Source organism: Perissodus microlepis, chromosome 8 (assembly GCF_051167445.1).
Source record: "Perissodus microlepis isolate ML-2025 ecotype Zambia chromosome 8, ASM5116744v1, whole genome shotgun sequence".
Lineage (NCBI taxonomy): Eukaryota > Metazoa > Chordata > Actinopteri > Cichliformes > Cichlidae > Perissodus > Perissodus microlepis.
Window position 1 is genome coordinate 9,073,572 of NC_140468.1, and position 126,627 is coordinate 9,200,198.

At 39.3% G+C, this 126,627-nt stretch overlaps 6 protein-coding genes, 2 long non-coding RNA genes and 1 pseudogene across 18 annotated transcripts; 4 read left to right on the top strand and 5 right to left on the bottom strand.

Annotated features, from left to right (window-relative positions):
- Positions 1-4,391: 4,391 nt before the first annotated feature.
- LOC146381347 (5-hydroxytryptamine receptor 3C-like) lies at positions 4,392-10,328 on the bottom strand. Its single transcript, XM_084938665.1, has 10 exons — positions 10,252-10,328; positions 9,473-9,633; positions 9,340-9,384; positions 8,857-8,966; positions 7,701-7,870; positions 7,441-7,601; positions 6,828-7,038; positions 6,564-6,710; positions 6,162-6,247; positions 4,392-4,723 (listed from the first exon to the last, which is right to left on the bottom strand). The coding sequence occupies exons 1-10, from the start codon at positions 10,286-10,288 to the stop codon at positions 4,505-4,507; spliced, it is 1,347 nt and encodes a 448-aa protein (XP_084794791.1). The 5' UTR covers positions 10,289-10,328; the 3' UTR covers positions 4,392-4,504.
- A 2,476-nt stretch (positions 10,329-12,804) lies between these two features.
- On the bottom strand, positions 12,805-36,690 carry rnf157 (ring finger protein 157). Of its 8 annotated transcripts, none has more exons than XM_084937339.1 (20): positions 36,084-36,688; positions 33,580-33,698; positions 28,423-28,511; positions 27,866-28,015; positions 26,325-26,442; positions 26,146-26,212; positions 26,010-26,053; positions 25,806-25,853; positions 25,568-25,639; positions 25,273-25,432; positions 24,483-24,595; positions 24,159-24,391; positions 23,650-23,749; positions 23,400-23,508; positions 21,291-21,505; positions 21,126-21,188; positions 20,974-21,022; positions 17,980-18,090; positions 16,535-16,569; positions 14,652-14,765 (listed from the first exon to the last, which is right to left on the bottom strand). In XM_084937339.1, the coding sequence occupies exons 1-19, from the start codon at positions 36,169-36,171 to the stop codon at positions 16,535-16,537; spliced, it is 1,983 nt and encodes a 660-aa protein (XP_084793465.1). In that variant the 5' UTR covers positions 36,172-36,688; the 3' UTR covers positions 14,652-14,765. The 8 variants fall into 8 exon arrangements, 6 of the variants coding, with proteins under 6 accessions (XP_084793464.1, XP_084793463.1, XP_084793467.1 ...); XR_014801051.1 differs by having other exon boundaries at positions 14,689-14,765; positions 14,882-16,569; positions 36,084-36,689; XM_084937338.1 differs by lacking the exon at positions 16,535-16,569 and having other exon boundaries at positions 12,805-14,765; positions 21,291-21,406; positions 36,084-36,690.
- Positions 36,691-37,098: 408 nt separating this feature from the next.
- On the top strand, positions 37,099-40,326 carry srsf2a (serine and arginine rich splicing factor 2a). Its single transcript, XM_084937347.1, has 3 exons — positions 37,099-37,686; positions 38,019-38,367; positions 39,272-40,326. The coding sequence occupies exons 1-2, from the start codon at positions 37,334-37,336 to the stop codon at positions 38,341-38,343; spliced, it is 678 nt and encodes a 225-aa protein (XP_084793473.1). The 5' UTR covers positions 37,099-37,333; the 3' UTR covers positions 38,344-38,367; positions 39,272-40,326.
- Positions 40,327-40,433: 107 nt separating this feature from the next.
- On the top strand, positions 40,434-57,111 carry mxra7 (matrix-remodelling associated 7). Of its 3 annotated transcripts, XM_084937346.1 has the most exons (5): positions 40,434-43,059; positions 43,785-44,004; positions 44,119-44,230; positions 45,068-45,123; positions 56,623-56,720. In XM_084937346.1, exons 1-4 carry the CDS (start codon positions 42,784-42,786, stop codon positions 45,099-45,101), a joined length of 642 nt encoding a protein of 213 aa, XP_084793472.1. In that variant the 5' UTR covers positions 40,434-42,783; the 3' UTR covers positions 45,102-45,123; positions 56,623-56,720. The 3 variants fall into 3 exon arrangements, with proteins under 3 accessions (XP_084793472.1, XP_084793470.1, XP_084793471.1); XM_084937344.1 differs by lacking the exon at positions 45,068-45,123 and having other exon boundaries at positions 56,623-57,111; XM_084937345.1 differs by lacking the exon at positions 45,068-45,123 and having other exon boundaries at positions 44,122-44,230; positions 56,623-57,111.
- A 108-nt stretch (positions 57,112-57,219) lies between these two features.
- LOC146381351 (alpha-N-acetylgalactosaminide alpha-2,6-sialyltransferase 1-like) lies at positions 57,220-68,806 on the top strand. The gene is made up of 9 exons (XM_084937343.1): positions 57,220-57,368; positions 57,462-57,654; positions 57,923-58,085; positions 59,459-59,621; positions 64,923-65,061; positions 65,151-65,254; positions 65,665-65,748; positions 66,719-66,818; positions 67,821-68,806. Exons 1-9 carry the CDS (start codon positions 57,274-57,276, stop codon positions 68,022-68,024), a joined length of 1,245 nt encoding a protein of 414 aa, XP_084793469.1. The 5' UTR covers positions 57,220-57,273; the 3' UTR covers positions 68,025-68,806.
- Positions 68,807-68,812: 6 nt separating this feature from the next.
- LOC146381352 (uncharacterized) lies at positions 68,813-73,273 on the bottom strand. Its single transcript, XR_014801054.1, has 3 exons — positions 73,098-73,273; positions 72,261-72,339; positions 68,813-70,148 (listed from the first exon to the last, which is right to left on the bottom strand). It is a non-coding gene; the product is annotated as an uncharacterized LOC146381352 (long non-coding RNA).
- A 7,745-nt stretch (positions 73,274-81,018) lies between these two features.
- On the top strand, positions 81,019-94,371 carry LOC146381353 (alpha-N-acetylgalactosaminide alpha-2,6-sialyltransferase 1-like). The gene is made up of 9 exons (XM_084937348.1): positions 81,019-81,264; positions 81,398-81,689; positions 81,947-82,109; positions 83,314-83,476; positions 89,297-89,435; positions 89,522-89,625; positions 90,102-90,185; positions 90,734-90,833; positions 93,720-94,371. Exons 1-9 carry the CDS (start codon positions 81,170-81,172, stop codon positions 93,927-93,929), a joined length of 1,350 nt encoding a protein of 449 aa, XP_084793474.1. The 5' UTR covers positions 81,019-81,169; the 3' UTR covers positions 93,930-94,371.
- A 17,818-nt stretch (positions 94,372-112,189) lies between these two features.
- LOC146381354 (alpha-N-acetylgalactosaminide alpha-2,6-sialyltransferase 1-like) lies at positions 112,190-119,060 on the bottom strand (annotated as a pseudogene). Its single transcript, XR_014801229.1, has 7 exons — positions 119,046-119,060; positions 118,671-118,837; positions 116,587-116,725; positions 116,394-116,497; positions 115,616-115,699; positions 114,031-114,130; positions 112,190-113,560 (listed from the first exon to the last, which is right to left on the bottom strand). The product of XR_014801229.1 is annotated as an alpha-N-acetylgalactosaminide alpha-2,6-sialyltransferase 1-like (transcript).
- Positions 119,061-119,330: 270 nt separating this feature from the next.
- On the bottom strand, positions 119,331-120,662 carry LOC146381355 (uncharacterized). Its single transcript, XR_014801055.1, has 3 exons — positions 120,443-120,662; positions 120,011-120,282; positions 119,331-119,805 (listed from the first exon to the last, which is right to left on the bottom strand). It is a non-coding gene; the product is annotated as an uncharacterized LOC146381355 (long non-coding RNA).
- Positions 120,663-126,627: the final 5,965 nt, after the last annotated feature.

The window sequence follows — 126,627 nt, forward strand, 5'->3', positions numbered from 1 at the left end:
TTTCCAGTTTAAGAAAATCAAAGATAAAAACAGTAACTACTGTGATATTGTTTTAGCTTCCTGTCTTTCCCAATCTGAATGACATCACTGGGAAAAATATTCCAGGGAACAGCTAATGATACTGCCTGGAAAAGCTTTTTAAAAGGAAGAAAGATCGCTACAGGGAAAGACAGATTTCTCCTGTTATGGAAGTTTGGAAATGATGGAATAGAAGGTTAAAACAATTATTACATTGTCATGTTACTAAGTCTTGGACCAAAGGTTTTAACTTTTGTGATATCACAATGTGTTCATTTGGATTTGAGATGCATTTCCTGCTCAGGCTGTATATTTAATCATCTGAGAATGCTGAAAAAAATCTTACATTTATTGAGTTTTGTACATATTTGTCATACACAGCTCCTAATTACAGCACTTCTTTCAGTTTGATGTCTGGACTTTCAACTATTACAACAACTTGATTCTTTCATTCTTCCGCCACCATTTTGTTTGCCTCTGTGCTTTGGATTGTCCTGTTGCGTGACCCCACTTGGTCCGAGCTTTAGCTCTTGGACATGTAGCCTCTCATTTGACTCTAGAATGCTTTGGTACACAGGAGAATAGGGCTGCAGCTGCTGATTATTTTAGCAGCCAAGTATTCTATTGATTCCATCGAATAATTAGATAAGACTTTTTTTCTTGTTAATGATCAAATATTAAAAATTTATAATTATCAGAAATAAATGTTAAAAGAGAAAAAAAAATACCAGGCTTCTAAAATAAAAGTCCTTTATCAAAGGAACTAAACCTTCAATGTATGGGTAGGGTGTGGTTTTGGCTCAGCTGTAGGGAGGAGAGGTGGAGGAAGAGCTTCAGGGTTCAGTGCCAAGGAGATGCTGAGTGGGACAGATGCTGCACATCTCTCTTATTTATGCAGAGGATGCCGGGGCCTACAGGCTCCTTTGAAACACTGAAAGTGGCTGGTGTCGCTGCAACAACCTCACAATTGTGCAAGCAGAGACTGAATGTTCACAGCTACCTCTGTGGAGAGGTGCATTAGCATCGAAGCGTTTGCTCATAGGGTGTCATCTAATTATTGGGGTTTTCCCTGTTTTCTCTGTATTACTGTACTACTATTGATTTGATTTGATATACATTTATTAGTCCCACAAGGGGAAATTTCATAAGGCTGCCGACCTATTGCACACAATGGCGGCGCCATCTTACCCTCCGACCATACATACATGACACAAAACATCACATGGGGAAGACAGGTCAGAGAGGTATAACAATGGAAAATGCACCACACGAGGAAAGATAAGGAGAAAAAAATAACTCCCCTCAGACTGAGCTCCAACAAGGAGATCAGTTTGAGAACAGAAAAAAAACACCTCTGCACATAGCACATGAAAAAAAAAACTCTTAATACACCAAAGAAACACATGACAAGCAACAGGGGTGGGTAAAGGGTGAGAGACAGCCGATAAATTGTATAAATACAATTGAATTAAATTGGTTTTTGCAACCATAATACATGGTGTAATGTACTTTTTAGAAAGAAGAGGCTTCCCCCTGGCCGTCTTTCCAAACAAATCATACTTCTTCAGGGTTTTTCTAATTGTAACTTCATTGAATCCTGATGGGGTAACACTTGTCGAACAGGAGACTGTTGGAATGTAACTTATGACAGAAGCAAAGATAAGCATTACTTACTGTTTCATGTTTGAGCCAAACAGCAGCCCCATGGAGTGAAAAATGAAGCCAGAGCAGATGGCCTTTTGAGCCTGCTACAAAAGTGACTCTCTCTACATAAACTATGAAATACCCAAGTTTACAGTAGAAACAACTAGTTTACAGCCTGATGCAACAATGGTTTTAGTGACACAGTGTTGTGTTGAAAAACTGGAGAAAGAAACCAAATTTACTCTCTAAACTTTCAATTAAATTAAATTCAGGTTTACTTGCATAACACAAAATCAGAAAAACTGTTTCCTCAAAATGCTCTGTACTATAAGGTAAAGACCCTACAATAATGCAAAGAAAGCAGAGAAAACCTCAACAATCTTATGACATCGTATGAGGAAGTACTTTGGCGGCAGTGGGAAGGAAAAACTCCCTTTTAACAGGAAGAAACCTGTCACAAAACAGCTATGTGCAGGCAAGAGAAGAACCCAAATGCAAAACTCACCAAGACAAATGTGAACTCAAAAACACTGCTTTATTGCAGGGGTGGAAGGGAAACAAAGAACAAAACTAAACTGGGAAAACTAATACTAAATCATACATGAAAACACAGGGGCAATCACACAGCTATGAGGGACACTACAACCCTGACAAAGAGAAACACAGGGCTTAAATACACTGAGGGATAACGAGGGAAATGAGACACAGAAGGAGAGCACAGCTGGGAGTAATTAGGCTGGACGAGACAAGGGAAGCAAAACTAGAAACACTGACATGAGACACAGACCTTCAAAGTAAAACAGGAAACACACTGACTGAACTCATGATATGTAAACTTAACAGACTGGGGAGACAGAACATAGGGACCTGAAACATGGGACAGAAAAACACCACGTAAGCACAACATGGAACACAGGAAGCCGTATAACAAAACCTAAGAATTATAACCACAATAACCATAAACAAACCTAGCGTAATAATAACTATAAAGATCAAAACAGCACAACCCACATGAACATAATGAACTCACAGGGGAAAAGTAAAACTAAACACATTTAACCTAGGAACACAGGACCTCTTCAAAATAACACAGGAAACATAATGAAACGCCGACATGACTACACGAACTTGACAACAAAAGACATGCAGACATGAAACACATAAAGGACAAGAGAGACTTAACACAGGGCTTGACAGCACAAGGGGAATCTAATAAACAAATGAACTTAGATAACCTAATGAACTTAAACATAAACATCAAAATAAACAAAAACTCAAAACGCTGGGTCAAAAGACCCAGGATCGTGACAAAACCTCCAGCAGAACCAGGCTCAAGGAGGGGTGGCCATCTACCACAACTGGTTGGGGATGAAGACAGAACAAGGACATGCTGCGGAAGACAATTAGAGATTAATAACAACTAATAAGTAAATGCAGAGTAGTGTATAAAAACATAGTGAGCGAAAAAGGTTGCTGTTTCTACTTTAATCCTATAACACCCAAAAACACCACTGGAGATGGAGATGTAGAAAAATTGTTTAAGTAAATAAACCGCAAACTAGCATAGACAAAGTAGACAACTGAGTTAAGTTTGGTAATAGTCATAATGACAACACTACAGGTTTGCAGAATTTATCATTACTATCAAAGAACACCTTAATGTGTGTTTGCTTTTGTTTTTAATGTGCAGTTTAAAGTCCAAATGGTAAAGTGGTGCAAGCCAGCATGGCTGATTCAATGGCGTAGACAATAAAAGAAGAACAGTCCACTAACCCCAGATCCACCCTGTGCTGAATGAAATTACTAGCTGGCCTCTTTTCTCATAATATGTTTACAACACGATATCAGGTGGCTGAGAATGAACATGATTGGTTTTAACAAATGAGCTGTGAGGTGAAGGAGGACTGAAGTATGACAGGCGGGAGAGATTGAACGTCAGAAATATGAAATCAGTGAGGTCAGTGAGTGCGTGTTTTTGCGTGTCCAAGATAGATGTTCCCCTTTGATAATGACTGATTTACTGCCCTGTCCAGTTTACATTAGATTAGATGCAGGCAGGATTTAATCTCAAATGTCCTTTACACTAATCTGCCAGGCTGTTCTCCTGTAGCAAACATCTATGACATGCCCTCTCCTTTTGCTCGTCTGAGGTTTCTTTCATCTTGTTACCGTTAAATCATTTTTTGATGCATTTTCAAAACAGTGTTTTCGTTGTTATTGTCTGGCATGTACAGACACAACACCGGTTCATTCTTTGATTTAGGTGGCTTTTTATGCTTAAATGATTCATATGTCAGAGTTAAGTGACTTAGCAAACAAATAAATGAATAAAAAACATCCTTCTGAAACTTTTCAAGACCTTCAGAAAGCCTGGGGAACTGTTGCTGAAGACCACTTTTAAAAATTACATGAATGTCTGACTCATTGGAAACAAAATATAAAGAGACATGTGATGGCTTAAGGGTTTATTTATTAAAAAATATTCTGAGATGATAATATTTGTTTATTATGGCCCACAAACTGAGTCATTGTTTAAGTAGTTTGGGTTTTTTTGTTTCTTGGTTTTTTCTGTTTCTTGGTTTATTGGACACTTCATTCAGCATTCATTAAGCGTTAACACTTTGATCATTCTCATTCCAATACATGTCTGAAGGATCATCTAACTTTAACTATGTAAAAGTTGAAAGCAAAACTATATAAAGTGTATATAAAACAAAAAATAACAAGGTTTTATAACATTAACATGATGTCCTAAAACACAAAAAGACAATACAAGCCATATTTTGACACAAATACTCTACAGTACAGAAACTGTAGTATTAATAGGAGTTACTCTACATTTCTAAGTGTTCCACTCAGTGTACATGAGAGAGAGAAAGAGCGACACGGTGACAGCATAGAAAATGAAGAAAACCCTGTTGATTCTGGCTGCCCACTGGACGTACTTCCCTCCCTTTTCGCTGCCACTGAGGTGCAGATTTAGTGATTTCTTCAGCTCCTTCAGCTCCTCCAGGATCAGCACCAGCACATTATACTCTCCTGTATGATTACTGATGTTAACCTGCACAAAGTCAAGCAGTCAAAGAAGGATGTCAGAGAGAGTTTATGGTGATGAGAGTCATATTGCATCATGAGCAATAGTGACAAAAACACTAATCTGGAGTCTAAAAACATTGAATGGACATAAATTGATATTATGAGCACAATCAGCATAATAACTGGCCTATATTTGCTTTGCGACGTTACCTCTGCTCTAGTTTCCAGCTAAATCAAATCTTGTATGACTATTTCATGCTGAAATGAGGCCTGATGGGAAAAAATATATCATATCAAATATATCTGCATTATCGCAAAGATGCCAGCAATTTTTTATTTTTTTTTATTTTTTTATTTTTTTATTTTTTTTGGGGGGGGGGTTGCAGCTCCCACGTTTAAAAAAAAATCATATTTAATGCATTATTAGCAGGTATTTACCAGCAACATTTGGTACGTAGCTCAGTATAGCACCTCTATTATACTGTAACGCTTATTAACACAAGGTTTTTTCCCAATATTTGTTCAAATAGTTTGATTAAACAGGAAATAGGTTTTGACACACGAGAAACTCACAATTTTAAAGATAATGAAAATAAATATTTTACAACAATCTAACATCTGTGAATACTAGCGATTTACTTTTTATTTAGTGCCACCGCTTACTTATTCTTAATAAATGTGAGGGTTCATGTGTAAAACTACTGAATCTTGCACTGAACCATCATGTAACACTCTGTAACCTCATCCATCTGCACTGACCCCTGGTGTTTTAATGCTGCAACAACAGTTTGGTCTTTATTTTTATTAAAATTGCATAGACATGTACTTTTAATAATTTCATAACTTTCTGTTATTGTATCAACAATTATTTTAGCCCTGAATAAAGAAGAATTCTAAGTAATTTTCCTCCAAAACTGTGTTTTTGGGGGCTTTTCTTGTGTGTTTAAGGGAACTTAATCCCATTTATAAATAATCTTAGTATCAGTTATAGCAAGTTTATTTCATCATCAGAGCAATGATATTTTATTTAAAACATTTCCTCCAGCGCTACAGAGCACATAATTTATCACTGACCAACAACAGCTTTATCAAAAGCATTACTTTCATGTGACAGTAATGTCCAGGGGAATATATCAGGACCCGAGAGGTTCCCCAAATAATACTGTAACATAATCAATGCTAATTTCTTCCATTTCTGTAAGGCTGTGTTGTATTCTTCACAACAAAGTATCTTTTCTTTTTAGTCTGCATACAGGAATCTGAGCCCTGATTTGATGTTGGCCAGTCAAAATGCATCCGGAGGCAGTGTGCTCTGAAGATCTTATTCATCCCACTCAAGATGAATTTACACATTTGTTTTGTTGTCACTGATTAATTAAGATCTTGTAAAGATGTTAATACAATTTTGCTCTCCTGTCAAGTCATATTAATGCAATATCTGCATGCATATGCTCAAACTGTACCACTTCAGCAACAGGCAGTAGCTCATGCTGTTCCTCATCACTGGACACTATGCAGATGCAGGAACAGCAGGTCTGTCTTTTGTCTTCTGAAAGCAAACAGTAGGTTTGTCACAAGAATTTACACACATTTAAAACATGAAACATCTGCTAACTAAAGATAAGATGAAGCTTTTGAAATTAAATGTACAGCATCCAAATCATTGTCTTCTTTTTGTTCTCTTTTTCAATATGTTTGCTTGTGTTTCCAGACACTTTTCATGTTTACTGCATTTCCTGTTTTAAAGCATTTTTCCTTTGCAGGTTCTCTCAGGGGTTACCTGAGATCTGAATTCTGGTTTTAGCAGACGGATACTATAGACTAAATCTGTGATCAGTATCTGAGAAGCTTTTTATGTATCTCACCTGCATCGCTGTTATTAGTTTTGGCTTTTTTATGTTCATTCTTCCCCTTAAGCTTGACTTGGGAGTCTTTTTCTATCAGATGTGTAACCAAAATTGTCTCCAGCAGACTGAGCAGCATAAGGGCAAAAATCACAATGCAGTATGTTGCTGAAAGGATGAAACAAGCAACAGTTATTATTTTTTTTCTTTTGGTATCTGGTTCTTCTACATACATGAAATACTTCACCACACTTAAACATCATCCCTTAAGGAAGGATTCTTTACCTATGAGTGGGGTCTTGTTGGACATGGAGGGCAGGATGTCGTTCAGGATGAGCAGCAGAACGGAGATTGCCAGCAGGACGGTGACTTTGAAGCCCAGCTTCTCTCCTCGATGGTCAGCGATGAAGAAGGAGGCGAGATCCAGAGTTAGGAAGAATAAGATGGGCAACAGGAAGTTAATGACGTGGAGGAGTGGCCTCCTCTTCATGCTGAACTGGGAAAACGGGTTCAGCAGTTAGGTTAGATTTACCTTGTGTGAAAGTTATCATATTGTGTGGGTGTAGTATTGCAGAAGTAACTTTTAAAATTGGTTATTTATCATAAATTGCTTGATTTGGTCATATAAAGTTATTATCACAAGACCATTGTAGTCAGTTCTGCAGCATTCCTGTTTTATGAATACGAGAAGCTTTTATTTCAAGAAATATTTTTAATGAAATAGAAAAATGTCTCAGTTTAAACATTTCCTTGTTTTCTCTGTTCATTTTACACAACACCCTGACTTTTTTGGAACTGGGCTTGTAGAGATGTAAATGTTAATGACGTCTCTTATCTTGTTTTTTTTTTTTTTTAATGTAATTTGCCACTTGTGTTTTTCTTTCTGTGTATTACGTACAGTGTATATGAGGCTTTCCCACAGTTTATTTTCAAAGGTTATATTGACTTTGGAGATGGATAGTTGGAGGAATTCCCACTCTCCCTGTGTTTTCATCACTTCACGGGAAAACTGCGTGGCCCGGGAGGAGTTGGAGAAAGGAGAAAGTCGCATCTCATCTACTGTTTTGAGAAATGACAGAAAGAATGAGAGAAACGTTTCAGAGTTCAAACAACTATGAAAGCAGGAGAAAACGCACCAAAACACTCATCCTCCCTCACCACAGTGACTTGCAGAACCAATGGTGATGTTACATTTCTGCGTGTCGAAGGGGAACTTGTGGACATCCATCTTACAGGTACTGACAATCTTAATGTCGTCCTCAGAAGTGATCGTCCCATCGTAGGCTACAGAGATGTAATAACTCTGAGGGGAGTCGTCCGTCTGTATCCTAAGACCACAACACACACACACACACACACACACACACACATTATTCTCTCTTTCAGTATGTTTGCAGAGCACCTACAGCATAATTTGATGATACTAATTATAAACTGACTGAATTATTCTGAAGCTCCTGCTGTCACAGCAGCAGGATAATGTGTTTGTTTTAAAGTAGTATAAAAGCTGCTGCGTGTACTTTAATAAAGTGTGCACACAATGAAGCTCCTGACCTTCTAAACAAACACAGGATGGCAGCAGATATCAAGCTGTTACATTTGATGCTGAACAACTATAAAATGATTTTTTGCAAAAAAACAAGCTCCTGCAAACATTCCTCCCTAGTGATATCCATTATGATGGTCAGTTTGGATTTCAGCAGGTTTTTCTCATAGTGTCTATATACATAAATGTATTGAGTTGCTGCCATATAATTGGCTGATTAGATATTCCTGTTAACAAGCAGTTGAACAGGTGTACCTAACAAATATGTCTAGCCAAAAACAACGTAAACTGCAAACAGGAAAGTGTCTGTTATATCAATAAACTGGCTTAATAAATAGATAGCATCACAAAGCAGCATTGTCCATGAAAAATAAATTGGTGATGACCTAACAAATAATAATTCTGTTTTACACTTATGACAGGTGAGCGGTCATAGTTTATTGGTTGTTATATATGATTTGTTTTAGCAGCTGCCCTCAGCAGTCCTGTTCACATTTCACTGTAAATAAAAAGTATTTCAAATTCAGCTATGAGAAAAAGAGTTACGACCTTCATTTCACTGTGATTTTCAAAGATTTAACATGCCAAAAGCATTTATTTTGCAATGTGAATCCAATTTTATTCAAAATATTGATCTCTCAGGCCAGGAAACACTTTTTTGACACACTTTGATTTGAACAAAAGGAATAAAAGTGTCTCCTTTTGAACCTGTTTGTGTTTGATTTTGTAATAAGCTACACTTCATGTCCGTGTGTGTTGCAGACTCACATCTCAAAAATGAAGACATCTGGTTTCCAGAGGATTTCTCGAGGAATTGTGATATGAGTAATTCCACAAAACTGATCAGGGTCCCATGAGATGCGTTCATTATTCCATATCTGCAGTAAGGTTAGATTATCAGAAAAGTCAGACGGAGATGCACAAGGTGTGTCTCAGGCAGATCATGATTTGCATCCTCATTGGACCGTTTTTTATTTCACCTTGTGCAGAATAGAGCAGGTAGACCAATGAAAGACTGCATCAAACAGATCAATGTACAATACTTAATTTAACAAGTCCTAAAACAGCATCTGTGGAGCTTAGCTTTATCATGAATGTCAAATTATCATTTTTGTAGTGTGCTTTCTATATTTATTTATTTTAGTTTAATGTTGTTTTGAAATGTGTTGGCATATTTTTTTAATATAGACCCCAGAAAGATTAGATGTGCTTTGTGTTAACCTAATGTAGATCTGAAGAAAATAAACTCACCAGGGTTGCCCAGACGAAGGGAATAAAAGTTTGTGTTTTCTCAATCTGAAAATAAAGTTATGTCAATAATGACCACCTTCATTGTAGCATTTAGCTCATTAAATACACATAAATGCAGTAATGTTGCACCTACCACAGCCAGGATGGCATACAGGATGATGTCCAGCTCTACTTTGGTGGGGTTTGTGTAGTCCAGCACAGGCCGCGTCAGTTTAAACACACTGTTATCTGTGGTCAGGTTCAGATAGTCCAGAACATCCTGGTAACTGCACACTTTCTGACAGGAAGTCACATCTACAGCAAAATAGTTGTCAGATAAATGATTTCTCTTGGAATTTAGATTTTAAACAATATATTTTGCCATTCATTTTTAACTTTTGTTTGGAGAAAAGAGAAATTGAGAGATTGTACACAGCTGCTTAGTTTGCTTCTTGTTTCTTAATCTGTTTTTGGTTTTTTTTTGTTTTGTTTTTTTTTGTCTGCAGTGCTTTTATCATTTAATTTTCCTTGTAGTGTCAGGATACTGTTTTCAGGAAACTCAAGTTTCGTAACATTTTTAAATCTAGAATTAGATTAATGTGGATTTAAAAGAATTAAAACTGTCTATTGTCATTAAAGATCCCTATGTACACTTCTAGCCCATTAAATTACTTGTGTTTCCCTTTTTTCTTCCCTTGCTTAAATCTCAAGTTTCATCTTTTTTATTGGAAATAATAACAATAACTCTCATTTGAACATTTTTCGGTCCCCGATTTGTCTTAATCAGTATTATGCCTTTATGAGATATGTCCAAGAAAAGTTACTGTTACAAACAATGTAAAAAGTTAAAGAATCAGATACATGCAGGATGGGAAGTACTCTGCTGTCCATTAATGAAATGGAAATAACACTCCAAACAACACAAAGTCTTACCAGTTAAGATGATCAGGATGAGAAAAGCTGAATACATCGTATATGCAGCTGTGAGAGTGTCTCTGTGTGGTTGAGCTACTTCCAGAGGAGCATGTGTCCCTGCTGTTAGAGCTGCTGCCCTGACATTTAATCTGAGAAGGGGAGGGCTGGGCACAATAAATGACCTGGCTTGCTGCCTTAAATGAGAAAAACCCTCCCCTGCACTCTGATTCTGTAATTGGCTTACAGAGGAAAGGGACATACAGTATATATGACACTTACTTCTTGAGGCAGATAAAGATTATAGGTTTACGAGAAGAATAACAAATAAAACTAAGGTAAAGGCGGGTGGAGGGGCTTTATATGTTTTGGGACAGAGATAACGCAAATTTGCAGCTTGGTGGTGACACAGTCTTTGAGTTACATAAGAGATATTTCATGTAACAGACACAAAGCTGCAAACCTCAGATGTGAAGGTAGAATTCAATTAGAGTGCAACTTGATCACTAAAACAAAGTGGTAATGACATTATGAACACTGTCCCCATTAAAACCACTTACTCCCATTGTCTTCCAGTCTCAGTGCCCAGCTGAACATCAAATATCATGTATTATTTAGGCAAAAAGACTTTCTGTACAGTTCAGTGACTTCACTCATACAGTCCAGATTCAGCCTTTTACACTTTAATAGATTTAACAGGCTGGCTGTTATCAAACTGGAGTTTATCTTTGCTACTGATTATTTGTTAGATTACCTATCTAAATGAACAGTTGAGTGTTTGAGCTTCATTTTTGCTTGATTAATAAGTATAACGTATAACAGCTCGTAATTTTTAACCTCTTAACCAGTGTCTGTGGGGTTGTTACAAAAGTATGCCAATGCAAATTAAACCCGAGTTCTCAATGATGGGCAACCAGGGGCCCCTCCTCTGCCTGTCAAAAAGTCTTCTAGTGGTATTGAGGTTTCTCACATGACATCATGTGCACATTGCTTAAGAGTTGTTGAGTTCGATGTGATACAACCACTGGTTGCTGGGGAAATGTGTATTTCCCGACTGGTTGGCAGCAGTTCCTGGAGGTTGCTGGTTTTCACTGGGTGAAATCAGATGCAAAGAAGGCGCTGTACCAAAAAAGCTCTGATTGCTTTGGCTGCTAGCATTGTGACAGCTGCCTGGAGCCTTTTCAAATTTGCCTGCAAATAATCACTAACCATGAGCCAAGTGGTAGTACAATAAAGAAGTCCAACGTAAACTGCCAATGGAAAAGGTTTGCCTTACTAAAAACTGTGCCACAGCCCAGCCAACATATTTAACTGACTTTTAGCAATCATTTTTATAGCAACTACCTTTAACCTCCAGCATACTAGTACTAACTACTAGTATTAACTGTTTAGCTCGATCCTCTCTTTTAAATATGGTCACATCTGTTTTCAAAACACCAAGAGAGCAAAGGGCAAAATGTCAGACCCTAGAGGCTTCAGAACAGTAGCCCACAAATAAGCAGGTTACGTCACATATCTATCTTATATAGTGCAGTATATAGTCGGGAATGGCTCTTGAATTTCTGAAAGATAAAGATATATCTGACAGGTGACTGACTACTTTTCACTTCTAAAGTGTATCAATTTATTGTTGTGTGTGATATTGTTCACAAATCTGGAAACTATTCAAATAACTGTAGTTATAGATACTGAGACTATTTCCATGAGAGGACCAGAGTCATGTTTAAAGCTATTTTGGCATTTTTCAGTTGTGTTGCTATAGACCTGGCAGTCACAGAGAAACACTGTACTGGATTACAACAGGACACTGTGCTAGGACTGTCTAAATCTTCTCCAGCTCAAACTACATGCCATACCCTAGTGAAAAGGAGGGTTTGTCAAGAATTTTTAGCAGCTCCTGGAATTCCCTATATAGCCTTGTGTGAGTCATATGGAGGACGACCAAAACCATATTACAGAATGAGGACAATTCACCAGGCGGATCATTGGCAATACAAGATTGGTTTTAGTTTGGGGTGATGGAAACAAGTTAGCTGACAGATACAGAAAAATCTGCTGAGTTGTGTAGTTATAAGTAAAAAGATGAAACCATATTCTTCTTCTTTTTTCTGTTTTTGGATTATTACTTCATTTCCTTTTTTAGGACAGGGACTGATAGGGATGCCACATTTGGCTACTGTTATGCTGATTGGTGACATCTGTTGGAAAGTACACAAATCCACTCACATGTATATATTTGTAAGCAGAAAAGATCATTTGGGGCAACACAGATAAGGATAAAAGGAAGAGAATAGATGGATGGAAAGGTCAATTTTGTTGTGTGGGAATGGTTCCAATTTAGCTGTAAGAATTTTCTACTAGTGAGTTTGAACTTTCTTCTGGGAAAATAAAGCATACCAAAGTCTGAAAAATGACTGCAATATAAGTGCGTCGAGCGATTTTCACTGACAGTGACCATGTTAGGAAACTCCTCAGAGAAGCAGTTCATGCTCAGAGACATAAACCAAAACACAACCTAGCACTGATTAATGAATCCTTCCATTTTAACTCAACAGAAAATCCCTCAAATGTCTGTTTAGTTGCAAAAACTTTATTGTCTGTTCAAAGTCTTCATTGACATTTTCACTCTAGAAAAGTGGGGTCTTGCAGATTTGGGACCCATCCCTTTGATATCATACTGTGACTGGTGCCGTAATACAGCTTCATTAACACATTCGGACTGTGATCATGTGACTGTTCGCAGCTTGGTTATAGTAGTGCAGTAGTCTTGACCTTAACGGCCAACAGAATAGGGTTCCAGAAACTGATATTTAACACTGCAGAAGGATACGTTACGTCTTTATGCATGTGCAGTGATCCATCATCAAGTCTACAGTAGGGTGCAGGCTGACCTAGACTAACATGCTTACTCTACTGTCGCCTCATGCACCGCAAAGTGCGTCGTCTAGGAATCAGCTAATAGTGCATTAAATGTTGATATTGTCCCTTTTCAGTTATTCGTGTGTAAACCTTTACAAATTTTTCACATATTTTCATCCACATTCTAATAAACAACACAGTGTTCTGCAACAAATTAAAACACAGAAACAGAGGTCAACAACAGGTGATATACATTAAAGTGTATCTCACAAACTAAAAGCGTCACAAACAGGAAGAAACAGGCTCGAGGGAATGGTACAAACCGGGAAGCATGAAGATGAGCAAGATGCAAGACAGCAGTGTGGGCCAAGTCTTTCACTGTATTGATGCTTGTCTCACAAGAAATCCATTTACAATGGCAACGCTGAAATTTATTTATTTAAAAAAAAAAAAAAAAGCAGTAACAAACACAATGAAACGTCTGATTATGACCCAGCAGCGCAAACAGTTTTTTTCACTGTTTGAACTGCGAACAAGCATCCTAGTGCAGGAAAAAAACAGGACAAGATGCAGTGTCTTTATTGCTCGGTGGTATTTGTTGATTTCAAGTTGCACTACAATAATACTGACATGCTAAGATGGAGCTGTAGATGGAGACGGTGCCAGTGGTGTGTTTGAGTGTGAGTCAAAGTTTGTGTTTGATTCCAGTCAGGGGACATTTCAGATGTCCCGTACATTCCCCTTCTAAGAGATTATCGTCCTACATTCTGTGTGGCATCTTTTTTTTCCTTCCTCCAGTTGATCTCTGTTCATTTTGGCCACTGTAACTTGGCTCATCGACCGCCATACGAGTCCGATCACTTCTGCACTTTTGAATTGACATTCAGCACAGGTCGTTGTGTTTCAAAAGCATGGTGGAAATGAGAGGAAAACTTGGAAAGTTGCATGCGAAGTCGAGACAGGAGCTCCCTGATGAGAGGAGAGGGGTCAGCACTTTCTAGCTCAGTAAGGTAAGGTAGTCCGGTGTCAGCTGACTTTTAGCGTCAAAGCGTCCGACCACTCGTCAGGCATACAGTTTACAACAGAGAAGGAGAAATACGCTAGTAATAAATCCGATTGCCGATCACAGTAGCCCCTGACTGTTTAGCTGGTAATAGGAAGAAAGGGAAAAAAGAAGAGGAGCAGCATATATTTTTACTAAAGATAGTGTCACAATACACAGCTCTCATTAAACCTACAGGTAATAAATAATAACGTAGCAGTAGGCTAATCATTCCCACAACAAGTTAGATCACAGACAAGAAAACAAGGAAACTCCTGTGAGGGAAAAAAAAAAAAACGCACAGACAATGGAGAGGTCTGATTCCTCTTTCCTCTTCACTCCAATCCAGAATCATCCAGGAAATTTTGAGAAAGATGGGGATGTGAGTCCCTGTTCAGTGAGGACAGTATCCAGCGCTGCAGCACTGTGGCAGGATTAAGAAGAGCTGACTGGATGAGTAAGTTTAGATTGGTGTGTGTTCGTGTGTGTTACACAATGAGTGGTCCACGGCAGGGATGTTTGGGACTCTGGACCCTGCTCTCTGCCCCCTGCTCCTCCAGGTTCATGTTGCTGGTGGAGTTGTGGTGGGGGAGAGGCTCCAAAACAGGCCTGTAGCCCCCGAGGTACAACAGGTCTGAATGAGAGAAGAGAACGAGAAGATGATTTGAATCCGTTTTTCCAGGTAACTCACAGACAAACCGTAATTTTTCAGTTAAACTTTATTTGCAGAAATCAATAAACCCAAGGTACCGTGCAAAAGTCTTGGACTGTCCCACATTTCTTTATGTTTTGCTAGAAAAATGGGAAATGGGTGCAGCAATTCATTGAAACGTGCAAATATATGTAGAAATGCAGTATTTAAGGCAAAAACAGAGCCTGTGCAGTTCTAATGAGCTTGGAAATTAATATTTCATATGATCACCTGTATTATTCAACACAGAACTAAATTCTCTTAGTCAGCTTTCTTGTATGTCTTCAACAATAGTTCTCCAGGCTTCCTAAAAGACAGTCAAAGCCCTTCTTTGGATGTTGGCTGTCTTTTTTTTTTGGCGTAACAATGTTGATCCAACTTCTGGAAGCCAAATCATGACTGATAGTGTATTATTGTGTTTTTCTATCCAGGTATGCTTTTCCTGCATTGGCAGGTTGTTTGTGTTATCTTTGCCGTGCTTAAAAATGAAGATTGTGCCTTTGATGCCTTTCAGGTGGTACTTTTCTGCATTCATAATTCCATCAATTTTAACAAGTTTCCCAACACTACTAATGGTAAATGGCCTGTATTTGTATAGCGCTTTACTAGTCTCTAAGGACCCCAAAGCGCTTTACACATCCAGTCACCCACCCATTCACACACTGGTGATGGCAAGCTACATTGTAGCCACAGCCACCCTGGGGCGCACTGACAGAGGCGAGGCTGCCGGACACTGGCGCTACCGGGCCCTCTGACCACCACCAGTAGGCAACAGGTGAAGTGTCTTGCCCAAGGACACAACGACCGAGACTGTCCAAGCCGGGGCTCGAACCAGCAACCTTCCGATTACAAGGCGACCTCCCAACTTTTGAGCCCATTGGCTGAAATGCAGCCCTATACAATGACAGGTACAAGGACTAGACAGAAAGTGAGTAAAAACAGCTGACGTCCAAATAAAAAAAATTGAAAGACGTAGAGAAAGCCTGGAGAACTATTGCTAAAGTGTTTTTAAAGACAAAGAAATGGGGGGTGGCTATCATATATTTCAGACCGAGATCAAAGTGATAAACGTCCTAAGAATACTTTTTCATTACATTACAGTTTATTGCAATAACAAGCGATAACCATTAAGTTGATTACCCATTATAAAAAAAGAACAGAGATAGCTGAGGTGTGTACAAAGACATGATACTCTTTCTTCTTTTCAAATCAAATTTATCCAAAACATTCATATATTGAAAACTGTATTCTATTTTTAGATAAACAATAATAAATCAATGCTCAGTAGATCTCAGTGACGCATGTTGTGCTATTCCCTATTTAAAAATAAAGCCACAGACACAAAGATAGAAAATAATTCATACTTTTCATGTCACCAGCAAAAACCTGAATAATAAACAGAAACACAATTCGGTGGATCCACATTTCCTAAACAGTTGTACCTTTTGCAAGCCTGAAGAAATTATAAATCGAAAAAAAAAAAATGTAGACTTGCATTTTCTTTTTAAAACTTAAAAAAACGCTTCTTACTTTCATCGATTTGGTACTCGATGACCTAATTAGATTGTGAAATACAATTTAATGATGAGGCTGAATGAGAAATCAAAAGGTAAAATAAGAACAAAAGAAAAATAACTGCTACAGTTTATAAATTACAAACCCCCAAATTGAGATTTTAAAGTCTGATCGACCATCTAACCACATCTCCATACCTAGTCCTCAATGTGCACTGGGCACGACTCCTCATCTGTCCATCCGAAAGAAAGCGAAAGAAGGAAAAAAGACAGAAGAGAAGAAGAAAGGGGCAGGAAGGAAAAATGTCCAGGAAAAGACAGCAGAGGATGTGAAGAATGATGGGAAGTAAAAAGGAGAGAAACAGAGAGATAACAGAACACCTTTACAACACAGGAATAGAAAACATGTCACGACATTCACCGTAAAACGCAAACAGGGTTGAGTGGGTTCATGGGAACGAAGGGAGTCTCGGGGTTTGGAGAGGGGACGAGGTCAAAAGCTACGAGAATGATGGAGAGCTAGAGGCTGTGAAGAAAGTTTGAACACAAAATGATATATGCTGACGAGGTAAACTAACACTCCAGAGTTTGTCTATTTACTGAATGGTGAACTCTTGTATTTGAATATCTAGTAAAAATAAACTGAGAGAATTCCTTAAATGTTTTATATGGAGTTTCTTTTATATGTCACATTTGTATTTGTATAAATAATGAAACAATATCCTTATCTTTCAGCCATTTAATAATATTTTTCATACCACACCAAAGGTTGTGATGGCTTTTTAAAGAGGTCTGTGTTAAATTGGCAGCTTTAAAATTGTTGAAATGACAAAGAAAGGTAAGTTTTACAGGCAATTTTTTTGCTGAAACAATGTAAAGATAAGGTGTGAAACAAAGTAGAAATGGAATCAAATTCAACCAGGAGTCCAGAAAATAAGTGACTGCGATTTACAAACGCTGGCCGTCAAGAACAAAATCGACACCTTTAGCTCTCATCACAGTAACTCACCCCGTGTGGCGAAGCAGACGGGAGGGCCGGGGAAGGACAGGAGGGAAGATGGAGGGTGTGAAAATGAGTCGCAGATGTTTGGCAAAGCGGCTCGGAGCTGGCAGACACTGAACATGAACTTCAACTTTTGGGAAGGGCCAGATTGTTTCTCTCTCACACTCTCTCATGAAAGCAAATGCAGAAATCACCCGTCAGTCACACATAAGATTCACTCAAACACGGCTACACAAACACACACGCGCTCAGGCACACCGGGGCTTCAGCTAAAGGGGAGGAGGAGGGAGAGAGTGGACAGCTAACCGCTACTGGAGAAATAAAAAAAAAAAAGCAATGAAGCACCACAACATCAAAGGGTAAGGATGAAGAGAAGAAGGAAGGCTCCTAGTCTTCATGCTGGGCAAAAATGCTACAAATCCTCATCTAAAAACAGCGTTTAAAAACCTAACTGCTGCTCTCCCTAGCTTCCATTCACATTAGCACGTTAGCATAGCAAGCTAATGCATCAGAAATCCTTTAGTCCTCTGCAGATAACTCTCCTCACGTTTTCTTTCCTCCTGTATCTCTCTTCATCCCCCGTCCCTACACTCTCAGTCTTCAGCTCTCATTGGTCCATGTTCGGGAGGTTGCCACTCACCCGCGAAACGGCTGTTGGGAGCCTGCTCATTATCCAACCCCAAAGAGGGCGTGTCACAGAGGGCGACGCCCTGATTGTTATTGGCCAACTCTGGACACCTGCTCCGCCCACCTGCAAGCGAGGGCAAAGGTCAAACAAGAGCAGCCAGGCACAGCATGTGGGGAGGAGGAGGAGGAGAAGGTGGGACAGGCAGGAGGGTGACAGAAAGAGGAAGAGGGGGGAGGGTGTCAGAGGTGGCCATGCTAGAATGGCAATAACAGAATAATAATTGATCAAATATTTGCACATTTGATCAATATGAGTCTCTAAGATCAAGTTTCAAGAAAGCTTGTGAAGATGTTCACTTTTTTTCTTTATTTGGCCTTCAGCTTAATGCATATGTCAAATCATAATCCAGTGACTGGATGGAAAACATGGAGCAAAGGTGAGCATGTTCTGCTGAAAAAAATGTGACAAGTGAAGGAACTATGATAAAACAAAGAAGTTTGGACACTTGCAAAGCTTAGTGTGCAGGACTGCAGTGTCAGGACTGTCAAAACGCTGCCATTCTGACCTGTCACGGATCATCGTGGCTGTCAAATTCACTATTCCAACAGGAATCAACACAATAAAATAAAATAATCCTTTAATTGTCCCACAGGGGGAAATTTGGGTGTAACAGCAGCAAGAAAGACACATATACAAACAAACAGCACACAAGACACAGAACAGAAACATACACAATTTTTCGATATTTATATGTAAAAAATTTTCCATATTTTTTACAGGAAGAACTGTTTGATTTTTTACGCTGTTTTGATCAGTCATGGTTTACATCAAATGGTAGTGCATTTAATTTGATGATATCTTCAGTTCTATCTCTTGCGCTCATTCATAGACTGCATTGTACTTGATTTCCACATCTACTCACAGTAGACTATGCTGCTGTGGTGATGATGACAGCACGTATAATGAGAAAATAGTAGTAGTAAAAATCATATTTTGCTGCTTTTTTTTCTTTAGCTTTGCCTGCCCAACATTTTGTTCTTCTGTGGAATTTAGGTCTTTCTCATACAAATGTCTTTGTAAATATATATATATATATATATATATATATATATATATATATATATATATATATATAAGTAAGTTAATATGAAGCAAATGAACTTGAGGTTTTGGTGTTTTACCTTATTCATGAAGCACAGATAAATGAGATGAAAAATAAATTAAAAAGAAATAAACGGGACCTGTATGGAATATGATTTTCTTCCTTTTCCAGCATGGCCAGGTAATAAATACTGAGATGTATCATATGTGTGAGTGCCTCATGCCTGCAGCAAGCCTGCTCGTGTGCAGAGTGTGTGTGCTAATAAGGAAGTGATGAGTGAATGATTGGCAGCTCAGCACAGAGACACAGACAGGGCACATTCAGAAGCCGTCTGGCAGCGCTGGTGCAGATGCACACAAGTGTGCGTGCAAACATACATCCTACAGCGCGTGTGCTCATTCACAGTCTGTCAGGCAGCACAGGTCCGCTCGTCTCCTAAAAAACTTAAAGGTCATTCAGTAACTCGCAGAGCTTGTTTCAGTCTGGCCCGAGGTATCACAACACACACACACACACACACAAGTGATTTACATATACACGTTTCAAACCGTTGTCTAATTAAAGGTGACTTTGTTATTTTCGCTTCAAGCCTTACTGGTAATGGACGCCCACACGGTGCACACCACAACACTTTCTTTAGCACTCCATCGCGCTTGCCTTCTCTCTCTCTCATACATACACACACACACACACTTCACACACTTGCAGGCACATAAACAGTATCCAGGAGCAGTGCAGGTGGAGCATGTTTCATGATACAGAAGCTATAAAAGCAGGTGCAGGCAGCAAGGCTTAGAGAGTAAAAACACATAGATTGTACACTAACGCCAACAGCGAGTACACAAACATTCATAGAGAAATTCAAACCATGCAGATGCAAGTCAGCAGCCCCGTGTGGAGCAAAACCTGAATCTGATCAACAAAGGATGACTCTAGAGGCTCGTTTCCTGTTAGTGAAAGGATGCTCTGATCGATCAGAATACTTATTGCAAATGGCCAGCCTTTAATTCAGAATGAGGACACTTTGGAGAACAGAATAAATAAGTAAGAGCAAATCAACTGAGTTTGTGCTGCTTCATTCAGCTCTGTAACAACTCTGGGTGGCTGCTGACAAGAAAAGGGCTGGTTTGGTGCTTAGGACTGAGGTGGAGTTGGCTAATACTCTTACTCCTACCCTCACACCTTTCCAGCATTAACTTTTAAAACTCATATCTAGAAACTGAACTGTCTTTGACTATACAGATGTAATTTACCCAGATGCTGCTACCAATACCCTGAAGCCCGTTGATGGATTTATCACTGCGGAAAGTGGAAGTATCATCACCGAGGTATGGTGATTACTGATAAAATGTAATTTTATTTATAGGGTTTATTCATAGGGTTATGGTACACATTCAAAAGAATGCATTCCTAGTTGCTTTCTTTCTAAGCTCCTTAGACTGTGTAATTAATGGTTATGATTTTCATAATGTTTTTGGCTATACTTGGCATACTGACTATAAAAGTGATTTAAATAGTAACAGTAACTTCTTGAAGGCTTGATCAAAGCATCTGTAATTTATTTTGGCTCCTGTGGTCTTGTGAGCTCAGCCATCACTGTGCAGAAGATCAGATTCCTTTTGCAGACACGCTGCATGAGAAGCCATTCACTCTCATACAGATGCAGCCAAAATTGCAAGCATTTTGAAAGAGACTGCCCCATCTAGAGGACAGCTATTAACACACAACTCCATTACTTTGAAAGGGTTGGTATCACTCAGCCATGACACGAACAGATTTGCTATAATATGTAGTTTGTATGAAAGGATTTATTTCCTTTTTTGTTTCTCATAGCTTGAGAACAACAAATGCAAACAGAGATGAGTTGCCATGGGTGAAAGGTGAATGATGGTTACTATAGTTACCTTTCCCATTAGATGGAGATGAGCAGTCCTCTTCAGTGACATCATTTCCCTGATGAAAATAGGGGCGGGGAAGCGTTATGAAACGTTGTAATAGGCAACTTAATTCATAAAATAAGCAATAATCGCAGTCTGCGCATCACTGTGTTAGTCACCTCTGAGTCCTGATCCTCTACAGCCACTGAATAGTTTTGTTCCTTTGGCTCTTTGGAAAATTCCTACGAAAAAGAAAACAACCAAAGGGAAGCTTTGAGTCCCGATGAGACAACAATTTATTTAAAACTACATGAATGTGCAGCTAGTTTATCCTCCATGCTCACCCTGTCTTGCTGTGACGGTCTTCGGTTCTCCATGGAGGCTTCCTGGTTCTCCTCGCAGTCCACATCTCCCCCCTCGTCCCCCCCGGGTTCACCTTCGGCCCCGGCCAGGTAGGACCCTGACATGGAGGACATGGTGTCAGTGCTGATGTGGGAGTGCTGCGAGTGGGACGAGGCCATGGACATCACTGACTGGGCCAGGCTGCTGCTCACTGGGTCTGGCAGACAGACGGAGACACACATCACGGTCCGGGTTTGGGGGGGGGTTCGGATGTTTGTTTGTTTTCATTTTTCGGCTGCCAGGTTGGAAAAAAACTAGGCCGTGCGTCCGCAAATATTATCAGCGGCAGAAAATGTAAATAGTGACTTGCAAAAATCATTCCAGCTGGAATAATAGACCTTGCTTTCTGGGTTTTGCTCAAAGGCCGCTCTGTAGATTTCCCAGAAAATTTCATCTAGTGGCACCAACACAAAACGCTGAGGTGGTAAACCTCTGATTTATTTATGCTAAAAGCCTTCATTGAAGCTGCCTTGAGCTCCTTGTATTTAGCTTTCATGCAACATTTCTGAGACACTGAACACCATTTTGAGGAAAATGGGTTTCCTGGCTGGGTAGAGCAGCTGAAACCAACTTTTAGAACAAGATGGACTTAATTAACCCTGAATAAATGTTACAACAGAAAAAAAAAGAGTATAGCAATAACACCACACTATGGACAAGCTACCCTAAAAATGAGAACACTACAATTCTTGTGACTTTTACACCTTTATTCGAGTGTGAAAGAACAAGAGTGAGTTTAAGAGTTCGTCACAGCCTTTTTCTGTGATGGCAAACTTACTTTGTAATTGACGTCTTGATTATGACTATCATGTGTGTGCTTCCACTTAAGTAAATCTCTTATTAAGTGGACAACTTATGTTGTATTATGTAATTCAGGAATAGTGTAAGAAATTAAGCTGGACTCTAGTTTGTTTCCTATTACCTCACATGCTGGGTGTTGCACAAATTAATTGGCATTAGAGTTGATGCATTTTTTTAATCATCTGAAGTACGAGGGTGTACTAAACTTATTACAGAGTTTTAAAGGGGAAACTATAGAATGATCATAATGGGTGTAGCCACAGTGATGGCCACCATCATCATCACTTTCCCACAAGATTGACTCCCAACTTTTTTGATAGCTCTGGTTTTAGAATTGAATTTTGATATCCATTTGACAGCCTGCACCAAAACAATGAACTACAAGGTGTATCACAGCCATAAAAAGACTTGATTTGGATTGAAAAAAGAAGGGAAATGAAAACAAAAAGGATGCAAAGGTACCACACTGTTTACATAATTACATTTAACAGTGAAGGAACTACTCACACTGCAAATCCCAGATTTAATAGCAAATGATTTTCAATCTTCTCAAATGTAACCCTTTTCAGTATTGTAGTGTTGCATAATAACACTTTACAATATACTTTGTAATTTGTGTTGTATGTGTGTAGTACAATACAGCCTATTTACTGGTACGGTCCAGTGCTTCGTTCCTGAATCAAATCAGTGATTTTATGCTCTTAAGTGACCTGATGTTGGCAGGTTTAAGCATAGTAAAAATGATCTCCACCAAAAAAAGCCGTTGCTGTTTCAAAGTATGGTTGTGTGTTTTTGTCCATGGCGATGCAAAAAAAACCTTTTCTTGTTAAACATGGTTGATATAATCAGACGTGGTTTCTATAGGAGCACATACCAGCGTTTCACAGTGGCAAAGATCATAGTAAGCCTACTTGCTATCACTGGAAAATTATGGCCCACAATAAAAATTAAGTCCAGAGTCACATTTCATGCATGATGAAAAGACTTACAGTGGCATCAACTATATAAAATGTGAGGCATAAAACAAAACCTTTAAAAACACATTTTGCCTTTAGCAAATAGAAGTGATTCACATCAGTTGCTGCAATTTTTAGAGCAACTCAAAATTTACATAAGTCACAGGCATTATGCATGTTATCATGCTTATGCAAGTGTGAGTCACACAAAAAATAGGCTTGAGGTGTTATAAAAAGGTAGGAAAAGGAGTATTTTGAGGTTTAGTGTGTGTGTGCATGTGTGTCAGTGTATACCTTCTGGGGAGGTAATGGTGGAGGAGAGGGGGGTGCCGGTGCAGGATGACTGGTCGATGGCTCCAGAGGAGGAGAAAGTCAGGTTCTCGCTGTCTGGAGTTACTCCGCACTGTAAACCAACAAGAGCAAGCCGTGAGAGAGACGTTCACAACATGATGTGTAAACTAACGTGTAAACTCCCACAGCCGTAGGAGACATGTGACACTGTGAAAATGCATATTTTCTCTGTGTATGTTTAACACACACATACCTCCTGCTGGTCCACAGCGAGTTTGTGGCGACAGGCCTCAGATTCACTGCAAGACTTCTCGTCCTCCTCGGGAAGCACAGAGGAATTCTGGGAAAGTGACCTAAGACAAGCAACAAAGTGAATGTACATCAGAGAAAATAACACCAGGAGGCTGAAAATATTATGGAGCAGAAACTGAAATTCAATAGAGAAGGCTAATAATAATAATAATAATAATAAGTATTATTATTATTATAATTTTGTAAAAACGTGTGTGGAAAAATCTTTTACTTTTTCTCTGTGAAATCTACTTCAAGGTCCAACAAATTAAGCTACAGTTAGCAGACTTGAACTGAAAAAAAGAATTTCTCATAAGAAAGAGCGGGGCAACCATAAGTTTTTTTTTATATGCTCCTATGATCAAAGCATGCTGTCCTAAGCAGCCAGCTCCACCCTTCCCGCTGATCCAAGCAGAAAAAACAAACATCAACTTTGACCAGTTTTCTCTCTGGCCTCACAGGCAGGCTCACTTTGAACCACTCTTCTTGAGTTTAAGAGCCTGGCCGGAGTTGGAGTGGTCCAGAGGAGAGAGGGAGCGAGCCGGGGCAGGGTGAGGCTCGCTGCTATACGGAGGAAGGGCTCCAGAGACGTGGCTGGGACCAGAGTGGAGAGGAGGAGGAGCTACTGAGGTGGTGTTGAGGGGGCCGTTCAAGGCCTCCAAGAGAGACACCGCCTCATAACCAGGAGGGATGTGCTCTGATGCCTGTGAGGAGAAGAGGGCGGTGAGAATCTGAGTTCAGGATGACTGGAAATGATCACAACACTGTCTCTCTGTTGCGTGAGTTCTGTCTCACCGAGTGTTCCTCTGAGTCGGAGGTCTGGGAAGTGATGACGGGGTTAAAGCTGCTAGGTGACAGAGGACTGAGTTTCTTCCTAATTGCTCGAATCTGCAGCAAAGCTCTGAATGCTTAAAGACAAAAAAGACAGAAATTCAAACAATCCATACATCTACAAACAAAATTTTGAGGAAAAATATAATTTTAAAGGCTACAAACAAGATGAAGAGGGTTTGGAGGAACTGAGTTAATTATTATTTAATTGCTAATTTGACACCTTTACATTACAGATTATTTGTGAACAAGTGTCTTCATTTTTGTTTGGCTTTTATCAGTTTGGGAAACACTAACCCTGTCAAAGCGTATCAAAATTTACTATATTTTTAATTATTCTGGTTTTAGCTACAAAAGAAATGTTTTAGCACGAGAGGTTCCACTCTCTTACTACCCAAATCTCTCCTGGAGTGGATCTGTTCAATCTATGATGCAGATTTTACACTTTTTTCTTTTACATTTCTGATGCAGTTTCCTATAGTCTCTAGAATAGAAGCAGTTATTGTTTAAAATGTGTTTCCTTCCTCCCATATTTAATTCTACATGAAATCAAACAAGGATTTTATTTCTTTTTTATTACCTGTAGTCTTTAAATAAATGAAAAACTAACTGAGTGAGGAACCATAGGATATTTATCCTCCTCAGTGTGCAGAATACATCTTGTTCAGCTAAAATATGAACTCGTTCTGCACTGTTTTCATTTGACTGTAAAACAAATCTGCCAAAAGAGCAGTGTTTCGATATCTGAACTTACGCAGTCTGCAGATAGGGCAGCAGTTGGCCTGGTAGCGCAGGGTGTCTGCACAGGCATTGCAGAGACACAGGTGTCTGCATGGCAGGATGAGCGTGTCTCGTACATCAGACAAACACACAACGCACTCTGCGCTGTTGTCGCTGATTTCGTCGTCAGCAACCTGGAGACAAAAATCATCAAAACACTCGGAAGAAGTCGATTTGCGAAAGCAGACAGTGACACTGATTTGTTTTGGTAGACTTTCACGTCACTTCTAAAGTGCTCTGAAACGCTTCATATGTTTTCCAATTTTTACCTTTGATTCCTGGCTGTTGTATTTGTTCTCAATCCCATAGATCTCCTGCAGTAGGTAACTCACGCCATCAACCTGGGAAAAGGAACACAGCGATGAATAAAGGCGGCCGCTCTCACGGGCCAGACGTGAGTTTAAAGGAGGAAATAAAGCTTTGGTGTGTCTTTGTCTTTCAAAAGAATAAAGTTGCTACACAAAAGGACGTAAGATGGAGGGAAAGAAGAAAGGCAGATGTATTCACCACTTGTTTCTGCTTCAGAGGCTTCACACAGTAGCTTCCATCCATGTGCTGGCAAAGAAGGCAACAGTTGTATGTATTATTAATACATCTGTAAAATATTAGCCTGTTTTTGGAGTTTAATATTGACAAGACATCATAATAATGAATCGTGATAAATCATGAATAAATTATCCAAATTTCTGGAAATATAATTTCGGCTCTTACCTTTTCAAATGTAGCTAGCAGTATGTGAGAGTGGCCCAAATGATCTGCAAGGATGAAAATAAAACAAAAAACAAGTTGGTACATCTTTATGCATATTCATATGACATCACCAGTGTGACAAAGCACATTAGCTCACCTTCTCCCTCGTCTACAACAGCCTGCACAACCATGGGGAAGATTTCCTTGTCCATATCAAACTGCAGCTGAGGAGAGAAACACAGCAGATATCCATCTGTACAAACTGGCTTCATGCTCCAGCACAACTTCATGTAAACACACGTTTCAGTGATCGTGCTGCAGGTACAAGCCGCCTACCTCGTCGTCGGCCCACTCGCTGAGGTTGACGGTGTGTGATGGCAGACAGAACTGCTGGCAAACTCCCCTTTTGAAGTGTACCGTCTCAGACTGCAGTGAGCTGTCCTGGGGCAGGTAACTGCAGGAAGCAGATAGATACAGGTCAGGATATAAGAGGAAGGTAACAGGAAATGGCTGTTTCTATCTGCTGTAGCTGACTATAAGCAAAATAGGTAATTGTTTTTTAAACGTAGCAGCTGGAGAGGGGGAGTCTCATTTAAATGTAATTTATTCTGAGTAAAGTGGTGAAAAAGCAAAATGTGCATAGGTCCTCCGTCCTGTTTGGACAGAAATAGAATCACAGCTTCTTATGCAAGATATGCAAACACTGAGCTGCATTTAAGATATGCGAGACCGTGCTGGCATAACAATTGTCTGGATGAATATTTATGGATATGCTTTTCTCTGCCACACTAGCCTGTTTTAATTTACACAGTTATCTTTTTTCTTTAAGGATGCAGCAATGTCACTTTTTCCCTTCAAATATTTATTCAGAATCTGAAGCATCTTAAATGAATTGGACTCTGGTTCACTTTCCTCTCTGCATACAAAAAACAAAGCCTTTTAAATATGCAACACATAGATAGGCATATACACACAATATATTCACATATATTTAGCTTTGGTTGTCAGCCACAACTTATCTCAAACTCCAAACTTCTGTGTACGCTAATTTCAAGTCCGCATGGCATTGCAGAGAAGTCACTGGGCTCACTTTCATGTAAAAACACGAGTCCATAGCTGGTCTTCATATTTTAATATTAACCAAAAAAGAACATAGTGTTTCTGTTTTCCCTTGTAGGCTAGTAGATATTGTTGGCAGTGGCAAAAAAGAGAAGAAGCACAAAGCGAAAGTGATCAAATCCGAAATTAAAACAAGGGCAGTCGCTCTGTGGTGAGAGCTACACGCCTCCCACATTTTTATGATCCAAGCTGAAGATTTAGCGAAAATAAAATCAGCAAAACGGCATCAGCACTCTTTTTTCCCTACACAAAGCACACAGATTCAATTCAGTAGCTCTTCATATTTTTCCCCTGGTCATCTACACCACAACCGCAGTTGCTCTATGCACCCACCAGTGGGGCCTGAATCACACTACCACAGGCTCTGTTTGGGCCACAAGTGGATGTTTAGAAAACAGAAAGAAAAAAAACACACACACATAGAAGTCGATCCTGTCTTTGCAGCAGTAGTTTTGTGGGGCGAAAGTAACCTGTTGCCACTCGGAGGAAGAATCTGTGTTTAATGTGAATCAGTGTTTTATGAAAACACAAGCCAGAGTAATTTGTGCTCAACTCAAGAGTTTACGGACTCTCGATTCTAGACGGTTTCGCCAGAAATAAGCACAAATAGAAACACAGCTGTGATTACGAGACATCTGGTTCTACATAAGTAAAACAAATTCTGCAGACTAACACCAGATATGCAGTTATAGTTCAATAAATGATAAATGGACCGGTTCTTATATAGTTACTTCATCAGGAAAATGACTCTCACTCACACTGGCACTCCGTTGTGAAACTCTTCTATGGCCTGGTAGTAGATGGTGATGGCCACCTGTGTGTCAGCATCAAAGGTGAACTCGACATTGTAGCAGGCTCTGGTCTTCCCCGCTGCTTCGTCACCGGGCAGCTTCAGGTCCTCACTGCACCTGGATGAAAAAGGGAGAATAACAATGTCAATTATTGTTTTAGTTTTGTTTGTTAGTCTATGATTATGAGGTTTTTTGTGTGTGTTTGCGAAAAGCAAAAAAAATCTGTTTTATAGAGTGCGATAAATATCTCAATAACGTAAATCATGGTTAAATAACTTGTATATATATATGTATTTATTTGCCTTTGGCTCTAAACTCAGCACAAGCTTTCATGTGTATCCAGGCCTCTTGTATGTCTACAAATAACAAAGATTTCATCTCGCAAAAAAATTAAAACAAATGAAATAAACACGCATAATTTGACACTCTCTCCTATATTTGTTGCTATGACTTGCTCCCTAAAAGCAGATTTGCTGACATAAAATTAGACCAAGACTGTGTAATCAGTGGACAGATGTGCGTACCGTACGAGTCGCAGTGTGTCCTTTCGAATGTTTATAAGGCTTCGTAGCGTCTTTACAGGTTCCTGAGGTGGAGGGGCTGCATACGGGAACTGAAAACAGAAAGGAACAGAAAACAAAAAACAAATTATAGATGCTAAATACATGTTATGATACCGAAGAGTACTACCATTCATTTTCGTCTCGACCGCACAACGTTCCTCTCTTCACCACAGCAAATTTAGGGCTGCATGATGACCCTGGCTGCTCCCAGTTTAACCTTAACACAAAGATGTTTTTGGTTTGTCAGCACAGATCTCGTCGATGCTGACAAGTGCTGAGCAAGAGTAAAAAATCTGCCCTTGCTGTGTCTTTCCAGGGATGGGCCTGACACTTCAGACAGTGTTCGGTAGGTTCCTGAACTTGTGTGTAAAACAGCCCAGCGTAAAACTGAATCTACTTACAAGACAAATGGCTAATTGACAAGAATATAAAGACTTTCTGTGATGGATTAAACCTTGGTGTAAATTAACACATGAGCGTTAAATTTGACCCTATCTGTGGATCACTGCTCAGCACTTCTTTGTTGCGTGTCTGAAGCCAAAAGTTGCTGAATTAGCGTAAGCGGAGAGCCGAAGTGGTTTAAGGATCTCTGGAGGATGTGGTCAGATACCTCGACACTACAACCCCCAAATCTGTACGCCTCTGTGTTTAAGTGTGTTTGCGTGGCTGTGAATGGCACCGTATTCAGCACTATTACACATCTGGGCTCAGCAGGAGTCACGCCTGTAAACCACACAAACAAACACACATCGAGTAACAGATGCTGAAAAGAGCCATTCATCGGGAACTCACGGGCAATACTGTAGGTCTTATTAAAAATCATAAACATCAGAGCAACACTCTGCACTTCCTCGCACACTCTCAGAGTAAAATCAAAACCCACAGATTGTTTCTCCTGTTCAAATAAAGGCGAGTGTTGTTCAAAGAACCCACAGGTCAGTTTTGGTATTGAGAAATTGTAGAAAAAAGCTCAGAGTGACACCACTAACAAGCTGATACTAGGCCGTTACAGTGTTTACTATGTTCACCATGTTAGTTTAGCATGTAGCATGCTAATATTTGGCAGTTACACTTTGCAAAAGCTTGTCCTAAAGCTAGACTCCTAATACTAACTCTATAGCAGGCACCACATATATAACACATTTAACCATTCAGGAAATAATACCTACAGGAAGCCTCGGACAGCTGAACCTTAAACTCTTCTCTTTGATCAATTTAATTTAACATTTTCCAAATTCTTTCCAGAGATGCTCAACCTCTATCAACCTCTAACAGATTTTTTCCATCCATCTTTATTTATAAAGCACCATAGCTGACACAAGGTGCTGTAAATTGGAACTAAACTAAATCATAAAAATACATAAAATATAAATAAAACCATAAATATAAAAAAGGCAAATAAAAAGAAACCTAAAACAAGAAAAAACTCAGTTTCGCTGGGGCCAAAGGCCAAAGAATAAAAATGGGTTTTAACATGCAAGGGCAGGTTATTCCATAATTTAGGAGCAACTCAAACTTGCACAAAAGTAATTTGCACTGAAATATCTGCACTGACCACTGCACCACTTGACATAAATTACCCCGACCATTCGTGCTCATTCTGATGCTCCTTGGACTTATGTCTGTGCTTAAAATTGTCAGTGCTCAAATTGTCCGTGTCATCATTCTCTGTCTGTCTGTGTCACCCGGTGCTGTGTACTTATATTATATATTATATTATACTGTGTATAATGACAATAAAGGCTTTCAATTTCAATTTAATTCAATGGCAGAAAAGGCCCTGTCCCCTCTGAGTGTCCTCCTAGACCTCAGTACTTTCAGGAGCAGCTGGTCAGCTGACCTGAGAGACGTACAGGGTGTGTATGGATGAAGAAGATCAGAGCGCTGAGGCAGGGCAAGACTGTGAAAGCGTTTAAGAACAGTCATAAGAATTTTAAAATGAACAGGCAGCCAGTGCAGTAAAACAGAAAACATTTCACTCTTGCCAATCGCCTTAAGTGATAAAAAGTGGACTTCACCACTGCTCTAATTTAAAATCACTGTCCAACTTAAAACCAAGGTCGGTAATGACAGGTTTAAAATAAACTTCCAGGGGTCCCAAATCAACAGAGGAAGACTCACAGGGACGACTGGGTCCAAACAGGAACACCTCAGATTTTGTTTCATTAAAATTTAAAATGTTTAAATTTAAGATTGCTTTAATGTCATCTAGACAGGCCAAGAGAGGTTTTATTTTATTTTATCTTTTAATTAAAATTTGTGTAGAACCCATGCTGTTGTGGTTGACTATTCTTTGTTTCCCAGAGTAAACACACTTGCCCTGAAAATTTGCTCATAGTTACCGTGAACATGTGGATTTGGAACATGCCAATTAAATACTTGTGGTCATAAATTAAACCCAGCAAGCATAGTTGAAACAGTATTGTGGTTATGAGGCAGACTGCCAGACTGATGCTGTTTCCCAATCCAACAGTAGACTGGTGTGTCTTACAAGGCAGAACACATTGATCATATTATTGCATATCTAAAAAAATAAATAAATGCTGTAAATGTGACTCAAAATGTATCTATTTGTAAAAGACTTCTTAGAGAGAATGTGCTGCTGGCTGTCCATTCTACACATTCTATCTTTGGCTGAAAAATAGTCCCAAAGTAAAAAATTGTGCTGTGATCATTGGCAATCAAGAACAACAGGATTTAAACCGCAGGTTTGGAGGAGGAGAAAGGAAAAGGCTATAACAATACAGACAAATACAGTACTGTGCAAAAATCATGAAAGCTTTGTTGTAATTTCTTTAAGTAGTCTTCAGGAATAGCTCTCTAGGCTTCTTGGAGGACATGCAAAGGTCGTCTTTAGATGTTGGCCGATGATCTCACACTGCTTCAGTAACCTTTAGGTGCAGCCTCTGGGGAGGCCAGTTCATATTGATAATGTTTAACTATGTTGTTTTCCTTCCAGGTATGCTTTTACTACACTGAGAGTGTGCCAAGAAGGAGCGGCTGCAGCCTATCCTAACTGTTATAGGGCAAGAGTCAGCCTGCACCCTGGACAGGTTCTTAGTTTGTTTCAGGGCAAACACATAGAAACAGACCCAGGCAACTTTAAAAAAAAAAATACAGGAACGTCAGGCTCCTTTCATGTTCCAATCTGATATTTGTATATGATACTATTCCAATCCTGACACAAAATCTGCAGATACCTAAAGTCCTGATTCAATAAAAGGACTAGGTGTTACAATCCCTTATAATACATTGCTTCAAATGGAGAAAGTCTTGAGGGATGGCTACTATGAGGAAAGGCAGGCCAGAAGCTTTACCAGCGGGACCCATCATCGGTTGTGTGTCTCAACTTCACACGGTCTTTCGGCCTTTTATCACAAATTATTCTACAAATTTTTTCTTTCTTTTTACTTCCTTGGTTAGGTTTAGGGATTATAAATCCTTAGCCTAGCCTTAGCCTAAATGTTCTGGAATAATAATGGAAATGGAAAAAGTATCAAAATCCCAAAAATATCAAGCTGATGAGTGGAAGTCAGTGATCACCAAAGAACTTGGGATTCCTCCTCTGTGAATTAGGAATGCCTCTGAAGAATCTGACAACAACCCAAAGGTACTGGATTCAAAGTAGGCCACCTAACCATCGTTGCCAACCCGTGTTGTGGCTAAAATCCATTTTGCATTTGTGTTGTCCAGCCAGGGCACTCTAAAAAAATCCCTAAATATAGCCACGTCCATTATCCTGTTTGTCGAGTGGTGCGGGAGACTGAGAACACAACAACTGTGGTTGGATTTATGATTCCACAGCACCATCTGCTTCGAAACCACCAACCATTATATAATGCTGGTAAAGCTTCATACAAGAACAAAAAAAACAAAACATCACCAGCTGAATTCTGAGCCCACGGGAGGATTATAAACACCCATATAATCGGGAGAAAAACTGCACTCCTAATTTTAGCCCCAGTCTAGACAGAAACGGCACTGCAACTGCGATTAGCACACAGAGCGAGATGAAGCCCAGTCTTTCTGTTCCATATCAGCTTCAATTTATTCCAACATTTTAGCCCCTTCAAGCCTCTTGGACTGTGTTAAATTCTCTTTTTCCTCTGTGGGTTTGAGCTCTTTGCAATCTGAAGCTCTCATTAGTTTGAACTTCAGGTTCATGATTAGGTTTGCACGCACCCACCAGAGGGACCATCACTAATCAACGTCTCTGTAGACGGACTCAGCAGACTCTCATTTCATTTTTAATTAGTTTGACAGGATGAGACGTTAAAATAAATTTCAATCAATGACAGTGTGAAAGACCGGTAATTGCCACTGCAGGAGTCAAGCCTGCTGAAACTTATCAACTCCTGTTTAATAGGAAGAAGACAGCAATACCATTGATGCTGAAGTGTTAAAGAATCAATTTCTCCATCGATCAAATGCAGAAAAATGTTTCTGCTTCTCAGATGTGCAAATTTTTAAGACTGGACACATTTAAATATTGTCTTCTTGGAAACAATGAATATCCTTCATTTTCATTTCTTTGTTTTTTGTTTGTTTTTTGTTTTTTTTACATTTTATTGTGTAAAAACTTGCTGAAAAACCAAACGTATCATCTACCAATAGAAAATAAAAGGAGCCTTTGTTAATGTTTGGTCTTTTGTCCACATTTAACATGAACATCAACCATTGTTACAGTATCAACAGCCACTTTTTTGGGTACACAAACATCTAAAAGCCAATCACATGCTAGTATGCAGTGATCTGAGGCATATAATTATTGTACATTATTCAAGGCAGCCCATTAAAGTTCAAACTGTGCATCAGAATAGGAAAGAAAGGTGATTTACCTGACTTTGAGAGTAGCATGTTAGTTGGTTTAGTTTAGACTAGCTGGTCTGAGTATTTCAGGGTCAGAATTTAGCATAAATAACAGTAAATCATCTGTGTTACAAAGAATTAAGGAAATTCTGAAGGCAAAAGGGGGGTGTAAATCAGTACTAGCAAAGTGTAACTAACAAAGAAGTATAAAGGAAAAAGCATGATAATGTGATAAGAAATTTCATGTGAAACACCCCAAATTTTTGCTTTTGACATTATGTTTTGCTGTTAGTGTGTAAAAATACCTACCGCTACTGGTCTGGTCCCCAGGAAGTTAAGGTCTGTATTCTCCCCAAACAGGTAACCCTCCGGGTGAGTGGAGTCAAACTTCTCTCCTCCCATGATGAAATGGCTGGCAAAGTAACTCCCTGCACAACGAAAAAGAAGAAATAAGAACATATTTATGATCGTTTATTACATTTCAATGTACATGAAAACTACATATACAAAATGCAAACTGATGAAATCATTTTCATCGAAAACTGAAGAAGCCATGCGAAATTAAGCTGCTACAAACTGACACTTTTGCGAGTCCTACCCATCTGGCACTTCACCGGCATAAAACATTTATACTTCCTATAAATCTCTGAGCCTACATTCTCAGTATTTACAGATAACTCGCTGTAAGAGCCAAGTAATCCCAAACTGCATGATAAAATTACCTCATCCTGTCCCTAAACTGGCAGATTAGACAAAATGGTCCTTTTCTTATTTTACTATGACCGAAAATAGTGAAATAAAAAGCTGATGACTAAAAGACTAATGCTGGGCTGTTATTGTGCTGTAGCTTCTATACCTGTTTACCTAGACTCAAGGGGGATGGCAGCTAGACTAAATGGACATTCTGCTTTTTAATAACAGGTTAGGCTAATATCATAAGACTGTAATGGAGGTTTGCGGTCTCTAAATGACATGCTGGGCAGTCGAGTCATGTTTCTGCAGGGAGGACATCTGGTCTGGCATTGCTGGTCTGAATCTGGCTGCTTGGTTTTTCACACTTATTAAGACCATACAGGAGGATGAGGGTTTGATAGTTTGACCTTAAAGCCATTAACATAATAAAGGGGAAAAACAGCCTAAGCGCTGAGCCTGTCTCCCTCTCTCTTCATCACTTTATTTACAGCAGGTGGGAGAGGCGACCTGGGCTCAGGCTCTGTCACCAGATCCCACAGACAGGAACTAGGGCTGACAGATCGGTTTCGCTGGCAGCAATAGCCACCTCTATCCTCCCTGCCAGCATCACCACCACTACTGCTCCAGGCTACAACCGGGGCTGTTATATCACAAATTTATATCGCCTACGACTAACTCAGCTGCTGTGGCAACAGCGGGCTAATGGCAGCCACTTTTCTTCCCTTCCATCCTCATCACAATCAGCACACGATGTCAGGATGAATCTGAAATTTTACTCTGATGTTTCTGAGCGTGAGAAAACTCATATTCCCGGATTGTGTTGCAGATCTAATTTCGTGGGAGATTTTATTTTCATTTATGTAGTCGCATTTGACAGATATGAACAGCAATACGATTACATTTTCTAACACAATGCCTGTTTGGTATTATTGTTAATCCGGGGAGGGGGCTGGACACAATGCAGCAATCAGAAAATATCAAACACGACAGACTGAAAACACACAGGTCAGTCTGAAGGAAAAGGCCACTTTATTAGCTGGGTCGAATGAGCTTAAGTGACCTGTGCGGACTAATGTTTATTCATTTATTTTTTAAATGTAAAGAAAAGGTCTTCCAGATATATCCCATAATATGGCATTTATATTTAATCTGACTAAATTTATATTTAGTCAGGAAAAAAAATATCTTGGGAAAAAAAGGAAACAAATGATCAAAACTAAAAGACTCCGCAGAGCTGAAGGAATTAAATTATTATTGATTGATAATTATGTTGCAACTATTTTGATTATTCTTTTAGTAAAAGTTTCCAGCTTCAGCTTTTATTATGATTACAAATTATTTTTTTATGAGTAGTTCATTTGATTGAAAACTGTAAACTAGCCATATTTAGATTTTAGACATTTTGAACTGTATTTTACAGTTGAAACCACAAGAACATAAAATAATGCAAACATAATTGACAGGCAGTACTGGGTGGACATTCACAAATAAACTGAGATTTATAGTTAGTAAATTAACAGTTTTAAAAATGCATAGATCATTGCAGCTAAAATTCAAGCTTTAAACTTTAAAATATATTCTAATTTGTGAGTTTTATTTCTCAAAGTGAATATATCTGACTAGTCTTTTAAATGCCATCCATCAGGATTTATTCCTTTCCACAGCCTGATTTAGTCCTAATGCCAACCAGATGCACCAAAGGAAAAGCCAAACCCAGTTCTGCCTGCCAGCTTCTCCTATTCATGAAAAATTTGAAGTTGAATTTGCATAAATACGTGCAAAGGACAGTTAGTTATAGAAACATAGGGGTGCTGCTGCGTGTTGCTGTCCCTCTATGGATGTCACTACAATGCTGCAAGATGAAGAATAAATTAGAATAAATCATCTAGCACATAAATATGGAGTAAATGGAAAGCGCACTTTTAAGTGGGTGGAAAGGTGGCTCGTGAAAAACACCGGTCTCCACAGGTAGCCGCTCCGGGTTAAAGGCTGAAATGCCCCTGCAGGCCTGTAAACTCACGGGATACGAAGGTGATGTTTTCCCTCCAGAATAAATCATCTGCAGCGAGTTTTAGATAACACTCACCCAACCCAGTCCGACCTGTTGTTTGATGACTTACCAGATTTCGGTGGATAGCGGTACACCGAATTGGACGGGATGTCCACTTCTTCCACGCCTATGTTTTGTCTGCTTGTTAGAGCTCCCATTTCCAGTCAAATAAAGACCGCACGGCTTAACGGGCATAACACTTCAGGTCCGCTTTGTACGCTGCGTCTCTTTACTCCCTATCATTTAATCCAGTTCGTGCTCCCCTGTCCATTACTGTCGGGTCCGAGCCCCGCCGTGAATGTGACCGTTCCGGGGATTAGTAGTTGTTCTCTTGCTGCTTATCCCTCCCTGGCCAACAGTGCAAGCTTGTGTTTTGAGGCAGAAAACAGCTGTGGTAGTCCCTTTAACTGCGGGAAAGCGCTTTCGTGGTACGCCGCAGTCGTTACCGAAACGCGATCCCCGCTCCTGGCTTCACTTTACGGGCTCGTTTGTGGAACAAAACGGCGATGTGCTCGTCTCCCGGCCCTACTGGATGTTGATCGTGTATTCCCCCCTACCGGGTGCTCGTCGGTGCTGGATCCTGTCAGAGAGCTCTGTGGCTCCCCATGACGTCAGCCAGGCACAAATCCAGACCGTGGTTTTTTGCGCAGTCCCCCTCTCTCCTCTCCAGCAGGCGCTAGTGACGAGCCGCTTTATAACGTGACCTTCCTACGCCAAATGTGCAAGCAGTGCTGACTGCAGTGCAGAGAGAGGACGGCGCTGTGGGATACACGCCGAGCCGAAAACAGTATTACTTGCTAGACTTGTGCGGGAAAACGAGTGAAAGCTGAATAATGTACGACAAAAAAGCTCAGAGAGCTCACGTAAATCAAGCTGACATGGATCCGGTGGTAATAGCAAGTTTGTGGAGTCTACATGCTAAAAGGAAAAAAGGTCGTTAACTTTTCACAAACGGCGAACAGGGGCGTTTTAACCCAACTCATGGAACAAAGGCAGAAATAACGGTCTGCAGTCGCCGTTACAAGTAACCTCCTGTCCACAGGGGGCAGTGTAGCGTTAAAGTGACTCTTGGGACAGCCAATCAGAGGAAGCCAACACGGGCGCAAAGAAAGGGGAAAAGGAAGGGTCCTTGCCGCCATTTCACGTGAAAAACAGCGCGGTGAAAGAAACAAGCAGAACGATACTATCAGAAAAACAGCGAGATTGTAAATTCAGTTCATCAGCTACAGCTTTAACTAGCATTGTAGCGGATTAATAGCACGCTAGGGTCTAAAGGTTTTTGTCCTAATTGGCCTGCTTAGTTGTCTGGAGAAGAAGAAAATGAGCTACGGAAGGCCGCCGCCAGACGTTGAGGGGATGACCTCCCTAAAGGTGGACAACCTGACTTACCGAACTTCGCCGGAGACTCTGCGCCGAGTTTTTGAAAAATACGGCCGTGTGGGAGATGTGTATATCCCACGGGACAGGTACACCAAGGAGAGCCGAGGCTTCGCTTTCGTGCGGTTCCTCGACAAGCGCGACGCCGAAGACGCAATGGACGCCATGGACGGCGCGCTGCTCGACGGGCGGGAGCTTCGGGTTCAGATGGCTCGATACGGAAGGCCGCCAGACTCCATGTACAGCCGGAGAGGCCCTCCGCCACGGAGATACGGATACGGACGCAGAAGCAGAAGGTAATTTAGGTCGTTAGTTTAGCGCAAGGGACTGTTTACACTAAGCTGTTTGCAAAGCACATGGTGACCTAAACGAAAGTAGTTAGCATTCTTCCACTGTTTATGTTTACCAGCCAAAGATTGTCTGGTAATCCTCACTGACATGGTGGCTAGAGCGCAAGGTAGTTTACAAATGCATTATTTGGTATAAATAGTTGTTGGTAACTTAAATATATTGTTTAGTCGTGAATGAAAACAGAAAAAAATTACTTTCACATTTTCCTATTTAAAAAAAGCTGTAGGACCTTTGCTGACTAAGTTGTTATATTGTTTCTCTCTCTCTTTGTCTGTAGCCGTTCAGCCAGTCCTCGCCGTCGAAGACGTAGCCACAGCCGGTCCAGGAGCAGAAGCCGCTCTAGATCTAGGAGCCGCCACCACTACAGCCGCTCCAGGTCCCGTTCCTACTCCAGGTCAAGGTCCAAGTCTAAGTCCAAATCCAGAACCCCCCGGCGAAGCAAGTCAAAGTCACCCTCCAGATCTCGGTCCCGGTCCAGGTCCAAGTCAAGGAGTCGAACCCCAGCTTCCAACAGAGGGTCCAGGTCAAAGTCGAAGTCCAGGTCCAGGTCCAAATCCAAGAGTAGACCTAAATCCCCAGAGGACACCGGAGCAGAGTCTTAACCCAAATGCAGATGCAACATGACGGTATAAAGGGGAAAGGGTGGCTTATATTATTAGTTTCAATTATATTAACTAGGGTGGTAATCAGCACCAGTTGGGTTGGTGTTCTGCAGTCTTTGACATTATGGCCATTTACATACAAAGGTCTGCAGAATCCCTGATATTTGTGTTATTTAAATAAGAGTTGGACTGTTGTAGCCAACAGTCCTAGTTCTGTGTGTGCTTTACTTTTCTTGCATGTCCAGCCAATCTAAAGCATGCACAGGCAATGGGAGATTGGGATATTTGTTGAGTATGTATGGGAGGGAGTGGGTGGTTGGGACGTGTGGGGGGGTGCTTCACTCAAAACGTTCACCTAAATGTGGAATTCTTTCCTCCAAGCTGCGGAGTCCTGTTTGCAAAGGGAGGAGGAGGAGATGGGGGTGTTGCAGTGTGAGAGCAGTTAGTGTGTGACCCGCCCATGTGACCTGCCTGTTGCTGAGAGCGATGGCAGGTACTAAGGAGCAGGTCAACAAGGCAACGGTGGTTGCTATGGAGCAGGTCGTCATGGCGGTGGTTCGGGCTGTCAGTTGGTGTATGAGGTGGTGTGGTGAGGTACGTTCACAGGGACCACAGGCAGATGCACTGTGGTGTCCTCCGCCTCTCACAAAGGGAACGGACCCCGAGGTTTGTTTTTCAAATATGCCCGAGTGTAAGAGACTTGTTAGAGCTAGTTTTGGGGAGAGGAAGGGTGTTTTTGTTTTTTAACTATTGTGACAATAAATAGAAATGTTAGGCTTATTAAGAGAAATTAATGTCCATAGAGCCAGTTTGATGTGTCAGGAGAAAGATCAGTACAGAATTACATGTTATAATCCAGGTCAGCTGCAGGAGTTGATGTAACCTCTGGGTTTGGTTCTTGCTAACTCTGTTCTGTCTTTCCTTCCAGATCTCAAATGATTGATGCTATGCTGAGGACATCAGGAAGAGTCTCAGATTGAAGTGGACTCAAATATTGCCACTGAATGCAGACTCAAAGGTTATTGGAACTTGGTCTAACATGTTTTAAATGTCTAATTTGACTTGATCTACCTAAACAAATTCTGTAAATTTGGCATGATTTATCATTGTTTGTAAAGCTGAGCTTATTCAAAGGTATTTGTGAGGTTTTTTTTTTTCTTCCGTCATTTAAATTTTCTTTTTTCACTTTGATTTTTACACTTAATTACTCTGAACTAAAGATTTTCCTCCAGTGAAAACCCTTGTTTACACACCCTTCCCAGTTAGCTATGGAAAGTTTGAAGTTGTTTAAAAAAAGAGGGGGTGTTATTCAGTGTATTTACAGCTATGTTTTACCACTCTTACTTGGAAAATGGCTTGTTGTTCAGTGACAAGCAACCCACTTAATTTGTGACTTGCTAATCCAGCAGCATGCATTTTTCTTTTCTGTCAATTTTTTTTTCTGTCTGGTTAAAGTTGCTTTCCTATGACTCTAACCCTCTTTCTTGTGTATCTTTTGTGCACTAGGCGCAGTTGTGTAGCAGTTGAATAATGCTGGTTAGCTGTTAAGATGCGGTGCAGTGCGGTGGTGACATGGTGTGGCGTGTTGCGGTGCTGAGTGCCCGGTGTGTTCCGGGGCTCGACCCTCCGCTGCTGTTTGCCGGTTTGTAAGCTCACAGGTGTGGCAGATCATCCATCCTCTCCTGTCTTGTGACTTCACCTTCCCTCCATGTGCTGTACAGATCCTCTTCTTTCTTTTCTTTTTATTCTCCCTCCTCCTTTCCCCCCCTTGCTCCTCTCTATGGTTTATCAACTGTTGATAACTGGTCTTGCTCGCTTTGAAAGTGGTTCCAGTGGGACTCTTAGTTGAAGGGTTTCAAGGGCAGTTCTGCCTGCTTTATGATGTGTATTGCATTCCTCTGTGAACCTCTCAAATGTCTTGTAAGTGCTTACGGTGAATGCTAATAAACATTTTTGTTTAAAATAAAATAATTTCATTTCTCACACTTTGTGCTTGTTTAGAGTCTATATTGCTGCTGAGCAATATAGAACTCCAGTTAAAAGCTACAGTGTTCTACTTTTTTCTTTCTGTTTTTTGTGCTTCCACTGACTGTGCCATTTATTGGGAACAGCAGTCATTGTCCGTAAAGATTTTCAGTGGTTAACACGTCTGCCTCACATGCAAAAGTTCCTCAGGATGTGCGACACCCCCAGCCTCAGCTAGGTGGAGGTGTTGCATCCATCATATAATCTGTCACAAGTCAAAAACACTGATCCATCGATATCTGACAACTCAAAAGTGTTTATAGCAACAGACGGTTTTGATTTAAGATACTTGATAACAATCTGATGGGTGTTTTGTTCTTTTTTTTTTTTTTGTGTGTGTGTATGACCATCATCACTGTGTAGTATGTTTTAATTGTTAGCTAATATCTATCTACAATAGAAATGTGACACTTTGTCTTGAAAGCATTGCTAAGCCTGTGGAAATATGCTAAAATGAATTGTTCACACAAATGGGAAGGCTGGGGCGGCATACTGACACTACCTCAGAGGATAAATACAGCAGTCGATAACCTTCAAAGCTGGCTCCATGTTACAGATAAACTATTGGGCCCAAAAACATGTTCTGTGGACTTGCCTATAAGCAGCTGATAACTGAGCCACTATAAGCACTCCCAGAGGAGCAGGAGTTGGTGGTCTTGTAGCAAATAAATGATTTAAACTTCCTTTGATGTACATAATTTTGAATTTATATCAAAACAGAAAATAAAATTAATATAAACAGATATTTAATATGTTTAATTATGCACTCTGAAATGGATTTGTGTGTAAAACATAGGCTCCATAATTAATCCCAGCAGTTGTTGATGGGGTGCTTATAATTGTAAAACCATAACAATTATAATGCTTCATGTAAGCCAAGATGGGCATGGAAAAGTTAAAGTGGGTGAACTCTGCTAAAGTTAATGTCAACATTTTATTTTGCAACTACAGTTTTGGTGGACAATTTGTCATTTCTAGCAGAAAAGTTTATCAAACAGGAGACTACACTGGTGCTCAGGGTAGTTGTAAAACTATTTACCATCATTTACATTAGCAACATCTATGTTTGTAAGTTGATCTTTAGTCTGTATATTATTCATTTATTTATTAAAAAATTCAAACTTAAAAGTTGCAGATGCACACTGTAGTTGTTTGTTGTAGGAGGGATAGATGATGGATGGGTTTTCCTTCAAGGTCGGAAAAGTAAAAGTGATGTAATGGCTTAAATTTGCATTCCTACTAATGGCCAGTAGGGGGGGCATCTTGACCAGTATCAAAGGGTTGTATAGAATTATTTATACAGAATGTATTTGGCTCGCTTTGTCTATAACCTTAGAAACACTCTCTTAATGAGTTTATGATCTCATTTTATTGGTGGGTTTAGACCCTTTTTGGGGTCTATAGTGCAGATTCAAACACACTTCACGAAACATTAACAAAGAAAAGAGGACTTTGTTCTGATAACACAGGGTTATTGACATAAAAAGTGTTGGTTATGTGTAATTTGTTTTTTTGGGGGGGTTTTTTGCCCTTTAAAAAAACTCCTGTCCAGTAGCTTTAGCATGTAGAATCATGGTCTGAATGCTTCGTTGTCCCAAACACATTTGCTTTCCCTCGCTGACCCTAATAAATTGAGAACATTTATTAGTATTAAAATTTAGACTAAAATAAAGTATATTTATTGTGTTATTACATGAATATAGGACAGTTCAGTTAGCTTTGCATCAAAATAACTGGTACAAATTTTTTTTTTTACTTTTACTTGAGAAAAGAAGCTGATTCAGTAGTTTTACCGGAGTATTTTTTTTAACACGAGTACTTGTACTTCTACTTAAGTACAGAATATCCGTACTGTGGCCACCTCTACAGTCTATCCATCCATCCATCTCATGTAGTTCGCTCTTGGTTCACCTTCCACTTTAATCCGTGATGCAGACTACTTGGAAGGTGCACACTAAGGTGAGAACACCTTATGTATAAACTGTCGGTAAACCCGGCTTGACTTCATCAGCCTGCACCTTAGGCACACGGGCTCTGTCACAAACCATTTTAGTTTCTCGTTTTGTGCGCTAGGACCGCCGCTGATGCGATTAACTGCACAGACGGGCGGCGAGCCGAGACCCAGCACGTTGCAGAGGGCCGTGCATGCCCACCTGACAAGCACGGCAGCTTGGGGATATAACCGCAGGGATATTCGGCTCACATGGAGTGAGGGGCGGAACCAGAGGATGTGACGTCCAGCTCGGAGAGGAGATTGTACCGTGTCTCGTAAACGCTGCTCGTTAACGTTGATGTTTGGTGGGGATTACTGCAAGCAGCGGGATGGCCGATTGAGCGCATACGGTGGGTTAAAGTGAACGGAAAGCGGAACAGCAGCATTTAAGAGTCACGACACGGGGGCAAGGCACGCCTACAATGGATATAACCTTTGTATTATTTGCTATTATTTCTACGCTTCTCGCCATTGTGGTCGCAACGTCGCTTTTTAACGGCTCTTCGCCTGCAGCAGACTTTGCAAATGCGCGGAGTTATTTCGGACACAGAGATGGTGTGACCGGAGGATTAGATCAATCCGGGCCGAAACAGAATGGCCATCTACCCGATAAGAAAAAGAAGAAGGATGCGGACGACTGGTGCGAAATCAGCGGGAGCTCACACGATCACTGGGATGTAGTGAAATCTGTGCTTTCTGTAAGTAGCCTGTCTGTAATCCGCCTGGCATTTAGTGTAAACACAGATAGAGGTCTGCGTAGATCTCCCACAATCTGTTTCACAACTATCCCTCCCACTGAGAGACTCAAACCCAAGTATAGAAGCTCAGAAAAACATTTAGATCCTTATTTCTATGATTCTCGATTTAAAATGACCGTAAACTTAAAGATTGTGTAAAAAATGCACTAATTCTGATGTATTAGTGTTTACAACGTTACATGTGAATACAATATCAGTACTGATGCATTAACGTGAAATCAGAATTTTAAGGTTGTAGCTTTTCCTCACAAAGATGTTTCACCTTCTTTGTAGACAGCTGCGTATGTCAGCTGATTGGACCTTATTCAGTATAAATTTTGATAAAATGCTTACTTTGAGCCAAAGTTGAATCTCAAATGTGAATAATAAAGGTTTCTCTTATCATAGTAGGTGTATCATTCCTGATAGTTTTTGGCAATAATTCAAAAATAAGAGATGATTTGATCAGTCAAGAAAATGAGAAGTATAAACTGTACCTAGTGGTAGTTGTTTTTTAACTTAATAAAAAAAAACAACTACCACTAGGCCCCTCATTTTGGGTCTGTGTGGGAAATCCAGGATATGCTTACTGAGTGTGTAAATTCATCAGTGACATCACTGTCTGTGAGGAAAACATTGAAAAGTATGGTATGATTCTCCTCATTTATCCCTTAATTATCTAACAGGAGGAAGCACACTCCCACCCTCAATCTGAAGAACTGGAAACCCTGGCTGATTGGTCAAGGCCTGGATCTAGGAATACAATCTTAGAGGCAGAGTCATCATCCGATGCTTCATCAGGGACAGGCCGAAGGTCGCTCATTGGGCTTTCTGATACAGAGCTCCTAAAGTGTGCTTTTTCTTACCCCCAAACTGAAGGAGCATCAGAGAGAGCGGGGATGAATGGTATGCACTTTTACTCACTTGGAAAGAGCAAAATATTTTAGATTTCCTTTTTTGGTTTTTTTGGCCTTTGTTTGTTTGTTTGTTTGTTTTTAATCAAAATTTGGTCTGTTTCAGCAGAAAAGGTGGAATCAAATGCAAATAATTCCTTGAAGTACGTCCCAGGAAAGGCACGATCCCACCACTTGGAAAAGATGATGACCAAAGAGGAGCTGGAGGAGGAGCAGAGGTCAGTGAAAACTACAAATATGAAAACCAGTTTCAAGGCTCAGCCTATAGAAAAAGGCAATTTATTAATCAGCAACAAGCAATTATTATTCTCCAAAACTGTCCATCATGACACTTACCTGTACACAACCTGGTGACCAGAAATCATTTTTATTAAAGGTTCCGTGCAGAACTTTTGATTGATTTAACTGCAGTCTTTAACATGGCATAGCTAGCACTGGTTTGAAGCTGACCACCCCAGCATGCTTGAAGGTGTTGTTAGGAAACACAATCCAAAGCCACATCCATTTTTTTTGTGTTTTGCCTGTATGTGGAATCTGTCTTTTAAACAGAAATCAGGCTGTTAGAGCATTTAAAGGTTCACGTTTAGTGGCTTGCACTTTATTCTTAAAGCATCATAAAATGTTTTCTTATGGCAAATAAACTTATAAAAAACATCTATAACATTGCAAATTGAAATCTCAGAATTGGATGTCATCACTCCTTAGTTTAACATTTGTAACTCTAAAAACAATCTTAACTAAATGTGTGTTTTTCATCTATTTTGCTTTTTCAGCGCCCTCCTCCCTCTAACCTTATCTACGCTGCCTCACGTGTGGTTGTGCTTCTTTAGACTGACACTCTGAGCCTTCCATCTTTAGCTCCTGTATCACTGCACAGCTTTAGGCTAGACTGAGTAAGGCAAGATTGAGTCTTTGCCAGGCATTAGCTGATGGATGAATGGCACTCAACTTAAAAAAAAAAAACACTTAAAGTTTTTTTTGTTTTTGTTTTTTTAGCACTGCTGGGTGAAAAATAATAGTTTTTTTTTCTGCATGCCCTGCTCTTATCATTGCAGGATATACTTCACCACAAACTTTAACTGTCTGTAATCCTGAAAAAGGAGCAAACTGGGTAAAGTATGACTCATTGTCACCTGCTTGTCCCAGAAGAGTCACTTTCTGGCCATTGCATGAAAACTACTTCAAACTTGACCTCAGCAGTGTTTTCTGACTAATCAGCTCTTTAAGCTTCATTGGCCATTAAGCGACTGATGTAACTGTGGAGCGTTGCTTACCTGATCACACTCTCACTCCTCCTGCTGCCCCTTTATTCCACATTAGATGTGTGATCCTCAGGTGTCACAACAGGTGTTGATTGTATCTCCAGTGTTTGATCCTTCCAGGAATTTCCTCTCCTCTGCCACACGGTGGAGTCAGTGTAATGTAACACAAGGACCTGTGGAGACAAGCAACCCCAGTCATCTCATAAAATATTCAGGAATCAATTATAAGTCATTAAATGTTAGACAGTCTGAACTGATACAAAGTCACATTGATGCTGGTAATGTCGTTTTTATTGAAACTATTTTCTACAAGATATGACATTCAATGTCTTTGTGTTTATAACTTTTACCTGTTAGAAGTTCACAATTATTTCTGCTGTTCCCTCCTTTCTCTTAGTTGCAGTAGTAGTATAACATTTGCAGTAAAATGTTGATGCCTATAGCTCACATATGCTGGTCCAAGTCAGTTGATGAGTTTGTAGCCTTGTAGGTTTTTGTTGTGGTTTCTTTTCACTCTAAGCAAATTTCTGCGGAGCCAAAATTCATGACTGCAAACCATGGGAGGATGTTCAGTCTGCCTACATATGTCTAGGTTGGGAGCAACAACAAAAGAAAACAGGAATAAGGTGCCATGTTCTGGCCTAGTGAAAACTGAGAATTTACATTCATTTGACAACTATTGCTAGCCTGCACTGACTGTTTGTGTATTCTGCACATGGTACCACTGCTGCATACATACTGCTGCATACTTGTTACAGTTGTTTTATTCTTCACTCTAGTCAGATTGCTAAAACTAATCAAAAAATTAAACTGACTAAAAACTGCAGTTGAGAACACCCTACAAAGCTTTTGCGCTCTTCACTATATTAGAATTGCTACAAACCTTCTGCAGAATCATAAATAAGATTAAACAACCCTGCAAACTATTGATAATTTGGCTTTGTTAATGACTTTTTAGTCCTTCCATCTGGTAAATATTTAAGGACCCAGTCCCACAGACCGATCAACAACCGTCTGGTAACAAATGGTCGCTATAGGAAAAGTGCCCTGACTGATTCTGAAGTGGTGACTGGAGGTTGCTTGCTCTTGGTTTATGAAATTGGTCATAGAAAATGTTTATGGTTCAGCAAGCAGATTGCTTTGGGCACTCATAGTTTTCATAAAAGATGCCGACTTGTCTGCAAACACTTGCTCACTACTCACACTCAAAGAAATGCAACACCTGAAAAGAAGAAGGAAAAAAAAGAAAGAAAAAGCACTTTTTAAAACATGTTGATTGTAGATGTAACTTCTACTTTGAAGTCAAGTATTCTCCATTGGATTTAGGTCAGCAAAGCAGAGGGGCAGTCAGTGGTATCAATATCAATAGCCCCTTTTTTTTTTTTTTTTATCAGCTCACCACAACTTGCCACGACTCGACTCGGATCAGTTGGTTTTCCATTACAATTGAGTACCACATAATGTGCATGGTGGTCGCTACGACAAAGGTGGACGTTGAGGCAATGATATATCTGCTGCACCGGATTACAAGGCGTACTGTCAATTTTTGAGAAAATAAAAAGGATTTTAAGTGCGCCTTATAGTCCGAAATACGTTCTACGCTCGCTTCGACACCCTCAACATCAACTATCACAGAGGGATTCTACCAGTGGAGGCAGCACAGAGCTCTTCACTCACTGTGACATCGACTGAGTTTTATACAAGGTTCTGAGGAGGACTAACCCCTGAAAAGCAGCCAGCCCTGACAATATCCCCGGCTGTGCTTTGAGGGTCTGCTCTTCAGAGCTGGCTGCGGTGTTTACAGACATTATCAATTTGTCCCTCACCCAGTCAGCTGTGCCCACATGCTTCAAGTCCACCACCATAGTGCCCCTCCCCAAGAAAAAAAAACATAACCTGTTTGAATGACTATCGCCCCATCACACTCACTTCAATTGCAATAAAGTGATTTGAGAGGATAGTCCACTTCTGTACACCCTCTTCACCTATGACTACGTCCACTCCAAGAGCAAGACCTCCTCCATTAAGTTTGCTGATGACACGGCCATCGTCAGGCTGATCACTGGAGAAGAGGAGACTACTTACAGGGAAGAGGTGGCCTAGCTGGTGTCCTGGTGCCTGGAAAATAATCTCTCCTTAAATGCTGAGAAGACTTAGGAGATTATTTTTGACCCAAGGCTGAGGAGATACCAGCACGTTGCACTACACATCAAAAAGACTCGGGTGGAGAGGGTGAAGACCTTCAAATTCCTCTGCACCCTCATCAGTGAGGATATCACCTGGACCCATAACACATGGCAGATCACCAAGAAGGCTCAACAACAACTCTTCTTCCTAAGGAAGCTGAGAAAATTTGAATTAAACTCCAAACTTCTCAGCAGCTTTTACAGGTGCACAGTGGAGAGTATCCTGACAAACTCCATCATAGTGTGGTATGGGAACAGCACCACTCAGGACAGAAAGGCTCTCCAGTGTGTTATTAAAACAGCACAACTCATCTGTGGAGTACCTCACCCACCACTACAGGACATTTACAGCACTCATTTCAGGAAAAGGGCACACAACGTCAAGGACCGCACCCACCCACAGCACACAGTGTTCACACTCCTGCCATCTGGCAGACGCTACAGGAGTGTGAAAGCAAGGACAACCAGAATAAACAACAGTTTCTATCCACAGGCCATCAGGCTACTGTCAAACTTTAATTATCCATAAATGTAAATTTGCCATTTTTTACATTTATATTAACCTGTAAATTTGCAGTTTTTGTACATATCTTTACATATACACCTTAATATTGCATACTCTGTATATATTATCACTGTGATTGTGTTCCAACTACTTGTACTTTGAATTCTGATTACACCCACACATAAGCTACGTAAGTTACAAGTGCTACAAAGCCCTGTATTACTTATTTATGACTTTCTTTTAGTTGTGTGAAGGGAACCTGCAATGTATGAATGTATGAGTTTTATTGCTCTGCATAACCATTTGTGTTTTGCGGTACACATGGCAATAAACTTATTGAATCTTGAATACTATTGCAACATGAGGCCTAGCATTGTTGTGGACCAGCTGGAACCCCAGACCTACTGTATATGTGTAGGATCCTACAATGTGTCCAAGAATGTCATCCCAATACCTAACGGTAGTCAGGGTAATGTCCCAATTCGTGATTGAGGTGAGAGACAAACGACTGCAGGTCCAAGTGGGTCAAAACAATGATTTTATTGAACACACGTGTGGGGAAGATGAGCACTGTCACACAATCGGCGTCGATCTCCCCCAAACAATACACCAGCAGTCGTTTTTATAATATCAGGATGTAGTTTATGATGTCAAAGCAGATAGATAACATGCATCAGTTACAGTAACCACAAAACCTTTGACACATTCAAAAAGAACAGTTCCTTCCTCTGTTCCTCCGCCACCGCCAGATGCTTCCTGTTGATTTTCCTACTCTCGCTTACTTCTGGAACTAAACTGTCACTTATGCGGGCCCAAAATAAATGCAGTTACAAGCAGGACCAAGTCTATATACTGTGTATGTGTGTGCAGGCAAACTATGTGTCTTGACCTCAGTGCATGACGTCACTCGACAAACAAAGACATTTTAGAAGTATACTTCCTGACTTATTCTGAGTCATCTGTTACCAGGCAAACTCCAATGCTGCAGGTTTGCCGAATACACACAGGCCTCTGTTCAGGCCTGTTTATGTGGTGTATGTGCATTGTAAGCATGTATGCAATTCTTCCATAGCTCTAAGCCACTTTACTCAATAGATCGGCCGGACGTCGCGCCGCCCGAAGCTTCTGACCATCAATTAACTGACCGAGCTTCAACTCTTTAATAAGCACAAAAATGCAATGTGTATAACATGATTACAGTTGCACCTGCAATGAAAGATTATTATGTGATTATGCTAACACCTGAAATACAGACTTTAATGTAACATCCACAGCTTCAATAAATGCTTTGATGAAATGATAACTAATGCAATAGTAATGATAATGGTTATGAATAGTAACAGTAAAATAATTTCCTAATCTCCACACTCCTCCTCTTTGGCCTTTGAAAAAGGCCAACATCCCTCCTATTGTCTTACTCCTCAGGCCACTCAGCTACCTCCTCTTTGAGTGAAGTGATGCTCTGCGATCCTTCTCTTCTTACTTCGACTTCCCAGGTAGACTACTGGTTAGTTGTTGCACGGGTGAGAGGGTTTATTCTGCCTCTATTTCTTTTTTGGCACCCATGTTATTTGGAGATGAGCTTGTCTCCACCAAGCTCTCATCTGCTACTGCACACTGAGACCAATGGAACCAGGTCTCGCCTCTCCCCTTCAACTGGACCGCTGTTGTGGTACGAGCCGTCACTTCATATGGCCCCGTCCACCTAGGTTCTTTCCACTTTCGCTTGATGACCTTTAACCGCCTTAGCGTCGGGGACGGACCTGTCCACCGTGTTCACTCCTGCTGCAACCTGTTGTGTGAAACTGGACACAAGAGCTTTTAATTCTTTCCAATGTTCTGCATGCGTTCTGTTACTTTTTATGCTCTCTTCAGCCGGGACTGCTGTCCAGGGACCTGGAAACTGTCGTCCTGTCAACAGCTCATACGGCGTGTAACCTGTGGATTGGTTAACAGAACATCTTATAATCATTAATGCAATTGGCAAGGCTGCGACTCAGTTTAGCCCCGTCTGTGCGCAAATTTTGGCTATTTCGTTTTTCAAATTTAGGTTCATTCTTTCTCATTTCCCTTGGGACTGAGGATGATACACTGTCCCAAACCTGTGTTGCACCCCCAGCCTCTGTTCTACTTCTGCCAAATCTTTGTTTTTAAAATGGGTCCCGTTTAACTCCCAGCTCCACCTGGAGCCTGTATCCTGGAAGACAAATCTGTTAAATCAAACTTCACATTTGCAACCAACTATAGACCATAAGAGTGATAAAGTATTCAGCATAAAAGACAAGTATCATGTGCAGGTTTTCTCAAATCATTAAATCATCTAATCACTATTATTACCATAATTTGTCCCAAATTATGAATCATCCCAATTTATTCCACAATTTAATCGGTGACTTTTCCTTAAGCAATGTCACTCCACTCGTTTTATCACTATGAGCTCAATAGTGGCCAGCTAGTGAGCCGCATATTAAACTATTCCATAAACACTGCATCTCTTATTTGTTTTCTCATGTCACTTGTCTGTTTTCTACCGAATCCTCTACATGCACTCTTAATAAAAGCAAAACAAACATTAGCAACACACATTGACCATCCCGGTGGTCAGGCGCAGGTCGACAGGTTTCAGAGGTGCTATAAAAAGACCATAAAGTTAACCATCCATAGCTGTGGAAAGAAGTGACACTAGTTTCAATACAGGGAATGTCTCACATGTTATTCACATTGTCAAAGTAACCTTCACATTTTCCCAACAACACAGTGTAACAGCATCACCAACTCATAACCTATAAACACAGTTTCTTCACACATAAGCCCAGAAATCCTGTAGTAGAAAAACATTAACTAGTTGTCCTGTTATAAATCACATGATCAAACCACATCAAGAACTGTAATGCTGTAGACAAGAAAATGCAAATGTTAGCACTGCGCAGATGTATACACACTTTGTCACAGTTACCTCTGTGAGCAACACAAGGTAGTGAATAACACCCCTGGTAGATGCACAGACACCGAAGGTGGCATTTAAAAGCTAAATCGGTACGGCCAAAGCTCACGCAACCTCAGATGTTGCTGTCATCTTTCTGCTCCTGTAAAAGAAACACACATACATTCATCCACCCTTTCGTCCTGTCTAGGTGGAGGTTAACCTTGAGTCGTGGTCAAGTCTTGTCAGCTTTTGTCATCTTTTACCAGTCAGTTTTTTCTCTTTCACTCATTCATTCATACATTCATTCATTCTTTCTTTGCTGATAGTGGAACCTATCGTCGCATTTAGATTTCCACCCTCAGCAAAATGACGTCATTGCAAAAGAAAAAGAAGAACTTTAGATCGGATTACCTCGCTGAATCCTTTTCAGGCCGGGACTTACTTTCTAATTGTCCCAGATAAGTGACTTTCTCCAGAGCCCATTTTAATGTGGAGAAACTCACTTGCAACAATTTTCTTGACGATGTGTAGCGCTTTTAATTCCCGTCGTGCAGATCTGCTTAAAGAAAAGAAATTCACAAACAGAAATCAGTGCACTGTTCAAAAAATAAAAATAAAATGAAAAATAAAAGATAAAACTGTAAAACCAAAGTAAATAAAAATACAGAAGCCCGGTCTTAGGACTTGTCACAGAATATTCTTTCTCTTATAGGTGAAAAAACACCAAATCTAAAACTTGGTGCCATGGTAAAACCTTCCCCATACTTCAGAAACAAAAACAAAACAAAAACAAAAACAAAAAATCTGCTAGTTTCACTCATTTAAACTCTGGCTGCAGGATTCTGTTCACCCCTGCTATCATGTTCCCCAAAATAATACTAATTGAGTCGTCTATGTATCAGTTCTCAACCCACTCAATAAACCAGACAGGATGATGGTAACAGTATTACCTACTTAAAATTGTGTTTGATCCTAATGAGCTTCATTACGTGTGTGTGTGTGTGTGTGTGTGTGTGTGTGTGTGTGTGTGTGTGTGTGTGTGTGTGTGTTAGTCGGGTTAATACATTTTCTATTTCTGTGTGTCCTTTTATGTACCTTCCCCCTTTTTCTGAAACAAAACTCCGTTCACTCCAAATTTTGTTTCAGAAACATCTAAATGAAAAACTATCATAGTCAGGCACAGCTAAACCCCAAATGCTTGCAGGTTACCATAGGCAACCACACTGTGTGTTGTTAACCCCTTCTACAAATACCCTCTTTTAATGTGTTACACTTTATGTATGATTTTGTGTTATCTCTAGTGCATATTATGTGCATGTGTGGTGTCACTTTTCCATTTTTCCTAACAGTACACTTGCATAGCTCAGTGCTTGTCTTCCTCCCCCTTTTGTGGTGGTCTGGACACTGTGTCAATCCTCCACTTCCAGGCAGTCGTTTGTCTCCCTGGATTCCTTAACCCAATTTGATTCCCCACACTAAAACAGCAGCCTCTGTCCTCACCTGCTCCTTTCTCTCCGTTCTTCTCTCCCACTTTGCAGTTCAATGGCAGTCAGTTCTCTTCAGCTTTGTCCCGTGTATCTCTTTGTCCCACTGTCTCTTTCATTGCCACCTCACTCCAAACATGGCAAATGTCAAACTCAGACAGTCTTCTCAAAGGTCCTTCACACACAGTGAGGTTGCAGCTTGCTGGAAACGCATCTCCATCCATCCAATCAAGATGGTGGATATTCTCTTTCTGATGCCGTTTGCCCATAGTGCTGCTGGACCTCTCTGCTCATAACTCTGGTATTGTCTCTTGGACTGCTGTCCACTGTTGATGTTCATGCTTGTGCTTCTGGAACTGCACTCTGTGTCTTCAGGGAGAGATTAGCTTCCTTGGAGCTTGCTTGTTCAGGATGAGCACGGGAATCCGCAAAACAATTCAGCCAAAAATTCTGGCTGGGTGTTTCTATTTTTTGTTTCTAATGATTTTAACCTATAATTTTCTTCCGACTGCTGCCCATGGAGAATTGATCCAGGTCCGTTCCCCACCTGTAATCGACAGACTGAGAGACTTTGATTATTCACTGTGACTACATATATTTTCATCACTCCTAAAGAAACACATCTCTACTTATTTTGTTTTGAACTCTACTGACTTTAAACCCCAAATGTGAATTTTTATTTGCTCTTAACCGCAAACACAAAAAATCTTCTTGATGTTGTTATTAGTTATTTTCATCCACCACACTCCAAATTATGTTTTCGTTTTGTGTCCACCAGGGGAAGAAGGTGACCTCTACTATCACTGCTTCCCCCAGTTGGAGACAATTTCTCACTCACACTTCCACACTTTTTATTTTCTTTGTTTTCATCATTTTCTTTCTCTTTTTCTTTTTTTACCCCATTGTTTTATACCCACACATTAACCTGTTAACTCACTCTTCCAACCTCATTTTCATTTCACCCCAACCGTTCTCATACAGTCAGCAATCAAATCCTCCATTCATCCTTGAATACTTGATCACCTTTAAATGTCACTGTTAATTTTATCAATTTATTTATCATTACCTTAACACTAATCCACTGTTTTAGTTTTATTTATTTATTTTCAGTTCACTTTCTCCTATTTGATCACTATGATTTCTTGACTATTATTATTTCACAGAAAATCAACGAATCCACTCTTTCTCCCTCTTTTGTCATCAAGGAATTCACACACACTCGCAGCCTGGTCACTCGCCCCCACCTTTCTTTCTCTCTCACACACACACATTTTACTCCTCGTTCGTTCCACCTGTGAACCCGCCCCTCGAGGCTGGCTCACACACACCTCATGCTTTTCGCAGTCCCATTCAAACTTTCTGCGAGACACTTCTTTCTCTGCTTATTCCGGACAACGCCCTAGACGGCACACAGAGCGGGTGTCGTCCGCCCTTGTTCACCTCACAAATTTTTCAAACTGCGCCACGGATTCGATACCGCGGTTTCTCTTCCCCTAAAAAAATATAAAACCAAATTCAACCCCCCAATTGACTTCACAGTTTGCAACAACTCGTGACACGGCCTCCTGCCGCGATTTCTACACACCACAAACACACACTATTTTGTTTAATCCTCATACACTCAGCTTCTGTATCAAATCACTTTCACAGCACACCCAGCTATAATCAATATAAGCAATTCAAACAACCAATTTACACTTAATTATATACTCAGACGTGTATAAACATGACAAAAGACACCAGATGCCAAGACAAGTTATTCAACAGTTCCTTATCACTTCTTCAGAACTTCTACACCTAACTTTTTGACTAATTTAAAAGCCTCTAAGCCCAGGTCCAACCTTGCTGGTCAATCAACCCGCTCTGGGAACGCCCTCACCGACAGCGGTCAAATTTCTAAGCCCTAATTAATTTATAACCGCTTCCCGCGGCTCGACAGGAAGCTCCACCTCCAGCGTCTAAGTATCCCACTTGCGCCTTCAGCTTTACTTAAAGCTCACCTGTCAGTCACGTTGAATGGTCACGGCCGAGTCCAACTCTTCACCCAAACAGCGCAGTAAAAATGTGGTCCCTGACCACTTGGTTTTTAACGGGTGTCCGAAGTCCCACGGGCACCACCCGAGCTAACTGGACGCCGCCAGGGGTAACCGCGCGTCCACGATTACCAGTCGCTGCCACACGCTGAACAGCTGCGCTCCACGAAGTCCAACTCCGGTCCTAGACTAATTTAAATACTTTTAAAAGCATCACTGTGGACTCCAAGTACCATACAGTTTTTTTATCTGATGCCCGAATCCAATTCTGCTATTCAATCTGGGAATAAAATCCCTTAGCCAAATACCCTAATCTAAACCTTGCTTGGCTGGCGTCACAGTCAACAAATATAACACATCAACTTAAACACGTAACATATTAACTTAAACACACAACCTATTAACTTAAAATTCACCCCAGAATTAACAGCAATAAATTTTGTCAGTCAAATATTCCCCAAACTTTTACTTTTATCACTAATGACCCAAAATCACCACGGACATTTCCCCAGAAACTCTACTGAGTGAACATTTAATTTAGCTTAATTTCCAATTCAGCACCTTTGGATATTACTTTAATCAACAGGTGGTGCCTTACCTTTCTATTAAGGGCCCGTCACTCAGTCGACCTGCTGGCTCCTGTCCGTCCGTTTGACCACACCACTGGACCTCAGCCAGACCACCAACCAAAGTCCCTCCTCAATCCGGGTCACGGCACCAAAACTGTCCCGATTTGTGATTGAGATGAGAGACAAATGACTGCAGGTCCAAGTGGGTCAAAACAATGATTTTATTGAACACACGTGTGGGGAAGATGAGCACTGTCACACAATCGGCGTCGATCTCCCCCGAACAATACACCAGCAGTCGTTTTTATAATATCAGGATATAGTTTATGATGTCAAAGCAGATAGATAACATGCATCAGTTACAGTAACCACAAAACCTTTGACACATTCAAAAAGAACAGTTCCTTCCTCTGCTCCTCCGCCACCGCCAGATGCTTCCTGTTGATTTTCCTACTCTCGCTTACTTCTGGAACTAAACTGTCACTTATGCGGGCCCAAAATAAATGCAGTTACAAGCAGGACCAAGTCTATATACTGTGTATGTGTGTGCAGGCAAACTATGTGTGTCTTGACCTCAGTGCATGACCTCACTCGACAAAGACATTTTAGAAGTATACTTCCTGACTTATTCTGAGTCATCTGTTACCAGGCAAACTCCAACGCTGCAGGTTTGCCGAATACACACAGGCCTCTGTTCAGGCCTGTTTATGTGGTGTATGTGCATTGTAAGCATGTATGCAATTCTTCCATAGCTCTAAGCCACTTTACTCAATAGATCGGCCGGACGTCGCGCCGCCCGAAGCTTCTGACCATCAATTAACTGACCGAGCTTCAACTCTTTAATAAGCACAAAAATGCAATGTGTATAACATGATTACAGTTGCACCTGCAATGAAAGATTATTATGTGATTATGCTAACACCTGAAATACAGACTTTAATGTAACATCCACAGCTTCAATAAATGCTTTGATGAAATGATAACTAATGCAATAGTAATGATAATGGTTATGAATAGTAACAGTAAAATAATTTCCTAATCTCCACAGTAACATTATCTAGTCTACAAAGGTCCATGCCTCCCTGCATGGATATGCCTTCCCAGACCATAACTGACCCATCCTCAAGTCACACATGGTGAATGATGTTACAGGCAACATGTTGTTTTCTTAAGCTTCTCCAGACCCACAGTGTGAACCTCCTTTCATTTGTGAAAAGCAAAGGGCAGCGGTGGTGGACCTGCCAATTCGAGTATTCTGTGGCAAATGCCCGTTGGGCTCCACATTGCTCAGGCCACCCTCATGAAGCATGTTTCTTGATTGTTTGGTCAAAGACAGTCACACCAGTGGCTTGCCGATATTTTGGGTTCTGGGAATGCTTATACTGTTCCTGCATCCACAACAGAGCAGATACAGGTCCTACTGATGGGTTAATAACTTTCTACGGCCCTGTCCTGCTCTCATAGAGTCAATCGTCAGTGGCCTCCACCTGTAAAACCATTCCTGTTTTGAGTGTTGTGTGTTTTGGTTATTTGAGCATATTATTGAACTAAATAGTGTAAATAAAGTCTTTGAAAGTAATCCAACATGTCCAGGATTGTTTGCATTTTTCACCTCTCAGTATTTCTTTTGTTCTTTTTTTCCCAGGGTGCAGCATGAGCAACTGACTGCAATCTTTCAGCTACTGAAAGAGAACAAGGAGACTTTTGGGGAGGTGTCAGAGGGAGACATAGAGGAGCAGCTCCGACTCTACTCCATCTGAGAGCCCTGTCGTGTCATAGATGCTCACTACGACCGTTTATTCTTAAAAACTACTAAAAAACTTCTCCAGTACACCAAATGAACTTTTTTGCAGTATTCAACGTGGCTGGACAGTGCTCTCCCAATTTTCTGATTTATTGTGTTTTACTGCTTTGATTTTGTTGTTCTGACCACCTGTCATCCACACGAAGGGAAAACCAAACTAGACTGGATCAATTCTCACACTGAGCAGGTTAATATATGAATGAATCCTAAAAGAAATTAAAGGAATGCTGTTTATTTTACTTTTAAAATATATTGCAGATATAAGTGATATAAACTCTGAGTTATGTTTGTTTCTGAAGTTGGTTGTGTAATAAAACACATTGCTGCTAATATCTGTGTGTGTGGCTTTGTGTGTCTAAATACATTTGTTTGCTTATCTGTCTGCAAACTGTGGTGTAGCCCAGCCCATTCACATCAGTGAGAGCGTGTCAAATTTAGAAGGAAGCGCATACATGTGTGTTTAATTGAATAGCAAGCCTTCACTTGACAGCGATGGCATCCCAAATCTCCAGGATATTTTTATTGCTCCTTGTAATGACAGTTAGTTTTGCGGTTTTCATTCTATCCCAGGAATCTTTATCAAAAAGGTAATTTTTTTCATATCTATCTATGTATATCTATGTATTAATTTGCTAATTCTGAACTTTTTGCTCCCTTTTGTCCTGTTGCTGTTGTTGCAGTTGGACAATTTTCTCAGGAAAACATGAACTCGGATGGGAAAACTTTTCGTTTGATATTAACCTCTGGGGACAGAAAGAAAAAACAGCTGTGGCTGAGACTCCAATACCTCTCCTCTACAGAGGAAATTTCACAAAGGCTCCTCAGTGGGATTTTGATGATGTCTATAACCAGGATGCCCCACCTAGACCAACAGTAAGCATGCTAAGACACAATATGACAGAAACAGGACAAATGTCTTGTTGTGTGGGCTGGCTTGATGGCTGTGGGCTGGCAACGCTTGTGCTCAGCCATGCAGTCAGTCTGCTTTCACTTAATGGTTTCACTCCTTTAATTAAAATACATAATTCTTAATTATTCATCAAATTTCTGTAACTGTTGTGTTTGTTGTTTCCTCGGGGTATAAAGCTTTCACAAAATCATTTTAACCAATTTCATGATTTAATATTTCTGTTATTATCAGACATGTGCCCAATCACTGCGAAACTCTCAGGATGAGAACTTCAAGAAGGCTTTTCTTCCCAACATACGTTTGTTTCTGCACAAGGACAACATTAACATGAGCGAGTGGAATCGCCTTTCACATTTTAACAATCCTTTTGGGTTCATGCAGTTCAAATATGATGGTAGGTGTTTGTGAAACTGATGCCAGATTAGATATCAGTATATATGTGAGCTTGATCAGCAACTAAGTAATAGATTTTTTTGTTATTTAATTTCTTCTTCCAGTTTCTGACTCCTGATATTATAATAAAAAGCCAAAGATACAAAACAACAAAAGACAGATACTGTTGGTGTTAAAAATATATATATTATGGCACCTTTAAGCAGTGTTTTTTGTGTCATCTACAGTTTTCTGTAGTAAAACGTTCCTGGTGAATCAGGTCAAAGCTCACCAAGGATTAATTAAATGATGAGTTAAAGAAAGTGAAGTTTGAACTTGTATTAAGACACATGAAATTATTCATACAACACTAAATTAAGATACTCACAGGCAGTGTTGGTCAAGTTACTTGAAAAAAGTAATCAGTAACTAATTAATGATTACTTCCCCCAAAAAAGTAAGCCCATTACTTTACTGATTACTTATTTTCAAAAGTAATTAATTACTTAGTTACTTTTTAAAAACACGATTTACAACCTGAATAGGTGATAAAGCGATAGATCTTTCAGCCCGATTCTACTTTTTCTGCATAATCCATCATACAAAATGTAATCAAATGGAAAAGTCTCTTTTTAAAACTTGTTTTATTAGTTTTAATCTTTTAACTTTATGCATCAAGCAAAAATTTAATTATATGTACCATTCTCTGACTGGAAGAAATTTGTTTAACATTTAAACCTATTTTCTGCAACACTCCATCTTGATTTCCAGGTTAAGTACTTATGCTGTGAAAGGAATTATATTGAACTGGTTAAGTTCCTTAGATAATACTTTTCAATGTGTGCAGTATTTAGGTAACTCATCTGAAAGAATGAAAATAGAATGTGGGGTCCTTCAAGGTTCTGTTTTAGGAACAAAACGTTTTAATTTATATATAAACGACATTTGCAGACGACACCATTTTTTATTGTTCTAGAGAAAAGTTGAAAGAATTGGCTAAAATTATGGTTATTGAAATGTAAAAACTAAAAAAAATGGTTTGATGTAAATAAGTTATCGTTGATGGAGTATTGATTGAAAGAGTTACAGAATTCCATTTTCTGGGTGTAATAGTGGATGACAAGTTAACATGAAAATCTCATATTGAACATGTTTAAAAAAAGATGGCCAAAAGTATTTATATCCTGGGTAATGCGATATATATATTAGATTACAAGGCAATGCAAATATTAGATTTTTCATTATTTTTACCCTATCTGAGTTATTGTGTCGAAGTATGGGGGAATACATATGCGACTAATATAAAACCATTATATTTATTACAGAAGAGAGTGCTATGAATTATGCATGATGTTAAATGTATGTCTGTACTCATGTGTTTCTTTTCGTTTGCAGAAGTGATGGCTTCAGTGAAGCTGATTCCAAAGCCAAAAGAGCCACTGCTCCTCCCAAAACCAGGTGGCGATGGCTGTATTCACTGTGCTGTGGTGGGTACTGCAGGAATTTTGAACGGCTCAAAAGTGGGTGCAGAGATCGATGCTCATGATTACGTTTTTCGGTACGTAAGAGGTGCAAAACAAACCTGTTGTTAATGTTCTTTAAACTGAAGGGAATTGTAAGGGTCAAATGTCTCAAATAGGGATGGGTATCGTTTAGGTTTTATCCGATACCGGTGCCAAACCGGTACTTTTGAAACGGTGCCGGTGCTTAAACGGTGCTCAAACCGGTGCTTAAAGAATGGAGAACACAAAATTGGTACTCTTCGGGTTTTTGGGGGATGTTGCAAACTCCGGGTCCGATAACAGGCACCACACCTGGAGTAGATGTGCACGGTGTGAGGTCTCGCAGCAAGCTATCAAATACGGCGCATTTCTCGGCTTTTAAAAAAAACGCTATGCGTCGCCAGGTGTTTCATCGGATTTGAGGTGTTACCTCCTTTGCACAGTGTCACAGTATCACCTTAAAGCACTTGTTGCAGGCTGCTGAGTTTGCATATTTTGCTGTGAAGTACAGCCAGACTTTGACCGCTTCGCCTTGGGCATTTTTAATCTGTAGCTCTGCTCTAAAAGAACGTACGTACCTGGACCCGCCTACTATCCTCGGAAACGTAAAATGATTGGCTAGAATCTAAAGTGTATCACAGCTCAGGAAAAAAAAGCACCGAAATAAAACACCGAAATGTGCGCTGCTTTTCGGTCTGGTTACTACCGTTTATGACAGAACCGATACCGGTACCCATCCCTAGTCTCAAAATCTCATTGCAGTTTGGTGCAGCGCACAGCAATCACTTAGATTTGATGTAATCTCTAGGGACACACAACATTCAAAAATCCAGCAGAAATATATACCTAGTATATATCAAGTGTGTATTTCTATAATATGTGTTCTATAATATTTCTTCAATCAGTGATGAGTAATAAGGTTCTAGCTTTGAATGTAACTTTGAATGCTTTCTTCTTCTTTTTTTCTCATAAAGCAACAAACTATTTATCCAGGTTAAATGAAGATCTTCTAATTTAGTGAGATGCCATTTCCTCTCCAGCCTATGAGTACTTCTGATTTGAGGCTTTTTTCAGAGGAGCCTCAGTATCCAGAGTCTTACGTAGTAAAGATGTAATACTATTAATAAGATGATCAACTGTGAGAGTAGAGTTCAGCTGGCTGCTCTGCTCTGTGGTGGCACAACGAATTGAGGAAGATAACAGTGGAGGAATTATATCCTTAAACTTAGTTACCGCACTTTCAGAGAGACATCTACTGTGACAGATGCATTAGCCCCTGCTGTGTAATGCATTATTGTAAATTTAAACGTTACTAGGAAACGATCAGACAAAAGAGAGTAATATTGTTCCATTTGTCAGAACAAGCTCTAGAGTGTGAAAGTGGTGGGTGGGTTCTTTTATATTTGATCTGAGCTGAGCATTAAAGCAGATAAATGTCTGAGAAAATCAGTTCTGAGTAAGGACCAGGTGGCTAAAGCCCTTACTCCCCTAGACAAACACAACAGGTCCAGATGCTCTATTTGAACTTCAGCTCCATGTAACACCATTTCAGATAAAGTGGTGGACAAACTTCATGCACTGACATATGTTATTCACCGACCGCTCTCAAGCTGTCAGGCTGGGCAAACAAAGAGCTCCATCATAGAGTCAACATCCTCTTCTGTATGCTCTGTACACACAAATATCAATTTTTCTGTAACATGAGCACCACTGTTAAGTTTGCAGATCATACAGTTCATTGGATGCATGACAGACAAAGATGATTCATACAAGGAAGAGGTTCACACCTAACATTTGCAAATAATAACATAGTTCTCAACACCAGAATCAACCAGGATGTTGCCTAAATGATATTTAGGCAACATCCTGGTTGTTCTGACTTGCAAATTTAAATATCATGTATTAAAAATATAAATTTAACTTCGTACTCAAGAGAAAAGAAGAGAAGATGAATTAATATAAATTTAGAACACATAATGAAAACACCAAATGAGGAAATATCTTTAGGATGATTGATGGTCCATCCCTCGGACACAGTGTGGTGTTCCTGAACCAGCTTAACAATGGAATCACTACTTTATGCTCACCATTGTCATTCTAATGAACAGTGGTATTACTTTCAGTGTTATTTCCGCTTGTTGTCCACCAACTGATCTTTTTCAACATGGCACTATTGTATGACTGTGTTGGTCTTTACCATCATTTCAATGAACTATTAGTACAGGAGTTCACAGATTCATCTCAGAAAGAGATGTTGCAACAGTTTTCTTTGTTTACTGTTTCAACTTCTTCTACTCTCATATTCATGCTGATGTGTAGGTCTCTTCCAAAATATTCATTTTATTTATGGAACTGATTTCAAAATGACTAAGTGCATTGAAGAAGAGATTTTAACGAATGATATTATAATGACACATCAAAAAATTAGTTTCTGTCACAAGTTTCCTTTCTTTAAATGGAAGTCTGTTGAAGACCAATAAAAAGGGTTAGAACTTGAATAAAATCACCATTGGGGTGAATTAATTTTTAATTTTTTGTTTCTTATAGATATTGAAACAGGTTAATTTCATTTTCCTCCACCTCATCCTTACATCTCCACTGGTGGTGGCAGAAGCAGCCCAGTGTGACTCTGAGGCCTGTACTTTTAAAGTAACTTTTTTTTCTGATCGCTATAATAAACAGCAATGAACAACAGCTTGCTAAAGCATTTGTTTTTACACTCTGGAGATATGAGCTCCTACTAACATCTGTCATCAAAAGCAGGGCGTGTGGCAGACAGGAAGTGAGTGAACCCAGAATGCAGGACTTGACAGCCAAACTTAAAACCACAGCTTCTTTAATGCTTGCAAAACAGTGGAGAAAAATAAAAGCAAAAACAGTAATAAAGAAGGATTGTGATAAACTGATGGGACAGAGACAGACTGGACTCGAAGGGGAAGCATAAAAAAAAATCAAGGACTATAAATTTCAAACTCCAGGACACCAGAAAGCAACATACTCATAAGCTACAGCATATATTATCATTTAATTTCAAAGCAACAAATAACAAGTCTAAAACCACAACTCAAAAAACTGAGCCAAGAGTTTAACAATGATGGAAGCTTGTTTCCACAGTCAACCCAACATTTATGGTTTAGTGTTAATGTTAGTGTTGGTTTGAGACTTACTAACTCGAAATGTTGAGAAAATAACTCAAAGCGATGGATGGAAATCATGAACCGGTTCTTGTAGAGAGCTGGTTCCCAATAGCCCAATTCCTTGGAATTGTTAGGTTCTAAAATCAGCTCATTATAGTTTGTGTGTCAGAGGAGGAAAATAGTGGTGCAATCTACAGCTGGAGATTAGAGAGGAGTGGACCCAAATGCAGACAACGGAGAAATAGGTGGAGGTAAACACAAGGCAAGCCTTTATTGGTGGCTGTAAAAGCAACAGTGAAAGGGGGGACTGAAAACACTAATAAAACCTAGGCTGGGATCAGCTAAAGGAAGAAGTTAAACGTAGAAAACATAGCAAAACCTGACAACTGGGAACAAGGAGCCTGAGACATGAAATCATCAAGAGTAAAACACAAAGGTACGCAGAGTGAAACACTGGGACAACGGGGAAGCAAAACCCAAGGCACTGAACACAGGAAGCAAGACTCTCCAAAGTAAAACATGAAATACAAGACAGACACAGAGATGCAGACTCAACACTGAGACCCTGAAAAATGAGACGCAGAACCAGAACAGATACCAGGAACAGAAACCTAAGAACTGGGAACAATAAATATAATACAAACAGAAAACCACAATTCCCAGAAGAACTCAGGACTGTGACAGCGGCATGGATATGGACATTACTGTTAGTTTTATTGAACAAAAGGACAACAGCACAGTGGTGAATTTTTAAACAATTTTATTTGTCACATACAGAGTACAACATGTAGTGAAATGCTTGTGTCCGAGCTACGGACAGGCTGCAGATGTAGCTGCGCCATTCCAGGGCTTGGTTTCAGCAAGATACCAGGTGGGAATCAAACTACACAAAGGTGTGTAGTCTTACCACTACACTATCCAGCTGCCATTTACACCTGGGTGTACATGTATATATTGGTTGACTGCTGCTTCTAAACATATGCATTATTAGTACTGTATGCTGCTCAGTAACATTGAAAATGTATTATTTACTGTTACTGATGCTTATGTTGGTTGTTGTGGTTTGCTTACAGTGTTGTCTTCTTTTTGCTTGTTTTTTTTTGTATTAGCAGGTGATTATCGAATTCGGTTCTTTAGAATTCTTTTAACGACAGAGAAAGACCCCGGACTCAGTGTGATCAAGCTCAAAAAATAATCTTTATTGTACATTTCCGGAAACAGAGAGCTGTAGACACAAGGACGCACACACAGGTCTAAAAGCATTGCAAGCCAAAGGTGTATATATAGTTCTGCTATATGTCACACACAGTTTCGATCAAAACAACTCTGCTTAGTTTCACTTTCTGTCTGCACGCTTCTTGTTCTCTGCACAAAGCGTGCAGTTTCCTGTCAGTACTTTTGGCTCAGATTCTAGTCACAATGGCATTCTCCTACTCTGGCCTCTATAAAACAATATAAACAGAAAATAAGCACTAAGAATATATATTCGTAACATGATCAAGCAGTTTTACTGTGTCTTTTCTCTCTCTATCCCTCTTCTCCTCTATTTTTCTTCCTTTGTCCTTCTGTTAACTCTCTTCATTCTCTTTCCTGTCCCCCGGTCCTGTCCATTCTGATTGTAATAACTCAAAATGAAAACAAACAAAAAAATATAAATAAACATAATAAAAATAAAAAATATAAAAATGACAATCAAGTAGATATATATAGCAAAAGCTGCAATGGTCTACTTAGAAAAAGAAACCTGTTAGGCATTTTTCTAGGCTTTCAGACAATAATTCTGATTGCTACAATGCCGGACAGGACATGTGCTCTGTGTAATATATGTAATTCTTACTTTTTTGAATAATGACACCAATACACAAAAAACAGAAAATACCAACAGGAAATACCTCTAACCTGCACAAACATTTGCATCCTTACTCAAAAGTTGAAATAACAACCAATATTTTTAACATACTTATACTTTTGAGTTATCTATTTTTTATATTTTCCAAAAAAAGAAATCTCTTGTACCTTATGGGAATGCATTTAGGAAATCCTTGCACAAAGGCTGCTATATGACAGACACTAACGAAAAGCATAATAAGATGAAAGGTATATCACACTACCTTCAATTTGAATGCTGTTGCTTGAACTAGTGATTGATTTTGAACATTACAATTAAATCAATGTAAACTGAACCAAAGATCAACTTTCTGAATTGTGTCTGTTTGGCAGGATGAACGGTGCCGTTATCGAAGGTTGTGAGGAAGATGTAGGAAATAGAACATCAGTGTACGTTCACACAGAGCACTCCATCGCCGCATCACCTTATTTTTTTGGGAAGTATGGATACAAGTCTGCCCCTCATGATGAGGTAGTAAAACTTACAAGACAACAGTGTGATATTGTTTATACTCTCCACAGACTAAAGATTATTTTGCTCCATAATTTTTCTTTTGGCAGGGAATAAAATATGTGCTGATTCCTGAGGCAATGAGAGATTTCCGATGGCTTGAGGGTCTTTTCAAAGGACATGAGGGCTCTAGTGGCCCACACCACAAGAAATGGTGATTATCAAATTAAGTAGTTATGTAGTAATTTCTTTTCTCCTGCTTTGACAAATCTCAATTTTTCCAATTGGTTTATAGTGTCATTAGACAATCTTTTAAGAGCAGCCTTCGCAGCTCAGAGGTGAGAGTAGAGAAGAACTAGAGACAATTTACCAACTGGGGTTTTGTCTAACTGGTAAAAATCCATGGCCTTCCTCGTGGCTCCTACATGTCACTGCTGAGTGCAGTTGCAGATGTACTCTACAAATGCACTCTGGAAAATGCTAAAGCAACTTGAGTTGATATCTACTTTTTCTTTTAGGGTTTAATGGACAATTGTATTGCCTTTTATTAAAAAAACAAACAACAACAACTAAAATTAATAATATAAATTATCCCTCCTCTCCCTTGTGTTTTCACCTCACCAGGCCAGGGACCTACTATTCAGGGCAGTACAATGAGAGCCGATTCTACGTTCTACACCAGGACTTCCTCCGATACGTGAAGAACAGGTCAGGTTCCTATGAGCATACTGTGATACATATGAGCAGATGTTGGTAATAATATAATATAATAGTATAGTATAATAAACAGTTCACATTGTTTCATCATCTAATAATTGTTTGTCTTTCCTGAAGAAGTTTGCTCTTAAAGTTAACTCCATTCTGGGAGAGTGAATCTTCTGAGCTTCTGCTCAGTTCTGTTGAGAATCATTAAAGTGATGGTTGGGACTTCCAGTCAATCGATTGAAATACATTATGGATTTCAAAATCTTATTTGGTTTTCACATGTCCCTATTTTTGGTGATATCAACTTTAATAGCAGGAAATTATCTAGGCATAATTCTTTTTTATGTGTGTTTTTATTGTTCTGGGTCTTTTGACCGAGCATTTTGAGTTAATGGGGGTTCTTTGTGCTATAATGTTTTAGGTTTCTATTATTTAGTATTGAGTTCAGTCCCAGTTTTGCTTCCATGTTTAGTTTTATTTCTGATTCCATGTTTTCTTGTCAATGTGCCTCGTCTCCTTTTTCTGTTTACATGTTTCCCTCTTTGTTTTTTATTCCATCTCTTCCCTCTCTGTCATGTGCTTTCCTATACATTTTCCCCAGCCCATCTCGTCTCTCTCTCCCCCTCCATGTCTCATCTTTCTTAATTATTCCGTATTACCCTCTTTGTGTCTCCTCTGTTTGTCTCCCCAGTCTTTCTTGTTCCCCTTTGGGTTCCTTCCTCCCGGCCTCATGTCAGGCCGTGTGTTCTTGTCTGCGTCTTAGTGTTTTACTTTGACAATGTTGCGTCCTGTGTTTAGTGTGTTCTGTTTTGCTTCCTCCTGTCTCAATTAACTCCTCCCAACTATGTTCCCCATGTATTTCCACTTCCCTCGTCACCATCATGTGTATTTATTGTGCAAGTTTTCCTTCTTTCATTTTCAGATCGTCTCTTCCAGTATTTTTATATTTTTTCTGTTTGTTTTTTAATCACAGGTTCCTAAAGTCACCTAATCTGAATAAAAGATTCTGGGCAATAGTCAGACCAACCAATGGAGCATTCACTGTCTTCCTTGCTTTGCATATTTGTGACACAGTGAGTTAATATTACCTTTACATTTCTGTGTAAGAGGTATTGGTTTCCACACCTATATACACAATACACAGACTAAAAGCCTCAAAGCAGCTCTTTAATGAAAAGAAGCTATTTCATACATGTTTTCTGCAAAGTAGATGACATCTATATGTCACAGTCAAACCACAAAACAAACGAATCTTGGAAAAAAAACCAATCTTGAAATTACGTAAACATAAACCCAGATGAACAATGCCACCACATGACATATTAGACCAAGTAATCATTTATTCAACATGATTCAGTACCTTTTAGAATCGTCTTTACCAGCAATAACCAAAGTTTCTCACATTGTTGTTCAGGAATTTTTTTCCCACTCATCTTTGCAATGTTGCTTCAGTTCATTAAAGTTTGAAGCATTTCTTTACGTTGGCTGGACCATTGCAACACCTTGATTTTCCAGTCATTCTCCTATACATTCGTTGCACTGAGAATATCGGTTATAAACTAAAAACCTGCAGGAGTTTTTTTTATATTATTTTTTTGTACTCAACTAAATGATTGTGCCCAGGCACTGTGGCTGAAAAATACAGCTTAACTCATCTGTCCTAAAAGCTGATGTCCTGCTTGTTGGTATGAGGTGTTTATAATATGAAAAATAATGTGCTGTGTTTGTTTGTTTGTTTTCCTAAATGTGCCATTGTACATTATGGACAAAACTGTCCAAATTGAACAGTGTTTCTGAAGTCTTTCTGGGCCATTCACATGCAGTTTGTAAATTAAAATGTGCTGCTATGTTCTTTTTATAGAGAAGAAGCAACCATCAATCTTCTGGAATTGTGCTGTCAGGCACTTTCATTAATTATTATTTAATTAATTATTTAATTAATTATTATTATTATGACCTATTATTATTGTTGTTGTTGCTGTTGTTTTTCCTGATGGGAACTGTATTAAGGTATTCTGCAAACTATGTCTTGAAAAGTAAGGATTTTTTCTCTCTCTCTCTTTCTGTATCCTCAGGTGGATGCATATGGATTCATGACTGATGACTACATGAAATACTCCAACTACTATGCTCAGAAGTACATTAAAACAAAAGTACATTTCTATGCCAACCATGACTACATTTTGGAGAAGAATACATGGAAAGATCTTCACAACAGAAAAATAATAAAGCTCTATCAAAGAACGGAGCCAGAATCAGGGACTGAAAAGCCAAAGTAACACTGAGTCCACCCATAAGGATAAAACCTACACTACTGAAGATATTCAAGAGCCATGTCAGGCAGCACAGTAGTGCAGTGGTCAGCACAGCAAGAAGTGTTCACATCCAACATATAACTGGAGGGTTTCTTTGTGTGCATGTTCTCTCTGTGTCTGTGTGGTTTCTCTCTGTAGCATCAGCTTCCTTTGATGCTGCATGAAGACATGCACTTAGTTGGGTTAGGTTAACTGGTGAGAGTATTTTGGCCATAGGTGTGAATGTGAGTGTCAATGGTTGCGTTTCTCTCTCTGTGGAAAACTGGCGAGCTATTCAAGGTCTGCCTCACCTCTTGCCATGTGACTGCTTACTTGTGTGTCTTGTCTCTGTTTTTTTTTTTTTTAACCTTTCTGTCTCCTCATTTGTGACCCTACATCTGTCGTGTCTTTCATTGTGTTGTCCATGTCCCGATTCTGTCAAGTTAATCTATTTTAGTCCTGGTCTCAGTGTAAGTCACCTCCTGTTTTGTTTTGATAGTTTCTAGTTTTATGTGTGTTGTGTTTGGTTTTGCTTCTTCTTGTCTAGTTATTCAAATTCTATTCAGCTGTGTTCCCTGGTGTTTCTCCTCTCCCTAATTACCTGGTCTGTATACATTGTCCTTTCTTCTTTGTTGTGTTCACCTTTAAGCTGTGTGTTCCACCTTGGGGGTTTGCTGTATGATACTTTTCATTTAGATAATTTGCACTTGGCTCATATTTTCTTATTTTTACAAGTTTTCAACAATAAAGCGGTTTTTGAGTTTTAAGTCCTGTTTTCCGAGTCCTGCTTTTGGGTGATGCTCTCCATGACACGCACTCCCCTTGACAAACTGATTTCTTTTAGCTGGAGGAAGTGTAAAGCTGCTTAAAGAACTAAAATTACTCCATTTATGAGTAATTATAAAGTATACCTGGAATTTTACAGTATTGGGAGTTTTTCAGTCAGAAGCCCCACAACGTTTGTGAGTCATGTCTTAAGAAAATATTAACTGTAGGCCCATAAAGAACATAAATGACTTCAGTACAATACCTAATAGTTGCATTTGAAATTAAAATAACGAAATTGTTCAAATGTTTTTAGCTTTACTTACTCAATGTAATGTGTTTATTTTTAATTAAATATGCTTCTTAATGAAAAAACACATCAACAATATGGAAAAACAGATGCAACAATACATTGTCTGATGTTCAACCCAGATGATTGATTACTTACAACCTTAGAAAAACATATTAATGTAAAGCAGCTAAATCTGTTTGCTCACCTACTGAAGTTCCTTGAATACATGAGGTTTGATTATACACACAATCATTGTGAGATTATATAGTGTCAAGTTAGTGGGATGTAATCCAGGTATTTCTTTAATATGATAATATAAATCTGTCACTCAGCTGTCAAATGAGAGCTTCATGACTGATTCAGTTTGAATGCCTCTCTTCATATTAGTCAGTGCTTAAGAGCAAAACACAAAAAAACTTAAATGATCTGATTATTTTTCAGACATGACTGACCTAAACTTATAGATCTTCAACTCCCACCTCGAGCACAACTTCAACAGGGAGGTTGGTTTTTTTCATTAGACCCTGTGTTTCATGAACTTTGACCACATACACTTACACACACGCAGGATACACTTCACCACAAACTTTAAATGTCTATAATCCTGAAAAAAGGATCAAACTGGGTAAAGTATGAGTCATTCTCACCTGCTGGCCCCAGAAGAGTCACTTTCTGGCCACTGCATGAAAACTACTTCAAAGTTTCATTTACATTCACAGTCTTGACCTCAGCAGTGTTTTCTGACTAATCAGCTCTTTATGCTCCAGTGGCCATTAAGCGACTGATATAAACGTGGAGCGTTGCTTACCTGATCACACTCTTACTCCTCCTGCCACCCCTTCATTCCACGTTGGATGTGGAATGGTAAATGGACTGGTTCTTATATAGCGCTTTTCTACTCTCCCGGGGTACTCAAAGCGCTGTATACAACATGCAATGTTGTGATCCTCAGGTGTCACAACAGGTGTTGATTGTATCTCCAGTGTTTGATCCTTCCAGGAATTTCCTCTACTCTGCTACATGATGGAGTCGGTGTAATGTAACACAAGGACCTGTGCAGACAAGCAACCCCAGTCATCTCATAAAATATTCAGGAATCAATTATAAGTCATTAAATATTAGACAGTCTGAAATGATACAAAGTGAGATTGATGGTGGTAATGTAGTTTTTATTGAAACAATTTTCTACGAGATATGACATTCAGTGTCTTTGTTTTTATAACTTTTACCTATTAGAAGTTCACAATTATTTCTGCTGTTCCCTCCTTTCTCTTAGTTGTAGTAGTAGTATAAGTTTTGCAGTAAAATGTTGATGCCTATAGCTCACATATGCTGGTCCAAGTCAGTTGATGAGTTTGTAGCCTTGTAGGTTTTTGTTGTGGTTTCTTTTCACTCTAAGCAAATTTCTGCGGAGCCAAAATTCATGACTGCAAAAAAGGATGTTCATTCTGCCTATATGTGTCTAGGTTGGGAGCAACAACAAAAGAAAACAGGAATAAGGTGCCATGTTCTGGCCTAGTGAAAATGGAAGATTTACATTCATTTTACAACTATTGCTAGCCTGCACTGAATATTTGTGTATTCTGCACATACGTCATTTTTTAGTGGCCATTTCCTTTGTTCCCGGGTTTCAAAAATGCTGGTTTTGATTTTCGCTCTCATGGCTCATGAAGTGACACCACTGACCAGCCAATCGGTGGCATGCAGTCTGATGACTTCACATTTTGGTACATGGTCAGATCACTTGCAACCCCGGCCGAGCAGGTACTATGTTAGTAGCTGGTGCCACGTAATGAAAATCCCTGAAAACCGTGGCAAGTCGGACTGAGTGGGTAATAATGGAAAAGGGGCTAATTCATTTCCATGAACTACCTGCATACTATTGCCACATGAGGCCTAGCATTGTTGTGCTCTAGCAGGAACCCCAGACCCACTGCATCAGTGTAGGGTCTGATAATGTGTCCAGGGAGTTCATCCCAATACCTAATGGCAGTCAGGGTACCGTTGCTACAAAGGTCCATGCCTCCCTCCATGGATATGCCTCCCCAGACCATAACTGACCCATCACCAAACCACTCATGGCGAATGATGTTACAGGCAGTATGTTGTTCTCTTAAGCTTCTCAAAACCCTTTCACGTCTGTCACAGCGTGAACCTCCATTTATTTGTGAAAAGCAAAGGGCAGCAGTGGTGGATTCGGGTATTCTATGGCAAATTCCTGTTGTACTCCACAGTGCCAGGTCGTGAAGATTGGGCCCACTAGAGTACGTCAGGCCCTCAAGCCACCCTTATGAAGTATGTTTCTGATTGGTTGGTCAAAGACAGTCACACAAGTAAAAGAAATTAAAGGAATGCTGTTTATTTTAGTTTTAAAATATATTGCAGATATAAGTGATATAAACCCTGAGTTATGTTTGTTTCTTAAGTTGGTTGTGTAATAAAACACATTGCTGTTAATATCTGTGTGTGTGGCTTTATCTACGGAAGAGGATTAGGGCCAGTCAGAATTCTTCAGCCACATACATCACAGTGGACCAAGAAGTGCAGTTTGTGTTCAGACAAGTTTTGAGCAATAAAAAAAGTAGCTTATATGTAACCTCCTTTATTTGTTGATGAAAAGAAACAAACTGAAATGAAGTTATCATGATGCATTGGAAAAAAATTATATTTTTCAGTGCAAAATGTCTGTAGTTTTCTAATAAAATCTCTGTTACTGAGCCTCACAGGTCCTTTTCTTCTGCTGCTGCGTATCACATGCCAGCAGTGGCTTCGCACATGTGCGATTCATTTGCAGTCTGGATGCAGTGGAGTAAAAATCATCTGTTCCATCTTCCATTCCACCACGTCATCAATTATGAGAGGCAACAGCCTTAAAAAGTTCCAGTTTTGTATTAACTGTGCTGAGAGTTTGTTTGAGGACTGATCTCACACGGCTTTGAAGAGGTATCAGAGTCAGAGTATTTAAACTGTTTAATGCTCTGATTCAGAATGGAGTAGGTGAACCATTCTTTTTTTTCACATAAAAATTTAAGAAACAGCACAACACCAAAATGCCATAAAAATCTTGTGTCCTAATCAAAATGGCAAACCTGGCTGACAGATGTGAAAATATTTTAAACAATTGAAAACTGACTCAAACTTTACTCCTTCTATATCTGGTGTACCTTCAGTCTTGAGGTGTTCAACAGGAGAGTTGTACATCTCTATGGTGCATTCTGCTCCACACTGATTTGGATCACCACCCTGAAAAACAGATTGCGTCATTAAACAGTATCTACAGAAATGTTGTGTACAACTAAAGCAGAAGCCACCAGTGCAATGTGAGCCCAAATTATCTACAGCATGCAAAACAAGGTTCCTCTAACTACAGTTTTATCTATTTATTTCCATAACATAAAGGATTAACAACTTCAAAGGCATCTTGGTATAGCAGTAGTTTGAAACATAATGGATTTTGGTAAAAAAAAAAAAAAAAAAAAAAAAGTACTACTTTTGAATATCTGACCATCACTAATGTCACACAGTACATCTGATGAAGACTCAGCTGATTCCTTACCTGTTACACATATCTGGATCCCTTGACCGCCTCACAAAGCTTGGAAATACCCTCATCAGATAATGTTGTTTCAGTTTTAAGAAGTGTAGTGAGCTTATTCAGACTATATGACTGACCCAACTCATATTTTCTTTTAAATTTCCTCTACAATGGTCAGGATGGCAGAAGCAGGTCGCAATGAAATACATAACCCCTCAGTGACTTCACTGAGAAATCAAAAAGGAACATTGTCTTTAGCTGCTCCTGGTAAATTAAACTGGCGTTTGTTTCACAGTAAAGTTAGCTAAAATCTTCAACCTGCTGCATTAGCATGAACTTTCCAGAAAACTAAACAGGACTGAAAGCGAAGCCTGTGACAGAGGAACGCTTTCAATGCAACAAGAAAACTGACTAAGCGAACTATGGTTACAGCTGATATACGTTTCAAGTCTAATGATATACTTACATTGAAAGAGAAGGTTGTTGGTTCGGCACAGGGTGCTGCTGGGCTCCCTTGCTGAGCAGGAGTCTGTCTGGACCGTTAGAAGTGGCGCTATCTTCTTCTTCGTTGGTTTGGCGGACTACACGCTTCTAAGGAGTATTGGTGCCCTCTGCTGTTGCAGTACCTCAGTCAGACAGCTATTTCTGACAAGATAGTGTATATATATATATATATACATATACATATATATATATATATATATATATATATATATATATATATATATACATATATATATATATATATATATATATATATATACATATACATATATATATATACATATATATATATATATATATATATATATATATATATATATACACAAAAAAAAAAACCACCCATCTCGCCCCTGTGGGCGGTTTATCCTTCAAGCTCGGGTCCTCTACCAGAGGCCTGGGAGCTTGAGGGTCCTGCGCAGTATCTTAGCTGTTCCTAGGACTGCGCTCTTCTGGACAGAGATCTCCGATGTTGTTCCCGGGATCTGCTGGAGCCACTCGCCTAGCTTGGGAGTCACCTATTCATGTAGCCCCTTCTGCCAGGGTATTATATATACATATACACATATATATATAAATACATACACATATATACATATATATATACATATATACATATATATACACATATATACATATATATACACATATATACATATATATACACATATATACATATATATATACATATATATATATATATATATTTACATATATATATATATAGGTGACGGTTTAGACAAGTGATGCATTGTCTCCCAAACATGCATGGACTTTAAGGAAACTGATTGTTACAGCTTTTATAATACATTCGTTGACTGCTCTTGACCTTGCAAACTACACCAATTTATTAACATTATTTCATTATTTTTTTGTATTTCATTTTGATCAATTAATTGTAATTTCAGCAGGTGGTATCACACTCAAACAGATTGTACACGGACTGAACAGTGGTAAATCCATGATTTAAACCTCCCTATACCACAAAAAAAAATTTTCATTGTAAATAGCTGTGTTATACTTGGTGAGGCTCTAGAACTTAAAGAAATATACATATTTTTTTTATATTAGTAATTGTTTGTATGTACTGTTAACATATACTGTTTTATCAAACAGCCTGAGCTTGTTAATATTAAAAACATTTCACCGTAATTTTAACAATAATTCTAACAATTTGTTAAAATTAAAAGTACGGTATGTTTTAGGTAATTAATATACAGTTGTAAATCGTAAATTCAAATGAAAAAAGGAGGAAAGATTGTCATTCATACAGAGTTATTATGTAAATTGTAGGGTGATTAATTGTAAATAATGTTACAGATTTTTCCTGTTGTTTTCAAAGACAATGTGCCATATTACAGTACATTAATATATTTTCAACATATTAGCAGTGTAAAAAGAAAAGAAAATCACCATTTTTCAATTTACAGAAATGTAATGTCCATATTACAATCAATTACTCTTTTTGATTTAATGGTAATTTACCGTTGCCATTTATAGTTATTAACTGTAATTTTTATGTACATTTCTTACAGTGCATGATGGACTGTCCCAGTTGCCTTCTTTCCAAGCTCCTTGGACTTTCTTTGTTAAAACTAACAGCTCAGTTAGATTCCTAATTGTAAATAAAAGGAGATTCACTAGCTCAGAAATACACATGCAAGTGCCTGTACTCATGTGTTTCTTTTCATTTGCAGATGTGATGGCATCAGTGAAGCTGATTCCAAAGCCAAAAGAGCCACTGCTCCTCCCAAAACCAGGTGGCGATGGCTGTATTCACTGTGCTGTGGTGGATACTGCAGGAATTTTGAACGGCTCAAAAGTGGGTGCAGAGATCGATGCTCATGATTACGTTTTTCGGTAAGTAAGAGGTACAAAACAAACCTGTTGTTAATGTTCTTTAAACTGAAGGGAATTGTAAGGGTCAAATGTTTCTATCTCATTGCAGTTTGATGCAGAGCACAGCAATCACTTAGATTTGATGTAATCTCTAGATTCAAAAATCCCACAGAAATATATAATATACCTAAAATATATCAAGTTAAAGTTGTTGAAAATATTATACGGAGTGTGTATTCTATAATATTTCAGAGATTGATAGTACGGTTCTTGGTTCATGGGGGCGCTTTCTTTTATTTATTTATTTTTTTAAAGCAGCAAACTATTTATCCAGGTTAAATGAAGATCTTCTAATTTAGTGAGATGCCATTTCCTCTCCAGCCTATGAGTACTTCTGATTTGAGGCTTTTTTCAGAGGAGCCTCAGTATCCAGAGTCTTACGTAGTAAAGATGTAATACTATTAATAAGATGATCAACTGTGAGAGTAGAGTTCAGCTGGCTGCTCTGCTCTGTGGTGGCACAACGAATTGAGGAAGATAACAGTGGAGGAATTATATCCTTAAACTTAGTTACCGCACTTTTAGAGAGACATCTACTGTGACAGATGCATTAGCCCCAGCTGTGTAATGCATTATTGTAAATTTAAACGTTATTAGGAAATGATTAGACAGAAGAGAGTTTTCAGGGAATACTGCTAAATGTTAAGTTTTTATGCCATATGTCAGTACAAAATCAACAGTCAGATTAAAATGGTGGGTGGGTTCTTTTATATTTTATCTGAACTGTTGTATAAAAACCTTTTTTGATGAGTGATGATGATGAAATAGCCTTTATTTGTCAGTTGCAGGTCTTTTGCCCACAACCGAGATGACAGACCTTGCTGACCGTACATACAATACAGAAACATCACATTGGGGAGACAGGTCAGGCTAGGTAGCGAGGAAAAAAACATCGAAATGTGTAACAGAAAAGGATAATACAGGAATGCACAGATATCAACACACCATAGCACAATAAACACAGACAAGCAACATGGGAAAGTGTTCCAGTGTGTACATCTGATCTGGGACCGCTGCAATCTTCGACTGCGCCTCCAGCTGACCCGATGTCCACATCAGAGGGGAGGTAAGCGTTGGAGGTGGCATTGGATCCGGGGTAGGGAGGGTGATGCAGGGACAGAGGATCACCAGCAATAACTCCTTTTTTATTATTTTTTTTCTCCCCAAATACCATAACAACAACATACTCATTAGCGCCCTCTAGCGCTTCTGGTAAATGCTTCTACAGAACAAATGCAATAGTATGTGGACACAACAAGCTATTAGCAAAGGCTCATGGCCAAATTAGACATTTATTTTACCTGAATCTTTGAATGTCTTCCTTCTTAATCTATTTTCTTACCACTTTAATTTCATCTTCCTCGACCTCATCCACCTCACAGTTCCACAGCTAGTGGTGGCAGAAGCAGCCTCCTGTGACTGTGGAACTGTAGCCCTCTACCTTTAAACTCACTTTTTTTTCTAATTGTTATTAAAAAAAAAGGTTTCAAAACAGATGGGTGAGGTTTTCGTTGGGTAGAGCATGTGCAGCCTAACTTGAACAGAGGACTGGGGGCTGTTTTTCCCCAGCAGGTAAGGGAGGTACTTTCAGTCGGGTGGTGAGGGTGTGTGGCGGAGGTGTGGTCCCTGGCTCAGCTGCAGGGAAGGAGTGTTAAAGTGAGCTTTACAGGCAGTGCCAGGGCAGTTGGCGGTACAGGTGGAGATAATTGTTCTAATGACGATTTCTTCCTTTTTCTTGTGAGGTAGGAGACCAGAGGAGAGAGAAGTGTTTGCAGCCAGCTGGAAAGCTTGCTGACGTGTGTGCTGAAGGTGAAATATGTGTGCTTGTGAAATCAATAAAAAAAACTCCATACGCAAATACATGTGTTGGAACACAGTTCTTTCCCCACAGATTCATTGATGCTTCCATATAAGTGGAGAAAATACAAAAGCAAAACCAGTAACCAGGAAAGATTGTTATAAACTGACTAACCACAAGACAGAGACAGACTGGAAATGAAGGGGAACAAGCATGAAAAAATCAGGGACTATAAATAAGAAAAACTCCAGGATTAGGGCTGGGCGATATGGCCTAAAATCCATATCACGGTATAATTTGAAGCATGTGCGGTAACGATATATATCGCGACATATTCTTTTGTTCTGTATAACGTATTTTACACACTATAAGGCACACTTAAAATCCTTTAATTTTCTCAAAAATCGACAGTGTGCCTTATGTATGAATTTTGGTTGTCCTTACTGACCTCAAACAGATTTTATGTGGTACACGGCGCTCAAAAATCTGTCAAAAATGTTTTAGTACGACTTTGGTAAGCTATGAAGGCACACACCACTGATGGATTGTCGGAGCATTACGGCTGCCGTAGTCATTATTAAATTCAACGGAGTTAGAAGTTAGCAGGAAGTTAGCTCACTAGTTTCCACCTAAACATGATATGCCATGTTCTGACTGAGAGATATCTGAAAAAATTCAAACGTACAGCTCTGCTATCACTTCCAACATAAATGAAGACAGAAAACTAAGCAGTGACGTTTGTAGGGTTACTGAAGTTGGACTAGCTGGTATATAATGATGTGCTACGTGATTGGTAGCAAAACAGCTACATTAGCATAACATTAGCACAGTGAAGCTGAAGGATGAACGCTAACTTTTTTCCACTCGATAAAAGTTAACGTGAGGGTTTCTGGTGGTTAGGGACAAATGCAATTGCATAGCAGGATGCTATAAACGGACCAAACTTCAGTCAGGAGAACAACTGAGATAATCCATCCACAATATGAGGTTAGTCATTAATATACTGCAACAACATGGGAATAGAGCGGCTGCGAGAGAATTTGGCATTAATGAATCAATGGTAGGGAAGTGGAGGAAGCGCAGTTTTTGGCTTTTCTCATATTCCAAAAGTGCTTCATCTCTTTGCTATTACTGTCGCCAGGCATAATTTGCAGATGATGTTGTTTGCAGCCTCTGCAATGCTCTTGACCAAAACAGGTGCAGCTTGATGATGACACCATCAACATGCGCTATCGGGGTAGAGCGGTATAGTAAAAATCTCTACCGTTGGCCAAATTTATATTGTTTCTACTGTATGCCGTTTATACCGCCCACCCCTATCCAGGATACTACAAAATAACATTTTCAGGAACCAGAGCAAAAATGATCTTTTATGTTCAAAGCAACAAATAACAAGTCTAGAACCACAACTCAAAATACTGAGCCAAGAGTTTAACAATGATGAAAGCTTGTTTCTGCGACTGAGAAAAGGAAAAAAAATTATATGTATGTGAGTAGATAAGTGAGTGTTTTATAATCTTAAAATATAATCTTAAAATTTTCAGTTAAGTAGGTAAATTTTGATGTACACGTAATTAAGGCTATATTTAAGGGTTAGTGTTTGCATTTCAGGTCACACAAAAGTAGTGTAACATTTCACTTTTGCTTGCAAGTAAATAAGTAACGTACTGAAGTGGGGTGCAGGGGCTTGGGATCAGAGGACAGGCACAACGGCAGGCTATTAGAGAATTGGCTAACACTGCTGAGAGGACCAGTCACTGGCTATGGCTAAAAAGGGCTGACATCACTTGGGCAGCTAAGGCAGTCAGCTAACCGCGATACACATGCCAAGGATTGATCGACCCGTGGTGGGCCTGCCTCAACAGGGGGCGTCAAAAGGATAAAACATAACTTTAGAAGTTTAGCTGGTTGACTGATACAGCTGTCTCACGGCCTCCTGGGGACTGTGCAGTTAACCTCATGGTAATGAAACTAAAAGGAGGAATGAAAAAATAGGAAAGAAAATGTTCCGCCCTTCTCCCCTCTGCTCTTCTTCCCTTTTCTGGGAGGCAGTGGGGAGGTAGAGCGTACAGCCCGATCCGGCAGGGAGGTATGGGAAGCCAGATCGGACGCCCCCCTTCCGGCTCTCCTCTTTGCTCTCCCCTATCTTATCTTACTTACTTGTTTTACTTCTATCACCTTTTCTGTCCCTTTGAAGAAATGAGGCTCCATAAATGTTAAAGTTTTAAATCTTAAAATTTTCAGCTAAGTAGGTAAATTTTGATACACTAATTAAGGCTATTCACTGCAAGTATTTCTCACTTGCAGTGAATAGATAGAATAAACTGTAGAAAACTAAACAGCAGAAAGAAGAAGAGAAAGAACAATTTTAACATAAACCAGTGACACACTCCGGTGCCTGATCAACCCTGATCAACACCCAATGAGTCCAAGGTCTACTACTGACGATGTGTCCCAAATTTGAATATGATAATTTAGATCAGATCTCTAATCCCTAAACCTAACCAAGGAAAATGGCAGATTAGCTTGGGTAAAAGAACAAAAGTTGAGGCACACAACGATGTGTGCTGCTGGTAAAGTTTCTGGGCTGCTTTTTCTCATAACAGCCATCCCCCGAGATTTTCTCCATTTAAAGCAATGCATGGTCAGGGATTGTAACATCTAGTCCTTTTACTGAATTGAATGAAAAAAAAGTTCTCTATGTAATATGTGTAATTATTATTTTTTGAATAATTGAATAATTAATTTGAACATTACAATTAAACCAACGTTAACTGAACCAAAGATCAACTTTGGTAGGGAATCAAATCAATAAGTGATATTGATTATAGAATCCAAATCACTAAATATTTATCAAAACTTGAAGTTTTTGCTGGGTTTTTTTTTTCATAAAAACATCTCTTACACTTTATGGGAATGCATTAAAGGAATATGACAGACACTAAGGAAAGGTGAAAGATGAAAGGTATATCACACTACCTTCAATTTGAATGGTGTTGCTTAAACTAGTGACTGATTTTGAAGAGATCAACTGCTGTCACATTTGCACAGCTATTTTATACATAAGCTGTGGGGTGTGGCGGGGTTAGCCAGAGTGTCTTAAAGAAGTATCCACACGCCACGACCGGGGGGGGGTCATACCCGTGCATATGGAATATGTAATGGAGTGGAGAGATAGTCCCGAATTGATAGAGAACCATTCATATAGAGCACATTACTAGGCTATATAAACACTGCATTTGCATCTCCTCTTACCTCAACAAGACATATAGAAAAAACACAACTGAAAACGTTCATTAGCATTGCTATGGTACTTGAAGCTCACTTTCCCCACTAACAACAAGTCCATTAGCCTAGCATGACCACGTTTACTTACAACGTTATACTTTCCTTTTACATGTTGACAACAGTCTTACTGTTTCAACTGTTACCTATGAGTCATTTTCAGCACTAGTAACTCTCAAAATGACTCAAGTAAAATAAAGATCATGAGCTTGTTTAAAGTTTCAACTTCAGGATTTATTCTGCAGATTTGCCTCCAAGGGGGTTTATGCTCCTCCTCTGCGCTAAGCGCCACCTAGTGGTATCTTTAAGTAATGTCATAGAACATGTAAAGTGTAGTGAGATAACAGTGAATCACCAATTAAAGATATAATAAGCACAAAAAAATATAACTAGGGTGCCCCCCGTTAAATTAAAGATTTTCTCTAATAATTGAATTACTAATTAAACTAAAAGTGACAGACAAGCCACTATCACCCTTTAAAGAAAGAAAACAACAAAACCCAGGAGTTTGTCACTAAACTAAAAAATAAGTTAATTACCAAAAAACACACTCCTCTCTACTGAGCAGGAATAAGCAGTCATCTCACACACACACACATCCCACTGGCTACAAAACCAACAAGACTTTTTGCCCCTTATCTTAATTGCTGAGTAGAGTCAGCTGTACAAAAAGTGTGGCACCTAAGGCAGGGAGATGGCAGGACGCACCCACACACGGTCAAATTCACAAGACAAACCAAATGAACCTTTTTGCAGTTTTCAACGTTATTAAAGGAATGCTGTGGCTGTTTATTTTAGTTTTAAAATACTACATGTATAACAGGTTTAATCCCTGAGTTATGTCTGTTTCTGAAGTTCCATTGTTGTGTAACAAACCACATTGCTGTTAAGCTCTGTGTGGTTGGCTTTGTGTGTCTGAATATATTTGACTGAATATCTGTCCGCAAACTGTGGTGTAGCCCAGCCCAGTCACTTCAGTGAGTCAAATCCAGAAGGGAGTGCATATGTGTATCTATGTGTGTTCAATTTAACGGCGAAGCCTTCACTCAACAGCGATGGCAGTCCACACATCCAGGATGTTTTCGTTGCTCCTTATAATGACAGTTTGTTTTGTGGTTTTGATTCTATCTCAGGAAAAGTTATCAAAACGGTAAGTAGTTTGTTTTATTTTGTTTTGTTTTTTAAAAAAGGAACCATAAATTGTTTTGCTAATTCTGAACTTTCCTTTTTGCTCCCTTTTGTCCTGTTTCCATTTGTGCTTTTCTGTCAAATTTATGATTCAGTTGGATAACTTTCTCAGGAAAACATAAACCCAGATTGGAAAGCCTTTCGTTTGATATTAAACTCTGGGGACAGAAAGAAAAAACAACTGCACTGCTTTCTGTGTCTACCACAACCAGCCGAGCAAAAAATGTTGATTCAACACAAACAAACCCAGTGACAGAACCGAAATACTCTACACATGGAGCCGTGGCTGAGACTCCAATACCTCTCCTCTACCAAGGAAATTTCACAAAGGCTCCTCAGTGGGATTTTGATGATGTCTATAACCAGGATGCCCCACCTAGACCAACAGTAAGCATGCTAAGACACAATATGACAGAAACAGTATAAATGTAGTAATTAACTTGATGGCTGTGGGCTGGCAACGCTTAAGTGAGCTCAGCAATGCAGTCAGTCTGTTGCCTCTGCTGTAACTGTCCTGTATTTTCTGTTTGACTGGGTTTCTTAATGGTTTCACTCCATTTAATTATTCCTAAAGGTTTCTAAAATAAGTCTGGCACAAAATCATTTTAACCTATTTCACAATTTAATATTTCTGTGATTATCAGACATGTGCCCAATCACTGCGAAACTCTCAGGATGAGAACTTCAAGAAGGGTTTTCTTCCCAACATACGTTTGTTTCTGCACAAGGACAACATTAATATGAGCGAGTGGAATCGCCTTTCACATTTTAACAATCCTTTTGGGTTTATGGAGTACAAATATGATGGTAGGTAGTTGTGAAACTGATATCAGGTCAAGTATCAGTATTGTGTGACAGACTGCTAAGTAATGGAATAATAGATATTTTCTTTATGATTTAATTTCCTCTTCCTAATTCTAACTCCAAATATTCTGATAAAATAATTGTGAAAAAGATACACGTCAATAAGAAAGACAGTTACCTTAAGTGTTAAGAAATATTATGTCACATTTTATTATTGTTTTTGTGTCACACACACTTTTCAGTTCTGTAATTACACTATTTCCAGCACCAGAGAGACAAAGGTCCCGGTGAAGTAAGTCAAAGCTCATCAAGCTTATAAAGAAGTAATTAAACAATCAGTCAAAAAAGCTAAGATTGAACTTGTATTGAAAGACATGACATTATTCTTACCGCACCCAATGAAAATACAGTCATTTCATTATATATCTGTTCAACGGCTCTTTAATGCAAATACCTAATCATCCAATCCCATAGCAGCAACTCAATTTAGACACATAGATATGGTCAAGATTACCTGCTGAAGTTCAAACTGAGCGTCTGAATGGGCAACGAAAGAAGATTTATTTGTATTTAAGTGTGGCGCAGTTGCTGGTGCCAAATGGGCTGGCCTGAATATTTCAGAAAGTGTTGATCTACTGGGATTTTAATTTTCCCACACAACCATCTCTAGAGCTTACTATAGAAGCTTTTTTTCTGCACTGAAAAAAGTTTTTTTGTGAATGAAAAAATTACTTTTTGCCATCCATAAGTCAAATGATAATGATAATAACCCATCACAATACAATAATAAAATTATAAAACAATAAAAATAATTCATAAAATGGTAGGGAGCACTGGCAGTTCTCTGGGTTCAGAGGAGAACAGCCAGATTTATTTGAATTAATATGAAGACAACAGCAAATAAACACTTGTTACAACTAAAGTATGCAGAAGAACACATAACAAATTGAAACTTGAATCACCAGAAAGCCACACCAGTTGCCACTCCTATCAAAACAGGAAACTAAGACTACAGTTTAGTTTAGTTAGTTTTAGTCTAACCCTAATCCAGCAAAACTGGAAAACATAAGATTGGAAAAAACACTATTTGGTCTGATGAAATTCTGCTGTGAAATTTGCATGTTAGGATGAAAATCTGGCATCCACAAGTCTGAACAGGTTTGCTCCTGTAAGTGTCTGTACTTATGCGTTCTCTTTTCGTTTGCAGATGTGATGGCTTCAGTGAAGCTGATTCCAAAGCCAAAAGAGCCACTGCTCCTCCCAAAACCAGGGGGCGATGGCTGTGTTCACTGTGCTGTGGTGGGTACTGCGGGAATTCTGAACGGCTCAAAAGTGGGTGCAGAGATCGATGCTCATGATTACATTTTTCGGTAAGAAAGAGCTTCAAAAAATACCTGCCTATTCTCTATTCTCTGAACTGAAGGGTAGTAAAATGTTCCTATTTGAGAGCAGTTTAATGGAGAGCACAACAATCACTTAGGTCTGATGAAATCTCTAGAAACATCCAGCTAATACCATATTTCAGTGGTATTTAAAAAATACCACTAAAATATATTATAAGCCTTTAAGATCAAGATAAATTAAGTGGCTGAAAGCATCACAAAGAGAGTATTTCTTCTTTGGTACAACATCACATAAACTCTCCAGGTACTTTATGAGGTAAACCTTATTAGTACTATGCTGGAGTCCTTTTTCCCTTCAGAACTTTCTGAAATAGACCAGCCTGTCGGCACCAACAACCATGCCACTTTCAAAGTCACTGGGGTCACCTTTCTTTCACAATTTCTACATGTCTATATTAAATTTGAATTGAAAAGCCTTATGACTGGCTTACCAGAGGTTTGGGTTGAATAGGTGTACCTAATAAAGTGGCCAGAGATTTTTTTTTTTTTTGCAAGACGTTACTCAAATTAACCTATAAGTTATTTCTATTCACAAAATTTTCTGAATGTATAAAGAGAGAATTGCTCTTATGTATCATAACTAAACATATCATATCTTAACATAGCAAACCGAACACAATGGCCAGTTGTGACTGGGTTAGGATTAGACTCTCATGCCGGGCATATGTAAACAGAGAGTGGAGAGAGCTGCTGTCAGGGAGTATATCAGCTCACCCAAACTAACTGCCAAACCAAACTGCCTAATCTCTGTTTACACTCAAGCATATGTAATTGTAGCGTTGGGCAGATAGCACAGAAAGAAAGCCTGCAATGAAACCTGTCAGAGAGCTAAAGAAGGATCCAAGAGAAGAACACACCTCTTAAAATTCCAGGATATTCAACACCTTAAAAAAAAAAATCAGTGTATTATTTCTGTGTATTAGAATGCATAGGACAATATTTAACTATGGTGGAGAGCCTTTGAGATATAATTTGTGTACACTTATACAGACACTGATATGAAACTCATTTCTCTCAGAAAATCTGCAGTTGTTCTTCAAGAACTTCTTTCTTTTGAACAACTTAAAAAAGAAAAAGAAAAAACCTCCAAGAAATAAGAAGCAGGAACATGTGCAGACATGTATTTGGGTGTTTTCACATATATTGGTTGAGCAGATTTTTTTTATCCTTTTTTGTAGCAGAGCTTAAAGACAATGGGAGCATATAAAAAGAAAACCCTTACAAACAGAAATGACAAAAGTAGCAATAATTATGATATAATATTGTGACAAAGAAGCCTAGGAACTAGTGTTGCAGAAATAATTTGTCGTAAATATTTCCCATTGCCTAAGAGTTCCTTTTCCTACCAGTCAAAGCTTTCCTGCTAAATAATCCATCACTGTTGTCATACGGTGTTTTCAAACAGTGATTAAGTGATTGATTCATTTGCAAACTGCTGTACTTACATGTACTTTTTTCTGACTCATGAATAAGCTAGCTCTTTTTTTCAATTAATGAAATTGTCATGAAACTTAGTTTTTCATGTGCTATCTCTATATATCTGTATATATGGCTTATATTAAGCCTCTGGTTTAAAGATGGTAACAAATGGCGAACAAATTACTTTTTTTGTCAAATTTTTGCATTCTACTTAAACTCTGGATTGGCTGGACTATAATTTTTTTTTTTTTCGTTGGGTCAGGGTTGGATAGTTTTTTTGTTGTTTCCTTACTAAATTAAATCATCATATACAAAAGTTTGTGTTCTGCATTTACTTTAGTGTCTAATATTGAAATTACTTTCACAATCAAAAACATACAGCATGTGACAAATATGTACAAAAAAGAAAGAAAGACAGGAAACAATTCGATATTGAGGCAAATATGTTTGACAGAAACAGTGCTATATCTTGTCTTATTATTTATTTATTTATTTATTTATTTATTTATTTATTTATTTATTTATTTATCTTTCAAGCCACTGTTTATGTATAAGGTGCATTCTGTCCTTTGACCCTCATTGTAAGCTACAGTATATGACTGGTTGGTCACAGGATGAAAACCCCATCATATCAGACAGCATTATCAGTTGCAATAACTTTACACCAATAAAATATAGGAAACAGATTAACTCAGCCCTTACTCCCGTAGACAAACACACTTGATATGGATGCTCTTCATGGACTTCAGCTCGCCATTTAATGACATTGTTTCAAATAAGCTGTTGGACAAAGTTTATGCACTGACTTAAATATGTTACTAGATACTATATTAGCTCACCAAATGCCCCCAGGCTGTCAGGCTGGACAAGCAAATACCCCAAGCCTCAATATGAGCACTAGAGTCATTGCGATCCTCCTCTATATGCTCTGTACACATAACTGTCAATCCATCCATAACATGGACATCACGGATCATTCGACTCATGACTGACAACAAAGAGGATGCATACAGGGAGGAGGTTCACACTTTGACACCATAGTGTCAAACACTTAAATGTCTGAACCAGGATATTGCCTAAATGTCTGTGCACTTACCACAATTATATGTATGCCTACCCACAGGTTAGTGATTGAAGACCAGCTTTCTTGTGCTAGTTCCAAATAGTCAGTTTTATTGTCACCTTGCTGAAACAAGAATTGATATTTATAAGTTTTTAATTTAACAGTCACAAATAGGTCATTCAAACTATATGTGACCATTTAACATTTATAGCTGTATATTTTCATCATATCTTTCTCATTATGTCTTTCTCCTCCTTCCAAGGGATCTAATTATATCCCTGGAGAAAGGAAGAGTTACTTGAAATAATTATAAGTCTCTGTGTAATCACTTTTTAGCAATGAAGAGAAATTTCATTCTGATAGGAATGGTCCTCTCCAGATGCCAAAGCCTCTATCCATAAAGAACCAGCTGAACCAGCTTAACTATTAAACCTAATGCTCACCATTGTCGCAAGTCTGATTTCAGCTTGCTGTCCACCCAATGATTTTTGTAATATGGCACAAGTGTGCAATCATTTTGGTCTTTACCAACATTTTAATGATCTATTAGTACAGGAACTCACAGATTCATCTCAGAGAGAGATGCTTCAACAGTTTTCTGGAGAAAACTGCAAATTCTTTGCTTCCTCTGCTCTTATACCCATGCTGATGTGGAGGTCTATTCCTGAATAATATTATTATTTTTTTTTTTTATTTTATGTTGATAGGACAGTGAAAAGAAGACAGGAAAGCTTACACTGACCCAGTGTGGTGTGTCCCACACCCTTACATGAAATCCAAAGAAGGAAATACACTTTCAAACTCAAATGAGAAGCCAAGCAATTACACTCACAAAACTTGTTCTTACCTCAACTCTTAAGGAAGTGATACAAGTAGAAAGAACCGACTTTATATGAGGAATGCCAAGATTGCCTTTGAGTTCCCAGACTGACTGTTATTTCCTAAGCCTAAACAACACCAGCTATTGTCTGAAAAGATCTCTTACCGGCATGTGACTCAGCTGTACTGGTAAATGACACCACCCACTGGTACTCCAGACTAGAAATATGAATCACATCAGTCATCAAACAGACCTAACATTCATGCTATTTGTGGAACTGATTTCGAAATGGTTGAGAACACTAAAAAAAGAGATTTTAGCTAGTGACTCATGGAAAATTTATTTACGCCATAAGTTTCACCTCTTTGAATGGAAGTCTGTTAGATTTTTTTGGTACCGCAACCTACTAAACAATGGCGCTATTGCAGCTAATTAATATTATGCTGATCCTTATTTCCAGTCTTGCATACAACTAGACGGCAGGTGGATGAGGCTTTTGTACTAACACTCCTGAGATATGAGCACTTAGTGACATCATACAGGGTCAAGAGCTGAAAAACTAGTTTGTTTCCCCCACTAAGTCAAAATACTGGGAAAATTACTCAAAACTGACAAAAAGGGTTATTAATAACTAGAAATTAATATAGAAATTAATTGCTGAAAACATTTTTTATTGATGTAAATAAACTTGCATTAAAAAAAATTCTCTTGTACTTTATGGGAAGGCATCAAGGAAATCCTTGGACAAATGCTGCTATAAGACAGAAACTAAGGAAAAGCACAATAAGATGAAAGGCATATCACACCGCTTTCAGTGTGAATCCTGTCGCTTGAACTACAGGGAGTGCAGAATTATTAGGCAAGTTGTATTTTTGAGGAGTAATTTTATTATTGAACAACAACCATGTTCTCAATGAACCCAAAAAACTCATTAATATCAAAGCTGAATGTTTTTGGAAGTAGTTTTTAGTTTGTTTTTAGTTTTAGCTATTTTAGGGGGATATCTGTGTGTGCAGGTGACTATTACTGTGCATAATTATTAGGCAACTTAACAAAAAACAAATATATACCCAGTTCAATTATTTATTTTTACCAGTGAAACCAATATAACATCTCCACATTCGCAAATATACATTTCTGACATTCAAAAACAAAACAAAAACAAATCAGCGACCAATATAGCCACCTTTCTTTGCAAGGACACTCAAAAGCCTGCCATCCATGGATTCTGTCAGTGTTTTGATCTGTTCACCATCAACATTGCGTGCAGCAGCAACCACAGCCTCCCAGACACTGTTCAGAGAGGTGTACTGTTTTCCCTCCTTGTAAATCTCACATTTGATGATGGACCACAGGTTCTCAATGGGGTTCAGATCAGGTGAACAAGGAGGCCATGTCATTAGTTTTTCTTCTTTTATACCCTTTCTTGCCAGCCACGCTGTGGAGTACTTGGACGCGTGTGATGGAGCATTGTCCTGCATGAAAATCATGTTTTTCTTGAAGGATGCAGACTTCTTCCTGTACCACTGCTTGAAGAAGGTGTCTTCCAGAAACTGGCAGTAGGACTGGGAGTTGAGCTTGACTCCATCCTCAACCCGAAAAGGCCCCACAAGCTCATCTTTGATGATACCAGCCCAAACCAGTACTCCACCTCCACCTTGCTGGCGTCTGAGTCGGACTGGAGCTCTCTGCCCTTTACCAATCCAGCCATGGGCCCATCCATCTGGCCCATCAAGACTCACTCTCATTTCATCAGTCCATAAAACCTTAGAAAAATCAGTCTTGAGATATTTCTTGGCCCAGTCTTGACGTTTCAGCTTGTGTGTCTTGTTCAGTGGTGGTCGTCTTTCAGCCTTTCTTACCTTGGCCATGTCTCTGAGTATTGCACAACTTGTGCTTTTGGGCACTCCAGTGATGTTGCAGCTCTGAAATATGGCCAAGCTGGTGGCAAGTGGCATCTTGGCAGCTGCACGCTTGACTTTTCTCAGTTCATGGGCAGTTATTTTGCGCCTTGGTTTTTCCACACGCTTCTTGCGACCCTGTTGACTATTTTGAATGAAACGCTTGATTGTTCGATGATCACGCTTCAGAAGCTTTGCAATTTTGAGACTGCTGCATCCCTCTGCAAGATATCTCACTATTTTTGACTTTTCTGAGCCTGTCAAGTCCTTCTTTTGACCCATTTTGCCAAAGGAAAGGACGTTGCCTAATAATTATGCACACCTGATATAGGGTGTTGATGTCATTAGACCACACCCCTTCTCATTACAGAGATGCACATCACCTAATATGCTTAATTGGTAGTAGGCTTTCGAGCCTATACAGCTTGGAGTAAGACAACATGCATGAAGAGGATGATGTGGACAAAATACTCATTTGCCTAATAATTCTGCACTCCCTGTATAGTGACTGAACTTGAACATTGCAATTAAATCAACATAAACCAAACCAAAGATCAATTTTCTGAATTGTGTCTGTTTGGCAGGATGAACGGTGCCATTACCAAAGGTTTTGAGGAAGATGTAGGAAATAGAACATCAGTGTACATTCACACAGCGTACTCCATCACTGCATCACCTTCTGTTTTTGGGACATATGGATACAAATCTGCCCCTCATGATGAGGTACTAAAGCTTAGACAGGATTGTGATACTTTTTATAATCTCCACAAAATAAAGATGATTACTCTGCATAATTTTTCTCTTGGCAGGGAATAAAATATGTGATGATTCCTGAGGGAATAAGAGATTTTCAATGGCTCGAGGGTCTTCTCAAAGGACAGCAGGTCTCTGGTGGCCAATTCGACAAGGAATGGTGATTATCATGCAGGAAATTGACTGAAAGTTTTGATTTATGCTCATTGTTAAATTTTTAGCTTTCATTTGTGATTTCTCATTGATGTACATGACTGTTACATACACTGGTTATTTTTCTCTTTCTTTAACAAATTTAGATTTTCTAATTGCTTTAAATTGACATTAGACAACTTTTTAAGAGCAGCTATGGTTTTGTCTAGCTAGTAAAAATCCATGGCCTTTGTCACAGCTCCCAGATGTCACTGCTGAGTGCACCAACAACCAAGTGAGAGACGCACAGGTGTCTTGCTTAACAGATTCAAATGACAAATACACTCTTGAAACACCCAAAACAACATGAAACTTGGGTTGTAATCCACTTTGGTTTTAGGTTTTAATAGGCAATTTAAAAAAAAAAGAAGAAGAAACAAACAAAAGAAAAAAAACTAATAATATAAATTATCCCTCCTGTCTTTTGTGTTTTAACCTCACCAGGCCAAGGGACTACTATTCAGGGCAGTACAATGAGAGCCGCTTCTACGTTCTACACCAGGACTTCCTCCGATACGTGAGGAACAGGTCAGTTGTTACCGGAGGTAAAAATAAATAATTAGATAAAAAACACACACACACACACCAAAAACTGAAAAACCCCCCAAAAAAACCCCAACATTAAAATACCAGATTTTATCCTATTTAAATATAATAATGACAAATAAGATGCTTACATTTGAAGGTAATGTCGAATTGCCAAAATGGGTAAAACGACATTAGGAAGCAAAAAATAATTATTTTTATCATTCATGGAAAGCAGAAATTTTTTCCAAGCCAGTAAATCATGAAATAACTAATTAAATATTGTAAGATATCTGGGCCACGCAATCACCATAAAATATTATTTTTGGTGATTGAACTCAAAATCATTTAATTGTTATAAATCCAACAATCAAATATTTGATCATTTACAGCCAACAATCATTTACAGCCTTTCCTGAAGCTATTTTAACTTAAAGGTCAGTGTGAAGGATGCAGTGTTTCCTTACTTGTCAGTATTTTTTTTTCTTCTTCTTTTTATATGTTTGGTTTGTTTTCTGTTCATTTTCCATTGAAGCTATTTTTATCCGCAGGTTCCTAAAGTCACCTAATCTGAATGAAACATTCTGGCCAATAGTCAGACCAACCAACGGAGCGTTCACTCTCTTCCTGGCTTTGCACACATGTGATACAGTGAGTTAATATCACCTTTACATTTCATTGTGAGAGTCACAGATTTCAAAGCACACAATACAGATACTGACAGGCACTGAACCCCAGAGCAGCTCTTTCATTAAAAGAAATTATTTAACACACAATTTTGCAAATTGGATAAAACTGAACATCACATATTTTAAACATATCAGTACAAATGCTACTCTGTTTGCATAGCAGAAAGCATTGCATTGTTTTCATCCAAGCTCATCTGTCCATCCATTTTTGTTTTGCTGCTCATCTTATTCCGGACAGCAGTCTGAGCAGAGATCCTCTTACTTCCCCCACCCCAGCCACTTCCTGCAGCTCATTGGAAATTAGAGGAGACATCAAGGGACCCCAAAGCCAGGCGGGACATGTAATCTGTTAAACGTATCTTGAAGTTGCCCTGGGTCCTCTTTCAATGCCCAAACTACGCAATCTAGGAAGTGTGAAGCAGGCCTCCAAATCAAATGCTCAAACCACCTCAAATGGCAGTTCTGTGTGATACAGCAAATTTTGATATCTATCTGATATCAAATTTTTTTGATATCTATCTGATATCAAATTTTTTTGATATCTATCTGATATCAAAATGTGGGCTAGGGTTAGTACTGCAGATGACAATGTGTCCTAGCAATGCATCTAAACCTATAAAGGCAGTTTATCCAGGAGAGAGAAGTATGTCTGTCACGGTTTGCTTGGAGATTAGAGAAAGAGATCCAAAAGCAGACACTGCGGACGACGGAACATATTTTTATGCCCTGGCTTTTAACACACTATAACCCAAGGACTTTGGTCTTATTTGACAGTCTTAGTTATTGTTTTCATTCTTTTATTGTCCTATAATTGTTTTATATTGTTATTATTGTTTTACATTGTTTCTTTTTATATTGTTAAGCACTTTGTGCAACATCGTCTGTCTGAAAATGTGCTATATATAATTTGACCTTGACCTTCAAAAAAGAAAAGCAAGCCTTTATTATGGTTGATTACATAAAAGCAAAACTAGGCAGCAAGGACAGTGGCAAAAGCTAAACTAGGACCTAAAATGGGAAACCAGAAATGACTATAGCAACTATGAACATGATTTTGAACTGGAGCAAAAACGGAAACAAGCCCAGAACAAAAATCATGAAAACCTTGAAAACTTGAAATGAACCAAAACATAAATAATGAAAAACCAAATACCATGAAACTTGAAACACTGGGTCACACGACCCAGGACCCACCCAAGTGTTGTGATTTATGAGAAAATCATCAGTTTTAATGACCACTAATCATTGTGGTTTTTACTTGGCACTAGAATTAGTTAACAACCCTTTAGCTTTTGAGGGTCACAGGGGAGCATGATCTTAGTTCCTGAAGATATATTTTATATATATATATATATATATATATAGATAGATAGATAGATAGATAGATAGATAGATAGATAGATAGATATTCCAGTGAACCATGAAGAGGCCGCTAGGAAAGCTGCAACCACCAAGTACCTGCAGAGGGTCAGGCAAGTCCTGAGGAGTCAGCTGATCCAGGCTATCAACACCTACGCCATGCCCGTGATCAGGTACCCTGCTGGGGTAATAGGCTGGCCAAAGGAGGAGATAGAAGCCGCTGACATCAAGACAAGAAAGCTCCTTACCATGCATGGAGGGTTTCACCCCAAGTCCAGAACCCTGAGGCTGTACGCTAAGCGGAAGGAAGGAGGCCGGGGACTGGTGAGTGTCAGCACCACAGTCCAGGATGAGACAACGAACATCCAAGAATACATTGGGAAGATGGCCCCAACTGACAGCGTGCTCAGTGAATACCTCAGGCAGCAGAAACCCAAGAAAGTGGAGGAAGGCGAGGAACCATCATGGAAGGACAGGCCCCTGCACGGTATGTACCACCGGCAGATAGAGAAGGTGGCTGATATCCAGAAATCCTACCAGTGGCTGGACAAAGCTGGACTGAAAGACAGCACGGAAGCACTAATCATGGCAGCACAGGAACAAGCACTAAGCACAAGATCCATTGAGGCTAGGGTCTATCACACCAGGCAAGACCCCAGGTGCAGGCTGTGTAAAGATGCCCCAGAGACAATCCAGCACATAACAGCAGGGTGCAAGATGCTAGCAGGCAAGGCATACATGGAACGCCATAACCAAGTGGCCGGTATAGTGTACAGGAACATCTGTGCCGAGTATAACCTGGAAGTCCCGAAGTCAAAATGGGAGATGCCCCCAAGGGTGATGGAGAATGACCGAGCTAAGATCCTGTGGGACTTCCAGATACAGACGGACAAAATGGTGGTGGCTAACCAACCGGACATAGTGGTGGCAGACAAACAGAAGAAGACGGCCGTAGTGATCGATGTAGCGGTTCCGAATGACAGCAACATCAGGAAGAAGGAACACGAGAAGCTCGAGAACTACCAAGGGCTCAGAGAAGAGCTCGAGAAGATGTGGAGGGTGAAGGTGAAGGTGGTCCCAGTGGTAATCGGAGCACTAGGTGCAGTGACTCCCAAGCTAGGCGAGTGGCTCCAGCAGATCCCGGGAACAACATCGGAGATCTCTGTCCAGAAGAGCGCAGTCCTAGGAACAGCTAAGATACTGCGCAGGACCCTCAAGCTCCCAGGCCTCTGGTAGAGGACCCGAGCTTGAAGGATTGACCGCCCACAGGGGCGAGTGGGGAATTTTATATATATATATATATATATATATATATACATTTCTGATATTTTTTTAATGTTGACTGCATGTATGTATATATAGACATTCTGCTGTAGATTTGTGCTGTGCATTATCCAGATTGATCCTGTATTAAGGTATTCTGCAAAATATGTTTTGAAAAGTGCTGTACTAAAAAATTTTTTTTCTTTCTCTCTTTCTGTATCCTCAGGTGGATGCATATGGGTTCATGACTGATGAATACATGAAATACTCCAACTACTATTTTGAGAAGTACATTAAAAGTAATGTAATTTTCTATGCCAACCATGACTACATTTTGGAGAAGAATACATGGAAAAACTTTCACAAAAGAAAAATAATAAAGCTGTATCAAAGAACGGAGCCAGAAACAAAGACAGAAACCCCGAAGCAACACTGAGTTCCCTCTTAATGACAGAACCTGCACCACTGCTCTGTTGATATTCAAAGCTTGTTTCAGGCAGCACGTTGGTGCAGTGGCTAGCCTAAGAAAGTCCTGTGTTCAAATCCACCATATCGCCAGGGACTAAGATCCAGCCCCCCTGTGACCCTCAACTGGATAAGTGGAAGATAGATGGATGGATGGATGGATAGAATGAAGGTGATCTGATTTGTTCTAATTTGTTTGGGATGTTTTGCCAATCCTAAAGGGGTCCTCAGTCCAGTATATAACAACATCACAAGCAGAAATCTTTAAATTAAAGACATTGAAACATCTTGTCAGCCTAAAGGTTTATTCCATGGGACTTTTTGAAAAAAAAAAAAAAGAAGTGTATGTCCGTAGGTTATTTTTTATATTATGAGACAACCTGATTGCTTTTAGCTGAAGGTAAAAGGACTCCTCCAAGGTTTATAACTCTAAACTATAACTAAATTGTCTCAAGGTTTAGATTTATTTATTTATTGTCATTATGTTACAAGAACGTAACAAAAATTTCAGTGGTGCCCCCAGTGATAAAGAAAATACAAAAAAGATCAATAAATAAATAAGATTAAAACAGGGCAAAAAAATCAAAGAAAATGGTAGACTACCACCAAATATGAACTCTGCAAATATCAGTCTCTTACAAAAACCAGGCAAAGACCCTGTATATCCCTCAAGCTATCGTCCAATATCCCTTATTAATGTAGACCTTAAAATAATCTGCAAAGCTCTCTCAAAGAGATTAGAGAAAATAACCCCCCTTTTAATTCATCCTGACCAAACTGGTTTTATAAAAGGTAGGCACTCATCAACAAATACACGTAGATTACTTAATTTAATAGACTACTCATGCAGTAAAAACACTGAAACCATAATATTTTCTTTAGATGCAGAAAAAGCATTTGACAGAGTTAACTGGAAATTTCTATTTGCAACTTTACATAAATTTGGTTTTGGATCCTGTTTCATAAACTGGTTAAAAATATTATATAACTCCCCAACAGCTTGTGTCAGAACAAATGACCAAACATCCTCCCGCTTCTCTCTTCTGAGGGGCACCAGACAGGGATGCCCACTCTCCCCTTCACTGTTTGCAATTTTTATTGAGCCATTAGCAGCAGCAATTAGACAGGCTACAACAATTAAGGGCATAAAATGTAAGAATATAGAACATAAAATCAGCCTTTATGCAGATGATGTGTTACTTTTTCTCCAAAACTCACAAACCAATATCTCTGGGGTAATTGCATTGATAAATTCCTTCTCAAGTGTCTCAGATTATTCAATTAACTGGTCGAAATCAACAGTTCTTCCGATTAATTGCTCCTTCCATAATTCTTCTCCTTCCCCACTGCAATGTGGAAATATAAAATATTTAGGTATCAATGTCTCTCCTAAACTTTCAGAATTAACTAAATTAAACCACATCCCACTTTTAAAGACAGTAGAAGGCGACCTGGCTAGATGGAAATCTTTACCCATATCACTCATGGGAAGGGTCACCGCTATAAAAATGATGATCTTGCCAAAAATAAACTATTTATTTTCAATGATCCCAAATAAGCCATCACAAGATTGGTTCAGATCTCTAGACTCGTACATTTCTAAATTCCTTTGGAAAGATAAACCCCCACGTATCAGCTTAAAAACACTACAAAGGACCAAGGATAAAGGAGGATTAGATCTGCCTAACTTTAATCACTATTTTTTAGCCAACAGGCTTCAGTTCATCTCTAGATGGTTTAAACACACCTTCTTAGATGAACCTTGGATAGATGTAGAACAGGCACTATGTAATAACCTAGAAATTTCAGACCTACCATTTATCAGCTCAAACATCAAACGACATGAATGCTTTAAAAGCATCAATATTAGCTCTTCTCTGACAGCATGGTGGGAGTTTCTAAAAATGACAGAGTCTTCATTAATCCCATGCAAACGTACACCTATCTGGAACAACCCGGACATATTACAAAACAATAATATGATAAACTTTTCAGATTGGAGTTGCAAAGGAATTAAATACTTGGAACATATATTGGAAGGAACAGACTTTATTTCGTTTGACAGACTAGTTATACAATATGGGATCAACAAGAAACGATTTTTGGAATATCAACAAATTAAATCCATAGTAAAAAAGAAATTTAATCCCAGTGAAGCTGAATTACAAACACCACCAAGTGTGGTACAATTTCTTAGTCTAAAACCCCCCAAATTATTGTCTAAAATATACAGAACACTTTCTAAAATAGATGAATCAATATCCCTTCCTATTGCAAAATGGGAAGCAGATTTATCAATCAACTTAGACCCAAACCTTTGGTCTCAGATATGCTTAAAAACCTTTCAATGGATCAGAAATCCCAGTTTGCAATTAATACAATACAAAATATTACACAGAGTGCACTATACTGGTCATAGGATGTTCAAGATGGGCTATACGCCTTCCAACAACTGCTCACACTGCACAGCAAATACACCGGACAATTACATCCACGCTCTTTGGTTCTGTCCACCAGTTCAGAAATTTTGGCGTGAGATATGTGAAGACTTATCAAAGTGTCTGAAATGTAACATTCCAGCCTCCCCTTTAGTATGCTTGCTGGGCAACTTGGATGAGGTCACTGCAGAAATAAACACAGCCCACGTTGTTTTTACGGCCCTATGCATTGCCAAGAAAATGGTCCTCATTAACTGGAAAAATAAAAATAATCTTAATTCTAACCAATATAAAAACCATCTAATAGATCACATTAGTCTTGATACAACCTCTGCCATCACATTTGATCAATCCCTTTGGGCTCCTTTGATCGGCTTCATCACCTAGTGGGGGTGGGGGGTCATGGTTTGGTCCTGCCTTCGCTATTGTGGTTGATGTGGGGGTAGGGACGGCCTTAGGGCGTCTGGGGAGTCCCTAGGGACGTTTCCCTGGAGGGCCTAACCTGGGGGCTGTGGCCATGACCTGGTTAGAAGCTCTGGGGCTCTTGGATGGTGTTTTCCTTGTGGCTGCGTACAGCGGAGATGGGGGAGGGTCTGTGCTGGCGGACGTTGGTTACTGGCCTGGTAGCCTGGCTGCCCCTGGGAGGGTCCGGGACGGGCGTGGAGGCTTGGGGGTCTGGGGGTGCTCCGACCCCCGGTCTGGGGTGCTGGCCGGGCCTTGGGGGCTTGGGTCCTGGCTGTTGTGTCGCCAGAGCAGTGGGCGGGTGGGTGCAGGGGGGCTCAGCCCCAGTGCAGGGGACCTCTGGTGCATCGGCCCAACTAGGGGGCTCTCTAACTGGTGGGGAGGTTGTTACATCTTTGCAGGTGGTCTCCTCACTACAGGAGCTCACTCTGCAGGTGGGGGGAGAGATATAGGAGAGGGGGAGAATGAACTCAACCTGGGTGTCTATTGTCTTGTGTAGTTTGGGAGATGATTGGATGATGGGGTGGGTGCAGTTTTCTCTGGGGTGGAGTCGGGTGGGCTGCCCCGGACTCTGTGGGGCTGGGCAGTGCTGCTGCTGCGGGCCCCGGTCCGGATGGGCCTGGGCCTCCTTGCCCTGGTGGGTTCCAGAGCGTGGGGGTGCCTACTGGGGTCAGCGGGCGAGCTGGCCCCAGGGAGGGACCGCTTGCCCCTCCCTTTCTTCCCTCCCCATCCTCAGCTGCCTCCCTATTCCCGCTCTACCACACCCACCCACACACGCAGGGCTTGGGGTGCAGGTATGTCACCAGGGTGCAGGGGAGGCACTCCCCCTCTGTCCCCTTCTGGCCGCCTGTGCCTCAATTTTATTCTGCAACCTAGACATCCACATTACTCACACTCTCACATAACACATACATATAGGGCCTTGGGGGTGGGCACGTTTTACAGCATCCAGAGGATGGTCGTTGTACTCCAACCCACCTCTGGCGCTGGTGCCCTACCCTCAATTTTAAATGCATTTAGACACTGAGGGTTTTCGGGAGGAGCCGTGCTGCTCTCTGAGAGGAAGCTAGTACCATGCTCTCCTGAGTTTTAAATGCACTTTAGAACAGCACACAACAACATTACATATGAGCGGGCGTAGGGAGGTTTGAGGTCTTCACTCACCCCGGTTCTGTTAGCCGTCAGGGCTGGGGGGCTGGGAGGAGGTGCTGGCCGTCAGACTGGGGTCTGGGATGCGGGGCCTCCCTGCTACTGCAGATAAGGAGGTGGTCCGCTTGCCTCCACCCCAGAGAGAAGGGTTACATCTCCTGGGTCTAGGTGCGGCTTGCCCCTCTGGGGGCGGGGGTACCTGGACCTGGGATATAGAGTATGTTTGGGGAGTGCGACTGTCTGTGCAGTGTCTATTTGTGTCTGTCTACACGTTGGGTGAGTGCCGAGTATTTGGTTGTGCATATGGGGGTGGGAATGCACGTCTGTGTCCGCGTGTGCCTGTTTGTCTGTGTCTATATGTCAGGTTGGGTCTTAGACTCAACCTCTCTGGGTACATCTCAGGCCCTCTAAAGTACGCAGGCCTATCTCCCCTCACCACACTCCCTGCCGGTGGCTGATGCCCTTAGACGTTGGTGTGTTGGTGGTCCTTGTCATCTGGGGCTGGGCGCTCATGCATGTACCGGCTCACTCCTGGTGGCTGATTGGCGGGGCCGGGCGCCTGTGGCCCGGCTGGGCTCCTTCCAGGGGGTGGGATGCCCTCAGGCCTCTGGCCTCTGGGCCTGAAGCTCGGTCCTCTCTGGCACAGCTGGCTGCCGGCGGAGCCCGCGGGCACGCCACTGCAACCCCCTCTGGCCTCTGCTCCATAGCTGCGGGGTGACCTCTCGTTTGGGGCTCTACTCAGCTCTTCCTAGGAGGGTGGCACGGTTCCCCCCCCTTTGGTGGTCCTCCTCAGGTCCTTGTACTCTGGGGCCTCTGGATATCTGGGGCCTGGATCTCCTCCATACCTGCTTCATACCCTGGTGGACGGGGCTATGGCTCCCCACACTCCCTAGCAGATCGTTACATGGAGAAACCTTTGGAATACAAGCATGCTGATCCACACAGGTATGCACACAGGTGTACACACGGGTGTTCACAGACGCGGACTACACCTTTCTTGGCTGCTGCCTCAAAGCACATTGTGCGCTGTCTATCTTGCGTGCTGCACAATATCGTTTATTATTTAGTATCTACTGTTATCTACTGCTAGCTAGTTTATTGTGATGGTGCTGTTTTTATTATGTTGCTCTTTGTTGTTTGCTTTCTCTTCTGTTTTTTTTCTCCATACAGGTGATCCAGGCGTTTTGTTTGTTTGTTTGTTTGTTTTTTCCTTTCTTCCCCCCCTTCTCACCGTCTCTTCTCCCCTTTGGTTTTCTTTCTCTCCCTCTCTTTCTTTCATTCTTTCTCCCTGTCCTATCCCCAAGTCACGTCTGTCCCGTTTGTAGCAACCGAAAATAAAATAAATACATAATTATAATAAAGGTCAATCAAATGGACCAATATGGCAAGGCCATGATGATCCACTTGGTAAAATAAATCCGCTTGGCATCTTTCTTGGCCTTAAGACAACAATTCTGATGGCTAAAGATCCAAACGGGACACAAAAAAAAAAAAAAAAAAAAAAAAAAAAAAGTTAAATGGAGAAGACTTTAGCACTCTTTAGAGTACATGCATACTGATATGCAAAGAAAAGTTGATGATACTGTAAACAAACACGTATGGATCAGTATTTAAGGTTTGACTCTCATCATCCACTGGAGCACAAATTGGGTGTCATCAGGACACTACAACATGGAGCGAACACCATCCCCACAGTTACAGTGGCCAGGGAAGCAGAAGAACATATCGTGATTATTCCAGCTGGACATTTGTTAAAGCTGGGAAGGCGCCTAATGAAAACTTCAGCCAATCCAGGAGAGAAAGACAACCGCTGACTGAGCGAAAACCCTTAGTGATCTCTTACGTGTCAGGAGTATTGCAGCAGTTGAGACACATTCTCTTTAAACTCTTTGGATTACAAACCTCATGTCTCTTTGGATTACAAACCTCAAAACGCACTGCACCAAAAAATTGGCCCACCCCAAGGATCGGGTCCCCTGACACAAACAGAGTAACATAGATTACGTTGTTAGGTGCCAGGAGGATTGTCATGATTCATCCGTCGGGAAACCCGACCTGGCTAAGCAGATGGGACAACACGGAAAAGCTAACTCGTCAGGCCAGGACTCCGCAGTCTATTCACACCTAGACGCCAGTGGACACTCTGTCAATGATGAGGATACACACAGGGAGCAATGCTGGTTTGAGTGGGGAGTCAAGGAGGCCATTTACGTAAAAAGGGAAAAAGTGAAAAGGGCAAGACACATCTTTTGTATTTATTGTTTCAGTCTTGTGTTGAGTTGCCCCACATTATTGTGTGTTCCCTTCTTTTTCTGAGAGTCTCCTACTGTTTGTTACTATTTCCATTCCCATTATATCCCAGTAAATCCTTAATTTTTGCTTTCAGTTTTTTGATAGCGTTTTCCCTTCAAAGCACTTTTTAATTTCTTATTCAGATAGTCAAGTAAATTCAAATAAAATGTGCAAACAGCAATAGCACTATCGAATACTGAAAGCCTCAGCCAACGTTTTAGAAGCCTGAAATCCCCTCAATCACATTCCTTTTTGCAGTTCAAATAAAAAAAGAACTGCTCCCTTCAGGATTCAAATCATCAGAACCACTTTGTATCGCATCCTTCACTATCTTACTACAAGTAAAAGGTGGTGTCTGTCAAACATGGTCAACATGTTTGTTCTGTTTGTTTTTTCCTTATTGACAAATCGTTCGATCACCCCCTTCTTTGAGTGCATGCAACCTAACCTTTTCAAAGTAATAGCTTCAATGCTGGATTCTTAACACGTACATTTTCAGATTCTGATACTATAACAATTTGCATTTTATTTTAGTAAATATTTAGTATATTTTTGTTACTGTACAATGCAATGATAGTGTTAAGTTAATTAATTAAAAATAAAATGCTCAACTGTACTAAATAAGTACAGAATTGCTTATAAGCAGGATTAATTGTTTTTAATTGCGTCAGAAGCACAAATAATAATATTTGTTGTCAAAATTGATCAAATCATATTGATTTCTTGAATATGCTTTTTAGCACCAATTAATTTTTGTATATATACAACTGCTGCAATCCCACTCTAATTAAAGGAATTCTATACCAAAAATACTGCAAATGTAACAGTTATTCACTTGACGAGTAACTCAGCTTGAAACACTAGATTTATTTTTGCATAAAACCACAGTGTGGATAAACCGAATCACTTTTAAAGGGGTAGTTTTAAATGAAGTTTAACGAGAGAAGAAATTATTTTTAACTGACTGTTGCCTAAAGGCAGGTGTAGGTTTTTGGATTGGCCTAGCGAATCCTTTACTGCCATCTAGTGGTAAAAACTAATATTTCATATGAACATGTTGTTAACAGTATCTGCAATATATTACACATATATCCAACATGTCTGTATTTCTCCAAGGGTTTTAATGATGAAGACAAATCCAGCATCCTTATTTTTCTTTTATCCTACATTTTATTCACTCACTTGTTGCCTCTGGTGAAAGTTCAAAGGTTACAACTACATTTTGGAGAAGACCATATTAAAAAAAGCATTTCACCAAAGCAAAATAAAAAAGCTGAGAAAAAAACTAGAGACTAAAATATGTGACTGCCAAATTGTTTGTACTGGTGCAAAGTATGGAATAAAGGGTATCTGGTTTGTACCAGTTTGTTTGGGATGTGCTGTATGTCCTATTCTATGCAGAATAGAATAGAATAGAATAGAATAGAATAACCCTTTATTGTCCCTTATTGGGGAAACTCCAGCTGCAAAGTGACAGACAAATTGAGCATGCAGATTCAAACAAAAGAATATAAAATAAAAAAAAAAAAAAAAAATAGTGCTGTCAGCGTTAATCTCGTTAAAATGATGTTAACGGCATAACCGCATTAACACGGCATAACCGCATTAACACGGCATAACCGCATTAACACGGTAAATCTCCGTTAACGAGTTAGCGCGGCTCGCCCGTGTGTGGGGCTGGATGGCGCTAACGCGTTAATGAGCTAACCGCGCTAACGCGTTGATGCCGTTATTGTGAGTTTGCGACAGTGAATGCAATGATAAAAACACTAAACATCCCACAAAGGTCAGCTTTATTTCATTCATAATATAGCTTTATAGATGATGTTACATGCAGATGTTGCACAATGTTTACAAATGTTAGAGACCATTTCAGTAATCGCTGATGTAGTTGAGGAATTTGAGGCAACGTCGAAAACATCTACAGAAGAGTTGTAAAAAAACATAAATTCAACAAATTCTGGAAAGTAAAACTTTGGAAACAATAAAGAACAAAAATTAAAAGACGAAAAAGACCATAACATTAAGGCAAACAGCCAAATGCTATATCCATTACACCCCTAGAAATTAAAGTGTACTACAAAAACAAACCCAACCACTAAGATCCAACAAACATTAAAAGAAAATATGTGATCTTGTTTTACATACCCCTCTTTCAGAGGTGAAAGATATAATCCAACACGTTCTCACTCCCAACTTGTCAAATGTGTGACGCATGGTCAGGCTCCCTCTGCTTTACTTATCGACGCGAGGGGGGTACCCTGCGTGTCTCACTGCCAGACTGGGGCAACAGTTTCTTCCCCCAAGACGTCAGACTCCTGAACACTCAGTGACTAGACTGACACACACATACCTTCATATACGTCACTACCTCAAGCACTTATCTGCACAATCTCACACACACGCATACGCACACACACACACACACACACACACACGCACACACCTACCTTCATACTTTTACTTTTTGCACAATGCTCAGTCTTTTTCCACATCCCACTGCCATTGTTGCAGTTTTCTATTGGAGGAACATTGTCTCACGTCACTGTGTACTGCACCACTGCACATGGTTGAAATGACAATAAAGCCACTTGACTTGACCTCCTTATCGTATTAAACATTTCATGTCTCACCAAGGTATTTCAAGTTTTGTAGGGTGTGGACTGAAGGCAGGCCAGTTTAGCAGGTGGAGAACTGCTGTTGTAATAGATGTAATAGTATGCATTGACGTAATAGTAGGTCTTACTGAAACATACAAGGCATTCCTTATGCACTGATAAAAAAAAAAAAAATCATTTTTTATGACTGCAGAATAGTTTTTCCTGCCTTGAAGTGACTGTATACCTGTTTTGCCAAAAAGCACCATTTCATTGAAAAACAGGAGCAATGAGAGTTTATATGTGGATGTACAGATCTGGTCTCTTTCTGACTGAAAAATCAGAAACCATAAACCATCAAAACACAGACACATTGTAAGTTTTTAGTGATAGAAAAATCCTATTTTGTTTATATGTTGTTGTTATTTGGCAGTATACAAAAAAATGAATGAAATGAATTTCTCTAGAATGAGATATATCATAGACTGTATATGAAGGCTGGACATCTAAAGAGTAAAGCCAATATGGAAGTAATTTAAGCCTGTATTCTTTGTACAGAAGTTGCTCAGAAGTCTATGATAAAACAACCCATAGGTTCTCTTGCTCTCTAATTTCTACCTCTCACTAGTTTAAAGTCTTATTGAATACAAAATGAAGTTCATTTTGTAAATTATGAGAGTCGCAAAGACAGATAAAGCAGGGTATGTTTAACACTACTTTATCTTTCGTTACACTGGGCCTGCCATATGACCCTGAAGTGTCCCTAGGTTTCCCCGTCAAAGTCAAGTATTTTTTGCAATACTTGTTCTTTGCTTCAAGAAATTAGGTATGGGTGATAAATACTAAAAGGATGACATCCTTCGTTAACCTTTTTGAAGTCTGGAGTCTTCTTACCCATGCTCATTTTTCCAGCCAAAATAGTTCTCTGTTAAATTACATTAGACCGACTACCAGAGCAGAAAAAGATACTTATTACTTCTTAACAACAGAAAATTAGTAAGGTTGTCTGTAGTAGTATTTTTACATTTTCACACTACCATCAAGATAAAAGCTATAAGAATAACTTTGACATGAATGGCAGTAAATCTTCACCACTTTACTGTGAGTCAGAAGTAGTGTCTGTCAAACAAAACCAACCAAGGTTTGGGTTGTTTATTCTTACCGAAAAACGTAATCATGGCTATCGATCTCCACTCCGTTCTTTGAGCCGTTCAGGATTCCTCCAGTACCTACCACAGCACAGCGCACACAGCCATCACCACCTGGTTTTGGGAGAAGCAGTGGCTGTTTTGCCTTTGGAATCAGCTTCACTGAATCCATCACATATGCAAACGAAAAGAAACACATGAATACACATTCTGTGATTGTTTTATGGTTGCTGTATGAGTAGAGAAGAGGTTTGTTAGTTTGCTTTAAACTAATGTTTCATATTTAAAAGAAAAGGCTAAATGATGGATGTCTTTATAACGATGTCTCAAACAAGACATGGCCTAAAATCCATATCATGATATAATTTGAAGCATGTGCGGTAACGATATATATCACAATATATTCTTTTCTTCTGTATAACCTATTTTACACACTATAAGGCACACTTAAAATCCTTTAATTTATTCAAAAATCGACAGTGTGCCTTATGTATGAATTCTGGTTGTGCTTACTGACCTCAAACCGATTTTATGTGGTACAGGACGCGCTTATGACTTTGGTAAGCTATGAAGGCGCACCGCTTGATGGATTGCTGGAGCATTACGGCTGCCGTCAGGAGCCTCGCGGAGTAATCTGGGTCCAAAACTCTATCTGCTCAGGTCCCAAAATCAAACAAACACTGCGGCATCACTGAGAGTTAAAAACTGTCCAAATTCTTTCATCTTTAATAAAATGATCAGTGTTGCTGCTTTACCAGGTGTAACAATTAAGTTAACATCCAGGCATCCATGAAAACAGAATTTATTAAATTCCACGGCGTTAGAAGTTAGCAGGAAGTTCGCTCGCTAGTTTCCACCTTAACATGATATGCCATGTTCTGACTGAGAGATTTCTGAAAAAATAAAAATGTACAGCTCTGCTGTCACTTCCAACATAAATGAAGAGAGAAAACTAAACAGCAGTGACATCTGTAGGGTTACTGAAGTTGAACTAGCCAGTAGTGATGTGTCGGTGGCGAACGAAATGAGCCGCATCTTTGACTTGAACGACGCGAGCCGGCTCCTTATCGCAAGCTGTGGGGTTCTTTTTTTGTTTGTTTTTTTTTGGTCTCTCACCCTCTCTCTCGGGGCGGTAGTTACACTCGCAGTAGCACAGGAACAGAGCGGGAGGGAGAGAGAAAGAGAGCCAGGGACAACAACGTCACATTAGAAAGGTATAGTAATCATCCACAACTATTTTCAGTTATGGATGATAAAGGATTCAGAAAGTTTATTCATGCAGGCCCATATGACAGAGAATGTGCATCTTCTTTTTGTTTTCATATTTTAATTTATATTTAATTGTGTTGTGGTTTGTAGTGTTTTGTGTTGTTTCACTTTAAATTTGTTTAAAAGGAAAAAGCTGAAAATTTTAATAGTTAAAAGTTGAAATGTGAATAGTTGGTTTTTGTATTATATGATTTATTTATTACATTTTATGTGGAGTGAATAAATAAAAGTATATTTACGGTGGCCCCAGGAGCGATTTTTTTTCAAAATGAATCAAAGCACCCCCCAAAGATTTCTTACTTTTTTTTGACAATATTTGTTGTTTGTGTGACACACTACTAAAAATATAAAAAGCATACAGTACTTAATTGAGATGGAACATTTTAAAAGCAAAAGTTTAGATAACCCCTCCCCCCTACCAAAATGGTTTGTTCCAGCTCGCCTCTCCCCTGCTGGCTCTGGTTGCCAGTGTTGCCAACTTAGCGACTTTGTCGCTATATTTAGCGAGTTTTCAGACCCCTTAGCGACTTTTTTTCTGAAAAAAGTCGCTAAAAAAAGACATGAAAGCGCGTATCGCTTTTACTCTCAACAAGCAGCGGGTGCTGTAACGCAGTCAGTTCTTCTTTTACTCTTATGCTGTTTTGTGGATCACAAGGTTTAAAACTACTTATAAACACACACACACAAAGTAACTCCACCAGAGTGCCTATTTCGGGTCACTTTTGCCGGTCCAAGCCCGGGTAAAGGAGCAGGGTTGGAATTGTGACATTAAAAAAAACAATAATTGCTAAAAGAAATTTAATTTGTAGTTCTAAATAAACTCTAAATGCATTTAGGACGTTTTTTACTCACTTTATGTCTCTTCCACGATGTTATTTCTCTCTCCAACAACATAGGTTACAATTAGATTAGCATGACGAATTATGCAAATTAGGCGATGACGTCATTTAGCGACTTCTAGCGACTTTTAGGACAGCCAATAGCGATTTTCCTTACTGAGGAGTTGGCAACACTGCTGGTTGCTGCTAGAGCGATGGTGGCTGAGACGCAGCAGAGCGGAGGTGTAAGTGCCTGGCTTAAAACAGGACATATTAGCTGCATTTAACCTTCAGTTACTCTTTATATAGTTAGGTAGGAGGCAGGCCATGTTTCTTTTTAGCTGAAAAACATTACACCCAGGTAACCTGCTGTGTTGAAAACGTGTTTCCCGACAATGTTTGCTACCCTACAATCCGTCCTGCTCTGAAGTAAAATCAGCAATATTTGACCGTCCTGTTGCTCCCATTGAAATTTATATAGCCTATTTAAAATCTAAAACTTAACATTATCTAGCTATTATCTAGCCTGCTGTTGTTACCACTGTCCTGTTTGAAATGTAATGAGAGAAACTGGTTATTTTGTCATATGTGCATGTGCCGATATTGAACGTACTAACTAACTAACTAATTGAAGGTACTAACTAGCTAACTGACTGGATGCCCATTAACCTTATAACTCCTGTTGTGTGTGTGTGTGTGTGTGTGTGTGTGTGTGTACAGAGAGACAGCCAGGTTCATAATGGATATGAGGAAGTTTTTTCAAAAACAGGAGCCACATTCAGGTAAAAGTGTAAGATCAAATGATCCATCAATAAAGGATAATGTTGGATCAGTGTTTCAATATTTATATCGTTTATTAGATGTACATGTGGTTTGGTTATTTGCCTTTTGGTTGAAAGTACACTGAAAGAGGACTTTTTATTAGTGCTCTTAATAGTATTTTTTTTTTTAATCCAATTTAATCCAATCTATTTGTGTATGATTGTCAGTCCAAAGAGGGAGAGAGGAAAGAGGGGAACCTGAGGAGAAAGTACAAGTTCAGGAAGAACCAGGTAAGAAAACAGACAGGGAGTACTAACAGGCAAAACAGAAACTGTTAAACTGGCAAAGAAAAAAAACCAACTAATTTTACTCATACAATCTGGAAGTTGTGTTCTCCCTATGTTAAAGCTGCTATACAGAATCTGCAAAACAAACTGGGTTGTCAGCCCTGGCACTGCATCACCATACTGAACTTCAGTCAGAGGAAGTCATGGTTGCCAAAAACTTTTTGAAGCTCAAGAGTGAGGCTGGTGCCATTTCAGATATGTTAACATTGTACAATCTTCTGGATAATCAGATCTTCCCCACACTGTGGCTGTGAAAGGTCTTTTAGTGTCTTGAGTCAGCTCCATACCTGGCTGAGAAGGACCATGGGTCAAAGCAGACTCCAGCACCTGGCTGTGATGTCAGTTGAGAAAGAGATGCTTGAGAGACTTGACCACCAAAATGTGATAGACAGATTTGCCAACCTCAAGGTGAGGCGACATAGGTTAAAATAAAATAAAAAATCTGCAGAGCCATAGAAGTATCTGCAGTAAAGATCTTTTCATACATTGTATACATTGTACCATAGGCCAAGGTGTCTCAATTTTTCTATTTTTTTAATAATATTTTGTACATTTCAAGGACTCTTCTGTTTTTGGAGTGTATTTTTTATGTATCTGTATTATATTATACATACACATTAAAAGTGACTCTGTCCAAAAAATGCACTGAGTTTACTTTTTACTCACTGTGAGCATCATTCATTATTCTCCCACAGTAATTAAGGTTAGGATATGTATTTTTTTAATATTGTAAATTTTGTAAAATTATGATGACTGATAATGGAGATGAAGACAACAGATGATGAGGACAGGGAGGAACAGGGGTTTAAATGCACCAAGGAGACAGTCAGAGGGAACTCGGGACAACTGGAGACATTTAAAGATGCAGGAACTGACAGGGATCTTGTGCTTTGAAAGAAAACTTCTCCCTACTCTATAGTTGTTACCAGCCATGTTTTATTTCCACGCTGATGTCAGATTTAACCAGACCTTGGCATTTATTGGTCATGGCGGCCCACTATGATTATGTATACAATATGCGAAAGGACGTGACATACCAGAGGATATATGTACACATTGTGTTATTTAAAAAAATAAAATAAAGTGCAGCAGCCAACAAGGAAGAGAGTAATCATGTTAAAAAACTACTACCCATTACTCAGGGATTCATCTTGCATTCTTACCTCCTCTCTAGCCTATAGCTCGCCTTGCATTCACTCTCAACCTGACTCTGTCTGCAGCCAATAACAATATTAAAAGTGTATTTGGTGACACAAAAACAGGATATTTCTAAGTATAGTTTAGTAAGTTTCCACATGTCTGTTGTTGATGCTGAGAAAGGCCCACTAAAACAATGGCCACCAGGCAAAAGCAATGGTTTTGACTCGATCAGTGTTAACCCCACCCCTGAATTTGATGGGTGAGACTGACAGATAAAATGAATTCATGAACACAGCCGCAAGGCCAGGTGTACCAAAATGAATTAAATAAATGCATCATTAAATAATTGATTAAATGTAAATTCAATTAAATGTCAAATTTGTATTCATTGAATATATAATTGTATAATTAATTATATGTATAATATATAATATAAATAAAATTGGAAATAAATAAATAATGTATTAAAAGCTTTAAATGAAATGAATGGGCATTTAATTATTAATGAAACATTTAATTAATTCCAATTTTAAGTTAATCTGTTTCCTATATTTTATTGGTCTAGAGTTATTCCAGATTCCGACTGATACTGTCTGATATGACAGGTTTGTCCTCCTGTAACCAACCAGTCATATATGCTAGGTCCCAATTCAGGGGCTGCATCCTTTGGAGGCTGCATTTGAAGGCCGATTACATCACAGCCAGGCAGCAAAGGCTGTCCCAATCTGAAGCCTGCACCAAATGTGGCCGACAAATGCATCCTTCATTTCCCCGAACTTGAGCAATGGGTCGGGTGTATTCTTCTAAGTGTACGAATTTAGAGGAGAGCTGCTGATAACCGAAGACAATCCGGTGGACCATGCGTCGAGAGGGTTATCGGCAGATCAGCTCGTTGCTTCAAATCAGGGCCAGACTCTGCGGGAAACGGAGTTACCCATAATGGAGGCTAAGGTGGGAGAGGTTAGTGACAATGATCCAGAACTTTAAAAGGCTCAGGTGCTCAACATCAGCGCAAAGGTAAATAGAACATTGTTGGACCGCCTGACTAAGTTTTCTGGCTGGAAAAGAGCTGTTAAATGAGCTGTTGCTTGTCTTAAATGTTGTGCTAAGCAAGTCAAAGGTCTTAATCCCAACGGAAGTACAAGTGTTGAGGAAAGACAACAAACTAAAATTTTCAGAATCAGATTGGTCCAAAGAGAAGCATTCAGCAGTGAAATCAAGAATCTACGGCAATGCAACAACATAATATCCAAAGACAAAGCAAACACACTATGCAAATTAAGTCAATTTTTGGATAAGCAGGGTGTGCTGAGAGCAGGCGGCCACTTGACAAGATCTGATCTTCATCCACACATGAAACATCCTGCCATTCTTCCAAAAGCAAGCCACGTGTCTTCTTTACTGATCCAGCATTATCATGAGAAAGTACAGCATCAGGGAAGAGGTATGACTGTAAATTAATTGCGATCTAATGAGATATGAGTCATTGGATGCAGCAGTGCAGTTGCCTCACACATCTATAAGTGCATCACATGCAGGAAGTATAGAAGGAACACACAAGATCCAAAGATGGCGGATTTGCCAGACTGGTTGTGGCATAGACTGCATTGGAACATTCTATGTTAAGGATGCAAGGAATCCACCCGGATCTGCTCAGCCTGAGCCAGAGGAGCTCAGCGAGCCGGAGGCGCTCGCTCAGCCTGAGCCAGAGGAGCTCAGCGAGCCGGAGCATGACCAAAACCCACTGATCAAAGACCACTGATCAATGGCCATGAGTACCATTCACAGAGAGTTGGGGAATGGCTGCAATCACAGCATTGTAAGATGGCGAAAGATGTACCCTTAGGCCCCCTCCTCGATTCAGAGCTGGTCTTTCCCTTTTCAGGTAAATGGCCTCCTTGACTCCACGCTCAAACCAGCGTTCCTCCCTGTCCAAGATGTGTACATCCTCATCCTTGAAAGAGTGTCCACTGGCCTGTAGGTGTAATCCTCGTCAGGCCAGGACTCTGCAGTCTATTTACACCTACAGGGTACATCTTTCGCCACTGATCGCTTTGATCAGCGGGTTTTGGTCATTGGTTGTTGATCAATGGTCATGAGAATTTGCATAATTAAGATTAAGGAACTGACCTCCCAGCCCATGGTTCCTTCAGTGGGCTGGTTTCAGTCATTATGCAAATGTACTGTTCATAAGATTGGGAAAACCTGCAGTCAGCTGAGACTGAAGAAGTCACTTGGATGAGTGATGAAACGTTTCTCCCACAAAACGTTACGTCCAGATGAACAGAATCAACTTTGTGGAGATTTACTTTCCTGGATGATTGAGAATGCATCAAGACATCAGTGACTCGTATTATAGATATTACGAGAGCTTTTGAACTGGTCATGCCCAACTCAACACAGAAAATCATTCTTGAAATGACCTTTCTAAAAGGACTGTGTACTTTGGAGGTGAGAATTGGGGTCCTTGTCCTGGCTAGGGTGTCAATGAATTAATCATCTTTGGACTGAACTACAGACAAGTGTACAGATGTACTTTGTATATGTATAGATGTATAGATGTATAGATATACATATACAGAGATGATCTGTATAGCATACAGATGTGCTACATATATACAGATGTACTAGTGTGTGGTAAACAGATCTACACAGTGCTATAAATATATCACTACAAATGGAAATGTGGTATTTTCCATTAGAGCTGTGGAACTTTCCACTTATGACAATAGCAAATTTATTTAAATACTTCCTGCTTGGCACACAGTAACCTTGACACAGGATGAGTTTGAGATAAAGATCTTGTTTGTATGAGCTTCTTTTGTATGAGCGCTTTAAACAACAAGAACGTTGTTTAAAGCGCTTTCAGTACTCAGGTTGTGTATTATGTAAGACCAGTCTGGTTACCTTTTGGCAAGGGTGATCGTGGCTCAAGAGTTGGGAGTTCGCCTTGTAATCGTAAGATTGCCGGTTCGAGCCCCGGCTTGGATAGTCTCGGTCGTTGTGTCCTTGGGCAAGACACTTCACCCGTTGCCTACTGGTGGTGGTCAGAGGGCCCGGTGGCGCCAGTGTCCGGTAGTCAGTGCGCCCCAGGGTGGCTGTGGCTACAATGTAGTTTGCCATCACCAGTGTATGAATGTGTGCGTGGATGACTGGATGTGTAAAGCGCTTTGGTCCTTAGGGACTAGTAAAGCGCTATACAAATACAGGTCATTTTACCATTTATTTGCCAACCCTGTTAATGGGGAAGTAAAACCACATTCCAAAGATTAACTATCAGTTATATCTCTGTGAATGCACAGTGCAGTTTAACACCGCCACAAAAATAACACTATGCTTCTGATCTAAAAAAAAAAAAAAATAGACTGGATTATTTTCTTTTCACATTACATGCATTTATTCTTTGAGTGACCGATCACTTACAAATATGACAAATTTATTTCCCCTTTCTCGTGCTCAAATAATAATATCCTTTGCCTAGATTTCCTTTGAGGTGCTGCTGATTATGTGGAGTTTTAAAATGAGATATGCTGTTCTGTTCTTGCATAAGGGAAAAGAAGAACAGCATAGATGCATTAAATTAATGGACTAATATGTTAACATTCAGTTCATTAAATTTATTTAGCACCTGTTCACAATGCCAGTGATCCCAAGGAGCTTTATATTTTAAGGCACAGACTCTGCACAGAGACATATCTAATGATGAGACATCATCTTATTAGGACATTTTGGAAAGGAGGAAATGTACCACTGGATAAGGGGAATTGCAGGATGAAGCACTGTGAATAGTTTGTGCTCGGATGAGATGATAACAGAAATGAGCAGCAGCAAGAAAAGAATCATAAAGCAAAAGATAAAGTATAAATAAGGGATGCTTCAGGGAACAGTGATTTTAGGTTAAAACTTTTAAGCAAACTAGAAATAGAAGTATGTTTACATTATGCTAGTAAATTATAAAATACAAAATTAACACATCCCACAAAAGTCAGCTTTATTTCCTACATAAAATTACATGCACAATGTACACGGATGTTACAGATCATTTGAGCTGTCATTGTGATGTCATTGATACATCAAACAACTCTATACAAAACTTGTTGTCTTTGACTGAACATTTTGTGTTTCACAAAAAATAATTTTTCTGGAAGATACAACTTTTGAACTAATTAAGAAAATAAAATAACAGAGGAAAAACTGTAACATCAAAACAAACAGCCACAATAAAATCACAGCTTTTTTCTCCATTAAATCTCTAGAAATTTAAATTTACTATAAAAGCAAAGTCAACCACTAAAATCCAACAAACAAACAAATAAAAAAAAGGATAATAATATAATCTTGTTATTATGCCTTTACCAGGGGTGGACTATATAATTGGCTATTTGGTTTCAACATGAAGATATTGTGCCACAAGCTGTAACTACAGCTGTCACAAACAGGTATTAACAGTGTTTATCTTAAAGCTAAATAACACATCAGACATAAATAATTATACAGATATACCTGGATTACATATTACTCTTTTGTAAAGCATAAATGAAAACCAACCAATAGCAACCAAACAATATCAAGTATTCAAATGCAAGCAAATTTATAAAACTGCCATTTATGCTGAAAAATCCTTCAATGTGACCAAATTAAACCAATAGTAAAAAGAAAGAGGCAAAGAGTTCATCTGCATTAATGCACTTGACTCAATCCCAGCTATTGTCGATGTTTGATTTTAATCTATGGAAATTTACCCACAGAGATGCACTTTAAAATAACATGAGTGATAATAATCATAGCATCTTTGCTTTGGATGGTTTAGTTTGCGTCATTAATGAGATATTACTGCTCGATCGTCTTTTGCTTTTGATAAAACCACAAAAGGAGTTGTAGAAAAAAAAAACCAGCTACCATAATGAGTAAAACTGAGCATCACATATTGTCTCAGTCTTTGGAAAGTACACATAGTTATTTTTAAATCTGGTAATCAGAAATCTTGATCATGTCAGTGTTGCTTTTAGTTCTTTGCTTTTGACTCAGTTCTTTGATACAGCCTGATTATTTTCCTGTTATGAAGGTCTTTCCATGTATTCTTCTCCAAAATGTAGTCATGGTTGAAGTAGAAAATGACTTTGCTCATGTTTTTCTCAACATAGTAGTTAGTCGTCAGTCATAAATCCATATGCATCCATCTGAGGAAGACAGAAAGGGAGGAGAAATAGTAGGAGAAATATATTATGATTATACGTGTGTATGTGTCTTTTTATTAAAATAAGAGGAAGGCAGGTTGAGGACAAAGTTAGAGAGGCAAAGGCTATGATGGTTGGGATCCATCACATTCATCCCAGTTATTCTTGGAATTAAAGCACCGAGAACAGTGAAAATGCTTATAACGCTTATGTTTTATGAAGGGAAGTATCATGTGGTGGGTGGCACTGTATTAATCACTATGGTTCGGACCTTTTGTTTAACTTGCAGAGTAAAAATGTACTTTTTCATGAAAGGTGTCTTTGACTCTTCATCTTATTTCTGATTTATCTGGGCTGTGTGAGAAAGATCCTGAAAGTTGCCTTGCTCATTCTAGAGTTAATTGCCAGGTCAATGCTTCTAAAGCTGTGAATACCAACAATAAGCACACAAAGTTCAAGTAGTTTTAACTCACTATGTCAGAGGTGTGCAGAGCCAGGAAGACAGTGAATGCCCTGTTGGTTGGTCTGACTAAAGGCCAGGATGTTTTATTCAGATTAGGTGACAGTAAGAACCTGTGAGTGAAGAAGAAGCATCAATTAAGCATACACATGGGGAAAAATGAGCTACACTTCTATGACAGCAGAATAGGCAACCTCCAAATCCCAAACACACTGTAAAAGAACACATGCATAGAAAATTACTCAGTGTAAATTACTTGATGTACTTCAAGAAGACTGGAGTCCTACTCCTGAAGACCACTTAAAGGAATTACAAGAAAGTTTGCCTGAGAGAGTTCAGACTGTGTTGAAAAATAAAGGTGGTCACACCAAACATTGATTGGTTAGAATTGTACCAATATATTTTGTCTAATATATTGTATTTCTATGTATGTTTGCACATGTTTCAATAAATTGCTGCAAATATTTCCCATTTTCAAAGTAAATGGGAGAAGTACTGTATAATTACATTGTTCAAGGACTGTTCATGCTGACATTCATGTCTGAGTTACAATCTTATAACAGTTATTCCAGTGATGTTTTGCTTGTTTCTCATCCTTATTGTTCATTTATAATGGGAATCACAACTGTATGGTTGAATTAGCTAATAAGGTTGCATTCCTGGGGTAGAGTTGTAAACAACAAAAAGAAACTGTAAGTACAGATTGGGACCGTTCCATCACACTGAGTTCATCACAATGCTTTTTTGATGTGTGTTGATTTCGTCTGTTGATTTCGTCTGTTTGTCTGTCTGTTTGTTTGTTTGTTTGTTTGTTTGTTTGTTTGTTTGTTTTTTTGTTTGTTTTACAGTCCATAGTGGCCTGGAGTTAAGTCCCAGATAATAAAACAGTCATGAATAATACCTTCATGGCTGATCACTCTCTATTAGATCAATTAATTCACCTCCAGTTGTTGTTGTTGTTTTTTGTTTTTGTTTTCTGTCTCTCCTCCTCCTTTCTGCCTGGATGGAGCTCGTTACGGGCTCCCGCTCTTGGCCCACGCACCTGTGTGATTGTCTCCACCTGCTGCTGATCTGGCTGATTTGCCCAGCTGCTATTTAAGGCAGTGGCACAGAACAGCTCACCGCTGGAACATTGAACCTCCTGAGTTCGTGCTCTCGGCATTATCGGCAGAATCCCCTGTGTGTATTTTGCTGTGGAACTAACATTGAATTCTGTGTGTAGATATTCCTCTTCTGGACTAAATCACGGGACCTGCCCGGGTGTGGCAGCGTGTGTGGAGTTTCGGAGCGAGTGCGGCTGAAGAGGAGTGCGTGTGTGCGGAGGAGCTGTGGCGGTGACTGTATGGAAGAGGAAGCGTGTGTGTGGATAGCCCCCCCCTTCTGTCCCTGGAGCCCTGGACGTCCCCCCCCCCTCCCAACTCACTGCACATATAGCACTGAGGTGATCCCTGTTGTAAATAAATGATCTCCTTTTGTTCTCAAAGAAAGAACTGTCTGCGCGTGAGTCCATCCAGTAGCCATGAAAGCTTTCTTCTAACTATTCATAGTTCTTTTAACAAAAATATTATGTACAGGGTGTTAATTGCATGCAGGCTGACCTGTTTCGCACATATCGGAGGAAGTCCTGGTGCAGAATGTAGAAACGACTTTCATTGTATTGCCCTGAATAGTAGGTCCTTGGTCTGGTGAGGTTAGAAGACAAAATATGGCACATTTGTTAGTCACATATATGCCACAGAAGATATTTTGATTTGTAAAAGACATTATATTAGAAAGATACATTTAAATTACATGTCACAAACATTTTATATGTATGCAGGTAAGGCTTCCATGTACACTCAATAATTTGCATTTGTGAAACAAATGGCAACTGGTTAAATTTAATTTGGCCAAATTCATGTTTTTTTTATTTCTTTTTTTTTCTATATTATATTATGTTACAGTGTTGACCTAAGATAACAGACTTTGAATAAATTAATACATTAAATATATATATTTGTATTGATTAATATTTTATTTTGTCCAATTGTTGTATAAATACTGTAAAGGCTAATGTATGATAGTACAAATAATCTTAATAACTTTCTCCTCAGTGACATCATTATGTGTTCTATAGAGGGTAAAATAGAAGGTTATAGTGTTTATTTATTCACTGGAAAATAAACAAACATATGTGTACAAAACATTCACATCATGATTCTGCTTCCAAAAACGCAAGGCAGGACTATTTTGAAAGAAACAAAAAACAAAACAAAACGTAAACAAATACAGTTGGAGTCTTAATTCCTTAATGGGATAATTGCAACTTTTTGAAAGTGGTGAATACATTTCTTGATTATTATTTTATTTTTATTTTTTTTTGCATTTTATACTCACAGTTTATTGTGGTATGGGCCAGCAGAGACCTTTTCTCCTCTCAGAAGAGCCTTTAGCCACTGGAAATCCCTCATCTTCTCTGGAATCAACACATATTTTATACCCTGTCAAAAGGAAAAGGAGAGCACCTATGTTTATTCTGTGCAGGGAAAATAAGTACGATACAACACTGTTGTCTTTGAAGTTTAAGTACCTCGTCATGAGGGGCAGATTTGTACCCGTACTTCTTGAGCAAGTAAAGTGATGTCGTGATGGAGTGGGCTGTGTGAACATAAACCGATGTTTTGTTTCCTACATCTTCCTCATAACCCTTAGTGATGGCACCATTCATCCTGCCAGACAAGACAAGAATACATTTTATCAGTTGTTGCTAGCTAAAAGTGTAATACCAATGTCTAGGTGTTGACTACAAATATCTGCCATATATAAACTGCTTGTGGGACAGTGAGCAATTTCATGTGAAGTATCATCATAAAGCAACTCTAATTTGAAACATGCTAGAACATTGAGTAAAATGTATCAGAATGCAGTTATTTGCAAATCGGATAAACACACATATTATACACAATGGAACATAGAAAAAATGTACCATTTTAAGAAGAATATTACACTTTGATGGCACCAACACATCTGAAAAAGAGTTGTCCATATTTACCACTGTGCATCATCCGTCTGTATTCGAATAAACCTCCATAACTATTTAGGAACTGTGGTGTTCTGTGTCCTCTCTATCCTATTCATCATTTTACATCTCACAAAGTTATTTCAGTGATTGTAGGGTGTGGACTGAAGGCAGGCCAGTTCAGCAGGTGGAGAACTGTTGTTGAAATAGATGCAATAGTATGTCTTGCTGAAACATGTAAGGAATTCCTTAAGCACTGATAACAAACCATAAATAGATAGACATTGTATTCTCACAGAGAGAAGAGAGATCATATTTTGGCTGGTCTAGACCAAAATACTACATTTTGCTCTACAAGGGCCTGATATCCACTTACGAGGACATTATACTGTCACTATTGAATCGAAATTTAAAACAAATTTCCTCATATGTGGATCTCATTTTTGTCAAAAACAAAAATCAGGAAAAAAAATACAAATCAGCTAATTCTTTGTTTTTACATTTATCTAGTCCCAGTCAGCCCAAACAGCAAAGAGAAATTTAAAATGGATGCTATGAAAGAGTTCGGGTCTTAGGAGTTTAAATTTTTATGATATTATTCACAGTAAATACTGCAAATTGTAAACATTGTACTGTAAACCATCACCCCTAACTGGTCACAGTAGATGGATATTCTGTTAAATAGGACATTTTTCCTTCAGGAGGGGTCCTTGGCTTGTTCTCTGTATTATTTTAGCATCTTTACCTTACAATAAAAAGTGCCTTCAGATGATTGTTGGTATATGAAAAAATGAATCGAATTGAATTCAAATAATGACTAAATAATTATTTTTCTATAGAAACAATGATGTAAGTCTAGGAACCTTTTATGTTTTTTTGTTGAGGAACATTTTTCCATAATTTGTAGACTTAGTGTTTTGTATGTTGTTGAACTGCTGTCCATCTTCTTCAAGATGCTCTTTTTATACCCAATTATGTCACTGACTTGTTAGTTAGCTGAATGTTCAGCTAGGTGTTTTTGTTTTGTTTTGTTTTGGGGGTTTTTTTTTTGGGGGGGGGGGGGGGGGGGGGGGTTAGCCCTACTTCATTTTCCTTTTTTTTACCTGTTCCAACTTTTTGTAGTTAGAAAATAAACAAAAATGTTGTTGTGTGGAATTTTATAAAAAATGTATTTAGATTTTTTTATATAGTCATAGACTATATATAAAGGTTGGACATCGAAAGAGTAAAGCCAGTACGGAAGTGAATGAATATGGAAGACTCCATTCTTCGTGAATGACAGCAGTTGCAGCATCTGCTGTGATGCTTACACCTTTGATAAAGTCTCGCAAGTGTCAGTTTTCTTTTTATAGATATAAAAATATGGAAATGTACTGATGCATGATCTGAATTATAATATTTCTGACTGTCTGAGGCAAAATTTCCCCAATTTGAATCGAATCGAATTGCATCGAATCGTGGATCGAATCGATTCGGGACCTTGTGAATCAGAATCAAATAGATTCTAGAAATCAGTGACGATACCCAGCCCTATATGAAAGTCACAGAGAAAGATAAAGCAGGGTATGCTTTACACTGCTTTATCTTTTCTACACTGGGCCTAGTGCCTGTCAAACAAAACAAACAGGTTTGCTTGGGGTTTTTTTTTGTCTTACCGAAAAACGTAATCATGGCCATCGATCTCCACCCCCTTCTTTGAGCCGTTCAGGATTCCTCCGCAGAGAACGGGGGGGTGTGAAGACTCCAAACCTCCCTCCGCCCGCTCATATGTAGTGTTGATGCATGTGTGTAAGGTGCCTTTAAAACCCAGGAGGGCATGGAGCTACCTGCCAGAGAGCAGCAGGTAAGCGCATAGCCCCTCCTGCTAGCCCTGTTAGTTTGCTTTAAACTAATGTTTCATATTTAAAAGATGGATGTCTTTATAACGATGTCTCAAACAAGACAATATGATGCAGGTAGCATATAGTTTTAATCGATGGATATTAACAACTAAATCTTTATAGCCACCATCAGAAAATATAATACATCACCTGAAAAAATAGCATGATTCATCCCAACACTCTCATGATGTGTAAACTCTTTCATATCTAACCACATTAAATTCGGCACTTGAAAACTTCCAGACAAAATAGTTCTCTGTTAAATTACAATAGAGCGACTACCAAAACAGTCGCTCTATTGTCTCTCATAAGTCTTCATTCACTCAAAATAACAAAAAATGCCTAAAATGCATACTTTAACTAATCTGTTTACATGTAGATTTTAAATGTAAGCTTTTGTTTGATTGGTATATGTTCAGTTTATACCAAGCACATTTTCCTTAATGATTAATTATTTGAATAAATAAATGTTTGAATTTATATATTTTAACTGTATTTTACTTAAAATAATTGCTTCATGTTTTTTTTATTAAGTAGTCCAGAGTTAGGTTTATATCAGCACGCCATCTTTTCTATTCATCCATTCCTAAATGCATTGACATGCTGTTACTTCATTGGCTGTTTAAACATATCTCATAAAACTACATAGGTGTTTAAAAATCCAGTCAGAGAATAGATGTATATTACTCTGTTATTCTTCAGTCTGGCACACAATACTGACCCAATATCAGCTTCATAAAAACCTACCATCATATTTGTAGTTCATAAACCCAAAAGGACTGTTGAAATGTGAAAGCCGATTCCACTCGCTCATGTTAATGTTGTCTTTGTGCAGAAACAAACGTATGTTAGGAAGAAAAGCCTTCTTGAATTTCTCATCCTGAGAGTTTCGTAGAGACTGAGCACATGTCTGAAAATCATAAAAAAATATGAAATCATGAAACAAGTTAAAATGAATGACTTGAGCAAAAGCAATACGTCAAGAAGCCAAAAAAACAGAAACTGAAATGTCAGGCATCATGCAGATGGCTGATATGACTCCAGCTATGCTGGCTCACATCCATAAAGTTAATAAATTTGACTGTTTTTACTATATCTTGTCTTAACATGCTTACTGGTCTTCTATGTTGAGTATCTTCACTGTAAACATCTTCAAAATCCCACTGAGGAAGCTTCTTGAAGTCTTTTTTGTAGAGGAGAGCCATGGGGGTCTCAGCTACAATGCGTTGTGTTGTTTTTTGCTGAATCTGCTATTTTTGCTTCAAGTCTTCTGCTAAAGTCAGGATGTGGTGGTCCTGATTTTAATGTTCTTTTCCAGTATGCCCTGTACCTCTCAAGCACAAAGTCTTCCGATTCACTGTCATCTATTTCTATGAAGGTTGACCAGCTGAATCAAAAGGGAAACAGAAGCAACATAAAATAATTAGTGAGACAAGTAGTGTGCGTTTCTCTGAAAAACTTTACAGAAATAAAAAAACAATTTACCAGTAAACAGATTAAATCAATCATAGGTTTTTCATGAGTCAACATAGAAAAACACAACCCACCTGATACTTTTTATCCTATTGTCTAATAAATTCAAAATAATCAAGATACACGATGACAAAAAAAGCAAAGAAAAAACCTTTAAAATTAACTCTGCCATCTCTGGTTTGTGGAGTTGTTGCTGCTCAGTTAAGCTCAAAAACTATCTGCTCTCCCTCCTGAGAGCTGCTCACAGGTGCAAAATCCACCTAACACCTTGGCACTGATACAGCAGGGCAGGCTATAGCACAACTGCCATAGAAACATTAATACAAAATCCAAAGCAAACAGATTCAATCAGAAGCAGACACACCCATACACAAAATGTCATCAGACATTTGTGCCTTTATCACACAATAAAGGGATAAACATGCACAAGAACATTTTAATCCCCTGGTCACGCCAGCCTGCATTCCAAGCACCCTGGCAAACTACTGACGCAAAGTTGTTTTCCATGAATGTGTGAATGTTAGATAGAAAAGACTTAAGCATAAAAAATGCTTCCATGAATGGATGAATAAAGAACGTTGTTTAAAGCGCTTTCAGTACTCAGGTTGTGTATTATGTAAGACCAGTCTGGTTACCTTTTGGCAAGGGTGATCGTGGCTCAAGAGTTGGGAGTTCACCTTGTAATCGGAAGGTTGCCGATTCGAGCCCGGTGGTTTCATAATTGGTGCATTTTGTGCTGGTTGTGTAATTTTTAAAATCATTGCCTAAAATTGGTTAAATTACAAAGATGTATTAAAAGAGAATGGGATTTTCTATATTATTCTTAAAATATCCCAAATTTAATGTGTTTTAACAATAAATGTTAAATACATCAAATTATTTTACAAAGAACTACACATATTGCTTGCACCATCTCATGTCACCTGTGGTTGTCATTGTAAAACTAAATCTGTAGAGCAAAGCCCAGACCTCCCTCTCCCTGGCCACCTCTTGTACCTTGTCCAGGGGAACACCAAGGCACTCCCAGGCCAGCCAAGAGATATAATCCCTACAGCCTTTCCTGGGTCTGCCCCGGGGGCCTTCTCCTAACAGGTCATGCCCGGAACAACTCACTCAGCAGCTCTATTCTGAGCCCCTCCTGGATAGCCGAACCCGTCACCCTCTCTCTAAGGAAGAGGCCAGCAACCTTTAGATCTATCCCATTTCCACTGCTTGTATATGCAATCTCGTTCTTTTGCTCACTACCCACAGCTTGTGACCATAGCTGACATAGATCGACCGATAAATTGAGAGCTTTGCTTTTACACTCAGCTCTCTCTTCACCACGATGGACTGGTACAGCATCTGCATCAGTAGAGCACCAATGGCAGCACCAATCTGTCTGTCGATCAAGCATTCCCTTCTAACATCACTCATGAACAAGACCCAACATAACAACATAACATTGCCACCTCCTGGTCAGTTTGTGTGTAAAGATTTGTACCTGGGTAAGACATGGTGCCAGGTGCAGTTCTTAGCAAATGAGTTTTGGACAGGGTGGAGGAGGGAGTATCTTCTTAATCTCCAGCAAAAACAGATATGGCTTGGGGATAACATAAACACCAAGGTTAATGATATCGTCATTATCCAAGAGGACAGTGCTCTGCAAAATTACTAAAGACTGGCAAGACTCACAGAGGTGTATCCCAGCTCTGATGGAAGAGTCAGAAAGGTAATGAACAGGGAAAACGCACATCTAAGCCAGTTCATCTTGATAGGCCAGTGCAAAAAATAGTTCTACTGTTTGAAGCAGAATAAGCAAGTGCTGTAAATGCTTATAACTTCAGGTTTCAAATCTGCAGGGAATCTCAAGTTGAGATTTGGTGGGAGTTTAACTGCCATTAATGTAAATTATGTCAATTTGTTTAACTTATTGTGTAATTTATATTATTTATTCCCTTTATTTTTTATGAACGTGTTTTCCTTTTGGGGTAGGAACTATGACACATTCTGTGTCGCACACAGGCACCTTTAACTGATGCAAAGGGAAGTTAAGAAAGCATGTGCAAAGAAGCTAAGAGAAGACGTAAGTTTAATAAGTCATAAGAGTTACGCGCAGCCAACGAGGTACGCTAACTGTGTTTTGTTTATCACACATTTGTTAACTTTAGTTTAAATGTTTATTTGGAATATTTATGTTTGATCATTCTGTGCATTTATGTCATGACAGTTTGACGGTGGATTTATGGTCAATTGGCAGAAAAGTGTGACGGAAGGATAAATCGATCTGCAAACAAAGAACCGTGGTGTCATGTATTACCTGAAGGGAGTGAAAACTGGTGTGGTTTTCTGGTGATTCAAGTTTCAATTTGTTATGTGTTCCTGTCGTGGGCTCCTCTCATAAACTTTTCCCAAACAAATATAGGCGTAGTAAGGAAGAGTTCGGAGTGTGTACTTTATGATGCCGGCCTCCCAAGTGCACAAGGGATTATACAAGGAATAAACAAGTAACTTCATCCAAAACAAAACAAAAAACTAGTCACAGAGCTCAAGTGGCTGAACCAGCCTTCATGTTACCCGCACTGTAACATCTTACAAACTACCAGGTAGGCCCCGATAGCCTCCCTTTATACTCTATTGCCCCTTCCTCTAGGCATAGCATTCATCCATCATGTAGGAGCCATAATTGAATGTATTGAATTTTTTGATGATCACTGGGTTTTATTTGTTTGGTTGTTATGGGAGTCACGTGGGTGCTAGCGGTGACATAAATGGGCGTTGTCAGTCTGTCATTCACTGGTTTTGATTTTGATAGAGAGGAGGGCTGGGTAGTCGTAGTTTTTGTTGACCGCTGCACAACATGTTTCGCCTTGTTACATTAGAGCCTGTGATGTTTTAAGAGTCTGAATCAGGAGCCGATGACATTACTCTGTAAACTCTCAAAGCACTTTAATAAACAAGCAAACAATTCCACCTCTCGCATTATTGCGTAAAGTTGACAGCGCGTCAGGCAAATAGGCAGGCTCCATCCCCGGCCTCTAGCGACTGTGGAAGTCGTTACACATCATTTCCTTCATTAAACAATATTTATTCTTGGCTCATTTCCAGCTATATTTACTATAATATTAACAATTCCATTTATGAGTACTTTCAGGCAACCTACAGTGTTTCGTAATAAGAGACAACCCAAACCAAAAAATAATGCAGTTCACATGACCCTCTATTGCACGCAAACCCACCATTTAAACCCCGGAACACCGTACCTTGTAATCGGCGATCACAGGGAGACTGCATCACCGGCAGTCTACCTGGTAAGACTGCCGGTGGCTAGCATAAGTGACAATTTATGCTGGCCACCCCCTGTATCTCTCAAAATATTAGCTTTCACCCCTCCCCATTTATCTGACCGGTTGGCTTAACGACGCAACACCACAATAACATGGCGTGAAGAGTGTGGACTTTAACTGCGGTTGTGCGTGCATCACCCCTTTCTACCCGGAGGTTTGCGTTGTGCGGCAACCTGGAGAGGTAATCTGCCATTACATTGACCTAGTGGTTTCAGCCAGAGAACTGCTGGTGCTCCCTACCATTCTCTGAATTATTTTTATTATTTTATAATTTTATTATTGTGTTGGGTTATTATCTTAAAATTTGACATAAAAACTCAAAATTAGGGTTAGGGTTGGTCTGTCACTTATTAACTTGAAATAACTTCTCTCTCTCTCTCTCTCTCACACACAAACAAACACACACACACTATTTCACTTATGGATGGCAAAAAGTTTTCATTCATAATTTTTTTTTCAGTGATGTAAAAAAGCTTCCATAGTAAGCCCTAGAGAAGGTTTTGTGGAAAAAAATTAAATCCCAGTAGATCCACAGTTTCTGAAATGTTCAGGCCAGCCCAATTGGCACCAACAACCATGCCACACTCAAATACGAATAAATCTTCTTCCATTGCTCAGTTTGAACTTCAGCAGGTAATCTTGACCATGTCTACGTGTCTAAAAGCATTGGGTTGCTGCCATGTGATTGGATAATTAGACATTTGCATTAAAGAGCCGTTGAACACAAACTGTATCTTCATGTGGTGCTGTACAAATAACTGTCTCTCAATACAAGTTCAAACTTTAACAGGGAGCAAAAATCCCAAAACCACATGAGGGGACCTAGTGAATGACCTGCAGAGAGCTCGGACCAAAGTAACAAAGGCTACCATGAGTAACACATTACGTCGCCAGTGAAAAACAATGAAAACAAAGATATTGTGTCAGCAAAATAAAATTACAAATCAAATAAACCATACACACAAAGTAAAATACACAAGCATACCGTGTGTGTCTACCAAATATTCACGAGCAATTGCAGTTCATACTGTCCATTTTTTCTCCTTATCCACAAGCTAGCTTGTTTTCTGGCTCGAGTCTCTGGGCATGTGTGCCTTAATTGAAAATCTGTCCAAAACATGCACACCTCAAAGCAATACTCCAGTCCACCAGTAGGTGGCAACAATACAACATGGGAGTTAGATTAAATACCCAGATTTGAACAGTATAATCACATAAATTCAGAACAAATAAACATATTTCAGCATGACAGCTACATGTTTTATCATTCATCCAAGTGACTTATTCAGTCTCAGCTGAGTGCAGGTTTCCACAACCTTATAAACAGAACATTTACATAATGACTGAAAATAATGACCCCACTTTGCAGTTATTTATTTGTAAAAAAAAAAAAATGTTTGGAATCATGTATGATTTTCGTTCCACTTCTCACGTGTACACCACTTTGTATTGGTCTTTCACGTGGAATTCCAATAAAATTGATTCATGTTTGTGGCTGTAATGTGACAAAATGTGGAAAAGTTCAAGGGGGCCGAATACTTTTGCAAGCCACTGTATTTGATGAACTGCATATTTAAAGCTCTAGAATGTCCTCGGATTGCACTGTTGCCTCACAGCAAGAAGCTCCTGGGTTCAAATGCAGCCTAAATACATTTGCACCAGCTTTATGCTGTCTAGGCGAGGTGGAAAGCAGTGATAGCTCACGTAACATCTGCTTGCAACTTGTTGAACTCAGATGTGTAAATCCAAAAAGAATGCTGATCTAAGCCAGTCGCCTCAAGGTGCTTTATGTTGTAAGTTAAAGACCACACGATAATACAAGTATCTGTAATGAAAGGAGAAAAAAGAAAGGGGGGAACTGGCTCTTTGAGCTCTAGAACTACCATGAAACCAAACAGAAACCAATTCTTAAAAAACCTGAAATCGTGAAAATTAGAATTTCCATAATTGTTCTCCCTTTAATATGTTGCTTCTCTAATGATAAAAGTAATAATTATCATTAGAGAAGATAGTGAAGATAAAGGTATATTTATATTTTTATTTAACATTAGCTGTTGCTGTTAAAGAAGGAGTTAAAGATAAACTAATAAACTGGGCTTGTTAAAGTGGCTGCCCATGTGTTTTACTAATTCCAAAAGCAGTTATGTCATTTTTATCATTTATTATTTCAGTGTAATTCAGTCCCCTTTTTATTTCTCAGTACTACATCTTCAGGTGGATGCATACGGATTCATGAGTGAAGAATTCAAGAAATACTCCAACTACTATTATGACAAGTATGTTAAAACTAGGGTCATTTTCTATTCCAACCACGACTACATTCTAGAGAAGAACACATGGAAAAACCTTCACAACAGCAAAATATTAAATCTGTATCAGGGAGAGTAAGTAAACCCAGGACTGTAAGATCTGCAGCAATGCTGCAACGGCAAGAATAAAAGCAATGGGATAAGGAAGAGATTGTTATTTACCGATTATTACAAGTCAAACAGATAAGGTTCAGATAAGAGGGTTGTTTAACAGCACATTAAACATCTTCTCCACAATAAAGTTGATTCTGTTCTCTTCCAGTTAAGATCCGGTATTATAACCACACATTTGAGTAAGTCTGTGCGATCTAGGATGAAATTTACACTTTTTCTGTTTCTAGCCCCGTATTCAAATTTCATTTCTTACAAATCAATATTCAGAATTTATTCAGAATGGTCCATACATGTATATGTAAGTATATACTCATATACAGCACATAAACATACACATAAAACAATTTCAACACATAAACCAAAACAACAACAAACTACATTTTTACATAAACTAAGCAACCTGTGGTTAACAGCCACTTAATCGCTGACCTAATTTTTATTTCTAAGTGACAAAATACCTTAATGAACACTTTAAGCTTGGGTTACTCTGGCCTCGATCTATAAAAATAA

Excerpts from the sequence above, each read along its gene's own strand:
- mxra7 (XM_084937344.1), top strand. The coding sequence starts at position 42,784 with ATGGATATAACCTTTGTATTATTTGCTATTATTTCTACGCTTCTCGCC. Across the intron at positions 43,060-43,784 it reads TAGTGAAATCTGTGCTTTCT|GAGGAAGCACACTCCCACCC; the intron begins GTAAGTAGCCTG and ends ATTATCTAACAG. Across the intron at positions 44,231-56,622 it reads GAGCTGGAGGAGGAGCAGAG|GGTGCAGCATGAGCAACTGA; the intron begins GTCAGTGAAAAC and ends TTTTTTTCCCAG.
- LOC146381353 (XM_084937348.1), top strand. The coding sequence starts at position 81,170 with ATGGCAGTCCACACATCCAGGATGTTTTCGTTGCTCCTTATAATGACA. Across the intron at positions 81,265-81,397 it reads CAGGAAAAGTTATCAAAACG|TTGGATAACTTTCTCAGGAA; the intron begins GTAAGTAGTTTG and ends TTTATGATTCAG. Across the intron at positions 82,110-83,313 it reads TATGGAGTACAAATATGATG|ATGTGATGGCTTCAGTGAAG; the intron begins GTAGGTAGTTGT and ends TTTCGTTTGCAG.
- rnf157 (XM_084937337.1), bottom strand. The coding sequence starts at position 36,171 with ATGGGAGCTCTAACAAGCAGACAAAACATAGGCGTGGAAGAAGTGGAC. Across the intron at positions 33,699-36,083 it reads CCGCTATCCACCGAAATCTG|GGAGTTACTTTGCCAGCCAT; the intron begins GTAAGTCATCAA and ends TTCGTTGTGCAG. Across the intron at positions 21,189-21,290 it reads GACCGTCACAGCAAGACAGG|GAATTTTCCAAAGAGCCAAA; the intron begins GTGAGCATGGAG and ends TCTTTTTCGTAG.
- LOC146381351 (XM_084937343.1), top strand. The coding sequence starts at position 57,274 with ATGGCATCCCAAATCTCCAGGATATTTTTATTGCTCCTTGTAATGACA. Across the intron at positions 59,622-64,922 it reads GCTCATGATTACGTTTTTCG|GATGAACGGTGCCGTTATCG; the intron begins GTACGTAAGAGG and ends TCTGTTTGGCAG. Across the intron at positions 65,062-65,150 it reads AGTCTGCCCCTCATGATGAG|GGAATAAAATATGTGCTGAT; the intron begins GTAGTAAAACTT and ends TTCTTTTGGCAG.
- srsf2a (XM_084937347.1), top strand. The coding sequence starts at position 37,334 with ATGAGCTACGGAAGGCCGCCGCCAGACGTTGAGGGGATGACCTCCCTA. Across the intron at positions 37,687-38,018 it reads TACGGACGCAGAAGCAGAAG|CCGTTCAGCCAGTCCTCGCC; the intron begins GTAATTTAGGTC and ends CTTTGTCTGTAG.
- LOC146381347 (XM_084938665.1), bottom strand. The coding sequence starts at position 10,288 with ATGTATTCAGCTTTTCTCATCCTGATCATCTTAACTG. Across the intron at positions 9,634-10,251 it reads CATCCTGATCATCTTAACTG|ATGTGACTTCCTGTCAGAAA; the intron begins GTAAGACTTTGT and ends ATTTTGCTGTAG. Across the intron at positions 6,248-6,563 it reads AACTAATAACAGCGATGCAG|AAGACAAAAGACAGACCTGC; the intron begins GTGAGATACATA and ends GTTTGCTTTCAG.